This window comes from Pongo pygmaeus, chromosome 1, assembly GCF_028885625.2.
Source record: "Pongo pygmaeus isolate AG05252 chromosome 1, NHGRI_mPonPyg2-v2.0_pri, whole genome shotgun sequence".
NCBI classification, from domain to species: Eukaryota; Metazoa; Chordata; class Mammalia; order Primates; family Hominidae; genus Pongo; species Pongo pygmaeus.
The window spans coordinates 35,973,271-36,106,292 of record NC_072373.2 but is presented as its reverse complement, the minus strand read 5'-3'; the positions used below and the strand labels follow the sequence as shown (position 1 = coordinate 36,106,292).

At 43.7% G+C, this 133,022-nt stretch overlaps 1 long non-coding RNA gene across 1 annotated transcript; it reads left to right on the top strand.

Annotated features, from left to right (window-relative positions):
* Positions 1-14,207: 14,207 nt before the first annotated feature.
* LOC134740330 (uncharacterized) lies at positions 14,208-97,229 on the top strand. Its single transcript, XR_010127723.1, has 4 exons — positions 14,208-14,297; positions 69,527-69,696; positions 95,475-95,624; positions 96,102-97,229. It is a non-coding gene; the product is annotated as an uncharacterized LOC134740330 (long non-coding RNA).
* Positions 97,230-133,022: the final 35,793 nt, after the last annotated feature.

Here is a 133,022-nt window from a genome sequence, read left to right as displayed (position 1 = left end):
GAGCTTTTAAAATTAATTAGCACATAATAAGGCTTTAAATATTTTTTTCAAGGTGCAAACACTGATTGCTCTGAAATGTGTCAAACACTGTCCAAGGCATGGAGGGGTAGAGACAGAGATGAAGAACACAGGGTTTCTGCCTTCGAGGATGCAGGTTATTGGTGACCAGGTTACATATGCTTTCATTATTTGACTTCTATACAACCTGTACAATTAGGGCAAATGATATATGCTCTGTGTTTTACAAATGGAGACACTAAGGTCCTAGGAAGTTGACTTATTCCAGTTGGCATGGCCAGCTAATAAGACCTGTGATTGGAAACTAGATGGTTGTAGTTCCGCTTCACTAAGTGGATGTACATTGAATTCTTGGTTGTAAATTCCTAAGGGCAGGAACTGTGTCTAACTTTCTGCAGCTCTGCTCACAACTAACAACCTCTACTTGCTCTGTACATCTCCCTTCCCAAACACATACACGCTATAATACAGGGACTCTGCGAAACTGAGGCCTGTGACAGACTGAGGGAAGGAACCAAGAAGAAGCAAAAATTAGCTCAAATTAAAAGATGTGCTGCTGCTCCTGCTGTTGCTGGGAAGATAGCGAAGATGGCAGTAGCATACTGCCCACGTAATGCCCCATAAAAGCATGCAGAGCAACTGGATAGCAAAATAAATTCATAGATAATATTTGCAACAAAACTAGGTGACAAAACATTAATCCCAAAGTACAAGCGGTTGGGGACGAAATACCTGCAAGACTTGCATGGTATGTGAGAGAGAAAAGGAAGCAATAGTGTAGCTTCTAACTTGACCTGAGAACAGGAGAACCCCGAATAGCCAACTGGTGTTCACTGGGAAGCTCAGTGGCCCAATTTCAGAGCAGCAGCTGAAGGCGGAAGGTGTTTTGTCCACTCTAACACCTGGTAAGTGCTAAGAGCTCAAGATAGGGGGGATTAGAGGGCTGACCTTTGAACTCTCAAAATTGACCTGGCAGCACTGCCTTCTAGTGCTGGGCCCTACACTTAGGAGAGATTGCTGGGAGTGGAATTAAAAGAGAATAGTCTAGGGACAAGAGAAGGGTCCAGAGCAAAGGAAGGGAAGAGCAATTGGGAAATTTCAGAAAGCAAGATGTCATGCTTTAAAAAACCACCAAAACAACAGAAGAGGGAGCTTGGTGAAGTTAGAAATGTTTTTTTTTTTACTTAACCCACTTTATTCTCATAGTTTAGGAAAACTAATTTCATGTAAAAATGAACAACAGAAAAGAATCAACATTAAGTGCCACTCAAAGATAAGAAAAAAGAGAAATAGGAACAGAATAATACCTTTACAAATAACGGGAGCATTCCAGAAAGATGTGTTCACAAAACAGAGTAAAACTAATAATTTCAAAATGAGCTGAAAGACATTTTAAAAAGTATAGAGGACATGACCCAAGAAAAATGAGAAAGCTCAGAAATGAGTTGACAACTCAGGAAAAAATTAGAAATTAAAGAAATATTATTTCAGAAATGAAGACTAAATTAGAGGGCAAAAGAGTGAATAGGCTGGACACAGTGGCTCATGCCTGTAATACCAACACTTTGGGAGCCTGAGGCCAGTGGATTGCTTTGGCCGGGAGTTTGAGACCAGCCCGGCCAACATGTTGAAGCCCTGTCTCTACTAAAGTACAAAAAAGCTGAGCATGGTGGCACACACCTGTAATCTCAGCTACTCAGGAGGCTGAGGCACAAGAATAGCTTGAACCAATGAGGTAGAAGTTGTGGTGAACCAAGATCTTGCCACTGCACTCTAGCCTGGGTGACAGAGCAAGACTTGGTCTCAGAAAAAAAAAAGTGAATCAACACAACGGAAGTATGAATCAACACAACAGAAATAAACCTTAACAGAAATATAAGTTGAAAAGGAATTTAAAACAATTTTTTAAGTAAAAAGGATTGAAGAGAAAGTGCCAGATATTGAAGTAGGCAAAGAAGATGGAACTTGTTTAGTAGATCACAAAGAAAACCAATGCAAGGGAACTGAACTAATAAAAACTAATTCAAGAAAACTTCTGAAATTTAAAAAAAAGAAGCACCATATGAAAAAAGCACACTGCATACCTGAGAGTGTTTACAGTATGACTAATACCAAAAAAAGGAAAAAGTACTTTGAGCTTCTAGAAGAAAAATCACATGATTTACAAGGGAAAACGTTTCTAGTTACACTTCTCAGCAGCATTTTATAGAAGGGCAAAAGTAAAAGAACGTTTAAAATACTCAGTGAAAACAAGAGAGCCAAGGATTTTATATCCAGCAAAACTGACTTTTAAGTATAAAGGGCACATGTCGTTATCAACATGGAAAAACTTAGAAAGTATTTTTCCCTGTCTTAGTTTGGACTACTGTAACAAAACGCCATAGACTGGATGACTTACAAACAACAAAAATTTATTTAGCACAGTTGCGGAGTCTGCAAGTCAGATAAGGGTGCCAACATGGTTGGGTTCTGGTGAGGGCTGCCTTCTGGGTTATAGACGCCGACTTGCTGTGTCCTCACATAGGGGAGAGCAGAGAGAGGAAGCAAGCTCTCTGTGACCCTTAAAAGGACACTAATCCCATTCATGGGGGCTCTACCCTTATGACCTCATCTATCCTAATTACCTCCTGAAGGCCCCATCTCCTAATACTGTCATACTGCGGGGTAGGATTTAAGCATGAATTTTGGGAGAACACAAAGATTCAGTCTATTGCAGTTCCCACGAGTTCTTCCTAAGAAACCTAGTAGAGAATGTATTGTAGACAACTGAAATGAGAAAGACCTTAGCATACAAACTGAAGAATTAAAGTTACCTGTAGAAATATGACTAAAGGAGGACTAAGAAGGAGACAGTATAGTGTGTAATGGCTATATGCTCTGACCATGTATTAGAACTGCTTTTCTTAATGGAGAAAGTAGCAAGAGTATATGCAAACGATTTGCAATGTTTTTGGTAATCTTGGTGGTGGTGGTATTGTCTTTCTGAGATTTGCTGTGTCATGTGGTGCTATGATCTGAATCTTGGTGTCCTCACAAAATTCCTGTGTTGGAACCTAATACCCAAAGCAACAGTATTAAGCTGTGGGGCTTTGGGGGAAGTAATAATTAAGTGGTAAATGGGACTAGTGCTCTAATAAAGGAGATTAAAGAAAGCTGCCTAGCCCCTTCCACCACGTGAGGATGCAGCAAGAGAGCACCATCTTTGAAGCAGAGAGCAAGCCTTCACCAGACACTGAATCTGCTGGCACCTTGGTTCTGGGCTTCCTATCCTCCAGAACTGTGAGCAAAAGAGTTAAGTTGTTTATAAATTACCTAGCCTAAGGCAGAACCGTCTGATGTGGGACAAAACAGATAAGTAATATTGGAATATCATAATTCTGCCATTTCTTCTGCTTTTAAGAACCAGAATGAAAGAGTCTGATGCTGTCGAGAAGTGGTTATGTAAAAACTGAGTATTGAATTTGAATAGAAATTCTCAATATAAATGTATGAGATGTTTTTATCTTTGAATCAATAATATTTCCTAGTTTATCCTACTGAAAGCCCTTAGAAACAGTGTCCAACTTAGCAGAGAGTGTGTCTAGAACCCAGATTGTGGTTTTGAAATAACTGTTTTATTCTAAAAGAAATTAGGGCCTCTTGGAGCAATAACTGTGGTGCAGGAAGTTTACAAAATGAAGCTGAAACATTTTATAAGAGATAACACAGAAACTATCAAAGATTTTTGGGGTCATGGCAAAAGGACTCAGAGCCTCCTACTGACCACAGATGGGACAATTTGACCTTCAAAAATAATAAGAATTGATATATCCTATATATTTAAATGCACAACTTGATATTAAAAAGAATTGATTACCTTTGGAGAATTACAGGGAACAAATTCGCTATCTTGAAATCTGGGAAATGAAGGGATTCAAGCATTTATCCTGATTTTTATGTGAACTATACCACTGAGTATCCAAATAATGAGAGGTAGAGTGTCTTTATAAAACTATTCCAGCTACAGAATGAAAAAGAAGTGATAGAATATTCCCATTTTGCAGTCTTCAATGGATGGATACAGGCATTAAGCATCAATGGTTGGTAAAATCACAAAAAGACAATCAGACAGGAGCCTCCTGTAGTATTGCCAGACACCACCTTGCTAAAGGGATACAATCTGGGTTTGAAACTGACGTGGATCAAGCTGCTAGCTTGCAGAAAATACGGAAGGCACAGAAACATGTTGACTGCCACCATGAGTATGCAGTTGGCAACAGACACTGTGGGCAACTATAGGACAAGTAGTCTGGGTTCTTTAACAGATAATTTGTAAAGAAATGAAAAGTAGGTAAGAGAAACCAATAGATTAAGAAAGAATTGAAAGATATGTTTTTAAGAAGGGAAAGACTGAACAATAGTATCTAGAGATGCACATTTGGGTGATAAAATGATTTTTAAAATGCAAAGAAATGAGAACTATAACAGGATCATTGGTGCATTGGGGGAAGGAAGATTATGATTGGTTGGGGCACATGAAGGAACTTCTGGGGTGCCTATACAATGTGTGTGTGTGTGTGTGTGTGTGTGTGTGTGTGTATTTTTTTAAGTGGAAAAGATAAAAGCATCTGGATGCTGGCTATCTTGTCCGTTTACCAGACATCATTTCTACAGGGCTACTACTAGCCTTTATTGGTATCTTTGTGCAACTTAGGAAATGAACACCCTTCCTCAAGGCATTTACTGCTATTGGCCAGTAAATATAAATCTACAATGCCTAGGATGTAGCAAGTGTCTTTTTGATGGTGTCCTTGTGCGGTGTACAACATGTACAACTTTATGAAATGGACTTGGGTCTCTGGTTCAAGCTCATCTCTGTTCAGTGTTATCAAGGAAAGGATTTTTTTTGTTACTGTTTTTTGCAAGCACCGTTTTGTTTTTTCAAGAACTTTACGGCAGTGCGATTTTGCAATCCAGTGGGATACACAAAGCGCTCTTCTAGCTAATATTTCTCTTGCTCATTTTAGCATGCAGTATCCCTGAGGTAGAATTAAGTACTTCCTGAGATGTTATGTAGTATTAAAAATGTTTAAGAGGGCTGGCTGGCTGCTGAGGCAGGAAGTTCCATGGCATACCCCTGCTGTGGCTAGCACCACTGGGGCTCTAGACCTCATCTTGGCTAAGTCTAGAACTTGATTGACCATAATTAATCAGATTCAGTGAAATAGACCCACATTAACAAAAGTTCAAAAGGTGTGATATAAATCAGAATATCTGTTTATTAATCTTTCATAATAATAGTAACTGCTAAGTGAACCAGAGTGCTCCTGTTAGCCCCTATTCTCTCTGCACTAGGCAGGTAGCTTTGAAGTCAGGAGGTTGTGTGGTTTGCAAAGGGAGGTGGATGATCCTAATGGTTGGTGACATTCTCATCTTATTCTGTTCCACCCATCGCTACTCCAGGGAGATACCTGCCAGCTGGACCAAAACACTTGTGTCAACCGTGTCGACATTGTGCAATGCACACACTTACACATTCTTACTTGCTAGCTATCTTCCCAGACTTCATACTGGGAGAGGAAGGGAATACCATCCCAGTCAGCCTGAGCATCTGGGTCGACCCTACTGATTAGTGGCATGACAGTTGAAGCAACCAGCTCACCTTGCATACAAAGAATTTCAGGTACATGAATCTAACCCACATGGAGCACTTTCCATAGACTAGACAAAAGGAGGAACCAACAATGGTTTCTGATCTTAAGTAGCTTACAGTCTAGAAGGGACAGATTCAAACATTCCTTTCCCATTTTTATTAGTTTCCTGCTTTTAACTTATAACCTAGTAGGGCCAGATGTAAACATTCCTTGCTTGCTTCCACTAGTTGATACCTATAGATATATGGTATGATTGAATCAGAGAAAGCCATAAAGTAAACTTCGGCTTGGCTTATGTCTGGACTATCACAAAATTCATATTATTGCATTTCTGTGTAAGTAAAGTTTCACTGAGTTTCTTTCCTTGGGTGGTTGTATAACAGGACTGAACTATACCTGAACTCAATCCCTACATTTTATCAGATTGGATTGGATCTATTGGATCCTGCTGGATGCAGCCTTATCAGGTAGAAGCCTGCTGTTCAGTTCTGTATTTAGAGAAACAACAGAAACTTCCTGTGCGAGTGGCAAAGTACCGAGAGACAGGACTTCATCCCTCCACCCTTCCTTTAATGCTGTAGGTCTGTGTGATTGGGATTGGCTTGTTGTTTGTTTGTTTGTCTCTTTTTTTAATCTAGGGCACAGAACATGGAACTCTTAGTGCTGCTGCTTCAGGTTTCTGAAGCACATCCTGCTCTGAACTTGGGTGATGCTGGTCTGTGAGCCCCGTGCTGTTCCTCAGGCGCCCCCAGCCACAGCCACAGGGCCACTGTATTATCTTCTCACATGCCTGGCACCAGGTCTGGAAACATAGTATCTAAAATTAAAGAGTTCTTTCCGTCCTGGAATTTTGAACTAACCTTTAGAGCTCAAATGAGGGCTGGATGATGACGGCAAAAGAATTAATCTGGGGAGTTGGATCCTCAAAAAAAGAAAAAAAAAAAGACTTAAAGATCCCATCCCTTAAATATATTGGACCTGGAATGGAGATGATTTATGTATATTTTGGATTTAAAAGAGTTTTATAAAGAAATTTTTTTTTCCACGACTTTTTGGTTTAATTGCCTGGCATGGTGGGAAATCCCAACACAACAGCATGGAACTGGGGCATGAAAAGCAGCAAGTGAAACGGATTTATGAAGCCCATAAATAAAAATGAAACTCATTTCATTGTCCAAATTGAGTGGAAAGGCACAATCTATCCCAATTCAGATAAATGGCAGAATGGGACATGCATAGGGGAAAGTTCTTTCCATTTTAATAAGGCAAGATAATGGGTGTAGCATAACTGAAGAATTTCAGAAAAAGGGACATTTCATTTTGGCAGACTTGACCAAGGAGGCATGTTACTTCTATCTACTCTATGAGGAAAATGTGCTTTTCCAAAAAGAATTACAATGAACTGCATATTTAAATCATGCCTCAGGCCGGGTACAGTGGCTCATGCCTGTAATCCCAGCACTTTGGGAGGGCGAGGCAGTGGATCACTTGAGGTCAGAGTTTGAGACCAGCCTGGCCAACACGGTGAAACCCCATCTCTACTAAAAATACAAAATTTAGCTGGGCATGGTGGCACGTGCCTGTAATCCCAGCTACTCGGGAGGCTGAGGCAGGAGAATCTCTTGAACCCAGGAGGCAGAGGTTGCAGTGAGCCGAGATTGCACCATTGTACTCCAGCCTGGGAGACAGAGCAAGACTCCATCTCAAAAAAAAAAAAAAGGAAAAAAAAAAAGAATCAATCAGTCATGCCTCAATGGGCATTTTCCTGTAAAGGCAATAGCAGTGAAAGAGATGAGAGGCAAAGGCCAAGGTGAGCCACGTTAGGCAGTAGATCTTCCTGCTTCTGGAATTTGGGGTTGCCAACCTTTTACTGTTCTCTCCTGAGATGCACATTGGTACTTAACTGTTCTTTGAAGGCTGTTTATTTCTGTACAAATGGATAGGTAAGACTGAGGTGAGGGCCAGCAGTGAACAGCTATATTTTTAAAAGGCGGGGAGGAGGGAATGATATGGGGAGCCTGCACGTTAGGTGGCAGGATGTTTGTGTTCTGTGGCTCCTCAGTGATATGGAAGCCTCTGCTTCTGACTCCACATTGATTTCCAGCCCTTCCTTTTCTGATATGTCAATTCAGCCTCTTCTCTTTCCAAACTAAATTCCTAGGGCTTTTGTTGTTGTTGTTGTTTTGTTTTTTTTAGATTTTTGTTTGCAATTTTTTGCTGGTCCACTTTCAGTCTTTTCCTAGGTCTAGTTGTGACAAGGGCAGACATGCAAGCTGCTTGCTCCAAAGTAAGAGCCTGGTCACTAATCAAGAAACAGGAAAACTACGGGGTGCGTGAGGGACCCAAACGCAGGCGTGAACTTATTGGTAGGACACGAAAACCCACTTCTCATTCACTTAAACATTTGACCACTTGTCTTGTACTCATCCTGTTAGGCAGCATAGATGATTCAAAGATAAATTAGACCTGGGCCCCCTCACCCTTAGGTAACCTCGCTGCAAATGGCAGCGTTTACCTCCTCCTTCAATTTCCACCAGCACTCCAGGCCACGCCAAGAAACACTTAACCTAAGTAAAAATGGGATGTTTGCCTTGCAAATGTGGCTTCCAGGCAGTTCTTTAAGCCTTTTCCAACTAGATTGCTCCCTAAGCCTGGCTTAAATAGCAACTCTGAAGCTACCACAGCTTTACCAGTATACACTGAAAAGGTACTCTGGCAACTAAAAGGCCACATAATCAAACCATTCACTTCATCCATCTCTCTGGTCATGTATGATGCAGGGCTTAAATTCAGGCTAAGAAGAAGGGTAGATTCCTTCCAATTTCTTTGTGTGAGGTTCTGGAAGCATCCTACCACCTTTTTGTACTTTGAGGAGAAACCGCCCCTCTCTGCAAGAGGATGAAATCTCTTCACCTGCTGCCTCTCGCACTTTATCTTCAAGAATTGACCTTACAGCAACTTAGCTAACTTGATTCTTTGAAACATTTCTGATGCAAACTCCTGGAATTGATCTTTCTTGTTTGGTGTTCTATCCTCGGATCCTTAAAGACTGTGACTGCACAGGGTTCCTTGCGTGGTGAGAAGTTGACTAATTAAATGACCACAATGGGAGGTGCTTTACTGTCAGGTAAAGAAAAACATGTGTCAGTGAAATGGGGAGGAATCTGCACTGAAAATTGGAGCCCAGAGAGACCAAAGTCAGCATGTTTGCAGCACTGCATAAGGAAGAAAGACTCCCTGTATGGGAATCTGAGTGAGTTTCTGACAATAAAGAGGTGTAGTGGGGATATTCCTTGGGGCAGAATCCTCCCACACCATTCTGCTTCCCTCTTCTGATTTTGTGTTCACCAAGGAGACTTCTGATTAGTAACCCAGCTTCCTTTCTTAAACACGTTGACATGGGAAAGATCACGTTGATAGGAAGCCTGGGAACTCCAAGCTCCAGCAAGGGAATATCTGAACCCCTTCATTATAAATTAGTAAATTAATATGCTGATTTATTGTTTAATCGTATGTGAATTTGGTTAGAAAAAGGTCATCACTAAGAAAATCCAGTGTCTGAGTAGTAAGGTTGAACATCTGGGCCCTGTTGATTCAAGGTGCTTGAGAAACCCTTTCCTGTGACACCCCTCCTGGCATCTTCATAGGTGCCTCCCCAAAGTCCAGCACATTTCCCATTACCTTCCACTCCAGGAGGAGACCGTGCATCAGACTGTGTGCTGGTTAGGTTGAGGGTTTTTAAAGATTTTATATTGTTTTTCCTCCTTAACACTTATGATAGACAGCGATTTTCTAAAAAGAAGTGGAATAGAGGCGGTAAGATTATGCAAATTCACATAATTATTAAGAAACAAAGGAAGAACTGCAGGCCCTCTTAAACCGTGATCGGGTAATTGTTCTGATTTGTTGGTGTAGACTTGAATAACACCTCTCTGACCAATGTGGGCTCCCCCACAATGTTTCCTACAAAAGGGGAAAAAGAAAGAAAGTCACTGTTAAAATCAGGCAGACCTCCTCTTTGAATCACTCTGACATGGATGAGGGAAAAACCCAGAAGGAAAAAAATGTGAAAAGTTTACTTCAGGTTTAGAATTTCTAATTCCACCACTTTTGTGTGTGTGTGTGTGTGTGTGTTGTTGTTTGATAGACATGACAGCATCTCCTCATTATTATGGAAAATATAGGGTTGGTGGTAATTACTATCTGAATATGAATGGGAGCAGAAGTGGGCATAGCCTGCACTGGCCTTTCTTTGACAAGGTATAACTTTCTTCTGAATTTCTGTGTTAATTAATGCTTATTTAAAAACCACTTTAATTGGTAGTAAACACCTCAACTTTTTGTACTCATTAAAATGCAGCCATTGATGTGTGATGGATTTTTTTTAAAGCTTAATTAACTTTCCTTCTGTATATATAACCTATAATAATGACAAACATATTGGGAAAAAATTACCCCTGCTTTTTCCCCCTTTCTCTCTACCCCCATTATAAAGACATTTTTAGCTGTGGATGCCTCACTTTGTTAGGATCAGATGCCATTAATTTGGCATTTTTGAGAAGAGTAGGTGGCAGGAAATCAAAGCTTTTTGAGACATTGGTCATTTCTAAACCAAATACTCACATATCTGCTGGGGAAATAGGCTATTTTTCATTTTTCCCTTTTTTTAAGTAAAGTTTCCTGCTTGAGCCCAGGAGTTTGAGGCTGCAGTGAGCTATGACTGCACCGCTGCATTCCAGCCTGGGTGACAGAACGAGATGCTGTCTCGAAAAGAAAAGAACAAGTTTAAAGAAACTGTACCCCAGGTGACTCAAGACTTACTTTGAGTATCTTCTTGGAAAATATCAAATTTTAAAGATCTTGGAAATCTTTTCTTGGAGTTGGTTATAATTATGTAGGAACTGAGTAACGCATCCTTCTCCTTTTTCATTAGGAGATACTATTAAGATACTATAACTACCTTAGAGAAAATTTGGAAAATAGGAAACAATTCTTAATAATCTAACTACCGTAACACAATGACAGTTTTTAATTTTTCATAATCCCCTTGTATTCTTTGTCTATATTGATCTTGAAATTGCTAACCAGTAAAACCACAGCTGGTGTGGAAGGAAAGCAACCCAAGCACCATTAAACAGCAGAGCACTTTATTCAGATGCCACAGCATGAGAAGACCTTGAGAAAGTGCTCTGCCTTGGGGAAGAAGGGCAACATTTTTATAGACCTTTAGCAAGAAAAGTCCGCTGAAGCTCAGCTAATTTTGGTAATAGTTGATCAAAGATGGTTCTCACAAGAGGAAGAATTGATCTTGTAGTTTACCATCCATTGGATGAGAAATCTGAGTTTTGCCAGGGAGGGTGGGAGAAACAGCTGCAAGGGGTCACAGTGGAACATTGTCAGTCATTTAGGGCCTCTTATCTCTTGGTCAATAGAGAGGCCAAGTCTCATAATTTGATCAGATTTTGGTTTGTTCACGCCTCCAAATACATAACTGATGTCAGTTGCAGACTCAGGCTCATTGGCAATGACTCCTATTGGATGTGCTGGTGATTTTTGCCTTCATAGTTGAATTTCAGTCATTTTTGAGTGAGTAGCTGACCAGAGCATTTAAGACTCTGGAGCGAGCACAGTCAGTGACTGTGGGACAACACCTATTAAAAGAATTACCGGAAGGCCTTGGATAATGCCTATATTCCTAGATAGATCCTGCCCTACCTAGGATCAGCCAGAACAGTTCCATGCCCAACCCAAAGAGAAGAGAAGTTTGTTATTAGTAAACTCACCTAACAATTTGTTCATCTTCTTGACTTACCAAGGTTTAATCTCTGATATCCAGGATAGCATAGTTACGGGAAAGAATTTTAAGAATCTTACTTGTTAAAATAAGATTCTTCTTTTTTCAAAAACGCTTCTTCTCCTTCTTTTCAAAATTATTCTTTCTCCTCCTCTTCAAAACTATCTTTTTGAAGGAATTGATTTAGTGCTAAACCAATGGAGAAGGGAAAAGATAGTTTTGAAAAGAAGGAGAAGAAAGAGACAATTAAGCGTATGGCACTCAGTGGCTCCCTGTGATTGGGGGTCTTGAACTGGAGGTCATGAGCAAAAGCACTCCATATCTAGCTGTCTGCTACTTGGTTTGAAAATCCTTGGAAAGCTGTCTCCTTTGTGATGCCATTTGTTTCAGAAGAATTCTGAAATCAGTTTTAGATATCCTGTCAATGTGGAAGTTCAGGATGAGGGTGTATATCTTGGGAACAGGAATCCAATGGGATGATTTCTTGGAATTTCACTGCAGTATTTGTATTTTATGTTACCTGATAATGTTTCCTCCAAGAGGTACCCCTCAGATGTAAGACCATGACCAACAGGAAGTAGATAAGGCAACTGTGATATTATCATATAAAGATCAGAGTAACCCTGGAAGGTAAGGTAGTTAATGATCTCTAAGACTGGGATGTCTTCTTTCTTTCCCAGTTTGTAAGACTGGATTTTTGATGTGAAGGATCTCAGGGAGAGCTGCCAAGATATCCTGTCATATGTTTATGCTCTTTTTATATCCATCATGGTCAAATTTTGATTCATATATTGGATATAGTTTTGGAAATCAAATTATTTGCTAGAGACTAAGGAGCTCAGAATATATGTTCCAAGGACAATTCTTAATTCTTTAAGTGAATTTTTGTTTTTCCTTGCTAGGGGTTGGGAAGTCCTTAACTAGATCATACAAATCTGATCTTGACCAAGGATTAAAGTTAACATGTCATTGACCTTGAAGGTGACCTTCATTCCTACCTATATCAGGAAAACATTATGAGGATATGTTGTCCAGTGAGAGGGACGTGTTTAGGAAGGGGCAATGGAGGAGAGGAAAGAGGATCTGGAGAAGGAGGAACAGCAGAGCAAGAGGGAAGAGGAAGTCGAGGTTCAGGGAACTGGAGGAAGGGCAATGTGTAATTCATTGTGTTAGGAGAGGGAGAAGATAGTTCTAAGTTTGGATTTTAGATCATCCAGGTTTTTATTAGCCTTTCTTAAGGAGGCCTTAAAGGAAGCAATTTTAGAATATTTCCGTCTTTCAAAGGCTTTTTTATACCAGTAAAAAAAACGCCAGTCATTGAATATTTGGAATCTTTGAATCATTTGTAAAGTGCCATGCAAATGGATTATCTTACTCATATCCCAAATTGATCAGAGTGGCCACTGAAGTTCTAAATTGTTCTTGGTAAAATTCCATCAAAGCTTCAAATATTTGGTGCTATTGGCATCATGTTTGTGCATGTAAGAAGCCAGAAAAAGACTTGGCATTTCATTGAATGGCTCACGATTGGCCCTCAGAATCTCGACAATACACCCCCATATTGTTGCTGAGAGCCCTGAGTTAAGAAACAAATGGAATGAAAGTTTTTCACCAAGGATAATTAAGAGGAAGAACAAAGGCTTAGGTGGTACTTCAATGCAAAGGGAGCCAAGTACTAGTTGGGGGCAGGGCTTTACTGTGCAGTCCCTGGGACCTCCAGAAGAGACTTGGGGGTCTCTTGCATTCTCTATCCTCATCAGAGTGGCTAAGCTGTTCAGCAGTGGGTCCAGGCAGTGATTAGTGTCTTGGCATCAAAAACTGTAGAAGATAATCAGCCAGAGCATCATTAGCATAAACCTTTGTTCTGAATGCTACAGCATGAGAAGACTTTAAAGGATGTTCTGTCTTGGGGAGGAAGGGTAGTATTTCTATAGAGTCAGAGTAGGAAGAGCCAGCTGAAGCTCAGCTGTTTTGGGGACTAGTTGGTCAGAGATTGTTCTCAGAAGCAGGAGTGATCATTCTTGTGGTTTAGCAGCCATTGGTTGGGCAATTCAGGCTTATCAAAAGGGATCAGGCAGACAGTTATGGACTAAGGTCAAGTGAGGGTCAGAGTGAACATTTTTAGTTCTTTTAGAGTTTTTTTTAAAGGTGCTTACTACAGTGACAAAAGAAGTCACTAGTGTGATGAGTAAGGAGTAAGGTGGGGAAGAATCTTCCAGGTGGCCCTCTGCTCAGAAGTTGTTTTCTTTACAAAAGCAGAGGAGGTTGTTGATTCTTCCTTTCTTCCTGATGCACCATCCCCATCTCTACCCTGCTTGTCTCACAAACCAACCAAAGCAGCAGGGAGAAATGCAGTCGTATCTAAGCAGCAGCAGATGACAATAAGGTGCAAAGTCTTAAAGAGGGCGGTGGGCAGGACCACACCTCCTTAAGCTTCCAGAATGCCACAGTAATGAGCCAGAAGAGCCCACACCCTTGCAGACAGAGGACTGAGAACTCACACAGATTGATCATGTAGCTTCACTTAAATGATGACTGAATATGGGTCTGCATTGTTTGGTTGTACTACTAGGGCCATACTACCACGTGAGCATTTGCTTATGGAATGTGAGAAATACAAACAGGAACAGGCCTTGTTCATGTACCTGTGTGTGAACCGTGGCCTAGTCACTTGTGAATCTGAACACAAATGTCCACTGTGACTGCCCGGTCCAGGTACCTCTGCTTACAGTGTCTGGAAACAGTCTTTTTACCTTTTTTAGGATAAAGTCAATGCAAAGGATTAGCCGAGAATACTTGAGTCCACATGATGGAAGGAACTGGATGCCGTTTAATGAATAAGTAATTTAAGCGTAAGTATACATACCTAGAAATAACTATATGTGGTTTGGGTTTTTATTTTAGTGTGTATTTTTTTTAGAGACAGGATCTTACTCTGTCACCTAGCCTGGAATGTAGTGGTAACCTCAAGCTCTTGGGTTCAAGCGATCCTCCCTCCTGGGCCTCCCAAGTAGCTAGGACTATGGGCATGTACCACCACACCCAGCTAATTTACAAAAAATAAAATATTTTTTTGGCAGGGACAAGGTCTCACTACATTGCCTAGGCTAGTCTCAAACTCCTGGCCTCAAATGATCTTTTCACCTCCCAAAGGGCTGGAATTACAGGTGTAAGCTACCATGCAGGGCCCTAAGGTTTGGTTTTGATGTTAATTTCCCATTCTTCTTCATTAACTCCCTGGCTAAGAAACTGCTTCTTTCTTAGGCTTTGCATTAGTCATCTCCATTGAGCACTGCAGTCCCTGCTTCAAGCTGAGCGCCCCCAGACCAGCAGCTACAGGGTGAGGTTCAACTTGGGGGCATCTTCAGCCTGGCTGCAGAAGCTCAGCCACTGTCCTGAGACTTTGCTTCAACATCATGCTGGGAATTCTTGAATTTTGGTGTTCCACGCCTTCGTCTTCTACGTTCTAGTAAATTCTTGAATAAGGGTGCATAGGAAATACATTTTTGCTTGTGTCTTTTGCCTAAATGCATATACTTCCTTCAAATTTGATAGATTGGCTTGGTATAGCATTTAAACTATAACTATTTTCCTCAGAATTTTAAAGGCAATTATCTTGGATTCTATTTCTATTTCTGACCCTTTGGCCAACCCTTTATTTTTTTCCTCTTTGAAAGCTTCTAGTATTTGTTCTCAATGCTCGTTATTCTAAATTTCCCAATCATGAGCCCTTAGTAGGAACTTTCAACCTGGAAACTCCTGTTCTTCAGCCTAGAGACTGTTTATTGTATTACTTCTTATGTTTGCTTTTTTTTGAGCATTTCTATTAGCTAAGTTTGAGCCTGTTTGAGTGATCTTTAACTTTTTTTCTTTTCTGTTTTTTTATCTCTGCTCCTTTTATTATTTCTTGGAAATTTCTTCGTCTTCCAGTTTTTCTATAACGTTTTCTTTCAGCAGTCATCTTTTTAATTTCAATAATTCTTTTCTTTTCTTTGAATATACCAATTTTATAGCATCTTATTCTTGTTTTATAATGTAATTTTTTAATCCTTTTAAGGAGAGAGAAACCACAATTTTAGTTTTTATTTTTTCCATTTCCAGCATGAATCCCCCTATTGTGGTTATCAAGTGCTGTGTAACAAATTTCTCCCCTCCCCTTCGTGGCTTACAATATCATTTATTTTGTTCATGAACTTTCAACCTGAGCGGGGCTCTGCAGGTTCAGCTCATCTTTGATCTATTCAGTGTCAGGTAGGGCTGGAATCACCTGAAGTCTTCTTCACTCACGTCTGGTGTTTGGTTTGGACAAATTCAAACAGCTGGGGCATCTGTCTCTAGCAACATGTGGTCCCTAAAGCATGGAAGCTTCATGGGAATCAGACTTCTAATCTGATGATTCAGGGCTCCTAAGATGTGTATCCCAGGAAAGCAAGATTCGAGTGAAAGCTGCATTCTTTGTATGACCTAGCTGCAGAAATCACATAACTGCCATTTCCCTTTTTCTGTATTGCAGTGCTGTCTAATTAAAATATACTGTGGCCAGGCTCAGTGGCTCACACCTGTAATCCTAGCACTTTGGGAAGCCAAGAGAGGTGAATCACCTGAGGTCAGGAGTTCAAGACCAGCCTAGCCAACATGGTGAAACCCTGTCTCTACTAAAAATACAAAAATTAGCTGGGTGTGGGGGTGCACACCTGTAATCCCAGCTACTTGGGAGGCTGAGGCAGGAGAACCACTTGAACCTGGGAGGCAGAGGTTGCAGTGAGCCAAGATGGCACCACTGCACTCCAGCCTGGGCAACAGAGCGAGACTACATCTCAAAAAAATAAATAAAATAAATAAATAAAATATATCATGAGCCACATGTGCAATTTCAAGCTTTCTAGTGGCCACATTAAAAATATAAAAAGAAATAAAGTTAATTTTATAATATATTTTATTCAACTTAATATCACTTAAATATGTAATGAATAGAAAATGGTTAATGAGATAGTTCACATTCTTTTCTCATACTGTCTTCAAAGTCCAGTGTAAGTTTCATACTTACAACACAGCTCAATTCAGATACTAAATTCTTTTTATTTTTGAGATGGAGTCTCGCTCTGTCGCCCAGGCTGGAGTGCAGTGGCGCGATCTCTGCTCACTGTAAGCTCCACCTCCCAGGTTCACACCATTCTCCTGCCTCAGCCTCCCGAGTAGCTGAGACTACAGGCGCCCACCACCACGCCCAGCTAATTTTTTTGTATTTTTGGTAGAGACAGGGTTTCACTGTGTTTGCCAGGATGGTCTCGATCTCCTGACCTCATGATCTGCCCGTGTCAGCCTCCCAAAGTGCTGGGATTACAGGCGTGAGCCACCGTGCCAGGCCGCTAAATTCTTTTTTTCAGATGCTGAATTTCCAGTAGTTAATGTGAAATATAGTCCTGCCAAAACAATAAAGCTAAAAGAAAAACACTTTACATTGCTTCAGTTTTAAAATTTAAATTATTTAGAATTGAATAAAATGATTATTTCAGGTCTTCAGCTGTAATAGCAACTTTTCACTTATTCAACAGCCACATGTGCCTAATGGCCACTGGCAACCATATTGGGTGGTGTGACTCTGTTAGTTGAAGTCCCACCTAGATTCAAGGGAAAAGAAGATAAACTCCAGCTTTTAATGGGAGAAGGGACAATGTTTTAAAGAAAAGAAGCAGAAGTATTGTGGCTGTTTTTGGAAAATGCAATCTGCCACACCCTCTGAGTTTCCCTTTTTCCCTGGTTTATTTGCTTTGGTCTCTATATTTCATGGCAGAGACTTTCCCCTAATGTGTTCACATTAAGACTGAAGCTGTTCGAGGTTGATTGGAGGCTCTGTGTGTGGGGGAAGTCTGTCTCTGGTAGGCTTCACTGAAGGGTGATTGACAGGGGCCAGGTCATCTTGCTGGGAACTCACCACAGGTCAGCATCTGCTGGTTGTTTCTCTTAGGTCAGTTTCTTCTGAGAAGGCTCAGCCAGTCTCCTTAGGATATATAAACCTGGCTGTCAGTGTTCTGGAGGCAGAGGAGGAGGCAGAGGCAGTTTAAATGTTCACCAAATGTCATCATTTTAGTAAAACAACTTTCTGGTGTCTCTACCAGAGACTCTCTGATCTAATTATGCAAAGAATCACCCTCCCAGGGTGCGCTGGGTTGGGAGGAATGGTCTCCTGACTGCCACAGGGAGGGTGGGGAATCAGCCAATCCTCTTCTTCACACTCCACCCTCACCCTGCCTCCTGAGGAAGGTCCCTGAGCCTTTCTGGGGCTCTCTACTGTGACACAATCCCATGTCAGGGGCGCCCCCTCTACAGGCTCTTAGGGTTCGTGTTTTTTCCACTCTGCTAAGCCAGTTATCATATATCCACTTTCCATCCTCCAAATATTTGGAGACATCTGTTGTCTGCTGTCTTCTCCTTTCCTCTTTTCAGTGTCTTTTGTATATTTCTTTGCTTATTATTTTAGTGGGGTTCTAGGAGAAAGCAGAGATAGCCTAATATGACAAGGCCCACCAGAAGGAATGTCAAGGCCATTTGGTGCCCTAGGACTTCTAGCTGTTGAGGTCAACAATTGTGTTGCTCCAAAAATAAAAAGTTCATGTGAAATTTCGCTATAAATTACACATTACTCATTGTAGACAGTGGACAACAGTCAGCCAGTCGATAAATAGTGGGCAACTAGTATATGCCAAGCATTGTCAAGGTTCTGGGGATGCAGTGATAAACAAGGCAGAAAAGGCATATAGTCCAGTGCTTCTCACGTCGTCTGGAGATTTGTTAAAAATGCAAATTCTGTAGCTGGTCATGGTGGTGCATGCCTGTAGTCCCAGCTGCTCTGGAGGCTGAGGTGAGAGGATTGCTTGAGCCCAGAAGTTCCAGGCTGCAGTGAGCTATGATTGCACCACTGCACTCCATCCTGGGTGACAGAGCAAGACCCATTTACTTATTTATTTATTTTATTTATTTATTTGTGAGACAGAGTCTCGCTCGGTCACCCAGGCTACTAGAGTACAGTGGCACGATCTTGGCTTACTGCAACCTCCACCTCCTAGGTTCAAGTGATTCTCATGCCTCAGCCTCCTGAGTAGCTGGGATTATAGGTGTGCACCACCACCCTCAGCTAATTTTTGTATTTTTAGTAGAGAAGGGGTTTTGCCATCTGGGCCAGCCAAGTCTTGAACTCCTGGCCTCAAGTGATCTGCCTGCCTTGGCCTCCCTAAATGCTTGGATTACAGGCATGAGCCACTGTGCCCAGCCAAGACCCCATTTATAAAAATAAAAATATAAGAATATGGAATTCTGTTTCAGTAAATCTGGGATAGGGCCTGAGATTCTGCTTATAGAGAAGCCTTTCTCCTTTATTCCCCTGAGAGTTAACACACTCTCTGAGTGCTTCACTCTCAGTGTGAACAGAGGAAAGTCTCTAATGTGAAGAATGAATATTGCAACCGTTACTAATATCCTCTGCCTGTCTATGCTTTTAAAATGTTTTCGCTTGGCCAGAAGTTGGCTAATGGCCTTTTGTAGGTTTCTGCACCTATTGTGTTCATTGGCTCCTAGAATCTCGGAATGAAAGAGACCTGAGAAGTTACCTAGTCTAGACCAGGTGTGGTGACTCACACCCATAATTGCAACACTTTGGAAGGCCAAGGTGGGAGGATCCTTTGAGCCCAGTAGTTTGAGACCAGCCTGGGCAACATAGTGAGACTCTCTTTCTAAAAAGAAAAAAAAAAGATGTCTAGTCCAAAGCGCCATTTGTAATACTTATATTCCTGTGGATTAAGCATCACTTCCTGAGGTTACTGAACCATTGTCTTTGTGTTGAGAGCCCAAAGGCGGGGTTGACGTGTAGTGGAAGATTACTGTGCCCACTGGTCTAACTGTGGCTCATCCACGTGTGGGCGCAGATTTGACCCTAGGCAACCCGTATCTGTCCTAGTGGCTTCAGTCCTTACAGACATGTGTCACTAAGATCCAGGCTGGGAGAAACTCATGGACAGACTCCACGTGACATGCTTGGTGCTTGGCACACTGTAAGTATTCAGGAGCTTATTTTTGTATATTTTATATATATTATTCTATATATTTTGTATATATTTCATCCACTGGACCTTTGATACTTAAAACATTGCCCATGTACCAGAAACATCAACATCATCTGACAGCTTGAGAGAATCTCAGTCCCTATCCCAGGTCTATAGAAACAGAATTTGCATTTTTAACAAGACCCCCTGGTAATGTGTGGGCACACTAAAGGTTTGAGTAGCACTCGACTGTATGCCTTTTCTGCTTTGTTACCACAAAACTTTGTGAGTGCCGTGGCAGCGTCTGGTGTATGCTGGCTGTTTGGCATTTGTGGACTGGCTGACTGCTGGTCATTGCCTTAGGTCTTCAGCAAGCCAGGCTGCAGCCCGAAGAAAGGGATCTCCAAGTCAGTTTCAGGATGAGCGGGGAGAGGAGAGGATAAAGATGTCCTTGTTTTGTGCCTGGGATCTGTAACTTATTTGGAAGCCTCGGTAGTGAAAGCTAGTATTCCCTCCAAGATTCATCTTAGGATTTTCCCGTCTGAAACTGACCTTTGCGATCTCTCCGTTCCTTTGGCGATCCTGGAAACTTGACACCATCTGAGACTCCTCCCAGCTCTGAGGTGACTTGGGCAGTAGAGCGGGTGTCATGGCTGTGTGGATGTCTGGACTCCAGGGCTTTCTCTGCTGGTCTCTTCTCTCTGGTAGTGCAGGAGCTGTTTCTTGGGACTGGAATGTGGGGCCTGGCTCTTCCCCAAGCACGGTCCGCACCCTGGCTGTGTTTCTTCTGACAAAGGCGCAAGTGTAGGACGTACCCAAACCCCAGAGAGTCCAGCACCTTCCTCCCAGCCGTGCAGAATTATTTCAAGAATCCCCCATGGTTTTCTTCTCCTCAGGATTTCGAATGAGTCAACTTGAGGATAGCTTTATATTACCAAAAGGTTTTATAAATAATTTAACAACGAGGCTCTAAATAGTGTTATAATAATATTTTATTTTATTAATAATATATCAACTGAGAAATATAAAAATAAAACATCCCCTCAATAGAGCCATTGTACTGAACATTAATGACCATTGCCTGAATTGCGTTTAGAAGGTATAGATGCTTGAGCCAAAGCCTTCCTTAACCCAGGACATACTCTGGGATAATTAAGATCACTGAAGCCTCATTACAAATGTATTTTGCTTAAAATAAAAATGCTTTCTCTAATTTAAAATAATACATATTAACTAAAGAGAATTTGAAAAATGTAGAAACTTTCAAAGAAGAAACAAAAATCACCATAACTCACCACTCAAAGATAAGTGTTGGTAACACTTTAAATCTATTTTCTTTTAGTCTTTTTTATGCATATTATATATTATTATATAAAATTGAAATTACTCTGTATAGAAAATTTTGCATCTTTTTTTTTTTTTTTTGAGACGGAGTTTTGTTCTTGCTCTTGTTGCCCAGGCTGGAGTGCAATGGTGCGATCTTGGCTCACCACAACCTCCAGATCCTGGGTTCAAGCGATTCTCCTGCCTCAGCCTCCCAAATAGCTGGGATTACAGCATGTGCCACCTTGCCTGGCTAATTTTGTATTTTTAGTAGAGATGGGGTTTCTCCATGTTGGTCAGGCTGGTCTCGAACTCCTGACCTCAGGTGATCTGCCTGCCTTGGCCTCCCAAAGTGCTGGGATTATAGGCATGAGCCACCATGCCCAGCCAATTTTGCATCTTTTTATTCACCTAACATTATGACAAACATTTCCGTGTGCCACTAAACATTCTTTGAAAATATCATTTTGCTTTACCTAGTGTTCTATTACATGGGTGTCCTCTGTTTTTGTTGTTTGTTTTTCAATGACTCCTCTTTTGCTCATCACTGAGACCATTTTCAATTTTTGCTCTTACAGGTAATGCTACTATCACCTTTCCCAGAACCTGTCTTTGGGAAACAGTCTGAGATTCATGCAAAATCTTTTTTTTTGAGAGAGTCTTGCTCTGTTGCCCAGACTGGAGTGCAGTGGCGCCATCTCGGCTCACTGCAACCTCTGCCTCCCAGATTCCAGTGATTCTTGTGCCTCAGCCTCCTAAGTAGCTGGGATTACAGGTGCGTGCCACCACACCCAGCTAATTTTTTATTATTAGTAGAGATGGGTTTCACCATGTTGGCCCGGCTGGTATTGAACTCCTGACGTCAGGTGATCTGCTTGCCTCAGCCTCCCAAAGTGCTGAGATTACAGGCATGAGCCACTGTGCCTGGCCACATCTACAGTCTTTATTACTAGACCAAATTGGGATTTAAGCTTAAGACTCTTGCTGTGTATTTGCCCAACTGGTATGTGAAATAAGTTTCCAGTTTGCTCTGGCTTTATGGGACCAGTTCTTTGAAAAGTACAGTGTCAAAAACTCCAACTCCGTTCAGCTGAGTGTTCTGCCTAGCTCCTTTTCACTCAGTGGAAGGGAGATGGTGCCCATGGCTGGGCAGGAGGGAGGTATCAGAACACAGAGTAGAGGAGTGGAGAAGAGTTAGGAGTAAAGGCTAGGGATTCAATTAGATGGCACCAGTGTTCTAGTGTCTAAGGTAAGGACAGATCCCACTGGCCTTCCAGTAATTACTATAAACTTCCCAGTAATGAGTTTCTCTGTCCATGTTTTCTTGTTCTTACCAGCTCATGTCTCCTATGTGCCGTGCCCTCTCCATTTCCACCTCTGTTTTGTACCAGTCGACGTGCTTTTTCATCAACTGACTTGATCCTGTAACTTCTGAGAATCTAGTCACCACTCCTAAATTACTCTTGGCTGAGGTCAGGAGACAGGTACTCCATTAAAACTGGCAGACCTCATTCATTACTGTTATTAGGATAAGCTAGGTAATGCTATGGTAACAACACCCAAATTTTAGTGCCTTTATATAATCAAGTTTATTTCTCATTCAGGCACCTCTCCTTCAATGGAGAGTGTGGCTTGACGATCCAGTCGGCTTGGATTTCATGGCACCTTGATCTTAAGGCGTGATTTTTGAGATTACCATAGCAGGTGATGAGAGTATAGAAAATTAAGCATTCTCTTAAGTGCTTCACTTTGGAAGTGACACAGTTTTGTTGAAACTAGGTGCATGGCCTCACTTAATTGCCAGGGATCAGGAAAATGCGATCCTCTGTATGTCCAGGAAGGAAAGAAGCTGGACATATTGGTAAGCATTATGTCTACCTGAATTATCAAAAAAACCCTTAAAATATATTCCAAACACAGTAATTAGAGAAAAACATCATTATTAAATATATGCAAGCAGCATTGATAAATAGGGAATGATGAGAGCATCCATTATGTAGGCTTTATGTTTCCAACAGAATTTGTTTACAAATATGTGAAGTTGTATGCCTTATGGTGAAAACAATTGCGTCAAATTAACCTGGATGTCATAGTGGAGCTCAAGGTAACCCAGGAATCTACTTATATTTCGAGATACAAATTGCGTCACTTAAAGGGAGAATGTTATGATTTAGCTAATTGGGAAAGAATGGTAATTCGATTTGCATGCCACCTCTACTTGATTGGTTGTAGAATGCTTGGAACTCAACTGCTGTGTTGAGAAGGACTCTACAGCAGCACCTAGGCTCAGTGGGGAAGAGCTCAGTGGTCCATTCATTCAAAGAGTACAAAGCACTTAGTAGGTAGTAGGCACTATACCAAATGCTGATACTTCCAGGCCACATGGAACTTACAGTATCAATATCACTTAGCAGTGTCTGTCGTGGGACGTGTGCATGTGGGTGTGTGTGGTGGGTTAGGGAAGTAGAGGCACGTTATTTACATCATATTTCCACCTCTGAGCTAATTTGACTGTTCAGTGGCCAGTTGGTGCCAGATCTAAGTAAGAGAAGTAATTGCTAATCTGCTGTCTTTCACAGCACTCCCATAAGAAGGATGCAGGTTTGTTTTTTTTTTTTTTTGAGACGGAGTCTCCATCTGTCGCCCAGGCTGTAGTGCGGTGGCACGATCTCGGCTCACTGCAAGCTCTGCCTCCCGGGTTCATGCCATTCTCCTGCATTAGCCTCTCCGAGTAGCTGGGACTACAGGCGCCCGCCACCACGCCTGGCTAATTTTTTGTATTTTTAGTAGAGACGGGGTTTCACCGTGGTCTCAATCTCCTGACCTGGTGATCTGCCCGCCTCGGCCTCCCAAAGTGCTGGGATTACAGGCGTGAGCCACCACACCCGGCCAGGATGCAGGTTTTGAAGGGTTTTCCTCTTGTCAGGATGAGTCCCATAGAACTAACCATATGCTCCTTCCCTGTGACATGTGAAACTGAAGGCGTAAGGATGTACCATCTCCCTTTATGTTTCGCTCTGCCTAGCTCATTCCTCTGGCTTCTATGTAAAACTTTGTGTATTTTCATTCTTAAAGTCCCATATCCTATTTCCTCACACATAGTTTTCTCTTTTTCTTGAAAACTTAAGCCAGCAAATGGAAATGGTGTCAGTATGATTCTTTAACTCATCCCAGGACAGGAGCAGGAGAACTGCCACCTTTCCTTTTCAGTTCCTTCAACAGAAGTGATACAAAGACCAGCGGGGTCTCTCGAGGGGCATCTTCTCAGCCTGGGGCCTGGAGTGGCTTCTCCATACGATCTGTACAGTGAAACTCAAGTGGAATGGTACACTGCACAGAGGGCCTCACCAGGACCGACATGGTCAATTTCTGGTCTCCTGTCTTTCTTTGTTCTCATCAGCTTACCTCTCTTGGCTCCCCCAGTCTCCCTCATTCTAGAGAGCACAGTACTTGCCTGGGACCTTCTCATGGCCTGTAGTGGGCAACAAGTCAAGGTCTGTGCCAGCCTTGAGTGGTCACAGGGCTGTTTAATGATACTGGGCTATGGCCAAATTTAAAGAGAAGAGGCTGCACGTGGTGGCTCACACCTGTAATCTGAGCACTTTGGGAGGCTGAGGCGGGCGGATCACTTGAGGTCAGGAGTTCAAGACCAGCTTGGCCAACATGGCGAAACCTCATCTCTACTTAAAATACAAAAAAATCAGCTGGACGTGGTGGTGGGCAGCTGTAATTCCAGCTACTTGGGAGGCTGAGGCATGAGAATCACTTGAACCCAGGAGGCAGAGGTTGCAGTGAGCCGAGATCATGCCACTGCACTCCAGCCTGGGTGACAGAGTGAGACCCTGTCTCCAGAAAAAAAAAAAAAAAGAGAGAGAGAGAGAGAGAAAGAAGAAAAATGAATCTGTTTCTAAAGAAAAATGGGAAATACACATTTACACATTTTTTCTTCTTCCTTATTATCTCTGTACCTATGTAATAAATATGATAAGTCTAGGAACAGGTTATACAAAACATTTTCTCCTTTGAGACTTACTGAATAGCATTTATAATTATAATAATATGTACAACCATATTTGGCACTAGATATTGAAACACCAATGTCTATCTTCTAAAAGTCATTTCAGACCAATTATGGGAAACTTTTTGAAGCTGACTGTTTGATTGGCTTAAGGATCCTTTATTCTCTAAGTATTCATTATCCGAGTCCCCACTTGCCCATGGAAGGAAAAGTCATTCTAACAAGTGACCACTTATAAAATCAGTCCCTACTTGAACATCTCTCCCTGCTTCACACTAGAGTTTTAACCCTGCCCATAGGGTCAATATCTTTTACATCTTTGGCTCTCAGATAATTTCAGCGTGTGGGAAACATTTGACAACACTAAGACAAATAAAATGTAAATGGATGAAAAAGTAAAATTGCAAATCTTGCAGAAGACTCAAGCTTTCATAAAGTTGTCAGTAGTGATTAAAGAACTGTTCCAGTCATGGGCAAAGCGTTTGGCAACTGGAGATCTGGCAGAGCTGGATTAGTTAAAAATTGAAGAAGAGGCCGGGCGGGGTGGCTCACGTCTGTAAACTCAGCATTTTGGGAGGCCAAGGTGGGTGGATCACGAGGTCAGGACTTCAAGATCAGCCTGGCCAATATGGTGAAACCCATCTCTACTAAAAAAAAAAATACAAAAATTAGCCGGGCGTGGTGGCACACGCCTGTAGTCCCAGCTGCTTGGGAGGCTGAGGCAGGAGAATCACTTGAACCTGGGAGGCAGAGGTTGTAGTGAGCTGAGATCCCTCCACTGCACTCCAGCCTGGGTGACAGTGAGACTTCGTCTCAAACAAACAAACAAACAACAACAACAACAAAACTGAAGAAGAAAAATGGAAATGGATAAGGACAGTATGGATGTTTTCCAAGAGAAATATTTGAGCGTGAAGAACACTGATGTAATACCCACGTATTTAAAAAAATGATCTGCTGTGTAATCTTACTCTGTGGCAAAAATGAAGTGAAAAGTATCAGAGTTCGTAGGAACTTTAGACATCGTTAGTCCAGCTATCTCACTTTTGAGATGAAGAAGACTCGGAGAGATTGAACATGTTGCACAAGGTCACAAAGCTGGTGATGGGCAAGACTGGAGCTTTGGGTCTATCTGCTTTGCCAATTCTTCTGGTAATTCCAGCCAGAGTTCTGCTTGATTCTCCTCTTATTTATTTATTTATTTTCTTGAGACAGAGTTTCCCTTTTGTTGCACAGGCTGGAGTGCAATGGTGAGATCTCGGCTCACTGCAACCTCTGCCTCCTGGGTTCAAGCGATTCTCCCACCTCAGCCTCCCGAGTAGCTGGGATTACAGGTGTCTGCCACAATGCCTGGCTAATTTTTGTATTTTTAGTGGAGACAGGGTTTTGTCATGTTGGCCAGTCTGGTCTTGAACTCCTGACCTCAGGTGATCCACCTGCCTCAACCTCCCAAAGTGCTGGGATTACAGGTGTGAGCCACTGCGCCCAGCAGATTCCCCTCTTGTCATTCCCCACATTCCACCTATAAGCAAATCCTGGTGGCCCCCCTTTCAATGTATGCCTGGATCTGACTCCTCCTTTCCCTGACTATCCCCCAAGCCCATCCTCGGGTGTCCTGCACCTGGCTTTTGGCCGTGGCTTTCCAGTTCGTCTCCCCATTCCCTTCCTTGTCCCTGTGTTGTCTATTGTCCACACAGCAGTCATCGTGACCCTTTTAAAACAGGTCAGACCTTATTCCTCCTCTGCTCAAACCTTCCAGTGGCTTGTTATCTCCCTCAGAATAAAATCCCAGGTCCTCACAGAGGTTATAAAGTCCAACCATCTGGCTCCTGCTCACCTCTGTGATGTCACCCGTATCCCATCCTCCCTCCCTGCGCTCCAGGCATCTGTCTCTTTTGCTGTTCCTCAATTCCCTTAGCACGCTTCCTGCTCATGGCCTTTGCACTTTTTTTTCCCTCTGTCTGGAAGGCTCTTCCCTAGATAGCTCCCTTCCTTCTGGTTCTTTCACAGGTTCCTAAGCTATTTGAAAGAGCACCCTACCCCATCACCCTTTTCTACTTAATTTTTCTTCATAACAAAAATAATACTTGACATGATATATATTTATATTTATTACCTGGCTTCCCCTATCAGAATCTAAGTTCTGCATTCATCATATGTTTTCAGTGTATTCATTAGGCATTGTATCTCTTTTGTTTGCGGGCACTGTTTGAACACGAACGTAGTCAATGCTAAATAAGTAATTCTTGAATAAACAAATAAATAGCATGAATATGGAAATGAATAAATTTCGTTATGTATATTGGGGTTTCATGTAAGAATTTGTCTTAAAAGTCAGACTGTTTTGCCAAGTGGGCTGGTGGCACGTGTTTCTGGCCCTCCTCTGCACTAGCACATTGTCGGGCACTGCATGGATCCATCTTGTGGTCTGTTCCTGTCCCCCTTTGCCAGGGTGAAGCCTCACACGGGGAACCAGAAGACCATTTGGGTCCCTGGTTCTCAGGTTCTAGGTGACTCAGTGGGGCGAAGTGACTCGTTCAGAGCCTCAAGATCTCAGGGTTAGGAGGGTGCTGGGAGTCTCAACCAGAGCCACTGGGGCTGAGAAGAAATGTCTTACATGGGAGAAGGACTAGTTGTTTTTTGTTTTTTTTTTTTAATTCTAGATTTAAAATTTAGGCAATTTTTTTTTTTTTTTTTTGAGATGGAGTCTCGCTCTGTTGCCCAGGCTGGAGTGCAGTGGAGCGATCTCCGCTCACTGCTAGCTCCGCCTCCCGGGTTCACGCGATTCTCCTGCCTCAGCCTCCGGAGTAGCTGGGACTACAGGTGCCCGCCACCACACCTGGCTAATTTTTTGTATTTTTAGCAGAGACGGGGTTTCACCGTGTTAGCCAGGATGGTCTCGATCTCCTGACCTCGTGATCCGCCCGTCTTGGCCTCCCAAAGTGTTGGGAGTACAGGCGTGAGCCACCGTGCCTGGCCAGCAGTGCTCTTTTTATCAGGGTTTACATATACAATTTCTGGTCTTTTGGCCCTTCTGGTCGTACTCCTGTATTGTGGCCAGAAGGGAGGGTAGAAATTTGGTCTAAGTCATCAGACTTGTAGTGGGAAAAGACGTTGAAATTCCTGGACAAAGTCAGCCTTCTTGGATTTCTTTGGTGTATACATGTTGGGAGTGGGTGATGGGGGTGAACATTTGGGGGTATAATGGAGAGCTGTGCAGAAAATGGATGCTTCCATGTAAAGGGGCTGTGCTGTATGGGGATATTAGTTTTGAAAGTTTGAACAACATTTAAAGACTGATGATTTTAAACATTATTATCAATTAGCACTGGAGAAGGGAAATTTTGTGGCTGTGTGAGGTGGGGAGATGGGGAACTCAGCCCACAGTAAGAGCAGTTCTTAGTGCTGAAGGAAGTTAGGCCAAGCCTCAGGAGGATCTTTTTCTTTTTCTTTTTTTCCAAGACGGAGTCTTGCTCTGTCGCCCAGGCTGGAGTGCAGTGGTGCGATCTCGGCTGACTGCAACCTTTGCCTCCTGGGTTCAAGTGATTCTCCTGCCTCAGCCTCCCAAGTAGCTGAGACTACAGGTGTGCACCACCATGCCAGACTGTTTTTTGTATTTGTAGTAAAGATGGGGTTTCACCATGTTGGCAGGGTGGTGTTGAACTCCTGACCTCAAGCAGTCTACCTGTCTCAGCCTCCCAAAGTGCTGGGATTACAGGAGTGAGCCACCACGTCTGGCCATCAGGAGAAGCTTCTGATTCTGCACAGCAAGAGAGGCTTGGGGCACCTCCCAGTGCAGGGGGGCAACTGTACACCATGGGCAGACTGAGTAGTTCTCTTCTCAGGGGCGCTTAGGTGTCTGGGAGCAGAAAACGACTTGAGGTGACCTGTTTGGCTTTTATAATTCTTCGATTCTGGGTTATTTCCTTAATTTCAGAGTCAGCAAGACAACTCAGTTTGGTGGCTATTGATCTGAGAAATTGGCACCTGGAAGGGGATTTTCAGGGCAGGCGGCTTCTATCCTAGCTCTGGTCCCCTCCTCCACAACAGAACCGACTTGGAGAGTTCAGAGAGTGGTGCTGCAACTCCATCTCCTGCCTTTGGCTCAGTCCTGTAAACACTTGCCTATAATACTGTGCAGTATGGCGTTTCTCTTGCACTGCTGAATGAAAGCGAGCCTGGCCCTTTCCTCAAACCTCGGTCCTGATTGAAAGATGAGTGAGCCTACTAACTGCCATCTCCGGCAGCTTCCCCAGCTCCACAATATGAGGACAGGGTAATGATGTCCAATTTTGCACACTTCAGATCCATTAGTAGCAATTACCTTTCTCGAGGTGTTTTGAGTTAGTTTTAACATAGCATTCTTACAGTTGGTGGATAATGACAGTAATAATGTACACAACATTTTCAAGTCGCTGTTTTTAGCTACAATAACACCATTAGTAGGTTCTGTTTAACAGATGCATTTCATGCTAAAAGTTAAGGTTCTCATGATTCCTTTCCCTTCCCCCACATAGACCCTTAACTGCTATTTTATTCAATGAAGATTTTTACTCTGAAGTTTCAGAGATATTTTTCTTTTTCTGAGTCTTCCTATTGAAACCAGATGGTTATGTCGCTGGCTTGATCTAGAATCGTTAATTGTTTTGCTGTTCTTATTTATCTGTTCTTTTCATGACCTGCAAGGTGACCCAGAAATCCAAAGCTCACAAAAATGAAAAATACATGTATTTTCCAAAACTCATGCAAGAGCCTGTGAGAGATCAGCAGGTTCTACATGATGCCTTCAGCCGTCAAGGCAGATAGGTGGCCACTGATCTGCCCGGAGGAGGCAACTCTCAGAAGGGAGACGTCAGTCTCTTCTAGTTACTTCAGTTGAGGTGTGTGGGTTTTGTTTTTTTTTAACTCCTCCTAATAATACAGAAGAATTGTGTATTCACTCCTCCCCACCTCGCCCACTCCTCCCTGAAGCCATCTCTGAGCACCCCAGGGACCAGGAACTCTTCTCTCAAGCCCTGCATTTTCGTTGTTTATATCCCTTTTTTTTTTTTTTGACACTTTCCTATATGCCACCTCCTTCCACTCTTGCCGTTTCTCCTGCTGTTTCCTACATAGCTGTTTTGGTTTTGTTGTGTCCATTTTGCAGTGTCATTTGTGTGTCTTAGTCCTTTACGTTAGTTTGATAATGTCACTGCCACAAAGTGTCACAAACTGGGTTGGCTTAGAATAACAGAAACTTGGCCGGTTGCAGTGGCTCATGCCTGTAATCCCAGCACTTTGGGAGGCCGAGGCGGGCGGATCACGAGGTCAGGAGATCAAGACCACGGTGAAACCCCATCTCTACTAAAAATACAAAAAAATTAGCCGGGCGCGGTGGCGGGCACCTGTAGTCCCAGCTACTCTGGAGGCTGAGGCAGGAGAATGGCGTGAACCTGGGAGGTGGACCTTGCAGTGAGCCGAGATCGCGCCACTGCACTCCAGCTTGGGCGACAGACCGAGACTCGATTTAAAAAAAGAAAAAAAGAATAACAGAAACTTATTCTCTTCCAGTTCTGGAGGCTACAAGTTCACAATCGAGGTGTTGGCAGGGCCCTGCTTCCTCCGAGACTCCGGCTGGGAAGGTCCTTCCTCGCCTCTTCCAGCTTCTGGGGGTGGCTGTTGGTCCTCGGCCTTCCTTGGCTTGAGGCCGCACACTCCTGCCTCTGCCTCTGCTGTCACGTGGCATCTGCTGGTGTCTCTGTCTTCATATGGCATTTTCCTCTTCTTATAAAGGACACCTGTCATACTGGATTAGGTCCCATTCTAATGACCTCATCTTAACTTGATTACATCTGTAAAAGCCCTATTTCCAAATCAGATCACATTCACAGGTACCAGAGGTTAGGACTTCAACATAGCTTTCTGGGGGACCCCATTCAATCATACCCCATCCACCCTACCAGTAAATTGTAGTCTTCTTGAAGCCCGGAGTGTTTGGTGAACCCCCTTAGGTAACATTTCCATTTCCTAACACCTTGACTATGGAACAGCAAGAATGGAATCCTGAGATTCTTTTTAAAAGAGAATATCCTGTTGTCAAATGCATTAGAGAAACACCGTTCCTATGCCCTGACCCGGGGACTTGAGATGCTCACTAGCCTACAAAGGCTCTGAGGAATCCTGTGAAGACACTTGATTAAGTCAAGCTTATTTTCACTAGCTTTTTGGACCACGGTGGCTTTTTTTGTTTTTGTTTTTGTTTTTCCTTCTGGGTTTTCTCTATTAGCAGCAATGAAAATACTTTGGGGGAAATAGGCCCATTAAATGCTGTTATGAATTGCCCAAAATAAGGTAAGCAGAATAATATGACATTTAGTTGCATAATTTTTTTTATAACATGAAATGGGTGCTGAAGAATAAGAGGGATTTTTTTTAAGGACTTAATTCTGAGAGATACTCCAATTCAGTCGAGAGGTGGATAGAATGGCTGCGAGTCCCCCACGTGCAGCCTCCTCTTGTGACCCTGTATGGTGTGCTTCCTCACTTGAAAGTGGAGACAAGCACAGGTCTTAAAAATGGGCAGCGCATCATTAGTATTCGAGCCCCGTAATTCAACCAGGAAAATCGGTGAAGTCAGTGAGTCCTTCTGCTATTGTGTGCTTTCAATCACAATGATTTTAAATGATGTGATAGAACAGCAAGCTGCCTGGGGAAAACTTGATTTTCTGCTTACATTAAAAGGAACATAACACTGATAATTTTCCAACAACAACAACAACAACAACAACAACAAATATTCTTTTTGACCCTTTCAACATCATGTGAGTTCTTCATCTGTCTTTTTGGCAAAAGTCAAATCCCACGTGGACTTCTTAGCAAACCTGTGAGGTTGTTTCCCTTCCCTCTCTGTCCATTGGTATGATTTGGGAGGACAAATTCGTTTTGACACTAGCCTGAGCAAAACCTAATTAGGAAGGTCAATCTCCTGGCAAAAATGCCACACATTATATCATAAAGCCAAATAGAAATGTTTTTTGGAATCATGGGTGTTTCCTAGTTTAACATAAAACTGATGTATTTATCACACATAGATATTAAGGGCTATTTCACAAGAAGCATTATTTGTTTTTTAAAATATACAACTTGAAATTCATTGCAGGTTCCCTTTAAATCGCAAATAGTCTTGGTATATTTCAGTTAAGCTTTAATATTTGATATCAGCACCAATTTTCAGATCTATATTAGTATATAGGAAAGAGTGGTTAAGAGCATGGGTTTTTAAGTCAGGCAGACCTGAGTTCAAATCCTGACTGGCTTCATTCCTTGCTGCCCCCCATGGGCTTGTACAGATGACTTGCTCTATTAGCCTCAGTTTTCTTATCTGTAAAATGGGACTCATGATACCTGCCTCAAATGGTTATTGTGAGAACTAATGAGATAATGAATTTAAAACTCTGTTCCTGGTATGTAAAGATTTTAGCTTAATGCCCAGCATGTATATCATTTGCCACTGTTATTATCTGCTACCTTATAATTATTCACATTTTTCATTCATTTAAGAAGTACTTATTTTTTATGACAAAGGTGGTATTACTTCTTTATTCAGGAGGTCATATCATCAGGCTCTGTGTACGCACACAAATCTCATCTGGAATTGTAATCCCATAATCCCCACATGTTGAGGGAGAGACCTGGTGGGAGGTGATTGGATCATGGGGGCAGTTTCCCCCACGCTGTCCTTGTGATAGTGAGTGAGTTCTCTGGAGATCTGATGGTTTTATAAGTGGCAGTTTCCTCTGCTTTCCTCTCTCACCTGCCACCATCTAAGATGTGCCTACTTCCCCTTCTGCCATGATTGAAAGTTTCCTGAGGCCTCCCCAGCCATGCTGAATGGAGTTGATTAAACCTCTTTTCTTTGTAAATTACTCAGTCTTGGGCAGTTCTTTATAGCAGTGTGGAAGTGGACTAATACAGTCAGTTTCCACTCAAATAGGGTGTTTAGTCTGAGGAAGAGAATAATGACCAAGGCAGGTTAAACCATGTCTAGATTATATTACCAAATTGGGACTATTTTTAAAAGGTGTTTTCTGGTGAATCTGATGATTTTAAGAAATAGTTATTGAGTGTCTATTATGTGCTAGGCACCACTGAAATTGCTAGGGATATAAGAGAGAATAAATAAGTTCCTGGCCTTGTAAAGCTTTCATTTTAGGGAGAGGCAGATGATGAACAAATTAATAAGCAAATAGTGTGTCATGTTCTGAGGATGGCTACAGAGAAAAATAGAGCAAGGTAGGTAGAGCATGCAGTGTGTGTGTGTGTGTGTGTGTGTGTGTTGGAGGGGAGGTCTGTGGGTTATTTTTACACAGAGTGATGGGGGGGACCTCATTAATAATGTGACATTGAAGTAGACACAGAAAGGAAACGAGGAAATAGATTTCAGGCACAGGGAGTGGAGAATGCAAAGGTCCTGCAGTAGGTGTGTGCTTGGTGTTATCTGAGAAGCTACAGAAAGCCAGCATGGCTGGGGCAGAGTAAGCCAAGGGGAGGATCATGGTGGGGGTGAGGTCAGAGAGGGAGCCTGCCAGGTGAGGGGGTCTTGTAGTAGCCGTAGTAGATTTGGGCTTTTATTCTGAGGGAAATGGAGCCATTGGTGAGTTTCCAGCAAAGGTGCGATAAAATCAGACTTATGTTTCAGAAAGACCAAGCTGGCTACTGTATTGAGAATATATGATATTAAAATACAAATGTAACTTGGGGGTGTATGTAAATTGAGATAATGGGCTCTCAAACAAAACTTTCTGAAGAAGGCGTTTTCTGATTCATTGCTTGCCTTTTTCTCCTTTCCCTAGCCCTAATCTTCAATTCCCTATTGTACATTGTCCATCTGCAGCTGCCCATTTCCCAGGGCCACTCAACATCACTGATGTTGAGAACAGTGTCATAGTCAGCTCAGGCTGCCATAAGAAAAAGGTAGGTCCACTCTGAGGCTTCTTCTTTTGGTTTGTAGACGGCTGCCTTTTCACTCCATCCTCACACGGCAGAGAGAGAAGGAGCAAGCTCTCTCACATCTCAAGGACACAAATCCTATCAGGGATCCTATCTGGGATCAAGGCTCCACCCTGATGACCTTAACCTTCATCACTTCCATAAAGACCCCATCTCCAAATACGGTCACATTAGGGGTGGGGCATCAATGTATGAATTTGGGGAGGGGGGCAAAAACATTCAGCCTATAGCAGGTAGGAAGTGCCATATTAAATAAGTTGTTTTTTTTTTTTTTTTAACCACAATGAAGAGTGTGGCATTGAGCTAAAATGAAATCTATCACCTTTCTCTTAGGAGAAACCCAGCAGTCACCATTATTGGTCATATTGAGGCATAACCTAGTAGTAGAGTTGTGCCAGATGTGGTAACATCTACTGGGGGATTGAGAGCTGGAGTCCAGGAACATATCCCATGGGTCTCCATGAGATGATTTACCAGATTTCACTTCAACATGAGGAGCTTTAGGAGGAAACAGTCACCTGCATCCCCTGAGCAGGGCTGTCCCAGGCAACTGTGCATGACACAGAGGCACCTGCCTCATGGGGCAAGCAGGGCAGAAAATCCAGCCTGGGCTCCTCTTGCTCAGCTTTGTGCCTACCTGGGGGGCAGGGGCTGTATTTGCCTGGAGAGGGATGTGCTTTTCTGATTCACAGAAGTGCCTGTGGGCCAGCAGCTGTTTCCTTACTGCAAGTGTCTGATTGAACATCAAATAATGTCTTCTCTGTCCTCAGAAGAAATTTCTCTCCAGTGTGAGTATCAGACATCATTTTGGTTCCTTTGGACCCCTGGATTGTTTTGTCTTATGGATATTTACAGCTGCATTTTCCTCTTCCTATGGACTGTTAGCTTAGAATTAAATTAGAGTCTCCCTTTAGCAAGTAGATGGGAGTTCATGGTAGGCATTTTCTGGGCTAAAGGCCCTTGCCCTGCAGGATTCCTGGCCTCTTGAAGTGCTATGGGTGGTCTGGGATACCGTGTAAATTTATTAATTTGATGCGCTGCTTGGACTGCATCATAAATTGAGTTTTGGTCTCCTTATTTTGGGGGATTATTATAAATTTGTATTCATTCCACAAATATTTGCTGAGTTTCCTACTATGTGTCTGTATTAGTCTGTTTTCACACTGCTAATAAAGACATACCCAGGACTGGGAAGAAAAAGAGGTTTAATGGACTTATAGTTCCATATGGCTGGAGAGCAAGTGGAAGGCAAGGAGGAGCAAGTCATGTCTTACATGGATGGCAGCAGGCAAAGAGAGAGCTTGTGCAGGGAAACTCCCCCTTCTAGAACCATCAGATCTCGTGAGACTTATTCACTATCATGAGAACAGCAGTTCTCATGATAATTGAACTGATATTCAATTATCATGAATTGAATCATGATAATTGAATCATGCCCCCATGATTCAATTACCTCCCACCAGGTCCCTCCAACAATATGTGGGAATTCAAGATGAGTTTTGAGTGGGGACACAGCCAAACCATGTCAGTGTCCATAGTAGGGATGAAGATAACAGGCTAGGGCTCTCTCCTAAGGAGTCTGCTTGCTAATTAGGGAGGCTTAGACATTTCTCAGGTAAACAACTAGCAGGATAGTTATAGGTTGGGACAAGTGTCATACAAGAAGTAAGCAAGGTAGCTGGGTGCGGTGGCTCACACCTGTCATCCTACCACTTTGGGAGGCCAAGGTGGGTGGATCATCTGAGGTCAGGAGTTGGAGACCAGCCTGGCCAACGTGGTGAAACCCCATCTCTACTAAAAATACAAAAATTAGCTGGGTGTGGTGGCAGATGCCTGTAATCCCAGCTACTCGGGAGGCTGAGGCACAAGAATAGCTTGAAGCTTGAACCCAGGAGGTGGAGGCTGCAGTGAGCCATGATTGGACCACCTCACTCCAGCTTAGGTGACAGAGCGAGACTCTGTCTCAAAAAAAAAAAAGCAAGCAAGGTGCTCTCATGGAGAGTAACTGTTGAGGTGTGTTGGAGGAAAGGAGGCTTTTTAGACAGAGTAGGCAAGGAAGACAGCTTAAGAAGAGAATTACTTTACATAATGTAAATGAAGTCCTTAGCTTGATCCCTGATGTGTGGTCAGCTCTCAGTTCATATTAGTTACTATGGTTATTATTGCTGCACCATGCGTGAAAGCAAGAAGAACACATTGCCAGAATTTTGAAGAAATGATGAAGACTTTGCAGATGTACCAGCACCGGATGGTTGGGAAATTTCAGTTCATAATAACTGAATTTAACTCTTTCCATCTTGAAAGACAGGCCTTGCTTGTCGGGTGGAACTATGGAACTTTGCTATGCATCTCATATTGGAGCTATGCATCTCCTAATTTGAGCTCTCTCTCCAAACCATCATCTTTAAGCATTAATCTGCTGTACCTACCCAATATCTTTAAATCTGGATTCTCCTGATTGTTATTGTAGTGCAAGTTTCAATTCATGTCCATTCAGAACCTATGCAATTAGATCCAGAATTAATTTGGGGGCAGTGTATAGCCAAAGGCCCTTCTTTGCAGAGATTATATTCCATGTACAGTTGAGTCATTAAATAGACAGAAATATAGCCCCTCTAACTTAATGTTTTGAGCACTCTCTGAGCTTGTAGCACAGTCAGCGTATGTGGTAGAAGAAGAGGGAAGGATAAGGGTGTGAGGCTGGGAGTTTTGGTGAGTATAACAAGTTCACTGTATTTTTAAGAACTCTGAAAAGTACCAGAGCTAACCTGGTTGAAGAACTTGGAAAAGCAGAAGGCCTCCATCTTGCCCACAACTCAATGCCTTCCCTTGGTTACCTAAGGGAATGCACTTACGACTCTATTACCCAGCAAATTAGGAGAGTGATTCAGTCAGGTATATTTATCACGAAGAGAACTGAAGATAATTAATACACTGCATTGAATGCAAATTGCACCCACAGCACTTATCTCATTTTCAATTAGCACAAATGTTACAGCACTGCGGGCTTGTTATGGTTTTACCATGGGCTGGGTAATTAATTTCTGTGAGCCACATATCAGGCACCTGGTAATGCCGTTTATTAATAAATGTCACCCCAGGTATTGGTTTGTTAGAGGAGGTAAATAAATGGAATGTGCAGTTGTCTGCCCTGTGCAAATCTATTTTTACACCTCACTGAATCTTTTCACTTGTTTGTTTATTGACTAGAGTGACTACTGAGATTACAATTGCAAACAAAGGAAAATCCCCACCCTTAATGTGGCCTCGAAGGGGATTCCTTTTCTTCTCCCTGTGGGATCATCAGGCCAGTGAGTGGAGTTGCTTTAGAACGCATTTTCCAGATAAGACTCATGGGGGTAGAGTTAGAAACGGGAGACTTCTGGGGAACCAACCCCATCTGACCTCAGCCTCAATCACTTATGCAGCATTAGGCACGTTTCTCCATCTGTGAGTCTTTGGGGAGCATGAGATTGTACAGGCCCCTTTATGGGCAGCCTGTCCTGTTCCTCATTTCGGCACCCTTTCCCCTGCTCTGTTTCTCATTACAGTCTTTGCTGCCCAGTCTGTGCCATTCAGGCCCCTGACGGTGTGGGTAGGACCTGGGGGCTTTGGACAAGGGTGGGGTGTTGAGCAGAAGTCCCATATTTTTGTGAGGTTTTCTACATTTCTCAACTTGTGTCCTCTCTCTCCATATTGGCAGGTGATATTAGAATTTCTTGTCGAAGAAAAAAACAAAAACAAAACTCTAAAAAGCAAATTTTGACTACACGTCAATGATGGACCAGACAGTTTTCAGAGCCTTTCAGAGGGTGATGGGCTTAAACTCCATTTTATCAAAGCCCTTGTGATGGTATCAGGTTTTCTGGGTAGACACTTTCTTCCTTTTGCTCTGAATCATCTGAGACCTTATTCAGAAATCAGCAATTCCCACCGTATATTTTGAATTTTGTTGCTCCTTGAGGTGTTCCCTTGAGGATCCCATGAGAAGAACCACTGTAATCTGACTAACCGAGTTAATACATGTAAAGCACTTGCCACAATGCCTGGCACTTAATCAGTACCCAGTGATGTAACCATGGTTGGCATGATTGTAGCTCTTATCAGTATTTTGTTCTCTCATTTCATGTGACCTAGGAGCAATATTAGTATTGCTCCTGTAGGGAAAGGCTGGCAGAGAGTGATCCTTTATTAATTATAGCAGGTATTTATTGAGCACCTACTGTGGGCCAGGCACTGATTTGATGCTGCTGATAAAATAGACAAAAATCCTGGTCCTGATGAAGTATATGTTCTATTGGAGACAAGAAATAAAGAAGCAGGTAGTGAAATATGTAGTATGTCAGAGAGTTTGAGCGCCATAGAGACATTAGGTAGGGAGGAAAGACAGGAAGTGAGAGGGGTTTCCTTTTGAAATGGGACACTTAAGGAAAGCCTTACTGAGAAGATGCCATTTGAGCAAAGACATGAAGGAGCTAAGGAAGCTAGCTGTGGGATGTCTGGAGAAAGAGCTTTCTAGGCAGAGGCACAGGAAGTGTAAAGGCCCTGAGACAGAAGGATGCTGAGGGCCTCAAGGAGGCCAACAAGGCCAGAGTGGAATGAGTGAGAGGGGGTAGGGCGAGAGGGAGCCTCAGAAGTTGTGAGGGCTGGCCCAGCATGGTGTCTCATGCCTGTAATTCCAGCACTTTGGGAGGCCGAGGTGGGAGGATCACTTGAGGTCAGGAGTTTGAGACCAGCCTGGCCAATATGGTGAAACCCCATCTCTACTAAAAATACAAAAATTAGCCAGGTGTGGTGGTGCACACCTATAATTACAGCTACTTAGGAGGCTGAGGCAAGAGAATTGCTTGAACCCGGGAGGCGGAAGTTGCAGTGATCCGAGATGGCATCACTGCACTCTAGCCTGGGCGACAGAGTGAGCCTCTGTCTCAAAAAAGAAAAAAAATTATGAGGGCTAGGTCAGGTAGGCCCTAGTGGGAGATTTTAAGAACTTTGTAGTTCACACTGAGATAGGGTGCCATAGGAGGATTTTGGGCAGAGCAGGTGCATAATGTGACTTAGGTTTTAAAAGGATCATTCTGGCTTTTGTTTTAGAAATAGACCACAGAAGACAAGGGCAGAACTGGTAGACCAGTAAGGAGGGTGTAGTAGCTTCTAATTGCTGCTATTAACAAATTAACCACAAATGTAGTGGCTTAAAAACAGCACCCACTTATCATTTTATAGTTCTTGAGGTCAAAGTCCTAAAATCAAGGTGTTAGCAAGATTGTGTTCTTTCTGAAGGTTCTAGAGGAGAGTCCATTTTCTTGACTTTTCCACTTTCCAAAGACTGCCAGAATTCCTCAGCTCGTGGCTCCTTCCTCCATTTTCTTTCTCCTTCTTCTTCTTTCTTTTTTTGAGAGAGTTACATTCTTGTTGCCCAGGCTGGAGTGCAGTGACACTCAGCTCACTGCAACCTTTGCCTCCTGGGCTCAAGTGATTCTCCTGCTTCAGCCTCCCAAGTAGCAGGGATTACAGGTGCCCGCCACCATGCCCGGCTAATTTTTTTTTTTTTTTTTTTTTTTTAGTAGAGACAGGGTTCCACCATGTTGATCAAGCTGGTCTCGAACTCCTGACTTCAGGTAATCCACCCGCCTCGGCCTCCCAAAGTGCTGGGATTACAGGCGTGAGCCACTGCACTGGGCCTCCTTCCTCTGTTTTCAAAGCCAGCAGCGTAGCATATTCAAATCTTTCTCTTTCTGTGAGTTCTGCTTCTGTCATTCCATTGCCTTCTCTGACTCTGACCCTTCTCTTTCCCATATAGAGACCCTTCTGATTATACTAGACCCACCCCATAATCTAGGATAATTCCCCTGTTTTAAGATCCTTAGTCACATCTACAAAGTCTCTGTTGCCACATAGGATAACATATTCACAAGTTTTGGGGATTCGGTTGGGAACATCTTTGTAAGGCCATCATTCAGACTAGCACAGAGGCAGAAGCACGAAGGCAGGTGAAGGATGAAGGTGGCAGGGGCAAAGATGGTGAGAAACAGTGGATCCTGGTGATGTATCCAGGTGCCACACATCTTGGACCAATTTCAGCATGGAATCTTCCATATTATCTGGGCCTGTGGTAAAGGCATCCCCCTTTCCGTGATCATTTCAACTGATTTAGCGTCTGTTCCTCATCCCCATAGTTCTTGCACAAACTGAGGAACCATAGACAGTTGGAGTGGGAAGGGACCATAGAAACTATCAAGTCCCTATTGCCCCTTTATAAATTCCTACTTTTTCCTGGGGCCATTGAAAACTTGTTGGAAGTTTTTCTTTTTTCAAGATTTTATTTTTTTTTAGAGCAGTTTTAAGTTCACACAGCAAACCTGAGAGGCAGGTACAAAGATTTTTCATTTACTCCGTGACCCTACTCATGCATAGTCTCCTCCATTATCAATATCCCCCACAAGAGTGATACGTTTTTTGCAATCAATGAACCTACATCGACACATCATAATCATCATCATCATTAGGGTTCACTCTTAGTGTTGTACATTCTATGAGTTTGGACAAATGTTTATTGACATATACCCACCATTATAGTATCATACAGAATATTTCCATTGCCTTAAAAATCCTCTGTCGGGTAGTTTTTACTAACTTTATCTGTTTATTCTTTTATTCATTCATTTAGCATTTGCTGGGCATCTGCTGAGTGCACTGCTCTGTGCTATAAAACCAGAAATAAAAGATATAAGAGTCGTGATCTTTATCTCCAGGAGCTTGCAATGTATTTGGAATCAGAGAACAATTATAGAGCTAAATATAAGTGAGTGAAAAATCAAATGTTAAGATTTATGCATCAGTACCAAGGGAGTGAGGAATGTGGAGAGGCTTTCTGGAGGAAGTAACAGGTCATGGATTTTTATTTTTTAATTGGGGCCAGTCAGAAGATTGCCAGCTTTTCATTTTGCTAAGAATGGGCATTAGAATAATTCTTACCGTATCTTATTGCCTTTATTTCATTTTAGGTAGGATATTTAAACATCCAAGATATAAAAAAGACATAATCTCAAGATGGAAAGTCCTTGATCTTGGACTCCAAGCTTCCAGAACTATGAGAAAATAAATGTCTGTTGCTTAAGTCTATTGAAAAATACTGGTCTGTGGTATTTTGTTATGGCAGCCCTAGCATACTTATACAGACACTATTGAACCCAGTGTAATGCTTGATATGCTTTTTTTTTTTTAAAGCTTAGATAACCCAACGTTTGATGGAGGAATTCCAAGATGGATTTCAAGATGTCTGTGTTATGCCTGTACCTTTTGTTACCATTAGCTTCATATCTATTCCTACTAATCTTGCCTTGCTTGGCGGGGAGGGGGTGGGAGGATAGTGAGTGTTCACACAGGGTGCTGTGAGATGGCGGCACCCAGCTAGACATTCTGCTTAGGTGAATTATGGATTTGCCACACTGAGAGTTCTCTTGAGACTCAGGTTCAGAGGACATGTGTGTACACTGAGGGGCAGATATATGAGGGGAGGGCTGCCGTGGGGTGGGGGCTCTAACAGTACCGTTTTCCCTGCTCCCAGCCTCATTATCGCTCTCCAAGGACCTCAATCTCACCCAGGCCAGCCCTGCCCCCTTTCTGCACCCAGTAAACATTGCCGGCCTGCTTTCTCATGAATATGGATTTCCATCATCCCTCACTGTAGGGATAGATGTTGGGGGCAGAGCTGTTGATTACATTTCCAGCCAATCATTGCCCATTAGCAGGGAAGAGCGGTGGGCATTATCCCTCTTCAGCGAGGAGCCATTTGCATTTGGTTGGGCCCCGCTTTCTTTCTGAGCATCTATGGACCCTCAGCGCACTCAATTACTCCGGCATCCGGCCTTTCCTCTTTCGCTTTCTAAGTGTCTTGATTGGATTGGCCAAATAGCTTGGTGCTAACTACAGCTGTTTAGCATATCCCTGGGTGGAGGGTGATAAGGACCGCAGGGTTTGAGTTGGCTGTAACCTGCAGAAACAAATACCTTTCCCTTTCTGCCCATACTGCCTTCCACCCTCCTACTAAAAGAATCCACAGTGGTTTGCAGGGAATAGCCCCAGCAGGCAGTAGGGTACGCGCTCCATGCACTTTGCATCTTTTGGGGAGATCCCTCCTTCTAGAGTTCTCTGCTAGTGCCCTTGCCCCCGGAGATGTTGGTTTCCCGACTGCTCTGGGGGGCCTGAGTGGTCTGGCACGGATAGATGGTAAGTTTCCCCTACCACTTCCGCTTCTGGGAAAGAGGAAGGAAGTGGATCTAAGGAGAGTCCCCTGGGAAAGCAGGTCCCCTCCCTACTGGAAGTTCCGGCAGCGCTCCTGGGCCCTATGGGAGAATTGGAGGCCTGACCTGGGACACAGGCATGTTTCTGTCCTGCTCACAAACCTTGGTCATAAGTAACCTGTGAGGACAACTGAGAATGACAGAGGGTGTCTTTCGTTCACAGGATCATGTTATCTTCAACCCCCTTCTGCTGCCCATGTTCCCCTGGAAAGCCCTTCTCCAGAGTCAGAAACATTTGTTTGCTCTTGTTAAGGCTGGAGCCATTTCCCCTCCCTCTTCAGGGCTTCTTCCACCCCTCAGCTCCCTCTTCTTTAGTGTTACTAAGGATGCTGTTTTGTTTTCTTTTCCTCTTCTGTTTTGCCCATTCAAGAAAATGAAAGTGAGCACCTGAGAAAGAGAGAGCGGGAGGCAGAGGGGGAAGAGAGACTGTGAGCACCAAATGATCTGAGCGTGGTAGAGGAAGGTTACCTGTGTGTTTGTCAACAAGATGAAATAAATAAGAGAAAAAAAAAAGAAAAAAGAAAAAAAAGACAGCAGTCAAAGGCAATCAAATATGTATTTAATTAAAGCAAACATAAAAATAAAAGTTACATGTTGAATCAATAAACAGCACTTTTTTCTACATGCATTTTGAACAAGACAGATCAGAATCTTGCATGATGAAGACATAATGTGTCATAATAATTAGGAACACAGACAAAAGAACAGCTAATCAGCATGCAAATGTATGCAGTTCTGGTGATTCAGATGAGGCAGATTTCTACCTCTTTTTTGCTTGATTCATCTTCATTGCTAATCATCTGAAGGCTGCCAAATGTTCACTGACACTAATGTATTATAGGTCAAGAGAGGCAGGTCTTCACCTATTACCCCCCCAAACAATATGCTTCCCTTCCCTGTTTCCTCTTCAGGATTTTCAGCAATCACTGCCAGATGCAATCAGACTCCTTGAATAGGAGCAACTGAGGCTTGTTTGTGGCTCGGATTCATTAGAATCAGGAGGCTGAAGAAAGGAATAAATTACTTAATTGCACAAAAAAGTTGCAGCCAAAGTGATGGTGAGAGAAACTGATTGTGTAGATACGCATTAGGCCACTCTTGGAATGGGGTGTCTTAGAATAGCTGGTAGTTTGGCCTCACAGATTCAGACAGATTTGGGTGTCCTCCAAAACAGATGGCTCCACATACCATCTATTCTTCTCTTTGTCAGGTTTTACCATTTATTTGATCTTGGTCCCTCTCTGATGCTAGTTGTATTAGTTGTAACACAAATATGCATTCAGATCATATCCATTTAGTCTGGCCTCTCCCAACTTTTGTTCTTCCTCTTTTTTCTTTTTCTTTTTTTTTAATTTTCTTTTTGAGAAGATGGTCAAGTTGAATTAAACCCTTGTTGTCCAACTCTTGAATGCTCCTTCACATGAAATGCAGGAAATGGGAAGATTGCACAGGCCTGCAGTGCGGGGGTGTGAGCCCTAGACTGGAGGGAGGAGGAGGGAGAAGCTGCTCAAATGGGCAAAGAAAGAAAGAAAGAAAGAAAGAAGCTCTATTTGCCAACCACAGGGATACCTTCCTTGCCTCAAACTAACTCTTAATCCGTTAAAAAAAAAAAGCACAGTATTATCCAGTGTTGTTCATACACAACCAAGGAAGAAGAAACAAAACCATGCAGAGCAGTCTCACAAATGCTTCCTTCTCTTTTCTCTGGCACTGTGGCATGTGCCTCCAGCCATGGGGCCTCTGACTCACACATTCCACTCAGGTTTTTGGTCATGTGCCCGACTTGCGGGTGGTCTTAAGGTCTTGAAGACAGAACTTCATTTTCTCTGAGAAGTTTCTGCATTGCTACTAGTTGTGTGTGTGTGCGTGTGTGTGTGCGTGTGTATGTGTGTGTTTTGGGGATGGGGTTGGGAAGAGGGAGGGGAAGGTTCAGTATGAGACAAGAGGCACTGACAGGGAAGAAATTGGGAAATAAATTATGATTGATTTCTATTTGGGAAGAAAAAGCATTCAGAGAGGTAACTTTTCTAATACTGTCAAAAAGTAATTGGCAAAGCGGATTCACCCAGGTTTGTTCTGACATTTCTCCATCCCACCTCCCTTTGCTTTGCTGTTTCTTCTGCCAGACAATCCCTTTCCCAGATGGTTCCAAGTCTTGGTCATCTCATCAGTTATCTCCTCATCAATCCCATGTCCTCAGAGGGGCCAGCTCTGCCCTCCAAAAGTCAGCTGGTGGTCACCTGTTCACCCCATCTGATTCTTGGGACTACATTTTTATTCGCTTTATAACTCTTACCATTATCTGAAATTTATTTTTCTAGTATTATTTATTTTTTAAATTTACATGTATGGTAGCTGTCGCCCGTGTTAGAAGGTAGGTTTCCTGAGAGTAGGGCAGGATTGCCTGTATGTTTCAACTCCGTATCCCCAGTTTCTACATCTCTATCTGGCTTTCAGTAGGCGTGCAATACACTTTTATTGTTTAAACAAGTTATTTCTGAAACCTAATGCTGCCTAAGGTCCTGTCACATTAACGGTGGACTCTGGAAGGTTACCCAAGTTACTTTGCTGTGCTGTGATACCATAACAACGCTTCCTGGAGGCTAAAATGTAGGCCGTTGTTATCCTTAAATTACAAAGACATTTTGCCCAGTTCACCTTTCTAAGTTTGGTGCTCGTTGGATGGGTGAGCGTGGGGTTGACTTCACAGAAAGGAAAGACATTTCTTTTCCTGAATTCATCGTCTGTGTTCAACTTAGTAGGAACTGGGAGTCAGCCACTATACTATATATATGCATGTATGTGTATATATATATATATCTATCTCACACACACACACACACACACGCACAAAGTCAGCTATATATTTCTGTATAGTCCTTTAGGTGTGGGTAGGAACCACTGAGAGGTCTCAGCAGTGTGAGAAAAGTGGGGAGAGAGAAGGGGAGGAGAATAAAAGGGGAGAGGAGAAAGGAAAGACATTCTAGACAGTGGGGGTTAGATGGGCCCTGTGTGACCTGACACACTGTCCTGTGTCATTTACTGCCTTATTACAGACAGTAGAAGACACTGTAAATGGACCCTACGACGGCTGGAATATGGAGTGAAATGCCAGGGTGGTCCCTATTAAGTGCATGGACATGGGTTAACTGCTTTTTTCTAGGAGCTGAGTAAACAGAGAGGGTCACACAGAAAAACATTTGTTTCTCTGTTTTGATCATGCCCTTTTAAAGTACATGTTATATAGATCAAGATTCCAACTGCTACGAGTTCCCTCTCCTAGCCCTGAGCCCCCTAACCAGGTCATGGTGCTAGTGGTACCTTTCTTCAGAGAAGTAAAGATGTTTTTTTCTGCTGGTTAGAGTACCACTTTGATTTTATTTTATAACAAAATAAAACAAATTCTTCCTTTTCTGGAACTTGCCATGAGTAAAATAAATGGAAATTAAATTCATCTTGGGGCTTATTATTTTTCTCAGTCTTACCGTCAGAACGACTCCTTTCTTCCAGGAAACTCAGTGAGGTGTCTCCCAATGGCCTTGATCCCATTTCCAACTGCAGGGGACCCATGGAGTCACAGATTTATTGGGAGTGGGAAGTGGAGTAGGGTGCAGGTTCTGGGTGAGCAGCTTGGCTCTGGGCATTTTAATTCCATGTGGAGCTGGCAGAGAGAAGGCCAGAGCAGGCCGCAGACCATCTAATCCCTTATCATGAAGGCCCCAGCTCCATGCCAAGAACTCGACTTTTGGAGAATGGCAGTTGTCTTGGGGGAGGCTCTCATCTCTGCAGGAAGCCAGCAGGCAGAATGGACACCACCAGATAGAGCCTTCTGTAGCCCGTCCAGAGGCATCTGATTATTCAGTTGATTTTTTTTTTCTGGTCCAAATAAGCCTCATATCCCTTCATCAGAACAAAGCTGAACTTTCCCACTCCCCGGCTGGCGGAGATAGCTGTCTTAGGCTCCTTGGAAAAAGCTCCATGGTTACCTTTCTTTCCCATTTCCTTAGATCTTTTTGTTTGTTTGTTTGTTTTCTTTCTCATAAAGTAAGAAAGACATTCTTCTGTGCCTTGGCAGACAGCTGTCCGAGGTCCTTCTTCTATTGGGGTCTCACCGTTGGCCCCCCCCCAACCCCTCCCAGTCACACAGGCGACAAAAGCTCCTCCTACCCTTCCTTTCACATAGGAAGGAGCTGCTCTCTGAGCCGGCAAGTGAAACCTTGGCACCCTCTCAAAGAAACCTGAAGTGAGAAGGGTTCAAGAGGGAGGTCGCTTTGTGCGGAAAAGCTCCCGCCACAGACCTCTCCACCAGCCTGGTGGAGGGCCTCCCGCAGGGGCACCGGAGAGATGGAAGCCCATTCACACTGGGTATTGTGTCCACCCTGGCTCCTTAGCCATTACTTTTAACTTTAAACAGCTCAAAGAAAAAGATTCCCATGGGATACAGGAGAAACCTATTCCCATCTCCCCTCCCATCCATCTGTGATACGGACTTGGGATTTTAGTTCCAAAATGCTTTATTTCCCCTCATCTCCAAGTTGGGTTACCGACCTTCTATCTGTAAATGCCACCAACTGGCTTCTCTGTTCGTGTCTCAGGTTAGTATTTCTTTAGCACAAATACACATTTATTGCTGGTTACTAGGATATCAGATAATTCAATCAGTGTTCTGTTGGAGTCTAGTAGGGAAGAGAGACTTGTAAACAATGAGCTTACAGTGCTGAGACAGGTGACTGGATGTCTGTGGCTTACACCAGAAGCTCCCTAATAGAAGCTGCCCTCTGTACAGCACCTATTCTAGATCCATGTGCAATCGGGGTTGTCAAAGGGTCATTGATCTTGGTGACTGATGGTGAGCAATGCTCCCACCCCTTCTTGGGCTCAAGAGTAGGAAAGTTGGTGTTAAAACTGAGTTAGTATGATCACTGGAACCATAGAGAACCACCCTGAGCCCCTTCTCATTTTACTCATACAAAGTGGTGACCAGCTTGGAGAACTGAGAAGGAAATTTCTGTAAACTCGTGGGAACAGGGTGCTGTCCACTTTGCTCTCCACGATCACTTCTTTTCTTGAGAAGGTGAATGGTGAGGAGTCCATGGTTTAAGTGACTGGCTCTTGGATTTAAATGTTTTCATTTTCTCCTAGAAGGAGAACTTTTCGTGGCCCTGGTGGCTACTCTCAGAAGGTGATCACTAAAGCAAGAAGAGATCAGATCTCTGCTGAGCCATTCACAACTCAGGCAATCTGCTGGAAAGGCAGAAAGAGAAGGTGGCATTTTATCCTGGTGCATGGAAGAAGGAAGAGAGAAGAGGTTGTGATGGTTGGCTTTTTGTTAGTAAAGAAAAAAATAAAGAGGGAAATAAGCAGTTAGCCATTGCATTGTACATGGTTGGAGGTGAGCCAGTGCCCCTTTCTGACTGCTAATGGGCTGGCACAGGAGACTAGTAAGCTAAAACTTTTCTATCTGTTGATTTAATGATGTATGGAGGATTCATATTTAAAAAGAAGGTTGGACTTGTTGAATTCTAGGTCTCCATCCAAGTCTTAAAGTTCTGCTTGTCTATGAGTTAATCAACAACATTGGGTGCCCACTCTGTGCAGGAGGGGTCTCCTTGTGCTGGCCCTCTCACCTATGGGTGAGTACTTTTCTCTAGTTGGAAATGAAAACCTAGATTAAGAAATGAAAATAGTATGGTAAGAGTATTTGATGGTGGGGTCAAAGCCATTTTAGTTCTAACGAGTCAATGGTTAATTGAGCCACTAGTATGAATGGGCCTGGCCAGTGCCGGTGCAGAGATACAGGGATGAAGGAGATGAATGGGGGCATGTGGAGAGCCTCTGTAAGGAGGCCAGGCCTAGGTAGAGCCAGGCCTCTGCACCTGCGTCCTGTGCGCTGCTTGTCTGTCGCTCCACGTCTGCAGATGTTTGGGGGCTGGTAGGCCCAGACAGGCAGGGAGAGCTGTCTGCACAGGGAAGTCGGTGGCATTGCTATTATTTTGTTTTGAAGGAGGCCATGACTTTGTGTGTAAAACAGAGGTGAAGAGGCCAGGGTCCTTTTGTGTGGGCCAGGGCCTACGTCACCCTGCAATTCTCTGAAGACTCCTGAGGAACTTGTCCCCACAGCTGAGCTCATGGCCTCTCTGCTGGCCCCCTCTGTCTGCCCGCCCAGGCTGCCTTTGTTTTGACATCTTTTTACTCTCCTCTCTGTGTTTCCTGTTTTTGTGGATCTTCCCCTTCTGCTGTATTTTTCCTGTGTCTGTTTGGGCTCCCAGATGTTGTGGCCACTGGTTATTTTGGTAACTATCTGGGGCATCACAAGATCTTAAAAAAAAAAAAAAAAAGACAATGGAAAAATCCTATATTGGAAAAAAATTTCCATACATGTGTCCCAGGTTGGATAATGGACCATCCCAATGTTTCAGATGCATAGCTTGGGAGTTACAAGGACAGAGCCAACCAACTGAAATGTAGTAAATTCAGTTAAAACATTCACAATTCTGTCATTTTATGCCACCTGCCCAGGGCCCATCATGGCACACTGTACATTGTTGGCACCCACCAAACTTTGGTTGAATTCAATGTATTAAGTGCTGTACCCTCCCTGGAGATATATTTTTAGGTAGGAGGATTCACAGTCCTTTTAAAATACCTTTTTTGCACTAGCTGTCATTTTGAAAAAGCTGTTGATACAGCGATCCAATCAAATGGCAGTGGAGGGCATGCTTGTCTGTATATGCAAAATAAAAGAAATGCCACAGAAGACATATGCTACTCCGATGGGGACTCTAATCCATCTCTGGCAGCAGGATGGCCAGCAGTGCCCAGGAATTTGGCCTGAGAGAGGCCTATAGGAAGAGTCTCATTAGTTAATTCGGTGTGGGCCAGATCCTGCAGGTATGTAAACTGTTTGCTTCAACACCATTTAGTCAGCTCCTCTGTGGTGGCTGTGGCAGAGGCACAGCTGGGTTGTGGGTTCCTTCTAGAGTGGAGGGGGTGTCTTCTCTGCCCTGACCACAGATCACACTTCTGCCCAGAAGGCTGACCTCAGATGGTGCTGGCAGGACAACTTCTTCCTTACATACTTTTCATACCTACCGCAGGACAGATCCAGGCATAACTACTGATGCATAACAATTGAAAAAAATGATACAAGCCCCTCAGTGGCTTTTCTAACCATGGCGTGGTTAGGAGGAGGAAACATTACTTGGTTGGAAAGAAACTCAGGGTTCCAAGGGGGCAAGGGGCACAACTGGCAGAGCAATGGGCTGGACGTCAGATGGGACTTCTCACCAGGTCTCTTCTTGTTTTTGAACACCCGACTCCACATCCAATCAGTGAGAAAAATCTTATTGTTTCCACCTTCCAAACTATTTCTCAAATGTGTTTCTTTTCTTTCTATTCCATCCGTAGGTGACTCTTGGGCTAATAGTTATATATTTAAGGATAAATAGCTATTCCGGCATTTCTCTTGTGAATGGGTATAAACCATCAAGTCTCTACAACAGGAAGGAGCCAGCCAACTGGTCTTGTACGTTCCTTGTCTTTTTATGACCACAGTTCCTGGTATTTCTTTTGCTACTTGGAGGGCTATGGTTTTTATAAATGAAAAGCTGGATGTGGTGGAATGGAATGCGTGTCATGAGTTAAGGGAGAACCCTGATATATCACTATGTTAAGCAAATAAGACTTACCCATGTGGTGATTGTTTCATGTTTAGTGGAAACATTCCTGTCCATTCCTAGAGACAGAAGTTGATCTACAGAATGATCAATCCCAGTGATTTCTCCAGCTGTGTGGAATTGTCTTGTGAGGTGCTCAGGGTCAGGTTTTCGTGCTTCAGGTATGGTGTAGCCAGGGGACTGTTCCTAAGCTCTTTCCTATGTATCTGTGGTGCCGCATGTTGCAGGTCAGGGACATTTCGATAACAAGAAGGGCTGTCTTTTATTTTATTTTATCTTATTTTATTTTATTTTTTGAGATGGAGTCTCGCTGTGTCACCCAGGCTGGAGTGCAGTGGCGCAATCTCGGCTCACTGCAACCTCTGCCTCCCGGGTTCAAGCAATTCTCCTGCCTCCTGAAGCTATTCAGGAGGGATTCAGCCTCCTGAGTAGCTGGGATTACAGGCACCCACCACCACACCTGGCTAATTTTTGTATTTTTAGTAGAGAAGGGGTTTCGCAATGTTGGCCAGGCTGGTCTCAAACTCCTGACCTCAGGTGATCCACTCACCTCGGCCTCCCAAATTGCTGGGATTGTAGGCATGAGCCACTGCGCCAGGCCAGGACTGGCTTTTAAATAGTAACTAGAAGAGGCACTCAGTGGAGAACTTCAAGAATGGGATTGGTACTACCTGGGATCCAAGGGGGTGGTGGCTGGAAACCTCTCCTAGTTTCTGGATGGTAATAATAATAACAATAGTAGCGTTTACTGAGGTCAGGCCCATGTTAATAATGCTTCACATGAATGAACTCATTTAGTCTTCACAACAGTGCCATAAAGTACAGTCTATCATCTTCCTGTTATGGATGAGGAAACTGAGGCACAGAGAGGTTGATTAACTTCCCCCAGGACATACAGGTGCATCCAAATTTTGTCAAATTTGGGAACACCTTTATTACATTCATCTCATATGTTATTCTTAAATACTGCATGAATCGATGATATTAGGAGAACTCCTGGCAGCAACAACACTAGGACCTCCAGCAGTAAGTACTCATAGGATTGTGGACCATACAGATATATCCTGCAAAATCCAAATGAAATGTATCAGCAACTCAGCTTTTCCTTAGCTGAATCCCCAAAACACCCGCAGCCATTCCTGTACCATCGAAGTGGAAGTAGGAGTGAAAGTCAGAGTGGAAAGAGAGAGGTCTTAACCAACTCAGTCGAACATAGCTTATTTTTGCACATTTTATGAAAACATACACTCCTGTGAACACATTGCAAGGGCTCCTCCCAGGGCCTTCGACAGGGTCTGCATGAGGGAGGGACTCTGAAGCTTCTGCTTATTAACTGTACGATAAATTTGCTCCTGGCCCTAAGGTATATATGGGAGAGGTATATCTCTCTCTCTCTTTCTCTCCTTTATCCATCATAGCTATAAACATCTATATTTATCTATCCATTTCCTGTATCTATCTAGAGATATATATATTTACATATCTATATATATATCTACATCTCTCTCTTTCTGTATATGGTAACAGGACGCACACTGAAGGTGTTGGATGGATGTCTGCCAGTCCTGTTGGGTATTGCTGTGACAGAGATAAAGCCTCACTTGGAGATAATGTGAAGCCCTTTGTGATGTTAAGGATTAAATCAAATGATTTCCCCACCCCACCTCTCCCCATAATAATCCTGTTAGACCGGAATTATTATTCCCATTTTGCACATGTGGGAGCTAAGGCTTAGAGAAGCACACAGGGGAAGAACCAGCTCTGACAGTCATTTTTCACTCATATGAACTAATGATGGCTTGTATAGAAAGCACAAATAAGGATCACATTTCATGGCCTCAAGAGGATAGGACGGCAGAAAGCTTATAGCTCCTTAGGGAAGTTAAGTACATAATGATAGGTTGTTGTATTAGTTAGGATTAGCTGGGGCTGTGAGTGGCAGAAGTCCCTGAATAACAGTGGTTTAAATCAGATGGATACTGATTTCTCACTAATGTGAACGTCCAGGTAGCTGGTCCACTATCATCAGGGGTCAACTTCTATTTTATTGCTTTGCCATCCTCAACACACACTTCTAACTCATGGTCCAAAGTGGCTGCTATAGCTCCAACCGTGAGGTCTATATTCTAACCAGCAGAAAGGACAGAAGGGCAGAAGAAGACAAATTCCTTCTCTTTAACTACACTTACTGAGAACTATGTATGTGTGTGCATCCACAGACATATATGCACACACCTGCCACTCCTATCTACAACCCCATTGGCCAGAACTTGGTCATGTGGCCACACCAAGATACAAGGGAGACTGGGAAATATAGGTTTTATTCAAGGCAACCATGTTCACAGATAACTCTGTGACAAAGGGGCAGAGCTGATGTAAGGAGATAGCTAGCACAATTGTCGTGTGCTGTATCTCATCATATTTTGCTTATTATCTTCTGAAGAATATTGCATTCTCTTTGAAGGTGGGGATTCTATTCTGTATTCATCCACTGAATTAGAGAACGTGAAAAGGCCAAAGAGGTGATCCAGTTTAGTGATTTTCAAACTTCTTTTTATCAGTGTATTTCATTTTTCAAAGGAAATTTTTTAGGAGACTCCAATGTGTAAGACATGAAAGCAATATGTTATCAAAAGTAATTTCATGAATTCAAAGTTATAGCATTTTCTTCTTTTAAAATCAACATGGAGTCAAGTTAAAGGGTCTAAAGTGCTGATATTTGCTACACAATACATTTGAGTGTGTGTGTTTCCACTGATTTATAAATAGCTTAAAGTTCACTTCTAATAATGAAATTCAATGCAATAGCTTCAGAACCCCTTCAAACTTGAGCTTGAAAACAGCCAATCTAGTTCAAACTTCTCATTGTACAGCAAGTATTGAAGACTCAAAGTGGTGAGCTGATTTGGTCAACATCCAGAGTTAGACAGTAGTGGAATGAGGCTGAAATCAAGTTTATGAGTCAACAAGTATGGGCTAAGGTTCCAACACTGCACAGGTCCCAAACACTTCTTATTAAATCCCTCTATATCGCCTAGAAGACTGCTGGGTGCAGAGAGGCTGCTCAGTACATATTCGTTGGTAAGAGAAAGGCTTTTTCCTTGATGATGGGGTATGTTTACTTAAGGAGAACAGAGGTCCTAAGGGTCATAGAGTCATTTGGTATGGAGGGAATAACAATACCTAACATTTGTTTGGCTCTTTATATATTCATAAAGTGTGATCACATACCTTTTCCAATTTAATCCTTTCAAAACCTATTAAATAATTAGAGCAGATATTACCCTTATTCCCATTTTACAGGTGAGGAAACTGAAGCTCACGGAGTTGAATGACTTGCCCGAGAATACAAGGCAACTGAGTGGCAGAGCCCGAAGCGAAATCTGTGTTTTCTGGCTCCAAATCCAGACCTCTGTTCTTTGTTGTCACCCAGCTCGTTGAGTTTTTCATACACCTATTTAGACTTTTCTTGTGTTACACAGCTCTAGGGGGTACCATTCCCACTGTAAACTAAGGAGTTATGTTTTGGTCTATTTACATAGACCACAGTGGTATCTTTGGCACTGTGCAAAGGGGTGACAGTATCTCTCTCTACATTGGGAGTTCTTTGAGTGAAGGCATTATGATTTATTTATCTCTGTATCCCAGGCACCTGGCCAGGGATATCAATTGATGTTGTTGAATGAACTGCATTGCATGACTACAGAGTGCAGTAGTTTTTCCAATAATTTAATTTGTGTTCCTTTTTGTCTCTTTAATCAGACCATAGGCCTGGAAAGGACAAGGGGTTAAACTTTGCCCTCTTCCCTGCATCCTAAGTCCCATCCTCCTCATTCTTCCAGGCTTAATACAGGCTAAGGCTCAGAGTTCTCACTCAGCCAGCCTGCATTATTTCAGCAGCATCTGCAGTGGTGTGCTTAGATCTGAACTACGGCCAGAAGACCTGTATTTCAATCTGTTTCATCATTAACAAGATATATGGTCTTGGGGATAGTTCTCTCCTCTGTAAATGAAGGAGATGCTCTACCACTGTGTATGGTTATCATACTAGATTGTGTGTGTCCAGTTCTGTGCCTCTAGACAGCATTGATTATATGCTCTATGAACCCCACTCTGTTTGCTTCTGGAGGACACAGGAGGTACGGGCAGCAGATGGGTGAGGTTGACTGATGTGACCCCATGTTATTGCACTCAGGGAGTGATCATTAAATTCCATGGCATTTCTTCCAGTATCTCATGGTCACTGTGATTATTGATGTTGATGCTGTTCTTGGTGATGACTGGACCCAGCTGATTGGTTCCTGGTATATTGTATACATCCACTTACTCATTTATTCATTCAACAGATATTTATTGTCTGCTGTGTACCAGGTATATTCAAGGGGTTAGGCATGATACAGCTCCACACAAAATGAGCCAAGTCATTGCCCTCGTGCAGCATATCATGCTGTAGGGGAAAGAAGGAGAGATATGCAAGAAGCAAAGAAACACAAAAGTATGTACTATAGTAATATAGGGTAGGGACAATTTCTGTGAAGACTAGGGGCTAGTAAGGGGTGAGGCTGTGTGCATGTGTAGGAGTGGCATGTGTGTCTGCATGTGCATGTCTGCATGTATGGGTGAGAGTGTATGTGGGACCATTGGGAAGGTGACCTGAACCAAGAGGAGTGAACTCTTCAGTTATTAGGGGAAGAGCTGAATTCCTAAGTTCTTGGGAAATGTTTCCTTAATGTTAAATAAATAATTATGAATGAATCTTAGGCCTACCCTGTGCAAATCCCACTTTGCTTTCACATTGATCCTCGCATCAAGTCCAAACACCTCCAAGGGCCTTTTCAGCATGAACTTCACTCTCCCCTTATGAGATTATCTCACCACATCACGGGGCCTGGATTCTGATTCCCTCCTGCCCTTGGCTTCTCCAGGCCTGTCTGCTTCAGGCTCCACTGATCTCTTTTTCCTGGGCATTCTTACTGTACTTAGAGTCTGCACTTCATAGTTTGCACATTCTTTCTTTCTTTTTCATTCATATTTGTTGGATTTGCCTCTTCAACTGAGGCTTAGTAGTTTTGGAGTGAGCTATGTATTAAACTTCTGTTGGATCCTCTATGGGACCTACCACAAAGCTATGTCCATAGCAGGTGTTCAGTAAACCCTTGGATATTGACTAATTGAAGAATTATTTTCTTCTCCAAAAGAATAGATTGGAGGTAAACGTGATGTGGTACATTGGGAACAATGGCACAGACTTCTTCCATCAAGATCTGGCATCTATTTTCTCAGTCCTTGAATCTGGGCTGGCTTTGTGACATGTTTTGACTATTAGAATGTGTGGTAGAAGTGATGTGCAAGTTCTGGTCTAGAGATCTTGCAGCTTTTTTTTTTTTTTTTTTTTTTTTTTGAGAGACAAGGTCTCACTATGTTGCCCAGGCTGGCTTTGATCCTCGGGGCTCAAGGGATCCTCTTGTGTCAGCAAGTAGCTTAGAGTAAAGATGTGTTCGCCTATGTCTGGCTCCTTGTACCTTTTGACTTTGGGCTGGAAATGCTTCCCATGCTGAACAGAGCAAGTCTAGCTTAGTAGAAGATGAGAGACCAGGGCCAGGCACGGTGGCTCACGCCTGTAATCTCAGCATTTTGGGAGGCCAAGGCAGGTGGATCACCTGAGGTCAGGAGTTCGAGACCAGCCTGCCCAACATGGTGAAACCCCATCTGAACTAAAAATATAAAAATTAGCCTGGTGTGGTGGCCCATGCCTGTAATCCTAGCTACTCAGGAGGCTGAGGCAGGATAATCGCTTGAACCTGGGAGGCAGAGGTTGCAGTGAGCTGAGACCATGCCATTGCACTCCAGCCTGGGCAACAAGAGCGAAACTCTATCTCAAAAAATAAGAAAATAAATAAATAAATAAATAAATAAATAAAATGAAAAAGAAGATGAGAGACCACATGTAGACAAATCTTGGCCCTCACAGCTGTGGCCCCAGACATGGGAGTGATGCTCGTTAAGAACAATTGACTCTGTTTCAGACCAGAAAGATAACCCAGCTGAGCCTGGTCCAAATTGTCCATCCACACAGTTAGGAGCTAAATAGTGTAATGTTGCTTTAAGCAAATGGGTTTTGGGTGGTTTTCTCTGCAGCATGGAATAAGCGATCATTCGGTGAGACAATTCTGGTAGCATGGCAAAGTAGTTCTAGAAATAATCTCTTAAACTCTGATTGCATTTGTAATATACTTCAGATCTCTTTCATGTTCATTACCTCATTTAATTCTTGCAGGATTACTTGAGAAGACAAGCAATCATTATCGTGCCTATTTTACAGATCAGGACATTAAGGCTCACAGAGGCTGCCTTAGATGTGCTATGTGGAAGAGGATGGAGGATTAAGCCTATTGTGATGTGGAGGTCCCAGGACGCATGGTGGCTTTTCCTGTTGAGGGCAGGTTAGCCCTGAGGGCAATAGCCTGAGTTAGATGAAGAAAGTTGAGAGCTGAGGGCCTCACTCTGAGGCTGCCTTTTTTTTTCTCTCAAGACGGAGTCTCGCTCTGTCGCCTTAGGCTGGAGTGCAATGGTGCGATCTTGGCTCACTGCAACCTCTGCCTCCTGGGTTCAAGAGATTCTTCTGCCTCAGCCTCCCGAGTAGCTGGGATGACAGGCATGCACCACCATGCCTGGCTAATTTTTTGTGTTTTTAGTAGAGACAGGTTGGTCAGGCTGGTCTTGAACTCATAACCTCATGATCCGTCCGCTTTGGCCTCCCAAAGTGCTGGGATTACAGGCGTGAGCCACCGTGCCTAGCTGAGGCTGCCTGTTTTCATGAGCCCTGTGATCCTGGGCTTCTCTCACCTCCATGTAGGAAGGTTGCATAATGAGAAACTCATAATGAGGCTTAGCAAGTCCTTGTTTTTTCCAGAGTACCTCAGAGCCTCTGCTTTGCTGCTGGATTGGGTTGCTTGTGAAGGTTTCTAATTCGGGGTCTTAATTTTTGTAAAGCGTGAATTACAAGAAGTCAGAAGAATGATGCAAAGAGCATTTAATAATGCACATTCACAAAAGAAGTGGTGTAACTACATTAATTAGGCAAGTCTTGCGTAAAGATGCAATGTAATTATATATTTGAGACAGTTAATTAGGGAGCTACTTGGAAATTTCAGTGAATATTAAGGTAATTATACATAAATACTATAACCATTAAGACTGCACCCATAATGAAAGCAATAACTAATTACATAAATAACAGCATACTTATGTTTTTACATTACCAACACCTAACAATGCTTCCTCTCCCCCGCCTCCCTTCACCATGCAAATGGCAAGTCTTTCATTTTTAACTCAGATATTCTTGCAAATGGTTGGGAACAATGACCTTTCCTCTTCTTTCCTCTATGTTGACAATGCTGGGCCTGCTGTGGAAACTTCCTGTGAATGGACAGAAGCGTGAGATGTGAGGGCAGGCGGGGCCTGCCTGACTCCACCTGTGTGATTGGGGGCAGGAATAAAGCAGGGCCAAGCCGTGTAGTGGCTGGAGAGGGGCAAGGTGGGCCCATGGTCAGAGTCAAGCTGCCTGCCTGCCCTTTATCAGGTAGTTGAACCACCTCAGAGAAGTCACTTAGCATTGCTGAGCCTCAGTTTCCTCATTGTATCAAATGGGCATAATAGTAATCCCTGCGTGTCAGGGCTTTCATGGACAGCAGATATAAAACCATCAAATGCCATCCTGTGTAACCGGCCATAGTTTGTCTTTGAAGCTCCTGCTCATAGACCTCTATGCCTTTTGCTCCTCTCAGCATGTCCCTTTTATCTTCACGGCTCTCAGACACCCACCAAGCTGCCTATACCACCTTCTCAATTAAGAACAGCTTTTATAAAATGATCTGGAGCTCATTCACACTCAAGTGTGACTGACTGATGACTCCAAGGATTGGGAGCAGGTGGATGACTGAGTATGTTCATATTGTAATAGGAAGCAAAGTCTTCAGCTACTGCCCTACTTATAAAATTCCCAGGCAACAGGTAGTTAATGAAATGTTTGGACTCCAGGAGCACTTCTGGGCGCTCATGGTGTCTCACCATGTAGGAATTTGTTCTTTCACATGAGAGAGGCCACATAGAGTGGTGGGTAAGAGCATGGAATAGGAGTCCCAGACACCTGGGGTTAAGCTCTTGGCTCTAGCACTGGCAGACTACTTAGTCCTTCTAATAAGAATAAAAATGCTAGCATGCATTGATCAGTTACTAAGTTGCAGGCACTGGTTTAAGGACCTTACTTGTATTAACTAATATTAACTAATTTAATCTTCATGACAATCCTGCAAGGTACATGCTATTATTGTCTTTGTCTCATGGATAAGAAAATTGAGGCACAGGGATGTTAAGTAACTTGTCCCTCCCAGGTCACATAGCTAGTAAGAAGAAGAGTTTGGATTTGAATTTCAATGATTGACTCTACATCCTGAGTTTTCTCCCATCTTCAAATGCAAGATGGTGGTAATCGTCGTATCTACTTCATGGGGCTGTGGTATTATGTGAGATAGCTTGGGTAGAGTGCTTAGCTCATTGCTAGCACATTGTAAGTACTCTATTCTATCAAACTTTGCCTCTTGGCCCAAGTGTCAGTGCACGTTCATTTCTCCGTTTGATTCTTCTCTTGGCCAGGCATGTCTCCCATGCTCCTCATTTCCCGCTACCTTCCATTGTTTATAGCTTGGTCAATTTCTCACCAAGTTGCCTTTCCTGCTTAGGTGGGATGTGGACGTGAAGGGTGAGTCAGATTCCAGCTGACCTACCAGACGAATGGTGCCCTTTCAAAGACGTTCAAAAGGGAAGCCACCTGCTTGATCTGACAATGCTGCCATTACCCAAAGTCTGACTGACACTGTCCCCTCCTGTCACATTTTGCTGATTCCTTGGAATTCACACATCAGTTTTTACTGGAGAAGTTTAATCATCTCGTGTATTGACCAGATTTGTATATGAATTGCTTTTAACTCTTTTGAGAAAATAAAATTGACTTTTCCCAGCATGGTAGGCAACAGCAGTATTTGGTACGTAGAAACTTGTTCTTTTAAGACATGCAGATGGTCTGTCTGGAATAGGAAAAGGCTCTTAGTATATGGCTCTTGGTGCCTCAGAGTGAAGCCTTTCTTAATTTGTCATGGGTTGGGGACCAGCCTGTTTTCATGTTCCCACCGATGTACCCTAACTATAGCCATTGGCCAGCCTTTCCATACAGTCACTGTTTGCAGCTATTTTTTTTCATGCTATCAGAAGAAAGTCATCTCATTCACTTATATTTGACTTTTAACACAAAAGTCTACATGATCTCATTATTCATAAGTGAATAATAAGACACCAGACAATCTCTGGATATTTGGGAAAAATCATAAGGCATAAAAGAGAAGAACTAAAAGATAGAGATGATCCCAGAGAACACAGAGATGATTTAGAGAACAGAAGAGGACTTAACAATTTTTTTGGCTGGGCATGGTGGCTCACATCTGTAATCCCAACACTTTGGGAGGCTGAGGTGGGCAGATTTCTTGAGCTTAGGAGTTTGAGACCAGCCTGGGCAACATAGCGAAACCCTGTCTCTACAGAAACAAAAGTTAGTCGGGTGTGGTGGTGCACACCTGTGATCCCAGCTACTCAGGAGGTGGAGGTGAGAGGATGGCTTGAGCCCAGGAGGCTGTGACTGCAGTGAGCTGTAATTGCACCACTGCACTCCAGCCTGGGCAACAAAGTGAGAACCTGTCTCAAAAAAAATTTTTTTGTAGTTGAAATACAAGACAATATTGTATTGCAAAATAACTGCTGCTTAAAAAAAAAAGGAGAAATCAAAGAACAAGAAATGATTTTTAGAATTGAAAAAATGTGAATACTAAAACATTTCAATAGGATATCTGGAAGATAAAGTTGAAAAAAACTCCTTATTTTATAGAGCAAAAAGAAAAAAATATAAGACACAATGAAAAGTTAAGAGGTAGGGATGAGGAAACCAAGAAATGTAACCTCCAGTCAATAAAAATTCCAGAAAGAAACAACAGAGAAATGAAGAAAAGGAAACAATGAAGGCTGAAGAGAGGAACTTAAACTTTTTTTTTCAGTGTTGTGTATATATATAATATATATATATACACCATGGAATACTACTCAACCATAAAAAGGAACAAAATAATGATATTCACGTTGACCTGGATGGAATTGGAGACTATTATCCTAAGTGAAGTAACTCAGGAAAGAAAAACCAAACGTCGTATGTTCTCACTCATAAGTGAGAGCTAAGCTGTGAGGATGCAAAAGCATAAGAATGACACCACGGACTCTGGGCACTCGGGGAAAGGGTGGGAGGGGGGTGAGGGATAAAAGACTACACATTGGGTATAATGTACATTGCTCGGGTAGTGGGTGCACCAAAATCCCAGAAATCGCCACTAAAGAACTTCTTCATGTAACCAAATACTACCTGTTCCCCAAAAACCTACTGAAATAAATACAAAATGAAAAAAATAAAAAAAGTTTTTTTTTGGGAGAAAAATATTGTTGATGAAAGAAAAATAATCAGATTGCCATTCCATTCTCCTCACAACACTAATTGCTAGATAAAAATGGCATGATACCTTTCTACTTCTAAGGAAGAATAATTTTGACCCAAGGTTTCTATACCTAGACAAACTATCATTCAAGTGTGAGGTCTAAATAAAAGCAATTTTCAGAGATGGAAGGATCCAGAAATTTTATCTCCCACATAGCTTTTCTAAAAAAATAAGACAAAACAAACAAACAAAACCTTCAGCATGTAACCCATAAACTTAAGAAAAAAATTGAAGAAGGAGGAAGATACAAACCCCAATTCCTAGAGAGCATCAGGAACAAATCCCAGTCTGTCAGCTGTGCAACAGGCCTAAAAAGAAATCAGTTCAAATTAGAAAAAGGAAGTCACATAACTCCAAGAGGAATGTTTTTAAGAAAAAAGTAAATTTTATTCACTAAGTAATATGATTGTAAACCTGCAATATCCTATGGATATCATTTTTTAAATGTGTATTTCTTCTCAAAGGATAAAAGAAGAGAATTTGGAAATATTAAGAAACATAAAAAGCTATCTTAAAAATCATGGCACAAATATGAAGTCAGCTAAAATATGGCATAATTTTGAGTAATTCTATGTACAACTTTTTCTCGTGGTACTTAGCATCTTTTAACATTCCTTATAAGTTTCCTACTTATTATACTTTTTTTTTTGAGACAGAGTCTTATTCTGTTGCTCAGGCTGGAGTGCAGTGGTGCGATCTCAGGCTGACTGCAACCTCCGCCTCCCAGGTTCAAGCGATTCTCATGCCTCAGCCTCTCTAGTAGCTGGGACTACAGGTGTACACCACCACATCTGGCTAATTTTTGTATTTTTAGTAGAGACGAGGTTTTGCCATGTTGGCCAGACTGGTTTTGAACTCCTGACCTCAAGTGATCCACCCGCCTCGGCCTCCCAAAGTGCTGGAATTACAGGCATGAGCCACTGCACCCGCCTGTGCTTGTTTTTTATACCCCAACTAGAATGTATTCTCCATGAGGGCAGAGAGTTTCACCTATTGCATTCATTGTTGTATTTTCTGCATCTGGAAAAGTGCTTAGCACATAGTAGCCACTCCAGTATTTGTTGAATAAATGAATGTATGAAGAAAATGCAAATTCTTTTTACCTTTTAGTATATTTTTCTTCAAGTTGTATACATTTAATGACAGAGGGTCATATATCTTCCTTAGGAGTTCAATTATACTATTTGGTTCTGCAGTGAATAATATTTGCCTCAACTTAATATTGTAAATACAGTTTATTTATTCAAGAATGAATTATTTTATTGAAATATAATCTACATTCATAAATCATAAGGATACAGTTTGATGAATATTTACACCCAGATCAAGAAACAAAACACTACCAACATCGTAAAAATGTCCCAATTACCTTCTCAATGTAATGAAGTTATCCATCTTGTCTTTTACTTTCTTGAACATAATAATCATAGTTATTTCAAAGTTCCTTTCTGATAACTCCAACATTTAAACTTACTTTAAGTCTGTCTTTATCGTCTGCTTTTTCTTGTAGCTTTGGTCATTTGGGCTTACCTGTTGTTATACCAAGTAATTTTTTATTGAATCCTGGATGTTACGAATGAAAAAATTTACAGATCATCTGAGGCTCTGTGGTTTCTTCCTCCATAGGTGGCAGACAGTTCACCTGAATACAGACTAGAATGAAGTTTGTTAGAAGCTAGGCTTCGATATTGGTAAAGGCAAGTCTATTTTGGTTTGCCTTAACTTCTAGGGAATTGTCTTTCAGATGTCTTGAATGACTGGGATGTTTTCCAGGGCTCCTCCTTTTTGATGGGCCCTGAACTCCAATTTTATTCTTCTAGCCATGTGAGGTGGCTTAAAACTCTGCTTAGATTCTCAGACTTAGGGCTGACACTTTCTGTTCTGCTCCTTTGACACTCTGCTCCTTGGCCTCTTGCCTGCAGCTTTAAGAATTGACAGATACTTTGAGGCTAAAAGTGGCCTGGTCTTTCTTCTGCACTTCTTTTCTTTTTGAGATCTTGGTTCCTCAAATCCTCCTGTCTTAGCAGCTGTCTAGTGCCTTCAATTTTTTAAAAAAGCTTTTTACTGTGTAATAATTTTAGCTTTACAATAAAGTTGCAGAAATAATATAGAGAGCTCTCATATACATCCCATCCTAATGGTAACAATATCATGGGCACATTTGTCAAAACTAAGAAATCAACATTGGTCTACTACTACACTACTATTAATAAAATTTCAGACTTTATTCCAATTTCCTCAATTTTTGCATTGCATTTAACAAATGTATTTTTTTCTAAAGTCCAGCTTTTTAGTTATTCTTGGCAAGAGGGCTGATGTATTATAAGCTAATATACCATAGCTAGAAACAGACCTAGTATTTATTTGTTTTAAAATTTTAAATAATTAACCCATAGATAAGGCTTAAAACCCACAGAACACTTAAAATTGGACATTTAACATTCTAAAGGTAACTGGTAGAACAATAAAAAAACAATATCACCAATAAAACTCCAGAAATAGATACGAGGTAGGAAGTAGGTTAGGGAGTTAAATTTTTACATTTTTTCATAGAGGAGATTCAAATGATACTGTCAAGTTCATAAATCAAGATACAGAAGTATAAGAATTATGATGAAAATGATCATAAGGACAGAAAGTAGAATTGAAAGTGGTTATCTCTGAGTAATGGGATAGAAGACGGTGAGGGTACAAAAATTTTGCTTTTCTTATATTCAGACTGGTTTGTTAGTTTTCTTTTTAAGCATATGAAGCATAATCTGTGTGTACTGACATAGTATGATACCTTTAATACATTATAAATGACAAATATCATACTATTTACATAAAAACTCTATGTGTACATGTAAGTATGCAGTGTGATTTTATAAACATATCTGAACTCTTATGCTTCTTTCTTATGAAAACAGCATGGCCTTGTCCCGTAAGTTTAGGCTGCTTGTCTCAGGAAGAGGATGAGACGCACATGGAGCAGAGGCTTCCTTTCTTTCAGGAAATTTGGGCTGAATCAGATTTGCCTAGTCCTCTCTTACCACTAGTGGAAGTTAAGAATAATTTTACAGTGATGATAAATTTCTCATAATTAACAATGAATACCAGAAAACAAAGGAATAATATCTTCAAAGGGCTGAGTGACAACAGGCATTAACCTGGCTTCCATCACCAAAACCCCCTAATATTTGAGATTTGAGGTGACATGTAGACCTTTTCACAGGTACAAAAGCTAGGAGAATTAATCCTCCAAGACCTTTCCAGAATAAATTAGTAAATATACTTCAAAGGAAGTGATCCTAGCAAGGAGTTGGATGCAAAACAGGTGGTGAGAATGAAATTAACATTGATTGGTAATAAGATTAATGATTGTAAACACTTTTTTTTCTTTATTTTACAAAAGATCTGACAAGAAAATTTGTTATTGGCTTTCAGGAGATAAACAGTTCTTGCTTTATCGTAGAGGAGATTAGAGATATTAAGCAACTTCAGAATTAGGAAAACATATAATTATGTATGTATATTACAATGTATGGATTGGCTGGGCACAGTGGCTTATGCCTGAAATCCCAACACTTTGAGAGGTTGAGGCAGGAGGATCACTTGAAACCAGGAGTTTGAGACCAGCCTGGTCAACATAGTGAACCCTGTCACTATAAATATTTTTAAAAATTAGCCAGGTGTGGAGGCATGCACCTGTAGTCCTGGCTACTTGGGAGACTGAGGCAAGAGAATCACTTGAGCCCAGGAGTTCAAGATTACAGTGAGCTATGATCACAGCACTGTGCTCCATCCTGGGCAACAGAGTGAGACCCTGTCCCTAAAACATAAACAAATAAAATGTATGGATAATTAGAGTAATAGTATAAGTCTAGCTTTCAAATCAACAGAAGAAAAATGAAAGAGTAAAGAAAACTTGTAGGAGGTGGGAAATGGGAAAGATAAGAAGGCAGACATGAGTTACCCCCGTCTGCAAAGTCTGCTTTGCCATTGAGTAAACATATCACCAGTATGGCAATAGGACATAGCCATCTTTGGGGGTTATTAAGCATACCCCAGGAACATCAATGCAGAGACCCTGAGGTGAGAATGTGATTGGCATATTCAAGGAGGTCTGTGTGGTTGGAATGAGAGAGGAAAATGGGAGCTGCTCATGAAGGGCCTGATAGACCCCACTAATGACCTCAGTCATCTCTTTACCAGGTCTGAGGGTGGATTTTAATATGCTCAAAGTCACTGAACATGAGAACCAACCGGGGAGCTTGTTGAAATGTACATTTCTGGGCCCCAGAGGTTTTCATTTAATGGCTTTGAGGAAAAGCCCCAGAAACGATATTTTCTAAAGCATCCCAGATGATTGCAGTGGGATCAAGCTACAGCCTATGGCTACTTGCACCAGATGAGAATGACACAGAGGACTGTGATAATAAACATAAGAAAACTGTCCAATTCTTCTTATCTCCATGGTTGTTTTCATTCCTCTTGCCATTGACTCATTTTGGAGAGGGCAGGCGATGTAATTCGGGCCAATGAAACATAGAGAAGTCTTTCAAGGGTGCTTCTGCAAAACTGTTCTTGCTCTTAAAAGAAAAACTATCTGGGTCATTGCAGCTGTCATTCTATCATCTTGAGGATGACACCAACACCAAGGAGGGTGGAGAAAATATGCAAAAAACGCGGGACTTAGCATTATTAAGTGACTGAATTAACCCATCCCAAACTCACCTATCTTTGGATGTTCTGTTAAGAGAAATAATAAATTCCCATACTCTTTAAGGTTAATTTGGGTTGGAATTTCTACAAGTTGCAGTTGTAACATTCCTAAATGACATGGCAAGAATGGGCTATAGGTTTTCAAGCTGCTCCGTATTCTCCTTATGGGTAAAATAAGAAAGCTATAGCTCCTTGCTTCTTCCCTCCTCTGTATAACAATAAACCCTATGGAGCAGGCTTATAAATGGATTCAATGAAATAATCTTTAAAGTGCTTAGCACAGTGTCTGGACAGAGGAAGTGTTTAATAAGCGCTCCTTGAATTGAATGAATGAGTGAATGGGTGATCGCATTTGTTGAAAGGCTGTAGGTAAACATGGAAATAACATAATCACGTACTGGTCTTCATTTCTAGGTGTCTCTTTCTCAAATCAGGATTGAAGATTACTTTGGCTTTCTTTGGCAACCATCCTGTTGCTAATCAATACTCTTTTAAACATAAATTTCTATCAGCTTAGGAAAAAAGAAGTATCTGCTTATTTATTTATACATTTTTATTCAACAGATGCAGGTCTCATGAATGGTTTTTTCCTTTCTAAGTAAAGAGAAGAATCAGTTATTTTACCTTTATAAAAACTACACAAACACACTTTGAACACAACCCAAAAATATTATTGACATTTCAAAGCAGTTTCATTTTCCCTTCTTGTTTTCCTAACACTCTGCCAATACCCTATCTACTGGTCACTGCCAGGGCTGACGTGTGGGACGGTAATGCATGACCACTGGGGCAATTCAGCACAGTAAGGAGAAGCAGGATGGATTTAGGCTATATGATATGATACTTGGGTGCATCTTCAAGATGCTTAGGCAGCATCCTCACTTTCCATACCCTGGGTTTGCTCGAGTTGCTGGACACTTTGCAGCTTACTATAGTTACAACAGGCAGAACTCAGGCTGAAGTCAAATGCTAAAGTTCATCAGACACTTAGGAGGATCATAGATGGGCAAACAGGTCTTGAAGAGCAGGAGGATAATTCATAGTTACTTCTCGTTTGAACCCAGATTTGTCAGACCTGAAAACCTTCTCAAACACAAAAGCACAGATCACATGAGAAACAATCAATATTGTATTTCAGCATTTCAAAAATAAATTGGGAAAAATAGGCCTTCTGTCCTTTGGAGTGAAGTTGCTTAGAATGTGCTGTGCTACTGGACCTGGAAGTGATGACCAAAGTTGACAGGGCCATGGGCATGCGCTAAAGAGTGGAATTATTAACATTTCTGTTCCCAGAGACAGAGAAAATTCCATATGGTAAATATCAACATTTATGCTGTGTGTCAGACTGTTTTCATATTGAAGGCTGTGACTCTATATCCTGTCTTTCCCCACATCCCGTCTCACCCAACTCATGGCTGAGACCACCACTGGGTGGTCTGAATACTCTTTTTAAGTCCCCAGGGGTTTGGAAACTAAGCAACTTGGGAGGCATGGATTTAGACTCCCCAGGAAAAGTCATAGGATGGCATGTTACTTCATTCTACCTGGCTAAAACCTTGATCCTGGATTCTGTTCCCTTGCAGAAGTGTGGGGTGACATTATGACTCAGAAAGTTCCTGGTTCTCTCTCTCTCACTAATTAAAGCCCTATGTCTCTCAGGTCACATGTGGATGGAAAGCAAATCGGAGATCAACCTTGCAGCCTTGCAATGGGAACTGACCTGGTTCTTTTTGTCCATCACATGCATGTGCACTGGGTGGTTTTCTGATGTTTTGAAAATCAGAATGCTTCTGTGCAAATACAGAATTCTCTTTTATCAGGAAAAGAGCTATCGAGGAGTCCTGGTAAATAGGACAGACACTTCTGGGGCAGATGTGGCAGTGTGTGTGTATTAGCGTGTGCATGACAGGTGGGGGTTTGGGGCACTGCCTCTGAGAGTGTTAGAATCAGATTTCCCAAAAGTGGACACCTGGAAAATCCTGTGCCATATTGTCTATTGCTTCTTAAGGATGACATAATAGAGCTGGAAGAGATCCAGGATAGGGCAGCTGAATTAATTAAAGAGTTGGAATGATTATTAAAAACACTTTTTTCTCAGATTGTAAAAGTAATACGTATTCATTATAGAAAATTTGGAAATATTCAAGGCAAACAATAAAATGAAATTATATGTTATCTTACCATCCAGAGATAATTTAACATTTTACTGTATTGCCTTTTAGTTTTTTGTCTTAGAACACAAACATATGTATTACAAAACTGGTATCATACATATGTATGTATAGTGTATATATTTATATTCACATATGTTTATTCATACACGTATATAAAATTTTGTATCCTATTTGGTACATGTTTTGTATATGATTGGGTATATGTTTTCTTGTCGTCAAATATTTTCTAAAACATTTTAATGACTAATGTAGCAGTTGATGGGTCTACAAAAACATACTTGATGATTTTTATATTATTTAGATTTAGTTTATTTTTAGATTATATTTAATTAAGTACATGTACATATTTACTTTCGTAATTAACACTGAAATGGAATGTTTTCCACCAAAATCCTCATGGGCATTTCTGATTATTTCCCTGGGATCAATTCTTAGATGTCAAATTACAGGGCTAGATTTTGAACACTTTTAAAGTTGTAGCTAGATTTTAGCAGACACACAAAATGAATTTAGAAGATGAAGATTTGTCAGCATGAAAAGCTAACTGCTGAACGGAGACACAGATGAAGTCTATAAAAGCGCAAAAGGCTTTAATTGGTCAAGTAGAGATTTGCTAACCAAATCCAGAAATGTTGCAAATACACAGCAATTTTTGGAATTCCATGAGGGTAGCTTTGGAGCCAATGCAAAGAAGGTGTGATTTGCTTGGCAGAGAGAAGATCTGTGCATCTCTTTGCCTTGAAAAGTGGCAACTGGCTAAAAATATAGACAGATTCTGTAAGATTTTAGATAATGGCTATGTGAATGGAGTTTTGTCATTATGAAGTAGTATCATCAAGTGCCTAGAACTGAATGTTATAGTCATGACACATGGTCATGAATGTGTATTCTGACTGTGTGGCATGGGGCTGAGTAAAGGGATCACAGGGTCTCTGAAGCCCTGGTACCTGGAAACCGTGACAAAAGGGCTCTTCTAAAATTACCAGAGGTGACTTCTGGAACTCTAAAGGTGGAACCAGAGATTGGTCTTTGGGAAAGATTCTTCTCTTTTATTTTGGGAGGTGGCATCACTTTTGTGAGTCCTCTTAGCCATGTAGAAGGGATTTAACTATCTACTTGATTTTCTTAGGGCTAACTGAACCAAATGTATATACGGGTACGCGAGTATTCTGTTTATTAATATCAAATACTACTCCGGGCTGGAGGTGGTGGGAGGACACTTCAGGATTTTTTTTTTTTTTTTTTTTTTAATGAGGAGATTGGTGACTTTCCCTTATGGGTTGGGAGATACAGTTTTGGGGAAAAGGGCTATGGAGGAAAGAAGCAAGGCAAAAATTAGCTCCAAATTTATTGAAATTTTTTCAGTATTCAGTATCAGTGTCTTCATTTCTTCCTTCCTTTATTCCGTTATTTATTTTTTAACTGCAGGTGCAAGAAAAATTTTCAGTGTAATAAACAATGTGTTCATTGATGAGCAAAACAGACTGTTCATGGAAGTGGTGTAAAAGGTGCAAAATGAACTGAGGCGTTCTTCGATATTCTCTACTGTAATTCTAAAATTTGGAAAAACCTGTTTTAAAAATAAAATATTATAAAAGCTGTGTATCAAGTAATAAGTACAAATTATTAATTGAAACATGCAAATGATGAAAAATTAAATATGTTTGCTTTAAAATTTATCCTCTAAATTTTGTGTCTCATGGGAGGGGGTGCTGGTGGTAAGACTGGGGTTCTGGGAACAGAGAGTTTCTCAGGGGCCAAGAAATTAGATGAAGTAATCATAGAAGGTAAAGGAAACACATACTGTAAAGATAGGCTCTTTGAAGCTTCTCAGTTGGAAGGAGGCTTCTACAATTTCTGTCTGAGATTGGGCAAGAAAAGAGATCCACAGGTGACTGTCAATCAGAGTTTAATCCAGTTGTGTTTGACTATAAGGTCTCCCTATGATTGATCTATGATTAATACTAACTCTTGGCTGGGTGCAGTGGCTCACATCTGTAATCTCAGCATTGGGAGGCCGAGACAGGAGGATTGTTTGAGGCCAGGAGTTTGAGACCAGCCAGGCAGGCATAGTGAGACCCATCTATATATGTATATGTATATGTATATGTATATGTATGTCTATGTGTCTGTGTCTATATTTATATCTACATCTATGTTTATATCTATATCATCTATATCTATAGAGAAATTCTCTATTAATGAAAGCCTCATTAAGTTTACTCCTCATTCTCACCTCTATCCTTTGGTACCACTGTCAGAAACAGAAAGCCTACTTGGGTGATTAAAGAGACACGGATGACAACAACAACAAGAACAATAGCAAGAAGCTAACCCTGGGAAGATCCCAGTAGTCAACTGGGTGTAGACAAATGCAATTCTGGACCTATGGATGCATCTACCTAAGATCAACACCTATGGCATTGACAAGGTATGCAAGAAGGTGTGGAAGATATGTACTGTTAGGAACTTATGCTGTCTATTTAAAAATCAGTCAACCAACTTATATTTGCTGAGCACCCTTCAAGACCCCAGGTGAATGTATGGGGAGAAATCAGAACAATGTGAGAGGGGAGGGCTCTCCTCAGACATTTACAAGACAACATCATTGGGACTTCAAAGAAATTAATGTACTCGCTCATACTGTAGAATTTACTAATGTATTATGTGTATTGTCCATCTCCACCAGCTAGAATGTCCGTTCAGCAGGGTAAGGATCTTTGTCTTGTTTTCCCCAGCAGGGTCTTGAACAATGCTTGGCCCAGAGTTGATGTTCAGTATCCGTTGAATATCTACTGAGTAAATGAATGCCTGGGTATGCTTCTCCAAGAATGCCCATCCATTTGTACTTACAAAAATAAGTACACCTATATCTCACTTAAAATATGCCAGGCACTGTTCCAGCCCTAAACATATCTTAGCTCCTTTGATCAATCCTCTGACATAACTACTAGTATTATCATTCTAATTTTATAGAAGAGGCAACTGAAGCAAAAAGGAGTAACTTACTGTGGTAACCCAGCCAGTAGGTGCTGAAACAGAGATTCTAACCCAGGCAGCCTGGCTCTTACATCCATATCTTCACTATCACTTTGTTTTCCTTCTCCAGGACTTGGGTCCAAGGTGTCTACTTAGCACAAAGGTGCATTCTGTGGCTGTGAAATAGCAAAGTGAACTGGCCTATTCCCTTCTGGCTCTTTCTACCCAGGAGGTTGCCTTTAATGTTTCTTTCAGGCTGACTGCATAATCAGCCTTTCTCAGGGCTGAGCTCTTACTATGAGTTGGGCATACGTATTAGCTTTCCATCTTGTTGGGAAGATAAGACACAATTGCAAGCAATTTTTTGGTAGTATGTAGAAAATGGAGTCACCATGAGAAAGGGACGGAAAGAAATGTTATGGAAATTCAGAGGAAGGTGCTATTGCTTCCCTATGCTGTGTTCAGAGACATGGGAAAATGACATGGAAAAGCCGAGGGAACAGCCTGAGCAAAGGCACAGAGGACCGTCTAAGAGGATCCTTTGCTAGCTGCTGCTCAGAGTCCCTCACAGCCAGAACCCTTCCTCCCATGGACCAACAGAAAGTCCATTAAGTCCTGGTGTGTCTGCCCTTTTGGCAATCTAAGAATGTGTCTAGCACATGGGTTCTGAGGTCCTTACCTGTCTTGGCACCATTCCTCTCTGGTGCCCATTGTCAAACTACCCTGAGCCTCAGATTCCTCATATGTAAAACAGAAGCTAATAGGATCTACCCTAAGGGCTTGTTGGAAGAATCCAAGCTAGTCACGTAGACGAAGCTCTTAGCATCACCTGGCACCACGAGTGCTCACTAACTTTGCTGCTCTTTTCCACCCTAGTTGTCTGAGTGCTCACAGGTGATGATGGTAATGATCCCTGCACTTTTGTAGAGCTCAGGAATTAGAATCCTCTCATCTGTAAGAACTCATTGAAACTTCACAACTGCTCACCTGCCCTGACCTGGGAAAATCATTTTGTCACTTCTTTCCCCAAGAGATATTTTTATTCTGATAAGTCAATTCAGGCTGAAGTGAACACTAAGGGCCATTTTCCATTTCTTATAATACCTGAAACCGGGTAATATATAAAGAAAAGGAATTTATTGCTTATAAAGGTTGAGAGTCCAAGGTCAAGGGGCTGCATCTGGTGAGGGCCTTCTTGCTGTTGAGGACTCTGCAGAGTCTTAAGGCAGTGCAGGACATCACATGGCAAGGGGGCTGTGTCCCCCTTGAAAAATATTCGAATATTGAAAAATATTGAAAATATTCAAATATTGAAAAATTCAAATATTGAAAAATATTCAGACCATAGCCAGCTCTTGGCAAGAGAGGGAAGATCAGGCTGGGTGCAGTGGCTCACACCTGTAATCTCAGCACTTTGGGAGGCCGAGGTGGGCGGATCACCTAAGGTTGGGAGTTTGAGGCCAGCCTGGCTAACATGGTGAAACCCTGTCTCTATTAAAAATGCAAAAATTAGTCAGGTGTGGTGGCGTATGCCTATAATTCCAGATACTCAGGAGGCTAAGGCAGGAGAATCACTTGAACCCAGGGGCAGAGGTTGCAGTGAACTGAGATCGCACCACTGCACTCATGCCTGGGAGACAGAGTGAGACTCTGTCTCACAAAAGAAAAAAAAAAAAGAGAGAGAGAGAGAAGGAAATCTTTGGAAAGCCCAAAGAAGGGAGTGGCTGAAGGGGGCTGGTGGAAGAAGGCTGGCGGGATGTACAAGGGGGTGTCATTTTCAGACCAGCTGGAAGGGCCCATTCTTGCTACACCCATGCCGCCTTGCAGCATCGGGAGCTGTGGGGACTGTTTGGATCCACCGGCCTTAGACAGGGGTCTATACACTAGCACGGGCATGGGGCAGTTAAAGGGAGTGTTTGCAATCTGATATTCTCACTTCTTAGGGAGACTCAGAAGTCATTTTTTGTGATAAGTGAGACACATAGCATCTTGCAAAAATCATGCTCTGGAGTAGATTTGCGTAAATGAATGTATTGTATTTTTAAAAAAATTATGAAAGCTTTAATTACCTAAACTTGAACTAAGTTGTCTCTTGCAGAACACACAAAGTGTTAGCTTATTTTGTACTTGGTTACCTTTTTGTTTTCATAAATTGGATGATCTTCTATGTAACTCTTGTTTCAACTCAGCGGCAACACCTCAGAGATGTTTTCAAAGTAACAAATATTGTTATGGAGCACTTGCTATGAGCCAGCACGACCTATTATTTAAGAGCAGAGACCCTGAGAGCCAGGCTGCCTGGGTCTATTCATGATTCTGCCACTTACTAGCTGTGTAATCCTGGACAGTTATTTAACCGTCTTCTGCCTCAGTTTACTGATCTGTAAAACAGGTACCTATGTCATAAGGTTGTTATGAGAATTAAATGGGCTAATATGAATAAAGTGTTCAGAACGGTGCCTGCTCATGGGAAATATTCAATACAGGTCAGTCTGGTTATGTGCTGGACACTGGGCCAGGAGCTGGGGATAGAACTCCAAAGATAGACAAGGTCCCTGAATTCTTTGAGCTTACAGTCTAGTGGAGATGCAAGATAGGTGGCAATTAGTCAATAATGAGGGTGATGTGTGGTATAACAGGGGTGGTACAAGGTGTTCTAGGAGGACTAATTACAGGCTTCTGTAGATGTGCTGGATATTTTCCTTTTCCTATCTTGTTAACATAGACTGATTTGTTTAGCATCATAAATCTCCAGGATTGAAAAGCGTTTTCAAAGGTCACTGGTTCATTTCAGTGACCCAAGTAAAGCCTGCCCCCAGGCCGGGTGTGGTGGCTCATGCCTGTAATCCCAGCACTTTGGGAGGCCAAGGCGGCGGATCACCTGAGGTCAGGAGTTCGAGACCAGCCTGGCCAACGTGGTGAAACACTGTCTCTACTAAAAATACAAAAAATTAGCGGGGCGTGGTAGCAGGTGTCTGTAATCCCAGCTACTTGGGAGGCCGAGGCAGGAGAATCACTTGAACCTGAGAGGTGGAGGTTGCAATGAGCTGAGATGGCACCACTGCATTCCAGCCTTGGTAACAAGAGCAAAGCTCCATCTCAAGAAAAACAAACAAAATAAAAGCCTGCCCCCAGATAACGTCATAGACATGTCTGCTTCTTTCTCTGCCTTCATCACTACACCGGAAGCTGCTAGCCCTGCAGTTTACATCCTGCCAGCTTTTCTCAGATCCCTCTGCCTGGGGTGGCCTGCTTTCAGGAACTCCTTAGATGCTTAGGAGCCTGCCTGGGGAAGAGGTTCTCAAAACTTGTCTTTAGGAATGGAGCTGCTTTCTGCATTTATCTGTGACCCAGCATTCTTGATTCTTGGACCTGGGCACTGCACCTGGACTGTTTTTCTGTTTCTTTGCCTGTGACTCTGACTGTGGTCACCAGGGCTGCTGTGGGCAACAGCACAGGGAGGGGCAGAAAGCAGGGGCCAGGACCAGGGGCTGGGAGAGTAGTGATCACCTGCCTTCAATTTTCTCAGCCTACCACCTGTGCAGCACCTACATCGGGATCACCTGGGATTATTGTTTAAAAATCAGATTCCTTGGCTTCAGACCCAGTGAGATCCAGGAATACACATATTAAATCAGCTTTCTTGGTGATTGTTAGGCAATGACTCCTCAAAGGTGGGCCCCTGTGTCTGCTTGGAGCCCTTGTTGGAGATAAACACCTTTCCTTGCTCTTCCCTAGTGGTGCACACCTCCTGGGGCCCTGTCCTGCCAGCTTTTCTCAGATCCCTCAGCCTGGTGCACAGTCTAGCTGGTTCTGGGTCTACCTAGATGCACCAGGAAGGGTGAGAGGGGGTAAGCATGTTGGAATGACTGGCAAATTGGAGCTGGCTTCTGTAGATTGCAGAATCACAAAAGATTAGAATCGGAAAGCATCTTAGAGATGAGTCCATACAGACTTTTTATTTTGCGGGTGAAACATCAGACCTGGGGCAGTCAGGTGATGCACTGAAGGTCTCACCAGCAGGGCTCTGGGCCAGGGCTAGAGTGCAGGCCGCTGGCTCCTTGTATGACCACAGTGGTCCTCTCACTAGAGCCACCCCTGGTCTGAGTTGCGGAGACCAAAGAAAGTGCTATTCACTTCATCTGTAGGGCTTGAGCTTGGAATTATTTTTTCAGCATTCAGATGGGCCACACTGAGGTTGGCTCCATTTGTGGCTAAATGCACGGTAGAGAGAAAGGTAAACCAGGTTGTGGATTCTGGCTGAGTCCAGAAACAACCTGGTTGGCTCTTGTGTGGCGAGACCCTCCTCCTGGGCTTCCACGGGGTGGTGGAGGTGGTACAGCTTGGCATGAGGCATACGAATAAGCTACCTTGTGGTCGTTCTTGATTTGCGTGTGTTGAACCAGCCTTGCATCCCAGGGATGAAGCCCACTTGATCATGGTGGATAAGCTTTTTGATGTGCTGCTGGATTCGGTTTGCCAGTATTTTACTGAGGATTTTTGCATCGATGTTCATCAGGGATATTGGTCTAAAATTCTCTTTTTTTGTTGGGTCTCTGCCAGGCTTTGGTATCAGGATGATGCTGGCCTCATAAAATGAGTTAGGGAGGATTCCCTCTTTTTCTATTGATTGGAATAGTTTCAGAAGGAATGGTATCAGCTCCTCCTTGTACCTCTGGTAGAATTTGGCTGTGAATCCATCTGGTCCTGGACTCTTTTTGGTTGGTAAGCTATTAATTATTGCCTCCATTTCAGAGCCTGTTATTGGTCTATTCAGAGATTCAACTTCTTCCTGGTTTAGTCTTGGGAGGGTGTATGTGTCAAGGAATTTATCCATTTCTTCTAGATTTTCTAGTTTATTTGCGTAGAGGTGTTTATAGTATTCTCTGGTGGTAGTTTGTATTTCTGTGGGATTGGTGGTGATATCCCCGTTATCATTTTTTATTGCGTCTATTTGATTCTTCTCTCTTTTCTTCTTTATTAGTCTTGCTAGCGGTCTATCAATTTTGTTGATCTTTTCAAAAAACCAGCTCCTGTATTCATTGATGTTTTGAAGGGTTTTTTGTGTCTCTATCTCCTTCAGTTCTGCTCTGATCTTAGTTATTTCTTGCCTTCTGCTAGCTTTTGAATGTGTTTGCTCTTGCTTCTCTAGTTCTTTTAATTGTGATGTTAAGGTGTCAATATTAGATCTTTCCTGCTTTCTCTTGTGGGCATTTAGTGCTATAAATTTCCCTCTACACACTGCTTTAAATGTGTCCCAGAGATTCTGGTATGTTGTGTCTTTGTTCTTGTTGGTTTCAAAGAACATCTTTTTTTATTTCTGCCTTCATTTCGTTATGTACCCAGTAGTCATTCAGGAGCAGGTTGTTCAGTTTCCATGTAGTCGAGCGGTTTTGAGTGAGTTTCTTAATCCTGAGTTCTAGTTTGATTGCACTGTGGTCTGAGAGACAGATTGTTATAATTTCTGTTCTTTTACATTTGCTGAGGAGAGCTTTACTTCCAACTATGTGGTCAATTTTGGAATAGGTGTGGTGTGGTGCTGAGAATGTATATTCTGTTGATTAGGGGTGGAGAGTTCTGTAGATGTCTGTTAGTTCCGCTTGGTGCAGAGCTGAATTTAATTCCTGGATATCCTTGTTAACTTTCTGTCTTGTTGATCTGTCTAATGTTGACAGTGGGGTGTTAAAGTCTCCCATTATTATTGTGTGGGAGTCTAATTCTCTTTGTAGGTCTCTAAGGACTTGCTTTATGAATCTGGGTGCTCCTGTATTGGGTGCATATATATTTGGATAGTTAGCTCTTCTTGATGAATTGATCCCTTTACCATTATGTAATGGCCTTCTTTGTGTCTTTTGATCTTTGTTGGTTTAAAGTCTGTTTTATCAGAGACTAGGATTGCAACCCTTGCCTTTTTTTGTTTTCCATTTTCTTGGTAGATCTTCCTTCATCCCTTTATTTGGAGCCTATGTGTGTCTCTGCACGTGAGATGGGTCTCTTGAATGTAGCACACTGATGGGTCTTGACTCTTTATCCAATTTGCCAGTCTGTGTCTTTTAATTGGAGCATTTAGCCCATTTACATTTAAAGTTAATATTGTTATGTGTGTATTTGTTCCTGTCATTATGATGTTAGCTGGTTATTTTGCTCGTTAGTTGATGCAGTTTCTTCCTAGCCTTGATGGTCTTTACATTTTGGCATGTTTTTGCAGTGGCTGGTACCAGTTGTTCCTTTCCATGTTTAGTGCTTCCTTCAGGAGCTCTTGTAGGGCAGGCCTGGTGGTGACAAAATCTCTCAGCATTTGCTTGTCTGTAAAGTATTTTATTTCTCCTTCACTTATGAAACTTAGTTTGGCTGGATATGAAATTCTGGGTTGAAAATTCTTTTCTTTAAGAACGTTGAATATTGGCCCCCACTCTCTTCTGGCTTGTAGAGTTTCTGCTGAGAGATCAGCTGTTAGTCTGATGGGCTTCCCTTTGTGGGTAACCTGACCTCTCTCTCTGGCTGCCCTTAACATTTTTTTCTTCATTTCAACTTTGGTGAATCTGACAATTATGTGTCTTGGAGTTGCTCTTCTCGAGGAGTATCTTTGTGGCATTCTCTGTATTTTGTGAATTTGAATGTTGGCCTGCCTTGCTAGGTTAGGGAAGTTCTCCTGGATTATATCCTGCAGAGTGTTTTCCAACTTGGTTCCATTCTCCCCATCACTTTCAGGTACACCAATCAGACGTAGATTTGGTCTTTCACATAGTCCCACATTTTTTGGAGGCTTTGTTTGTTTCTTTTTATTCTTTTTTCTCTAAACTTCTCTTCTTGCTTCATTTCATTCATTTGATCTTCCATCACAGATACCCTTTCTTCCAGTTGATTGAATCGGCTACTGAAGCATGTGCATTTGTCACGTAGTTCTCATGCCATGGTTTTCAGCTCCATCAGGTCCTTTAAGGACTTCTCTGCATTGGTTATTCTAGTTAGCCATTAGTCTAATCATTTTTCAAGGTTTTTAACTTCTTTGCGATGGGTTCGAACTTCCTCCTTTAGCTCAGAGAAGTTTGATCGTCTGAAGCCTTCTTTCAACTCGTCAAAGTCGTTCTCCATCCAGCTTTTTTTTGTTGCTGGTGAGGAGCTGTGTTCCTTTGGAGGAGGAGAAGCGCTCTGACTTTTAGAATTTTCAGTTTTTTCTGTTCTGTTTTTTCCCCATCTTTGTGGTTTTATCTACCTTTGGTCTTTGATGATGGTGACGTACAGATGGGGTTTTGGTGTCAATGTCCTTTCTGTTTGTTAGTTTTCCTTCTAACAGTCAGGACCCTCAGCTGCAGATATGTTGGAGTTTGCTGGAGGTCCACTCCAGACCCTGTTTGCCTGGGTATTAGCAGTGGAGGCTGCAGAACAGTGAATATTGCTGAACAGCAAATGTTGCTGTCTGATCGTTCCTCTCGAGGTTTCCTCTCAGAGGGCTACTCGGCTGTATGAGGTGTCAGTCTGCTCCTACTGGGGGGTGCCTCCCAGTTAGGCTACTCAGGGGTCAGGGACCCACTTGAGGAGGCAGTCTGTCCTTTCTCAGATCTCAAACTCCGTGCTGGGAGAACCACTACTCTCTTCAAAGCTGTCAGCAGGGACATTTAAGTCTGCAGAGGTTTCTGCTGCCTTTTGTTTGGCTATGCCCTGCCCCCAGAGGTGGAGTCTACAGAGGCAGGCAGGCCTCCTTGAGCTGAGGTGGGCTCCACCTCAGTTGGAGCTTCCCTGCCGCTTTGTTTACCTACTCAAGCCTCAGCAATGGCGGGTGCCCTCCCCCAGCCTCGCTGCCGCCTTGCAGTTCGATCTCAGACTGCTGTGCTAGCAATGAGCAAGGCTCTGTGGGCGTGCGACCCTCTGAGCCAGGCGTGGGATATAATCTCCTGGTTTGCCGTTTGCTAAGACCATTGGAAAAGCACAGTATTAGGGTGGGAGTGACCCGATTTTCCAGGTGCTGTCTGTCCCAGCGTTGCTTGGCTATGAAAGGGAATTCCCTGACCCCTTGCAGTTCTCGGGTGTGGCGATGCCTCGCCCTCCTTTGGCTCACGCTCGGTGCGCTGCACCCACTGTCCAACAAGCCCCAATGAGATGAACCCAGTACCTCAGTTGGAAATGCAGAAATCACCCGTCTTCTGCATTGCTCACGCTAGGAGCTGTAGACTGGAGCTGTTCCTATTTGGCCATCTTGGAACCGCCTTGTGGTCGTTCTTATTGCTCACTCGGCCACATACCTAAAGATGCCCCAATTTACAAAGGTGCACTCCAGGAATGAGATCTTTTCTATGATGACAACTTGGAGGGGGCGTTTTCTTCTCTACTGCAAGCTGGCTATGGCGTCTTTGCAGCTGTTCTGTTACTCTTTTGAAACAAACAAAAAGCTGTTGTGGGTGTGGATGTGTCTGTGACAGGGCAGGCTTTGGCTGTGAAGGGCGATGGAATACCCTCTACAGTTGTCTGTGTGCACAAGTGCCTCTCTGTGTGTTTGAAACTTGCACCCAAATGATTGACAGATTGTAAATTATTTTAAAACCCTTTTTTCTCTTTTTGCATGTATCCTTCACCTGCGGCTTGCTGTATTGCCAGGGTACCAGGCCTGGATCAGGGATGTCAGGTTTGAGAACTGGAACCTGTTCAAGGGGAGCTATTTGTGCCGAGGGAGAGGGGCACAGCTGAGAAGAGGATGGAGTTGGGCATCCAGATGTTTGCTGAAAGTTTCCAACTGGAAATACAGTGGACTACAGTGGTGAGGGATTTATGCTACACTTGGAAGAACATCATGGAGAGTTAAAAGAAATTTTGCACATTTTTTCTCGGCTATGTAACTCTAGAGCTGCCTAATACCTTCACATCTACAGCTGTAAAATGGGCCCAGGCATTCTACCATATGCTAGGCAACATTCTAAGTGCTTTACCCCATTTACTCTTATATCTCATTAATTCTATGAGATAGAATTGCTCCCTTTTACAGATGAAGAAACTGAGGCACAGAAGTTAAGTTACCCCAGGCCACACAGCCAGATATGATAGGTCCCAGGAATTTTGGCTTGAGTCAGCACTCTTTCCTCAACTGCCATGCCATGGGCGAACACGTGGTCAGGAGACGAGTAAGAAGATTACATATATATCGTTAAGTCCTAGGGGCACAACTGGCTGGTGATTGTTAATTTTATGTGTCAACTTGGCTGAGCCACAGTGTCCAGATATGTGGTCAAACATTATTCTGTATGTTTCTGTGAGGGTGTTGTTGGGTGAGATTAAAATGGAGGGATTTTGAGTAAAGCAGATTGTCCTCCATGGAGTGGGTGGGCCTTGTCTAATCAGCTGAAGCCCTTAATAGAAGAAAAAATACTGACCTCCCCCAAGCAAGAGGGAGTTCTGCAACAGACTGCCTTTGGACTTGAACTGCAACATGGGCTCTTCCTAGTTCTTCAGCCTGTTGGCCCACCCTTCAAATTTTGGACTTGTCGGCCTGCATAACTGTGTGATCAGCTCCTTAAAATCTCTCTCTCTTTCTCTTTATCCTGTTGGTTCTGTTTCTCTGGGAAATCCTGGCTAATACATGGCTCCATAGCATCATCTGGTCATCACAGTGCTGGGCCACATCTGTCAGCAGCATCGTGCTCTAGGACTAACAATTCATTTCTTGGCCTCATCTACCCAGGGACACGAGTCTGTTTCCTCGGTGGGTCAGTTAATCTCTCTCTGACTCTTCCTCCTGCCCCTGCTCTGCCTCTGCATCATCATTCAACTTACTAGGTTCTGACTTCACTTTCTTTATATCCCCTTGATCAGTTAGAATTCACTCCTGTTTTGAGTAGCTGAAAACCTGCCAGAGTAGTTTGGTGAGCAAGAGGTTGATTTTTCTCATATCACTAGAAGGCTGGTGGTACTTAGAACATAGTCTAATGCTGGGCACCTGCTCAAGGATGTCAACAAGGACCAGCTCCTTCCATCTTCCAACTCTACCATCATTAGGGAAGACTTTGTCTTCATGGCTGCAAGATGGCTGCTGCATCTCCAGGTGTTGTGTCTGTGTTCCAGGCAGAAGGGGCCTGGCAGAGAAGGGAGAAGTGAGAGAAACAAAGGGCAAAATTTCTCTATTCTTTAGCCCTTGCTCGCTCGCTTTCTTTCTTTCTTTCTTTCTTCCTTCCTTCCTTCCTTTCTTTCTTTCTTTTTCTTTCTTTCTCTCTCTCTTTCTTTCTTTCTTTCTCTCTCTTTCTTGCTTTCTTCTTTCTTTCTTTCTTTTTTTCTTTCTTTCTTTCTTCTTCTCTCTCTCTTTTTTTTTTCTGGTGGTGTGAGGAGATTGAGGGAGGGAAAACCTCTGCAGGGACTTCTACCTATATCTCATTGGCCAGAACAATTTCACATTGTTTTCTTTAGCCACAAAGGAGGCTGAAGTTGAGTATTTTGCTTTCTGTCCTCTATAGCAGAGGAAATCAAGGGATAGGTGGGTCAGTATATGGCTATTTAGTGCAGGGATTGGCAAATGTTTTCAGTAGAGGGCTAGATAGTAAATATTTTAGGCTTTGTGGGCCATACAGTCTCTGTTATGCCTACTCAACTCTGTGGTGTAGCACAAAAGTAACTACAGAAAATACATAAACGAATGGATGTGGCTGTGTTTCAATAAAACTTTATTTACAAAAACAGGCAGTGGGCTGGATTTGGATGATGGGCCATCATTTGCCCACACCTAATTTAGTGATTCGACCTATAATATCTACCACTGGACTCAAATATTTCAGCCAAAAATATTTTCACAAATTGCGGTACAGCATCCCTAAAAGATGAGAGTGGGGAATGGATATGAAATAGTGGAATTGGATCTGAATTGATACAAAGTTTTCTTCTGTCATGCTAAGGAGTTGGTACTTTACCCTCTGGGCAGAGGAAGAGGTCAGAGAAGACTGGGCTGTGGTTGTGGTTGTGGGTGGTGGGTTCACAACCTGTGGTGATCCCAGGGTTGACTCTGATGGCTGACAGCCTGGTAGAGAGGACCTCTCTTCTGCATTCCTCACTGCACATCCCTCTTTAAACCACAGGTCTGGTCAAAGAGATGACCAGGGGGTGCTGAGCTAGAAAAGAGAGGGTAGAAAATGCTGTAACTAAAAGCCTAAGGCTTCAGCTAGGTTTGGGGGCTCACACCTGTAATCGCAGCACGTTGGGAGGCCTAGGCGGGCGGATCACCTGAGGTCAGGAGTTCGAGACCAGCCTGGTCAACGTGGTGAAACCCTGTCTCTACTTAAAAAAAAAATCACAAAAATTAGTCAGGCATAGTGGCGGGCACCTGTTGTTCCAGCTACTCGGGAGCCTGAGGTAGGAGAATGGCTTGAACCCAGGAGGCGGAGGTTGCAGTAAGCCGAGATCGCACCACTGCACTCCAGCCTGGGCCATAGAGTGAGACTCCATCTAAAAAAAATAAACAATAAAAATAAAAATCTCAGGGTTGAATGGGCACATAGGATTCATTGAGCACCATAAATATCTGTTTCCATATTCTTGAGCTCTTTGGTACCCAGAGAATATACCAATAACATGTTTGGATTTAGGGTTAGAGAAATCTTCTCGAATTTTCCTAGCCTCACAGAATTTGACAACACTTTACCTCTGCAAGTGCAGAACCAGTATTAAGACAGTATGCATTGTGTAATCTCACATCAAACCTTTGTATTTATCATTAAAAATGTGGCAACATCATTGCAGTCATAAACAGAGTTACCAAGGAAACCAGTTTATCATAATTAGCTATTTATTCCCTCTTCTTTCTCTCTCTCTCTCCCCCTTCTACCTGAGCTTTCTTTGGGCTGAAAGGTATGATAAGCTGTTATCAGCCTGGGCTCAGTGGCTAATTAGGTCCTAATATTGATTCATAGAATTACACTGCTCTTTTCCATAACTATGCTGTAGTGCATTGTCTGTGCTTATTAAAAATAGACACAGTGATGGAACAATTGGTTTATTATGTGTTTTAAATAGTCATAATAGCTGTTTCCCAGGGGAGTGGTATATCAAAACCTGACAGACAGAAGATAAAAACTTTTGGCCTACAAAAGACTTCTGGCTCTTTCTCTTGCATTAGGAAGTAGTTGTGAAAGAAATTTTGCTTCCTGGATGGGGCTCCCAGTCCAACAGGCTTTTTATCATTTTTTTTTGTTGTCTATTATAATAGAGAACATGAGCTAATACCCATATTCCACACCGATGTTCTAGAGCAGAGGTCTGCAAACTTTCTATGTAAAGGGACATATAGTAAGTATTTTAGGTTTGTGAGCCATATGCACTCTGTCCTAACTACTGGACTCTATCCTTTATGGCAGGAAAACAGCAATAGACAATATGTAATGAATGGGTGAGATTGTGTTCCAATAAAACTTTATGTAAACAGGTGGCAGGCCAGATTTGGCCCACGGATTGAAGCTTGCAGACATCTATCTAGAGCCTTGGTCTCAAAGGGTAGGGAATTAACTTGCAGTTGGCCCCTTAAAGTGGGAGCAATACCTGGAGAAGCCTGGACGAGCCACCAGGAGCCACTGGGAGCTCCTACTGGGCTATCTGTGGGGGTCTCTCCCTGCTTGTCCATCTCTCATTGAGAGGGGTGGTTTCTCACAGTGATCCCCCCACAGAAGGGTAGACTAGGGACCAGGTAACCTGGAGTAGTTCCTGACTTGAATGCTTAACTGGATGACATTTTCTCATCTGTAATGCCCTCTACCACCTGTTCCAAAGAGCTGTGAGATGCACGGAGATCATGAATGGGAAAGGACTCTGTGAACTGTAAACTGTAAGCCACCAAGGCATAGAACCATAACAGCTGTGGCTACTAAGATGTTGCTTGATAAGTTGAGTATTTGCTTTCTGGGCCCCATAGCAGAGGAAATCAAAGCAAAGGTGGATCAGAATATGGCTGTTTAGTGCAGGGATTGGCAAATGTTTTTGGTAAATGCCAGATAGTAAATATTTTAGGCTTTGTGGGCCACACAGCCTCCGTCATTCCTGTTCAACTCTCGTTGCAGCAGAAAAGTAACCACAGACAACACATGAATGAATGGGTGTGGCTGTGTTTCAATAAAACTTTATTTACAAAAGCAGGCAGTGAGCTGGATTATAAAGCAATCACAGAGTAGCGGAATGGGAATGACCCCTTCAGGTGTTAGTCCACCTGGCATCTGGGTCTTGAGCCCACCCTTTACCAACCTTCTGGGAAATTGTCCACCTTGAGTTTTAATTCCTCCAGTGGCCAAATTCATGATATTTTTGGCTGATCTATCTTCATACAGTTTTGGTTATCAGAAATTTCTTGCTGTTTCTCAGCCAAAATCTGTCTTTCTGTATCTTCCCCGCATTTGTCCTAGTTCTATGCCTCAGCATTTTCCAAAACTATTAGATTAATCTCTTCTTCATATGATAGCTCTTTCAATATTTGAAGATAGAGGTCATAGTCTTCAAGTCTTCTCCTCACCAGGCTAAACATCAGCATTCCTTGAACTGTTTCTATATGACATGGTTTTGACCTTTCACCATTCAGGTTGCTCTCCTCTGCACAAGTTTCAGTTCCTCAGCATCCCTCCTAAATGGTATATCCACTGTTGGGGACAATATTTCATGCATGTTTTAACTAATATAGAGTAGGATTGTAGCCTCCTTTGTTCCAGATTCAATGCTTCTGTTAATGCAGCCTAAGGTCATATGTGCTGTTTGGGTGAATACATCATAATGCTGGATTTTACTCAGTTGATGTTGACTGAGACTTTTAAGTCCTTTTCTTGTGTACTGCAAAGTCATGGCTACCCCATCCTGACTAGTGCAGAGTAAGGATAACTTGGATTTCCAGTAAAAATCCTTTGGCTACTTTGTATTCAAAGTCAAAGTCCTTTTGAATTGAGATTACATTTATTTTCAATCTTTGGGTAGTCTTTGACTTAATGAGAATGCTGATTGTGATGTGAAATCAACTACGTCTTCACATAGCCTACCATGAGTTCTGCCGTGGTTGAAGATACAGCCTCTAAATCAGTGCTACTCAATTATTACTAGTCTACAAAAAGATAAGGAGCTTACCCTAGAATGCAAATAAAAGCATTGTTTCCTTCATTGAGAAAGTCTTGGTATGAATAAAATGTCAGCTGAACTAAACATGGTGCTTCGTGACATAGCTGATTTGCAGACAGCAGATAAGCAGGGGTTCTCAGACCACATGTTTTGACTAGTAGGTCTCTAAATGACTCTCAAGATCTTGACTGAAACTCTAACTGGCTTAAGGAGGGTAGATAAGAAGAATAAACATCTTCAGAAATAGTAGAAAGGATTATGGTGACTAGATGAAAATTAGCCTTGAGATTCAGTCTAAGTTAGGATCCTAATGGGAAACCTCTTCAGTTTCTTTTACTTCTAAAATTTGGGCTGGATTTCAGTGATTATTCAATGCACATCTGTTGGTCTCTTAATCTGTGAGAGGCATTGAGCTAGGAACTGAGGGGTTACAAATTTAACTGAGATATAGCCGGAGTCCTGGTTGGGGGAGTCTTAGATGCAAACAGGTAACAAATTGTGGCGTAGGCCGCTAGTGGCCTCCTCCTACATAATTTTCTCCTTTTACCTTATTCACGGCAGCTATGTCCTCAGATAAAAGACCACGTATTTCAGCCTCCTTTGCAGTTAGCTTAATTGTGTCATTTCCAGTAATCATCTCACAGCATGAAGGGGCTTTAATGATGGGGGTTTTATGCTGTAGGGGTTTTGGGGCAGAAGGGCGGAAGGAACCCAGATCTCTGATGACTGTGGAGCCTCCAGTCCTGTCTAACTCTGGGCTTCTTTTACACAAGAGGTTAGATCCTTGTGAGTGCCGCGCCTGCTATACACAGCTGAACTTCATCCTAAAGTGATAGAGAATTTGATTCTTAGGGAGGGGGCTCCTATAAGAAACATAACTTAAAATGTGCTGTTGACTTAGGGGAGGAGATGGGAAGGCAGATATTTAGAGCTCAGATTTTGCAAATTAGAAATCTGGGGACCCTTGCTGTGCATTGTTAGAGCATTTGATTGAATTGTTGCCTATTGTAACTGGGAAAGCAAACCATAAGTTGACTGAAGCTGTAGCTTTAGGGGAAATGGCAGCAAAAATTCAGAATGACAGCAAGAGTGTTGGCTTGCTGTCTCCTTCTTGCCACTTATAGCAAAGTCCTGCAAAAGAAAGCTGGCCAGTCTGCGGGCAGATATGGAGAGAAATGCTGCTTTGCTTAGGAGGTGTTCTCAGCCTGCAGCCTGCAATCTAAGTTGATTGAGATTCCTATAATTTGAAGTTTTGTCGCTTTTTATGTGCAAGATGAAGTAGGAGTTATTAATATGTAGTATCTCCAAATCAACACCTTAGCAGGAAATAAGGCTGAGGCCCACCATAGCAAAGTCAGAATTAGGTGTGTTATCTTCCACAGTTGCGTACTGTCTGCCTCTGAACTTACTTTATGTTAGAGATTAAGTCCTTGTCTATAAGCTTCTGAGATTTGGGATTTTCTGTTTACATAGTGGAACTTGATCTTAATTGATCCAAAGTTTTCTTCTGTCATGCTGAGGAGTCAGTACGCTACAGATAAGACCTGAGAAGAGTGGGTTGGGGGTGGTATGGAGTAGGCAACTTCTAAGATGGTTGAAGTTATAGGGCATGAGCGAGATTTCTTTTCTCATACCTTCCTGAACCTTGGCTTGTTTGGATCCTGACATTCTACCATTACATTCCTGTTCCTTTAATTTTCAAAGGCATTTCAGATGTTGAAAGTCTCTTCCTAATGAGTTTCAAATACCCAGAGTAGGAGATGGACACAAGAATATTCTAGTCCCTGACAGCTACCAAAGACCCCTGGCCCTATGGGGCCAAAGTCCTGGGGGTGGGAAGGGCACTGAATGGGAATGGAAAGGATGTCACAGAGAAATGCAGCCAAGCTCGCAATTCCACTAAAGGCTGGTGCAGTCTAGCATGCCGGGATACTGGGATGTGTTTCTCAGTGAAACCCATTCTTTAGGGCTGAACCTGTGTGGTGTCAGTGAAGTGGAATTTGATCCATGTAGACAGCTGATCTGGACATTTTTGGCCTGGATTATTTGTTTGGCTGTCTCCACTGATCAAATTAACTGGATAATTGCCAAATATCTTCTCAGTTGTGCTCCCCTAGGCAGCTGGTGCCTCCAGCAGGATGGGGAGGCAACCTCCAAGGACAAGCCAGATTAGAGAATTAGCACATATTTGCGACCTGGTCTACTCAGGGAACTGTCCATTTAATCAGGGGTGAGAATTGAGGGCCTGGGTTGGGGGGAAGTGAGAGCTTCAGCCCTCCTGGCTTTATAGGCAGGAAGATGCCACAGTGGTCCAGCCTGCATTTTCCTCAAGAAACCCTCTAGGCCAGTGTGTAAGATGGTACCAAAGCTGTCTAGGAGAGCTGCCCGAATTCTGCTCTCACTCACTATGGTGCCTGTGTTGAGGACATAGGATGGTCTTATCTCGAAGCAATTGCAATGTAGGAAGATGAATTTCTAACCTCCAGGGCCAAGAAAAGCTCAAAAAGATGCTGTGCAAAAGACAGAGAAAGAACTCTTCTTTCTCTTACCTCCTTCTCAGGGGTGGTGGGATGCCAGGCTCTAGCTCATACTAAGACACTTTGGACCTTACCTGCTTCTCTGTTTTTTTATTTTGTTTTATTTTATTTTATTTGCGTGCATCTTGTCTCCACAACCGGGATACATCTTTAAGAACATGATTTTTTGTGGATCTCCTCAGCAGCTGGTGGAATGTCTGGCACATAATTAGTGCTCAGTAAGCTGGCTGGCCAACTGTTTGATTCAATAAGATTTGTTGGGCACTTACAGGCTTGTGCACTTTGGGATGTATAAAATGGTCAAGCCTAAACTGAGAGCCCCCAGTTTCATGGGGCAACACATGACCACACTGCAGTATGGGAAGAGAGAGAATGGCCTTCAGTGGAAGAGGTATGGGAGTATTAAATGGGGTTGGAGGCCAACATGCTCTTACTGAGCCAGAGCCCTGAGAGGGCCGAGGAAACAAGGGAAGTGTTATTAGTCTCATTCAATAGATGAGCAAACTGAGGTTCGAAGAAATGAAATGACTGGCTTGCTCAATGTCTTGCTGCTAGCGCGAGTTGGAGCCAGGATTTAAACTCAGGTTTGCTGACCCTCTTTGTAGGGAGACTGTACTCTAGATGGACCCTCTTCTAATGGATTGCATCTTGGCCTTTGGGGTTGGGGACAGGTCAGTGGCATTGAGTACCAGAATGGGGCAGAGATGTCAAACTCGTGCCCCGTGACCTGAAGCAGTCTGCAGATGGGTTTGTTAGATTCATACAGTGTGGTTATTTTAAATTGTAGTAAAATACACATAACATTGATCTCTTTAACTGTTTTTAAGTGCACCGTTCAATAGAGTTAAGTACATTCACGTGGTTGTGCAGCCAATCTCCAGAACTTTTTTTTCTTGCACAACTGCAACTATACCCATTAAACAACAACTCCCCATTCCTCCTTACCCCCAGCCCCTGTCAACTGTCATTCTACCTGCTGGCCCTGTGAATTTGACCACTCTAGGTACTTCCCATAGGGTAGGAACCAGAGTATTTGTCTTTTTGTGTCTGGCTTATTTCACTTATTATGATGTCCTCAAGGCTCATCATGTTGTTGCATGTCAAAATTGCCTTCCTTTTTAAGGCTGAATAATATTCCACTGTTACGTAGACACCACATTTTGTTGATCTGTTTATTCGTCAATGGGACTTTTTGGCAGCTTCCATCTTTTGGTTGCTGTGATGAACATGGGTGTGCAAATATCTGCTCGAGTCCCTGTTTTTAATTCTTTTGGGTATATACCCAAAAGTGGAATTGCTGAATCATCTGGTAACTGTATGTTGAATATTTTGAGAAATTGCCATGCTGTTTTCCATAGTGGCTGAGCCACTTTACATTCCCACCAACAGTGCACAAGGATTCTAATTTCTCCACATCTTCTTGTTACTTTCTGGTTGTTGTTGTTTGGTTTTTGTTTTTAATAGTAGTTATCCTAGTGGTTGGCAAATATTTAAAAATGAAGATATTTTACATAATGATTCAGATCTCTGGCTTTCACTTTACAAAATAAGAAACCCTGCCACTTCTGCATAACATAAACCTGCTGGGCCAAGGCAGCGGCCTGAACTGAAATGGGGCACAGGCTTTCCGGTTAGCTGCCGAGCACACTGACCTCCTCCACTCCCGACCTCACCTCTCCAGGCATTTGAACTTGTGAGTCTGGGGGAGGGGGACCAGAATGCCCACTCCCTGCTCACCATCATCCTGGAGGGTCTTCATGAACATACTCCAGTAGTCACAGGACTGGACAGGAGTCAGAAATCTTGAGCTGTCTGTCATTCCACCTCTGTGAGTTTGGGCAAATCACTTCATCTCTTCCTTACTGCAAAATGGAGTCCTGCCATCTTTGCTGTGCAGCTCCCAGGAATTCTGTCGTAATGGAGACAGGCAGCGGAAGTGGAAGCTCTTCATAAACTGTTGACTCAAAATAAAGGATAGGCTGCTTGTTGTGATGAATGAATGGGTGGGGCCTGTGCAGGTGGGTGCTGCTGAGACAGGGGTGTCTGCCTGTACCACTTGGGCCAGGGCCTCCAGCCCACCTTCTAACAGGTCACCTGAAAGTGGTTGTTGACAAGCATAAGCCCAGCTTCTGGGCAAATGCCCCAAATGTTTGCCTTCAGATCTATTGAGAAACCACCTATCAGGCAGGAATGTAGGTGCAGGAGGCTCCCTGAGGCCTTTGTCAACAGGCCCTTTGGTCCTGCACATAGATAGGCCTGGCCTCACGGGATTGGGCATCTGCGTGTGGCCCATCCTGTCGAGGGGGAGCAGGCTGGGTGTCTGCCCGTCTATCCTAGCTTTTTTCTGTGTGAGTTCAGCAGCAATTGCCCTCTAACCATTTCTGTTGAACTCCCTCTCTTGGGAACTTCTGCTTTGTCATTTAAAATAGTTTGGGAACTTCAGATTTAGCCCAGTGTCAGAGCAGTTTATTTGGTCTGTAGGCGTTTTTGTTTTTAAAATTCATGACAAGTTCTGTGCAACATGTTTTATTATATTTTTACCACCTGTTCTACCTTGGGGGTGGTATTAAAATCTGGGACCATCCATCTATCGCTCTTTTTTTTTAAGTTTCCTTATTTGCCATTTATATGTGTCTTGCAAACACACACACGCACAATGTGAATTTAAATATAGAAGGATAGATATACAAACATATACATATTTAATATATATAAATAAATATCTATATTCCCCTCTCTTCCCTTGTGGCTTGATTGGCTTTAAACTGTGGTTGTAATGTTGAAGGTGTATGTTTGACAGGCTAATTATGGCGTTTTAAGTGATAAATTTGTAAAACAAATAAATACTTAGAAAATCCTTTGCCAGTGTGAAGTGCTGTCTCCGTGAACATTAATAGCGAAAAAATTATCACAATATCTAATCCTCGAAAGAAAAAGCATCTGAAAACTTCACAACTTCTTTCAGCTTCCACTGAGGTCAAAAAGGACGGGTAGCATGCCCATTTTTACAGATGGAAAAATCAAGTCTTTACACAGATATTTAACAAGGGTAGCTGGAGGGCCAGTGTTGGAGTTGGGGGCCCATCCTCAAATCCTGACATCCATGCAACTATCTGAACATTTCTCTATGTTAATTAGGACAAGGGACCAGGACATATTTAGAGCACTATGTGCTATTTCCTTTCTCTAAAAATCCAAGTATGGCATGATGCATTTGGGTTTAATGACGGTCTCATTTGAGCCCTTGGATTCAGCTGTTTCTGAAGCCTACATTTTTCAGTTATGTATGTCAATAAACTACTTTTGGGTTTCTTTTACATGAAATAAAAAATAAAAAATCAGAACAAAACAACAAAAAAAGAAAACCCACCCATAAGTAACCTATGCTGTCAGAATTAAGGTTTACAACATATTATGTATTTGACAATTTAAAAAAACACGAGGGGGCATATTATCATCTCCATTTCTTAACAGATATAAAACCAGATATCCATACAGAATATCCTATTGCTTATAAAAGCAGGCCAACAAGTATTTGGGGCTCAAAAGCAAGCTTCTCTTAGAAGAAATAAAAAAGTAGCCTATTGCACCTTCCATAGTATCATTGGAAAATATGTATCTGGATCCTTAACACGATGCCCTATCACATCCCCTTTGCTGATAATTTCAAGAAGGATCTGTTTGTGGCATTTAGACAGTGAATTTCCCTTTATTGCCACCGAAACCAGAAGCTTCCCAAGGGCAGTGAGGGAGAACTCTGTATCCTTTGAAGGTTCCTGCTTTTCTTGTTTCATAGAGAGGTAATCTGCAGTATTGTGTGACTGGTAATATAGGGAATAACAGTGGCATGTATAAGTAGAATTTGCAGAATAATATCCTGGAGCAAACATAAAGCCAGGATCTTGTAATGGTTAAGAGCATGGGCCTTGGTGTCATGTGAACCTAACTGAAGCAAGTTATTTGACCACCTCATGTATCAATTTCTCTATTTATAAATGCTAATACTATGGTTGATAGTAAATGCTCAATAAATGGTAGTTATCCTATTATTTCACAAAAGTTCAATCAAATAAATCTGGATCAGTGAGATTCACAGTGTTCATTAGTATATTTAAAGAATTGAAGACGTCCTCCACTAAAGCAAACTGATAACTTTTATTTATCCCCGTGTTTTCAAATCTGACTTAACATGCAATACTTTTCTCTTAGGCTATTTTTCTGCACAACTAAGTTCCAATGGAACACACTTTGAGAAACCCCAGGGGTTGTACCCTATAGTAATTGAGGGGGATTCATTAGGCCACCACTAGGGGGTGTGCCAGCCAAGTTTTCTGATTCTCGGTGAGAGAAGAGGGTTTGCTCTGGGCTTCCAAAGAATAGAGGTTTTGAAAGCTTCAGTGGAGAGGGAGAGCAGGCCAGGAGAGTCCAAAATTCCAAAATGGCCATGACTTTGAGAAGCAAGGGAAGAAAAGAGACGGGGTCACACCACGTGGAAAGGTGGAAGAAGTTTTCCTGCCCTTTCTGTTGAGATGTACAAATGGCTGACCTTCGGATAATGAATCACTAGAGATCCCAGAATGGCTGGAATGAGAAATGTGGCCTGAAGACCAGGTCGGGACTAGGCTGGGGACAGAAAGGGAAGGGCCTGCAACACAGCTCCAGAGGCCTCTGGGAGGGAGGTCTTGACCCTGGACCTCCAGGAACCCGTGTGATGGGGAGGGAAAATTTAAAAGGCGAACAGTTTCCAGGATTTTTGGTTTCTATGTCTCATATATTTACTACTACAATGACAACAACTATTACTACACACACACACATACATACATACACACACATACATACACATACACACACATACACATACATACACACACATACACACGTACACACATACACACATATATACACACATACACACATAAACACACATACATACATCTACACATATAAACACATATACTTACACATATATACACATACACATACACATATATACAGACATATACACACATATATACACACATAAACACATATACACACATATACATGCACATACACACATATATACATATACACACATACATACACACATATTCACATACATACACATATACACACATATATACACACATACACACATAAACACATACATACATATATACATACATACACACATATACACATACATACACACATACACATATATACACACATACACATACACACGTATATACCCACATACACACATATACACACATATTTAATAAATACATATTTTCTGATAAGATTTTCTCTTAACCTCGTGCAAAGTGTGTATATCTGTTGTAAGTGAATTACGGTGGTAGACTTCGAGGTGAATGCTGAATGCCAGTTAATAAAAGTGTTCATAATAGAAAATTTGGGGGAAAACACAGAAAAGCAAAAAGAAATCACTTGTCATCGGATCCCCCACCCCCAAGAACATGTTGAGGGATGTAGGAGATTGTATAAGTAATTGGGCATTTGAGGGAGCACATATTGGTTAGGATTCTTTTGGTTATAAGTGACAGAAATCCAATTCAAAGGACCTAGGTAAAATGGTGGCTTGATTATAAGGATCCAGGGTTGTCTGTCTCATGCACCCCAAGGGCAGAAATGTGGCCAGGGCTCAGAAACAGCAAGACAGGGGGACCTATGTGTTGTCAGGACACTCCTTCTCTAACTTTTTCTTCCTCTCTGCATTTGCCTCCTCCCCGCTCTACTTTTATGGATTGGCTGCTGCGGGGTCTCTGGCCCACAGGGCCAGACACATGGGCCCACAGCTGCAACTACTAGGCATGCTGTCCTATCGTTTCTGCTGCTGGAAAGAGAAAGACTCCCTCAGTTCCAATTCCAGAATTACTGGGGAAGGAGAGAATTGTCCTGGCTTGGGTCAGATGTCCACCCTGGACCAATCAGCTGTGGCCAGGGGCCAGCCATAGTGTGTATAATGGCTCCTCTTGTGACAACTGTGTGTGTGTGTGTGTGTGTGTGTGTGTAAAGTTTCCAGAAAAGCTGGAAACAAGGACAGAGAAAGTAGATACTGGCAGACAAAACAATATCGAGTACTGTATATGTTTTCATATTTGTATAACTGAGATTAAACTGTATGTAAATGAATCTTGTTTTTAACTAAATGTTATGTCATTAGCATTTCCCTAGTCCCTAAAATCGTTGTAAATTGCATTTTGAATTATTGCATTGTATTCAATAATTTGGATTTACTTAGCAAATTCCCAATTGTTAGATATTTAGGTTGTTTCTATTTTTTTAAAATTTTCATACTTAATGATCTTGAGGTGTTAAAAAATTTCAGCTATCATTAGTAATGCAATGGTGGAAGACAATTTTCCTGATTTCATGCAAGAATTAGGTACATTATTGAGAATTAAAAAAAAAAAAGATTTGGTCCCACAGTTCCTCATCCTATTTCAAAATTGATGCAAACTTCCTCTGATTTCACCTCCTGCTCTGCTTCTCTTTCCCTTTCTATCCTTCCCTACACTGGAAATGGCAGTGGGAGTTGATGGTTGTGCAGTGCAGAGAGTGGGCAGACAGACAGTTAGGGGGTCCCCTGGGGCCCCAGGTTTGCCTTGTCTCTGCTTATTTTCTTTCTGGAAATAGATCTAGGTAAAGTGAACCATACAAGTAAACCCCGCTACTTTGTAACAAACAATCAACACCCCCAAAGTTAGGCATCTCAGGAATGAGGCTCTCTTCAGAAGAGGCTGGAGGAAGTAGTGCGAGATAATACAGGACTGGAGACAATCAGGGAGAAGAATGAGGTGGAGGGCTTGTGGTCAGGGGGACCTCAGCAAAGGTTGGCTTCTCAAATCTGTGTAACACTCCTGACCACCTTGCACTGCGGACCAAGTAAGAGTTGCCCAACCACTAATCTGCCACATTCTCCTCTGGGAAGGTAAGTCTGGGAAGGCCAGTCTTGGGATGTTAGTGGTTTTCAACATCCTGTGACTTTTCCCAAGTTGGAGTTAAACATTTGCTCAGGCTGAAATGTGCTTTAAAGGCTCTGAGACTTCCTGAACTTGGGGGTCATTGGATGTTTTCTAGTGGAAAGCAAAGAATTCCTGAATGTGATAACCTTTTCTCCTTAGCTGCAGGGAGTTCAGACTTTTTGAAGGAAGTGCCATTGAAATTCACAAGAGATGGAAGGAAAGTAAAAATCATGCCCTACTCTGTGCTGCATGCTTCCCATCGATTTGATCTTTCTGACGTTTGAACTGGGAGTACCCTAAACAGTTCTCTCTGTGTCAGATTCACTGGTCGTTTAGAGCTGCTCTATTGTTTCAGGTGATCTGTGTTTTGAGGAGAAGGTGCACAATGTCCTTTGTCATTGTTTTTCTGCATTTTCTAACACTTTCTATTTGTGGAATACTATGGTTTTTATTAGATATTCCAGTTCTTTCTGTCCTGGAATGGCTCCAACTGATGTTTTATCATTCTTATTTGTTTTGAATAATAATAAGTGAATAATAATACTAAATGCCATGACTCCAGGAGGTGGAACATTTCTCAAGCTGGAGCTGTATTTAATTTTGTTTTGGAAACTGCTAAAATCATTCAATACAACAAGGCTAAGAGGTGCTACATTTCTGATTGGGGGTGGGAAAATAGGAAATAAAAATATTCCTGCTCAGTTTGGGAGAAAGAGAACTGGCAGCTGAATATGTTTCTTACCTTCATGGGGAAGCCCTACCTCTGAGCTTGAGAGCATCTCCACAAACCTTGAATAAATAGGAAAATCCTACACATTGGGACTTTAGTCCTAAAACTTGGCATTTGGGGATAACGATTTATACTTTGACACGATATAGGGAAGAAGGATTTGGCAAGTAAAGAATAATGCAAATAGCAGAGCAGGAGCAAGGTTTAAGCCCCTTGAGAGACCTATTTCCCCAGCTCCTGTTAGGGCAGCTCTGAGGGCCCTCCACTCAGCAACCTTGGCTAACGGAGGCATTGCCGTCTGAGGAACTGAGGTACGCTGTTGTAAGCTGATAATTGCAGTACCTACCAGACAACCACAACTGTGACTTTCTCCTAATTTAGGTCTCCCTCTGAGTGTAAAACTGTAGTTAGTAAAATAAAAATAGAGTTCTAGAATAACTGGCTTTATTCAAGGAATCATGCCACGTGACTTTGCCTTTTTGTTCTGTTTCCCCATCTGTAAAGAGGGGATGATAATGGGTCCTCCTTATGGGACTGGTGGGAGGATTAATTCAACTCATTGGTTAGAAAAATGCCTGGCATGAAGTAAGTGATCAATAAATACATTTAGTTATTTGTTTCGGGATGGGCAGGCACATAGCCTTTGCTTGCTAAATTGCATTCGTGTTTTTCTCGTCTTGATATAATAAGCTTGTGCTCCCTGAGCAAAGGGCAGGGAAAGTGGGGAGAGAAAGTTTGGAAATGTGTTGAAAAGGAAAGAGGAAACTGATGTTTACTGAACCCAAACTACATAGCAGGTACTGCCCCACCATTATTTTATTATTTAATAAATAAATTATGGTTATGCATATCCATATTTTATATATCCATATTTATTTATTCGTGAAATGAATGCGTGAGAATAAAGGACAGAATATTTTGTTTCCTTTAGAGCTGAGAAGAAGTGAAGAATCTTGCCAAGCAAGAGCAGCATGTGCATAAGAGAACCAGGCCCTAGCCCAACATGCCGTTCCTCCCACATCCATCCAAGGCGCACCTCACAGGTCACCTGCCATGTTCATTCTGGAGAAAACACAGCTTGGTGAGTGATTTATGCTGGGATCTGATAGAGATCCTAGGCCAGGCTACCCTAGACAGGGTGGCTCATCAAGAGAAGGCTGAGGGGGAGAGAGTTCCCTGCTAGGGTCCTAGGGGAGAAGTGTGGCAGTGGCCAACCCCCACGTTCTCAGCAAGGGCTGGGTGGTTGTGGTCAGACGGTCCTATTGTTGTCTAACTTCAGGCAAGACCCTTGAACTTTCTGAGCCCTGCTTTCATTCTCTGTGAAATGGGAATAAGAACACCTACCTCACAGGACTGTTAAAGGCCTGGTACATGTAGATCTTCAATTGTTATAGATTGAATTCTGTCTCTCTCAAATTCATATGATGAAGTCCTAATCCCCGGTACCTTTAATGTGACCTTATTTGGAAATAGAGTCATTACAGATATAATTAGTTAAGATGAGGTCACATTGGAGGGTAGGCCCCTAATCCAATATGATCCATATCTTTATAAAAAGGGGAAAATTGGAGACAGACACACAGGGAGGGTGCCATGTGAAGATGAAGGCAGAGATTGAAGTGATGTGACTACAAGCCAAGGAATGCCAAAGATCGCCAGCAAACCAGAAGCTCGGGGAGAGGCCTGGAACAGATTCCGCCTCAGTCCCCAGAAGGAACTCATGCTGCTGACACCATGATCGTGGACTTCCAGCCTCCAGAACTGTGAGACGATAAGTATCTGTTGTTTGAACCTCCCAGGTTGTGGTACTTTGTTATGGCCGTTCCAGCAAACACATAAACCATTGTCATCTTTGATAACCCTGTGGCTCCTCCTCTCCCTGTCTTCCTAGTGCCTTCCTTCAAGGGTATCCTGCAGGCAACTGGAGCAGCTGCTTGGAGGGATGCACAAAGGAAATGCCAAAACCACAGTGAGGTCCCGTCTCACACCGGTTACTATGTCTATTATCACAAAGTCAAAAAATAACAGATACTGGTGAGGTTGTGGAGAAAAAGGAACGCTTTCACACTCTTGGTGGGAGTGTAGATTAGTTCAATCATTGTGGAAGATGATAGTGTGGCAATTCCTCAAAGACCTAAAGACAGAAATACCATTCGATCCAGTGATCCCATGACTGAGCATATACCCAAGGAATAGAAATCATTCTGTTATAAAGATACATGCATGTGCATGTTTATTGCAACACTATTCTCAATAGTCAAGACATGGAATCAACCTAAATGTCCATCAGTGGTAGACTGGATAAAGAAAATGTGGTACATATACACTATGAAATACTATGCAGCTGCAAAAAGGAACAAGATCATGTCCTTTGCGGGAGCGTGGATGGAGCTGGAGGCCATTATCCTCAGCAAACTGACGCAGGAACAGAAAACCAAACGCTGTATGTTCTCACTTATAAGTGGGAGCTAAATGATGAGAACACATGGACACAGCGAGGAGAACAACACACAATAGGGCCTACTGGAGAATGGAGGGCGGGAGGAAGGAGAGGATCAGGAAAAATAACTAATGGATACTAGGCTTAATACCTGGGCGATGAAATAATCCGTATAACAAACCCCCATGATATACATGTTTACGTGTGTAACAAACCTACTCATCCTGCACATGTACCCCTGAACTTAAAATAAAAGTTAAAAAAAAGAAATTTGCTAAAATAGTAAATATTAAGTGCCCTTACCAGACACACACACACACACTGTAACTATGTGCGGTGATAGGTGTATTGATTAATTTATAATAATAATTATACAATGTATATATTTATCAAATTATTACATTGTGCACCTTGAAAATATATAATTTGTATTTGTCAATCATTCCTTAATGTAGCTGGAAAAGAAAAACAAAAGGAAATGCACTGCGGGGTGAAAGGACGGGGTGCTGAGACCAGAGCAGTGATGGTTCTCCTTCCTCGTCTCAGTGTTTCCGCCATCCGCAGCCGCGGCTCAGCCTGGGCAGGGCGTCTGCCCACCTCTCTCCCTCTCATGTCTCGGGGCTCCTGTTCTACTCCCCTTCTGCCCACATGTTCTCTTCATGCCCATCTGTGCCGTGGGGTCTTAGGGAACACCATTTCCAGCCCCAGCAAGGCGCCTGGATCCACCAAACAAGGATGCCTGGCTCGGCGGAGGGATCACAGGAAATTGTCATGACAACTCGTAGGGCTTGGGAAGTGCTTCTGCAAACCGCTTTCTTAACGATTGGCCCTCGGAACAGTCACAACTGGGCAGAGAGATACCTGGAACAGGCTGGGTTCTTGTGGGACTGGGAAGAGGGTGTGTGGCCAAGCGATGAATAACTTTAAAGAGTGACTAGCAGGAAGCAAGATAGTGGGATTCTGATTTATTTAAAATTGTGTGTGGAGGAGTGGGAGAGCAGACACCACATCTCCTGGTGAGGCTTGGGACGAGTCCTGCAGCACAGTATTTTTCTTTCCTCCTCACTCCTTCTTTTCTTTGCTCCCTGTCCTCTGTGCATTGCTTGCCTCTCCTCCTTAGCTGGGTGCTTATGGGGCCAACCTTATGTTGCACCTGCCGAGTCCCCCCATTAATCTGATCTAATTCACAACATGTGATTTAGGGGTGTTGCGTGCCCTGAATGAGAGCAGGAGGGGGGCAGGAGAGGAGAGAGAGAGAGGCAGCGGTGGGGAGAAACCCCGTTTGATCTGCTGAAATGCACCTTAAGAGCAAACCCATCCACTTTACTGAAGGTATCAGCTGGGTCCTGCCTACAGTTATGTCAAACAAAGTGTGCTGCGAAGTGCCAACTCTCCCTTTGTGCTGTGACACCGAGAGCTGCCAAAAGATATTAAAAAGCTTGCATGAACTAGGTGATGGCAGCTGTAACTATCTAAGTTATTGCCTGGCAGCTGCAGCACTGCCTCGCTGCTGCTGGCCGCCTTTATAGTTGGTTCTCCATTTGTTTGCCCTTTCTCTAGCAACCGATAGCACCAAGCCTGCAGTGGGCGAGTCGCCGCCCCAGCCCCCTCGCGCCTGCAGGAGGGGAGACTTGCAGCGAGCTGAGCTGCATGGAGAGACACCCTCGTGCAGCTTCTGTGAGAAGTTATGTTTTTCTTGGCTGGGCCCCAGACTGGTTTTGCATCAGTCAGCTCGACTCCAAGGAACCTTGGATGAGGGGATGGCACAGAGGCGAGTGTGCACACCCAGGCGCACACACCAAATGCCGCTTTTTTGTGTTTGTGTGTGTGGCTTTTTTCCCTTCCGTGTTGGCTCTGATTGCGCTAGAACAATATCGCCAGCTCCAAGCCCTGCCAGTCCTACATCTGCTCCCTAAAACCTCCAGCAAATAAGAATACGGTGGGGTTGTTTAACCAACACTTACAATATACACACTTTTCAGCTTTTCTCCCCCTGGGTTGCCCAGGCTCAGAGATCTGGATGCTGGTGGCAAAGGGTTGAGAGATAAGGGGCTAATGATCCCTATGGGCATCTGTCTCCGAAGCCTCCTTCTCTGGCATGTTGATCTGCGGCATAAAATACATTTCATTGTCATGGGCTTCGGGGAAGGTGTCTGTACGGCGGGCTGGTTTTTTGTATTCTTCTGTTGAGTTTGGTCTTTTCAGCTGTCTGTTAAATAATTCATACAGCTCATGAAAGTAATATTTCTGGGATGTAGGGGGTTCCATTTTTCCGATTCCCTTTCACTCCATCTTTTTTTTTTGAAGCGGTTGTGGGGAGAACTTGGCAGGCGTGGCCTGGGTGGTATAATAAAACCTTCTGTCTTTTCCTCTCACCTCTCCAGCTCAGACTGGGAGGGCAGGAGGGGTTGCTGACCTTCAGCAGGCCAAACCAAGGTCAAGCCTGAGGTTTGAGTTTGGTTTTCATCTCAGAGTTCAGCCATCAAAGAGTGCCAAAGGTAAGGGGCATTTTCATCGCTGTGCTGGACACCCGTTCGAGCCATTTTCCTGTGGGGAGGGCCTCTCCTTTCAGTATCCCTAAGTGCTTGCCTGGTGCCTAGCATGGGGCTTTGCCCCTGGTAGATAATGACGGTCTGGCAAAATGGATTGAGTTGAGGCCGTTTTGGTGGAAGGCAGGACTCGGTACTCTTAACCTCTGTTATCATGGTCAAATCAATCGAAACGGATTGGCCAGTTTTGTTTGTCTTCATGGGTTAGATTGGCATTCAGCCTTTGCCAGTGCATAAGCGAAGCCTCTTGTGGAAGAGTGAAGTGTCCTCCTTCTTGCCCCACAGAGCCTCCAAGCTGGGTCACGTGTCCTGCTGAGTGTCTCCTGTCTCGCCGTCTGCTCTGTACTGTGTTTGTCTTTTCATCTGTGACCCTCCACTACACTGAAAGTCCCCCCCAAATGGGGACCAGGTCTACCTGGTTCACTGTCGATGGAACGTGAAAGGATATTTTCAAAATTAAAACAGGCTTTCATGGAGTCATGTGCAACCTTCCTGAAAGTCTGAGGTGAGAGGGGAATTTCCTTGGAGCCCTCCCCTCCTACCAGAAGCCCCCTTTATCTTGGATCTCCACAGCCCTGGAGGGGCTCTTTGGGAGTTCTGTGCCCAGGCAACATGACCTGTGTGAGGCCCTTCCCTTGAAAGTAGACCTTTGGGATGACTGCCCATTTGCTGGTTGTGTGCTCCAGGGCAAGAATTTCATATCCTCATCAGTAAACTCTACACCCACTTCAAAGAATTAATTGGGAGGTATTATGGACTAAATATTTGTGTCCCCCACCCCAAATTCATATGTTGAAGTCCAAACCTTCAGTATGACTGTATTTGGAGATGGGGCCTCTAAGGAAGGAATTAAGGTGAAATGCAGTCTTATGGATGGGGCCCTGGTCTGATGGTGTTAGTGTCCTTATAAGAAGAGACACCAGAACACTCCTCTCCACCCCCACCCCTACCCTTCCCTGCATGCACACGCACACAGGGAAAGGCCATCTGAGAACATAGTGAGAAGGTGACTGTCTGCAAGCCAGAAAGACAGCCCTCTTGGGAAACTGAGTCAACTAGCATCTTGATCTTGGACTTCCCAGCCTCTAGAACTATGAGAAATAAATGTCTTTTGTTGAAGCTGCCCAGTCTATGGTATTTTGTTATGAAGACTAAGCTAAGACAGGGGAATTAATCCATATAAAAATATAAATCTCGACTGGGTGCGGTGGCTCACGCCTGTAATCCCAGCACTTTCAGAGGCTGAGGCGGGTGGATCACGAGGTCAGGAGATCGAGACCATCCTGGCTAACACGGTGAAACCCTGTCTCTACTAAAGATACAAAAAATTAGCTGGGTGTGGTGACGGGTGCCTGTAGTCCCAGCTACTAGGGAGGCTGAGGCAGGAGAATGGCGTGAACCTGGAAGGTGGAGATAGCAGTGAGCTGAGACCATGCCACTGCGCTCCAGCCTGGGTGACAGAGCGAGACTCCGTCTCCAAAAAAAAAAAAAAAATACATATATATATGTATATATGTATATATAAATCTCAGCACGGTGTTCGGCACATAGTAAAGAAAATCATGAAGGTTTGACATTTTTCTCGAGTATCTGTGGTCTGGGAGGTCAAGGGCATGCAGCCAGGAGGAAGAGGGGTGAGAGACTGAGGAGCCTCCAGGTCTGTGGTGGGGAAGGGCCAAGATGTCTTTGGATGAATCTCGGCAGACTATGGAGGAGGTGTTGTGGTTGGAGGCTTGCATGATGGTTAGGAGGTCTGTGGAGGGCAGAGGTGAACTGAAGCCACCACGGGAAGGCGTGGAGGGCAGGAGGGGACTGTGGTTTATTGAAGGCCGACTGTCACCAGGTCTTTGCCCAGAGCTTCACACAGATGCCCCTGCCTGGCTCTCCACTTTCCCTCCCCCAGGATGCCACCCCATCTCCATTCTACAGACAAGGAAATGCCTTGGGTTTCAGATGAGGATAGCTGACATTCACTTCTCACTTGCAGGTGTCCAGGTACAGCTATATTCTCACTCAGTTCGCACAACTACCCCACAAGGTACATTTTTTGTATCATCCCCATTTCATAGGTGAGGACATTGAAGCAGAGTGCTTTTAAGTGACATGCTGAAAGTCACACAGTTAGTGGTGCTGGTGCAAGGATTTTAAACCCAGGCAGGTGACTTTGGAGCCTGTGCTTAGGGTCATATGTTTTACTGCCTGGGGGGCTGAATAATGGGTCCAGATCTCACATTGCCAGACTGGGGTTTGAACTGGGTTCCACCTGGATTCCAAAACTTCCCATGATGTTATACTGCTCTGGAGTCAAGAATGTAATTCTTAATAGTGGGGGTTTGCTGCAATGACAGCAGCAGTAACATTAAAAATAGAAGATGACAGATGATGATAAGTGACTGAACATAGGAAAGAGGTGGTGTCCAGGCCCTTTAGGGGCAGGACTGTGCCTGTGTGGCAGCAAATTGGGCACAGAAGAACACGACAGTGTTTGCAGGAGAAGGTTGTGGGTTCATACTCACAACATCCTCAGGAGGTTGGTGCTATTATTATTCCAATTCTATAGGTGAGGAAACTGAGACACAGAGAGGTGAAGAAGCTTGCCCAGGGCCACACAGCTAGTGATGGTAAAGCCAGGATTTGCACCAAGGTGGTCTGACTCCTGACTCCATCCTCCTAGCCATTATGCCATGCTGCCTTCAATGGAGATTTGATACTATATGGTAACATTGACCTGGTGGAGGATGTTATAGGCAAAATAAAGAAGACGGTATTGCATTTCTCCTCACTAGCTGAGGACTTGACAGAGTGGGGATTTGTAGAATGCATATGTCCTGTGTGTCCAAGAAGCTGGTGGCATTATGGACCTACGTACTGACTTGGAGGGTGTTCCTCTTAGCTCCATGCTGACTAAATAGATTGCTGTTGATGACAGCAGACCTCACCAGGACAGGTGCACTGAGTTGACAACTTGGGGAATTTTCCTGAGGCCTCTGTTTCACTTCCTTAGACACTACAGGGCTCTGTGTGGTGTGAACAAGCCCTTCAGTGCTGCTACTGTTCACAGGTGCTGAGCTCTACTGCTGGCCTTCCAGGAAGACAGTGCGGTTAAGAGTGGAGGCTGCTGGGATTTGAATCCACTCAGTTATTTTCTGGCTGTCTAATTGTGGGCAGGTTACTAATCTCTGTGTGTCTCAGTGCTGTAGTTTGAATGTTTGTGCCCCTAAACCTCATGTTGAAGTTTGATCCTCAATGTTGGAGGTGGGGCCTGGTGGGAGGTGTTTGGGTCATGGGGGCGGATTCCTCATGAATGGCTTGGTGCTGTCCTCAAGGGAGGGAGGGAGTTCTCACTCCAGTCATTCCCTGGAGAGCTGGTTGTTAAAAAGCAACTGGCACCTTTCCACTCTCTCTGGCTTCCTCTGTCGCCATGGGATCTCTGCACATGCTGGCTGTCCTTCACTCTCCCTATGAGTGGAAGCAGCCTGAGGCTTTCACCAGATGCCCAGTCTTCCAGCCAGCAGAATAATGAGCCAAAAAAAAAAACTCTTTTTCTTTATAAATTGCCCAGCCTCAGGTATTCCTTTATGGCAAACAAATGGACAAAGACATTCAGTTTCCTCATCTGTGCAATGTGGATTGTTACCATACCTCCCTCTCAGGGCTGTGATGAGGATGAGATCGATGAAGTACTTAGAGCCTTGCTTTGCACACAGTGCCCATATTACTGTTCTTGTTGCTGTTTGTATCCCAGCGGGGCTGGCTGTCTTGTGTTTATGGCTGACTCACCATTGCGGCTTGAAGGCTTTGCAGGTCTTCCATCTACATCCAGGAGGGATGCCGCTAACTCACATGTCCTCTTTCACGCAGCCTCTTCATCACTGATGGCAGATGTTGGGGGACTCGGTAGGGATTTCGGATGCAGCAAAGTCAACTCCCTTACGTCCCCTCTATGGCTCTGTGGAGCTGAGATCTAACCAGCTGAGGGATCAGTGGCTGGCTGCCATATGTCAGAGCTGAGGTCAGAGACCCTGCCTGGCCTGGTCCTTCAGTTCACCTCTGGCTCTTAATGACTGTGGAATTGCTTATTTTCTCTGGTGTCAGAAGGTGTCCTTGTCATTTTTTTAAACCATCTCCATAGATGTTACAAGTAAAGTCATCAAGGCCTTTAGACACAATGAGAGGAAGGGATCTGAGGGCAGAGAGTCAGCTCTTGCATCTTTTTCTCTCAAACTACCTTAGTACCAACCAACTATTGCTAGAGCGCCTTTTGTGCAAGTCTTTGAGAACACAATATGGACAAGCTGGACACAGCACCAGCCCACAAAGAGCTTTCAGCCCAGTAGGGAAGACAGTTCAACAACCATGAAGAGGATCTAGAGAGTTAATCAGGGTATCCCAGACAAAGCTCTACTGAGACTTTATCTGTAGCAGGGTTGCTGGAGGGAGTTGTATCCAATATGCCAGACCGACTCATATTTGAGGGAATCTTAGGGTATTTTCTGTCTTAGTAGTAATAAGCACATTGCAAGGTTTTATAAAACCCATAGGTTTAAGGTTTTCATTTGTATTGTAATTGCCTGACTTTCAATTGCCTGTGGCCAATTTTTAGTCCCAGATTGACCTATCACCATCACTTCTGTTTTCTTAAGTCACCTGTGCAGGCTTCCTGGGGACTCGACTTTGCACATCCAATTTGTCCCATTCAACACACATTATTCATAATGAGCCTATTGTGTACCAGGCCTGGAAATTGAAAGCTTCAGTTCAAAGGACTTTACTCTCTTTTCCTGAAAAGTTGAGCATATGTTGGTTTTTGTAAATCTGATATCTAATGTACTAAGAGAATTTACTTTTTAAAGGAACCTTCAAATTTAGTGTTTGACTTTCTGTACCTTGGGTATTTTTAGAGTGGGGCATACATACACTCCTATTAGCAGAAGCTAAAGAAAATTAGGAAGACAATGGCATAGCATTCTAGAAGTGGAGGGACCTAGGCAATTATCTGACTCAACTTCTGGATTTTTACAGATGAGGTGATTTAGACCTTGACACAAGACATGGATGTTTTTGGTGGCTGAGCTGGCAAGAGGCAGGGCCCAGGCTCATTGTCTGTCGCTCCTTCCTGTGTGCCCTGCTCCTAAACCAGTTGTCTAGTCTGTCTGGGTTATCTGTTGGTTTGCCTTATCTGTTCTGGGTTCCTAACCTCAGTGTGAGGAAATGACTCTATCGTATTTCCATAAAACCAGCATGGGAGTTTTTAGTCTCAGGCTGAGTTGTCCCCCCAACTGCTGGCCCTCCTGGGCCCCATTTTGGGCACTCTCCTTCCCCTTGGAGCTTGTGTGTGGAATTTGAATCCTGCTGCGACATTTGGCTACTTGAATTCACTGATCTCCAAGAGCATGCATGACGCTGACAGACCTTTCCCTCTTGTGCCCAGAAACCCCACTAAAGGAACAAGGACAGATGCAGCCACCACTGCCCTTGGAGGGGGGAAGTCATTGAACAGAAGGCATGAAGACATGGCACACGAAGCCTATTGTCCCTGCTGCGGCCATGCTGGGCACCTCAGCGCCTGTTCTCTTGGGCTGCTACCGCTTGAGGCGTGTGGAGCGTGGGAGCTGGATAGGTATGTGGCCCTGGACGCTGTCCCTACCAACAGCCACTCAGGTGGGGGCCTGGTGGGGGGCAGGAAAGAGCCTCCCACATTCTTCATGCAATTCTTCTTCTATTTTGCATAGCCAAGTATCGACTTTGGGAACCTGACTCCGGTTGCAAATGAAAACCTGAGGGCTTTGGTGAGGTGAGGGATGCACCAGAACAAGAGTCTCTTTTCAGGGCAGCCCCATCTGGAGGGGAGACTTGGACTTTGGCCATCTCCTTGTCACCCCTAAATTATCTCCCTCGCTGGGACCCTATGCTAGTTCCAGGCAAGGTACAGTCACAGGGCAGGAGAAGGAGGAGGAGATCACCCTGGGAGTCACTTCCCAGGGACATCAGGAGATGCTGATCTTCAGCGGGGGCCTGTAAGATGATGACCGCCCTGGGGAGGGAGGGGTACAGAAACAGATAAAAGACAAGACCAAACAAAGAGAGTTCACTTTGGCTCCCTTGTCTTCTTTCAGATGAGGGCTGACTACCTGGGTGGTGAGAGCTAGAGTTAGGACGAAGGGAAAGGGGACTGGACTGCTCTCTGCTGACTTTCTTTCTCCTTTTCATAGGGAGGGGGTTTGGGGAGGAATAGTGGGGTGACAAGAAACTTGTTGAAGAGAGCTGTGCAAACAATGGCTGGTGCATGCCAAAGCTGGCAGTCAGTGGTTCTTAATGTTTGAATGGAAGTGGCTGGAGCTAGCTTTTTTTTTTTTTTTTTTTTTTCCACAGTCAGTGTTGCCAAGAAAACAAGGAGTAGCTGTTTTAAGCATTTACAAATGGTAATGTACCAACAGCTGGTCTCAGTCCAACCGAGCTATTGTAGGGGTATTAAAAAGACAGGCCAGAGTTGGAGATGTACTGCCAACCTCCCTTGCAGAGTTGGGGAACATTTTACTTGGAAAAAAAAGGTCTTATATTCCTGCAGAGATCGACAGGACGGTTCTCCTGTGGAGTCAGTGCCTTGCTTGGCAGAGGAGGCAGCGCGGGCAGGCCAGCCAAATGCTTGGGCGACAGGGAAGCGTGGAGTCTGCGGGCTTGCGGCGGATTTATCAGCGCAGCCATGCCACCTCCCTGCTCACAAGAGGCTCGCATGCACATGCGTGTGGACATGGCTGTCTCGCGTGTCTGCGTCCGCGTGGACACTGATGGCAGCTTGGGCATGGTGGCGGCAGCAGCAAGACCAGTGTCACCCCCGAGGCCCGGGCTCCAGGTCTCCATGTGCTCTGAGTCTCTGCTCTCTCCTGAACATCCGTGGCTCCTTTTCCTTTCTTTTTACCGAGGCCAAGAAGACGAAAGAGAAAATCTCATGGAAATGCTGCCCTCCTTTCCCTCTTTCCCGGTCCTCTGCCCCTCAATAGCATACAGAGGCACCCAAGCAAAAGGCAATCTGGGTTTATCTCCTGCTCTTCATCTCAGCCCTGAATCTGGGGTGTTCTTTAGGGTTTTTTTTTCATCTCAGGAAATTGTAATACACAGAGCATGCTTCTTCGCTAAATGTAATTATCAGTGGCCCTGTGTTTATGGATGAGGCATGGTAGAAAGTAATAGAAAATGATTATTTTTCGTACTGAAGGCCTTCTTTATTAGTGGTGCGGTAGGGACGTCAGCTGCCTTCTCTGAATGGCAATGCAATGTTTTGCTTTCCCCAGCAAGATAAATGATCTTATTTGTTGATGTTTGCTGCTTGAGATGACATTTATGTGAAATAAAAGGAACCAAATTAATAATAAAAAAAATGATTAGCCAGACACAAATGAAAAATGTACATCTCTCCCCCACCCCAGTTAAGTTGTTTGTATTTACATGCTATTCACAAATAATGGCAAAATGCCCAATAGTTGGATAGCGAGGGTTTTTTCTTTTACAATCATATGGCTTGATTCCGTTTTCCAGATCTTGTCTGAGAGCTGCTATTTGAAATAAAAATGTTTGCATCCATTTCCTCATTAATCCTTCCGTTGTAATACAACCTGCTGCAGAGAAATGACAAAACAGATGCAACAATGAAAATTAAAAGGGATGGACACTTATCTTGGGCTATAAAAGCTGCTAACCATGTAGGAACGAGAGAGGCTTTTGGACAGAAAATATGGCAAATGATAGAAACAATCATCGGACTAAGAGTTTGCTATTTGCAAAACTCTGGTGGGACATTTCTCTGCTTGTAACGGCTGGAGGATCACTCCTGAGTTTAGTGCACACCAGAGAGAGTGTGTGTCTGCTTTGCCTTGAGGCCTGTCTTCAATAGTTGGTGCATCTACCCATCTGGTTTCTCACTGGGCTGGAATTTTCTCGACACAAACAAGCACTTTGCAAAGAATCTATAGACCTCGTGTTTTGAGGGCTCTATGTTTTTGCCTGGAAATATTGCTTCCTGCCCTCCTGGGAATTACAGACCCAGAGCAAAGCTGGATTGACCTTGATCTTTATTTTGCAGCCAAATACATTATGTTCTGGGGAGGCAAAGGGATTTATAGCATGTGTGGGGGTGAGGGGCCATAATTCCATACTGCTCAAACAACTGGATACAGAGGAAAAAGAAGATCCAAGTGCATTTTTTGGGCATATGTGATACTGATATATATCATTCTAGTTTTTTTTCGCCCATCTAATTGTCTGATGTTACTTCATGCTTCTACTCAACTCCTGAATTCACTGAGATTTGGGGTCATATGGAGATTCAGTAGTTTTGTGCATACTTACTGAGCATCACCTGTTTGCAGTCTAGGAGTAACAGAGGGAAACAGAGAAAGGCAGAAATGTGGTCTTTGCCTTGTACAGCTTAAAAACTTCCTGGTAGAGACTGGACTGGAATAATTAAATACACAGAAAGACAAACAGCCAACGAGGGCCATGCATGTGGGAGTTGATGAGTGAGACATGAGATGAGAGCATGGCTCTTGGGGGAGGTTGATTGTGGCTACATCTCCCCATGCAATGCTGAGAGCAAGAGACCAGTACAACTTGCTGATGGATTGATCAAACCCTGACAAGTAAACTAAACAAGCAGAGGAGATGGAAATCCACACATGTGGAACATTTGCTAAATGTGTCAGACCTTGGGTGACTAGCTTCTGGTTTGATTGACACATTGGAATAATTTTTGGTCAGGGTGGCTGTGCAGTTCAGACCTGTCTGGTAGGCCTAGTAGAAGAATACAGGTAGTAAAGTGGCTCTGGACATGGATCAAGTCTTGGCTCTGCCACTTATTGTTCAAACACCTTTGGCTTTAATCTTTTAGTGCCTCAGTTTTCAAATCTGTGAAATAGATAGAATCATAGCACTTATTTTGTAATTTCACCCTAGGGATTAAATGACAGAATATATCACAGTGCCTAGCACCAAACCAAGTATGTGCCCAAAAATGTTCATGCAAAGAATTATTTTTATTCTATATATCTTTTATCTTCATTTTTGTTTCTATTCCTGTCTAAGATGCAGGGCCAAATATGTGTTAATTGTCCTTCTTAGGATCATCCTTGACAAGGAAGATTCTTGTCTTTCCACTAAAAGGGAGGCCCCCTTCCTATGATGTAGCTGAGGGCAGGAAGCTGGGCTGCATGACCTCTCATAGTTACTCTTAGCAATTTGGTTTTTGAATTTTTTGAATTCTTCTGCTTCAAAAGCCTTAGCAGGGCTTGGCCATAGGGGAGTTGTGCCTTTTGGTGAATTGGTAGGCAGGGAAGTGGTTAATTAGGCACAGCCCCCAGTATAGAAAAAGCCCACCCATGATGTAGTTGGGAATCTGGTTCTGTTGAATCATTACATGTAGATTTTTAAGCAATTTTATCAGCAGAACCGATGGTCTGCTCCTGGTGCTGTTGAAACTCACCACCACTATGCAGGCAGCACTGCTCATGCACAGCTGCTGAAGAGTGTGAGTAGGGAAGGCAGGAGAAATAGTAACACAGCACCTACAGCCCGGTCTCAACTGGTAGATGCTGGCAAACAGTGGCAGCAAAAGCACCAGGGTGGCATGATACAAGCAGAGATGGATTGGCAGGCGGGAGGAGGAGGGTCAGGGCTGGGGTTACTGCTGTACTGCTTTTGTCAAGTAAAACTTTAAGGTAGATTACAGGAAAAGGAACGGAGTAATCCTTATTCCCAACTTAGAGGTCAGCATTTTCTTGTCACACATGGAATTACAGCTTCCAAAATGTGGATGGGCATCAACTCATGAACTTCTCAAGAACAAAAGCCACATCTTATTCATCTTTGTATTTATTTCAATGCCACTTGCCTTCCCTGGCCCAGAGTTTGCTCCTGCTATATGTGATTAAATGCTTGACTATGTGAGTACTGCACATGTGTAGTGTGCCAAGGAAAACTGCTCCCACAAACTGACATTATCTTGCTGAGTTTGGATGAAATACCAATGCATGCATCTTCCAGAGCCTGGAGGAAAATTCAGGAATTCTGATTTAACTGATATTTATTTGGTCAGTTAAATCATTTCCAGAGCAAGTTTCTGTATCTAAAGTGCGGATGTTGGTGTATGAGAGGGCTAGCTGGCTCTTTCTTTTCATTTCTGGAAAGAGAAATATGTGTGAAATTCAACGACATCTGCTGAAATTCAAACATATTTTTATTTATTCATGGCCATGATCAGGGCAGAACCTCTAATTTCAACCAATAATTAGACTTGACAATAGATGTGGAAATAAAACATTTTTGCTGAATTCACTTGTCATTCCTCCCTGCTGTAGCTGGTGTAACCCAGATGTCAGCTGTCCCTTATTTTTCTCTTCGAGTGTCCCCTCCCTCAACCCCCTCATACTAATGCATTAGTGAGCCTCGTGGCATTTACTGAGGGTCTCATGGGAGAGACACAAGAGAGGGCTGACATTGCATACTTCGCAGTCACCCACTTAAATATCTCTTGGGGTACAAAAACAGTTTCTTGGAGGTATTGGTGCTGCCATTCCACCAAGAATCCCTTTTTCTTTCTCTCTTGGTCTACCCGGAGCAATAGGTTTTAACCCTGTGTCTTTTCTGCCTTCACTCCCAAGTTCAAATTCCTCCCCTTGCTGTTATGGAGTTTTTAATCTCACTCTCAATGTATCACCATCCTGCATGCTGCTGCTCACAGGCAATTTGAAGACCTTCTGAGCAAAAAAGACCAACTATCTTTTTTGACTTGACTAGCATTCCTTCTGGAAGGACTTGGATAATCGCCATTTTCCACGCTGATGATCCAAGCATTTATTTATGCTTTTTGCTATTTGGTCCTTGAAATGACTATGAGATTGTCATATCTGCAGAAAGTCCTTGCTAGCCTTTTCCCTGAGCCTTCAGGGGAATGGTGAGGCAGGAGCCAGAAGGTAGGAAATGGGGAATGAATGGGATTGAGTAAGGGCAGACAATTGTTTCAGGAAGTTTGCTTGTGAAAGGGAGGAGAAGGAGGAGGACCTGGGAGTGGGATGGAAGGTCAAGAGAAGCTTGTTTAATAAAAATGGAAGATCTCAAGGCATGTTCAAACACTGATGGCGAGGAGTAAGGAGAAAGAGAGAGGCTGAGGATTAATCTCTGAGAAGGGCGAGGACATGTGATTTAGAGCACCAGCGCAGGGATTAGCCACACCAAAGACAGATGTAATGGAAGGGAGGCCAAGGGACATGGGGCTGTGGACAGGTTGGCTGCGAGGCTGAGGAGGATGAAGGGGGGTACAGAGGAGGCTGGGTGACCTCATGGCAGCTTAGCTGAGTGCAGAGTCCGAAGTTCTGTCCTGGAAGGGGCTATGCAGTTGGGTGTTGTCATTGCTATTTTACCATGTGGATTCCTGCAGCCTGCCTGAAAACCTGGTCTGCAAGCTCCCTGTGAACTAGCATCTTTTCCAGGGGTTTTCTGGATCCAGCTCATGCTTGTGCCAATGATTAAATCTTTAGGAAGTTTGCAAGCCAGGTATTAAACCATTAGTAGTTTGAAATCGGCCATGGCGAGGGAGTATTTATACTACAGAAATTGGCAATGGCAGCAAACTAGGGCCTTCCCACTGTGAATGCACCCCTCACACCCCCATACTCCCCACCCTACCTCCACTGCCAGCCTTGGAATGCTGGTTGCTAGACCTTCAGCCGCTCAGCACTGCTTTCAACTCTTGCTCCTTATCTCCCTCGGTTTGGTGCACTGCTCTGCGCCTTATAGAGTGCATGTGATGGCTTTGCTCTTCTGTGCCTCAGCTTCCTCCTCTATCCCCAGGTCTTTGCAGCCTGGGAAGTCAGGTGGAAATGGGCCATGCCTGCAGCAGAGCATGGTCTCTGAGAGGTGTTGGATGAACATCACAGGGGGAATGGCTGTATTGGGGTGTTCGTGGGTGCTTTTCTGGAAGAAATTCTCCTCTGTGGGTATGCTCTTACTCTCTCACCCACTTGCAAGTCTAGGAAACTTTGGCTTGTTTTCTTTCCGTACTTGCATATTGGAGGAAGAGGGATTTTCCCTGCCCTTCCCAGCTCCACGAACTGCACACACAGAAGGAAACAGTGCAGCTGCCCCTCATGCTGAGGCTCAGGGCACTGTCAGTGCAGTGGCAGTGTGGAACTTATTGACAGAGTGCTGGCGTGGGCTTCTAGAAACAGCTCTGTTCTTCCCAGTTCTCTAACAGAGCGGCTGTGCCCTTTCCCACCCTCCTTCCCCTGCCGCAGCTTCCCACAGCTGCTCTTGCCCTGGCTGCCATTGGCCAATAGCAGGTGTTGGGAACCCGGAACATGGAATGTCATGGGTCTGTAGTCCAGGGAGGATGGTGGAGGAATCCCAGCTTTAGAGCCCCACAGATCTGGGATTGAGTTTGGGCTCTGGTGGGTGATTTCCTGGTATTCTTGGGCAAGGTATTAAATATCCAGCTGCAGGGTTCTCCTCTGTGTAATGAAAGATTAGATGTGATCATGTGTGTAAAGAGTCTGGTGCACGGTAGGATCCCAAGAGTGTTGGGTGAAGGGTCAGTGGGGAAGATTAATTATGAATTCAATATTGCATTTCTTCAGGAAACCTTCCTGGACTTCTGCTACTCTCCCCTACTCACTAGTCACTTGACACCTCTGACAATGCCCTTTGTCCATCTGCTTCATTGCATGCTTAACACATTTTATGGTATAAGAAACTGGGCAGGCAGTGAGCTGGGAGCAAGGGTTAAAAGCAGTGATTTTCTGCTAACCGTCTAACAACCAGCATCCCAGGGGGAAAAAGGCCCCAGTTTGTAGCCATTGCCAATTTCTGTAGTGTAAATACTCTCTCACCATGTCTGATTTCAAGCTACTAATGGTTTAATACCTGGCTTGCAAACTTTCTAAAGATTTAATAATTGGCACGAGCCTGAGCTGGATCCAGAAAAGCCCTGGAAAAGACACTTGTTCACAGGGAGCTCACAGACCAGGTTTGTGGGCGGGCCAGGAAAACACATGGTAAATAGCAGTGACAACCAACACTCAAACATTTCAGAGTAGTTACAAGGCAGCACAAGGCAGTGCAAATAATCCATCTACATTGGATGGTATTCCATAAAAGGAAGGCTCTGAACGGAGTCTGGGCTGGCATTTCAGATGCGAAAGCATTCAGGATTTGATAGAGGGCAGGTAGATGTTTAAGAGGAGACAAATGGCATTGGCAAAGGCTTGAAGGTGAAATCTGAAGAGTCAGGCTTAGGGGTGGGATGGGAATAGCATGGAGAAAGACCATGCAGTGAGTTGGAGGCCTAGATCTTGGACTCTTCAGCCTGAGAAAGGCAGTTTTGAATGTTGGTTTCATCACTTATATCTAGGAAGTTTATCACCCCTCTGGGCCTCTGTTCCCTAGTGCCATCAAGGGGAGATGCAATCTACCCTTTAGTGATGTTGTGAGGATTAAATGAGATAATGATGCTAGAATGTGGGCATGGTGGTGTCTGGAGTCAGTGAGGGCTCCGTGAAGGGTGGCTGCTACTACTGCCATCTGCCCAGTCTCTCCCTCTCTAGGCTTCAGTGTCCCCAAGACCAGAGACTGCATCTTCCATTTCTTTCTTCTTCACGCCTGGCACAGGGTGTGGCACATACTGGGTGTCCACATACTTTGACTGAGAACCCATCTCTGGGCCAAGGCTGGACCACCGGACACGTGTGGATGGCCTCCCCTCCTTGCCCTTCCCTGCACTGGTGTCAGGGGGCAGCTTTGAAAGCTTTGGGTTCACTACCTTCTTTTGTGTGGTGGAGCCTGTTCCCACAAGAGTTCCAGAGAGGCTGCTGCCCCTTGAGCCCCTTCCTTGTCTGTACATGCTCTCCTCTGTGCAGCAATGTTAGGGAACGGGCTGCTGTGTAGAGGTCCTTTTGTTTGTTCCATACGCGTTTGTGGTGCTCCTGCACCTGGCACTGTGCTCATCGCTGGGAAGCAAGAGGAATATGATACAGACATCCCTCAGGGTCTCAGTTGGTAGTGGGGTGGGGCCTCAGTTATAAAGCAGTGTTTACCTGCCATGATAGAGGTGTGCATCCATGCCATGGCCAACATGGGCACAGGCTCCACGTTGGCTGGGGTGTTGGGTGAGTTCATGGGTCTTGCCAGGGTCTCCTTCCTCTCTTTGTAGAGGCTTCCATAAAGCCCTTTCTAAATTCTCAAAATGTAAGTCCTTTAAAGAAAATCCATGTGTAAAATCTATCTACATCTTTTGGGAAAGGTCTACTAAAAGTGCCCAACACATCAAATAAGTTATTGATGCTACTAAATGGTTGAGAATTCTTATGGTACAGCAGGTTCCCCCGTCCCACATCATGGCTCATTCTACTGCATATAAGCATGTGGAAGCCCATTGCTCAGGTGACCCGACTCTGACATCAGTTAGCGTTTGGCAGAAGACTATACCCTTACTCTTTCTTCTCCTTTCTCCTGCTTTTCTTATGTTTTGTCCCATTCTTCTTTCTTTTTTAAAAAAATTCTTCTCCCCACAAACCTTCAAAGGACTCTGTAGGCACCACTCAGCCCCCAGTGGTTCTTAGGGTTAAAGAAATTGTTCATTCCTAGTTAAAATTTTTTTTGCACTGTTTTCAGCCTGTAGAAGAAAGTGTTGGTTCCAATTTGCCAGTAGCTTGCATTCCACCAAGAAGAAGGATTTGTCAGCACCAAGGGTGGTCCTGAAAGGATGGGGAATCTGGGTATGAGGGTTGCTGAGGCTAGCTCAAGAGTCAGGAACACATACACACACACGCGCGCACACACACACACACACTTTGAGTTAGGGCAATCAGAATCCCGGAAGGCTAGCAGATGATCTGAAATGCTGGAGGTCAAGGCAAAATGGTAGAGAAGAAACCCAAAAGACATTTTAAAAGCAAATGCACTCAAGCTTCAAAGAGCTAGGCAGGGGAGCTACTCATGGGTAATTAGAGCCAATGGGGTCAGGTCAGGGGCAGGAGAGGACACCATTTGGAACGTACACTCTGGGAAGCCTTTCATACCAGGCTATTCCCATCCCAACAAAGCTTCCTCTGTTTCCTGATGGAGTGAATCTGCTCAGGCTATGGAGGCAGAAGGGCCTGGGCAGTGCTAGGCCGAAGGGGACACATGGATGGAACACAATGACAAAATTGACAGGGGTGCAGAGAAAATTTAATCAGCTTTGACCGTCTTTTTTTCTTTTTTTTTTTGAGTTGGAGTCTTGCTCTGTTACCCAGGCTGGAGTGCAGTGGTGCAATCTCGGCTCACTGAAACCTCCACCTCCTGGGTTCAAGCAATTCTTCTGCCTCAGCCTCCTGAGTAGCTGGGACTACAGGCACCCACCACCGTATCTGGCCTTTTTTTGTGTGTGTGTTTTTAGTAGAGACGGGGTTTCACCATGTTGCCCAGGCTGGTCTTGAACTCCTGATGTCAGGCAATCTGCCTGCCTTCGGCCTCCCAAAGTGCTAGGATTACAGATGTGAGCCACCGTGCCTGGCCTCATCAGCTTTGACTTTCATTTTGGACCCTCTTTTTAGGTCAGTGGGTGACTGAACATTTTTTATAGTAACCTGCCATGCTTCAAACAGAAATATGGCACCACCTATCTATCTCATGGTGGTGAGGACAGGCTCTTTGGCCTGTGTTTTCATTCGCGGGATTGGGTTTTGCTGAGCCTGTCACACTTCCTCTTCACCTAGGTTGTGACCCCAGATGCATGTTTGCCATGCTGGACTCAAAGGACTTCATTTATTTTACTTTTGACATTGCAATTCGTGTAATTATTCATGTTTTCTCTTTCTCCTTGGAAGCTCAGAACCAAATTGCAGTGCATGTCTTAAAATGCGTCTATTAGGCATCATTTTATTTAAAATTCACCCTTGGCTTTATCTTATTTTTTTCTCCTATATTTTCTTTAATTTCTTCACTTATTTTTCCTAATCTCTCTGTGTATATAATCCTCCTCAATTCTTTGAGACATTAGACTTAGAGTTACATAAACATCATCCCCATAATATTCTACCTCTACACTGAATAAATGTCTATTTAGAGTCTATAGGATGGCTTGCAAATCAATGCATGAAATCTCAACAAACAACCTTGGGCCCTAAGGGTTATATATGGCTATACATTAAATAAAAGATAAGTGCCTGTCCTCAAGGAGATTCTAGTTCCAAGACATAGACAAAACAGATAGATTCAAGTTAACAGGACTGTTTAGCTACAAAATTATAGAGGCATTATCAAGGGAAAGGCTTCACTTAGTTTTTCATTCATCCGAGAAATATTACTGAGTACTGGCTATGCATGAAGCCCTGGTTATGCCCTATGCAGCAATGTTGAGCAAGATATAGTCCCTGCCTTCCAGGAGTTCTACTTAGCAGGGAAACAAGTAAGAAGGCAATTACAATACGTGTGATAAAGCCATTGATCCACACAGGCAGGATGCAACTCAGTCCTGGGAGGGAGTGGACTGGAGCAGCTTTCTGGAGGAGATAACTTGTAAGTCTGAGCTAGCAGACAAGTGTAGAGTTGAGTAGATCCTTGGCCTCTTCCAGAAAGATGTGAGCCTTAGCTGTTGTGCCTTGAGTGAGTCCAGCAGTCTCTCCTTACCTACCACGGATGGATCCTTGCTTTACTTAAGGAGGTGAATGTTGACTCCAAAACTGCTTAAACTCCCTGACTTCTCTGCTTGAGGGCAGCATGGCTTTCCCTAGCTACACTGAGAGCTTCTTCTTAAAAGATATCCAGACCTCGAACTGACAGCACTCGGGCCAATGGGTACATGAAGCCGCCCACCCTCTCCTCCCCCGCACCAGACCATCCTGCTTTTTCAGTCCGAGGAGCTGAGCTAACTGCCTGGTGCCCACTGCTGTAGAAGCCCGGCGATGAATGGCAGGCACTAAGATGTCCATCGCTGTGGGAAGAAGGGAGCTGGGGCGGGCCAAGATGGCAGATGGCTTGGAGTGGCATGCTGTTTTCAGGCCCTCTACCTTTGTAGCCTGTGCCATTTGAAGCTGCCGGTTACTGTTTTTAGCTTGGCTTGACAAGAGAGCTTTTGTTGTCACTCAGGAATGCAGGGTATTTTTAGCGAAGAGATTCTGCTTCAGGCATGGCCATTGTGTTCTTCCAATTACAGGCATGGCCGAGGAGGGCTGGGCTCTGAATCACTTGAAAGATCAGCAGGCTCAGCTGAGAAATTCATAGAAAAAAGAGGTGGGCGGGACTGCATAACCAGAACCCTCTGGCCTTGTGCGATTTATTTTATTTTATTTTATTTTTATTTTAATCTTGTCTCCTTTTACCTCCTCAGAACTGACTGCTCAGGTGACATGGAGGTAGATCCCAGGAAGGAAGGAAGGGAGAGCAGGAAAGAAATTGCCTGGGGGTTGAAGAGCTACCGAAGAGGAACTACCCAGCCACGAAACCACATATATTGAGCTCGACCATAAGACAACAGGTGGTAGTGAAATGAAAGTCACAACTTTTCTCTTAAACTTGAAATCAATTTGTAGTTATATATATTTGTTGGTTAATTCAAAGGAAAGACTGAATGAACAAATGTTTTCCCATCCATTTATTCATTGATGCTATAGCAATGCACAATGTTTGGTCTGGAAGATCTATGGATCATCCAGCTTAATCTATTTCCCTAGTTCTCTTCCCTGCCCGACCCTGTCCCTGCCCCTTCCAGAGATGAGGAAACTGAAGCCCAGAGAGGTCAGGTGACTCGCGCAAGGTCCTGCTAATTAGCAGCAGCTTTGGGACTGGAACCCAGGTGACCTGACACCAGGTTCCCTGTTGTTCTATATTTACATTGTTGGAAACATCTATGTTGCCTGCCTTTTTTCTTTTCTCTTTTTTTTTTTTTTGAGACGGAGTCTCGCTCTGTCGCCCAGGCTGGAGTGCAATGGCGCGATCTCTGCTCATTGCAAACTCCGCCTCCTGGGTTCACGCCATTCTCCTGCCTCAGCCTCCTGAGTAGCTGGCATTATAGGCATGCACCACCGTGCCTGGCTAATTTTTGTATTTTTAGTAGAGATGGGGTTTCACCAAGTTGGCCAGGCTGGTCTTGAACTCCTGACCTCAAGTGATCTACCCACCTGGGCCTCCCAAAGTGCTGGGATTACAGGCGTGAGCCACCGTGCCTGGCCCCTTTTGTTCTTATCTTAATGAACAAATCAAAATAACAACTTAACAGACAGCCTGAGATGGGGAGTGGGCTGAGGGTTGGGTCCAGGGCCATGCTTAGAGCCTTGGAACCGTGAGAGTTTTTCAGACTTCCTTCTTGGTTATCTTTTTTGGTTTTCCTCTGCTTGGGTGGGTATTTATTGAGCACTTACTATGCAGAAGGCACATGCAGGTTACGTTGACATGGATTATTTTGTGAATTACTCACAACAGCCTGCAAGGAAGGCATCAGACCTGTCTTTTGAGATCTGAAGACTGAGATACAGAGGGGCTAAGGGGGTTTGCTCAAGATCAATGACAGCCAAGTGGCCAAGCCAGAATTAAAAGCCAGGTCTGTCTGCCACAATGACCAGGGCTCTTTCCACTGACACCCTGATGTTTTCACAATACTGTTGGGGCTGAGTTGTTTGGAGTTGTGGTCACTATGGTGGACCCCCTGGCCGGTGGAATGTGCTGTCTATGTTCTTCTGCAACCTGAATTTTCATGGAGCCTGAAGATAGAAGTGTGGGAGGAGATGTCGTGTGCCCCATCACACTCTTAAATTACTAATAAATGAAATGTCTCCTTTCCCCACTGGAACTCTCTCCAGAGTGGGCCCAGCCTGTTATACCACCTCCTTCCTTGGGCCTTCAACTTTGCTTTACAGCTGCGATGGCACCCCTGAGCTCTTACCTTCGTATCAGAGCTCTTATTGTGTATATTTGTCTCCTGAGTGTATTTTTTATTTTTATTTTTACTTATTTTATTTATTTATTTATGTTGAGACAGGGTCTCACTCTGCCACCCAGGCTGGAGTGCAGTGGTGCGCTCATAATTCATTGCAGCCTCTATTTCCTGGGCTCAAGTGATCCTTCAACCTCAGCCTTCCGAGTAGCTGGGATTACAGGTGTGTGCCACCATGCCTGGCTAATTCTTAAATTGTTTTGTAAAGATGAGGTCTCACTGTACTAGCTCAGGCTGGTCTGGAATTCTGGCTTCGGCCTCCCTAAGTGCTGGGATTTCAGGTGTAGGCCACCACACCTGGGTTGAGTGTATTTTTTAAAAATTCAGGTTAGTATAATCGAATGAGTGTTTATCAAATTCCTCCCAAGGAGCCAGGAGCGGTGTCACAGACATGGCTCTTCAGATCTCATGACAGGACTGAGCCTTGAGCCACTCACTTATTCTTTTAGCAAACATGGTGCGAGGCAGCCTCAATGTGCTGACAGTCTAGTAAGGGAGGAAGACAAGGACCCAGGTGACCAGGCCTCCCAGACGCCGCCAGCTGGTGGTGCAGGAGGTGACACTGCCTTTGGCCACTCAGTGGCCGTGGTGCCTCTAAGTCCCAGGAAATATTCACACACCCCGTCCTCAACCTCTTCAGATGGCACAGGCTTCCACATTAGGCTTTGTCTAGCGCCCATAACTTACCTGTTGCACACAGATTCCAACATCCCATTTAGAATCCTGATGATATTGAGGGTCCTAAAATGACTCTGGGAATAATGAGGAGAACTGAGATCTAACTTTTCACAGGTAGGGAGGTTCCAGGTAGAACAGGAGAAGGAAAGCGCTAAGTTCCATGGAGTTAAGAGATGTATCTGTCTTGTTCATTTTTATATCCCCAGCTCCTGCTCTGGTACATGGCAAATACGTATGATGTTGAATGAACAGGTATGTGCCTGAGAATGGATTGATTCAATGGGTTCTTTCCAATAAACTCATAAGGAGATCTACAGGTGTCTGAAGACTTGAATATTGACATGTTGGAAAATAATAGAATGCACTTGAGATCATTCTGGATTTGAGAACAGATCATGGGGTAATTAAAAAATACACTTTTTTTTTTGGGAGGCCGAGGCGGGTGGATCACGAGGTCAGGAGATAGAGACCATCCTGGCTAACATGATGAAACCCCGTCTCTACTAAAAATACAAAAAAAAAAAAAAAAAAATTAGCTAGGCATGGTAGCAGGCGCCTGTAGTCCCAGCTACTAGGGAGGCTGAGGAGAATGGTGTGAACCTGGGAGGCGGAGCTTGCAGTGAGCCGAGATCGCGCCACTGCACTCCAGCCTGGGAGGCAGAGTGAGACTCCGTCTCAAAAAAAAAAAAAAAAATACACTTTTTAATTAAAAATATTTTTAAAATATAAAACGTTCAAGAAGCTGGCTATCTTGTGTTTGTTCCTGTATATCCACTCACCACGCTTTTCAACTCTCCTCTCAGCTCAGGAGACTTTTTGGGCCTTCTGGCTTCTCACTGGGGAGTCCTACTGGGAGACAGAGGGAAGAAAGTGGGAGAGATCTGGGTATTTTTCCTGGCTCTCTCCCCGAGGGGTGCCCTCAGGCTGTGTCTAGGACTCTCCTTTCTTCTTGTAGCTACTCCCTCTGCCTTCATCCCTTCAGGCCGAGGATAGTAACAGCCCCTCTGTTACAAGCCTTGGCAATGACACCAATGCCTTGTGACTTCCCTTTACCTTGCCCACACCTTTAAAAAATGGTTCCTATATTAGACCTTTATCAAATTAGACTGATTTGAGTGTGCCATCTGTTTGCAGCCTTGATGAAATAGGTGCAGCTCCCCATAGTATGAACACTCATTGAGGGTTTCTCCTAGCTCACCCTTGTTCACATGCTCCTCCCGTTTCTTAATTTTCTTAAAGTATGTGAGCTAGTTGGTTCCACCAAATATGTCAATCAAGATGGAGGTGCCAGTTCATTTTTATAGATGCATAAACACTAATCTGGGGGAAAAGGGGTAGTTCTATCATTCTGACACACACCATCACACCCAAAATTAATTAATTTAGAAATAATCCATGTATGGGTGAGGCCTGCCCTTCCTATCATGAGAAAACTGAACTGGAGGAGGGAGCTCCCTTCCGTTCTCTCCTAACTGGACCTCTCTGTCTTAGTTCGGGTTCTCGTGAGACAGAGCTTGCCACAGGGATGGGGTACACCTGGCTAATTGGAGGCTGTCCTAGGAGAAGGCAGGTGAGGGAGGCTGGGTAGAGCTGAGAAGACCCTAGGCGAGGATGTGGATAGTCGCGGGGGCTGGGATGATCTCAGCTGGAGTCCTGCCTCAGCCTGGGCTGCAGGGAGCTCCTGTGCGTAGATAACACCAGTGAGAGGGGCCCACCTTGAGGCAAGGGGGCTGCCTTTCCACCTTCATGTTAGTCAGGTATTGGCCGTAGGCTGCCTTCGGGGAGGGGGTTTACACTGGGAGTGAGGTGGCTGCTGTTCTGTTGAAAGAAGTTCTTTGAGTAAGGAGGCAGCTGTGGGTCAATATTCACAGCAGCTTGGGGATGGGAGCACTGGCTAGGTAGAGGGGACCTAGCGGGGAGCTCCAACAATGTGGATGCTACAGGATTCTCCTTATCTGTGTTCAGTGAGAGATAATTACCACTATTTTCATTTGACAAATCACCAAATATTTTTTATCTTTTTCATTCTTACATTCCTCCTCCCCTCCCTTCTTTTCTTTCTTCCTTCCACAAACATTTAGTGAATCCATGCTACGTGAGGACCAATGGGACATTCAAGACACTGTCTCCTCCTAGGAGGCTCTTTCTGTCTCATCGGGATGCCATGACCTGCCATACCAGGTGACGGGTGAAGCAATGTTTAATTGACTATTCACTTTTGTGGCTGTACCTAGAGATCAGTGAGGACTGGGATTATTTCAAGGGATTTAAAGGTAAAGCCACATTTTCAAAGCCACCTGTGAACTGACTGTTGCCGAAGATGGCACCCACTGCCTCCCATTTCCCCTTTGCTGGATTATTTCTTTCTTCTCAAATGATACTGATGGAACACAAATGCTGTGTTCAGTTCACACTCCTACTTAATTCAATTCAGTTCCTTTTAAGCCATGCAGAGTTTCTGTTTCAACAAAAGCCTCCATAGGGGTGACTCTGCAGATCCCCTAAAACAATGGGGTGGGGACAGATTGTGGTGAAGTGAGGTGGAGGCACAAACGCCACCTTTCAATTCTGCGGCGTAACCCAATCCCTCTTTCAGCTCTATCTGTGGGATGAAACCAGGTGGAAAAGCGAGGGGGAGGAGACCATGGCAGTTTTGACCTATTCAAGGCATGTGGAAAAAGGATTCTTTCTTCACCTGGGAAATCAGAGTGCACTTTTGATGCAATCCATGTCTATCTATCCTTTTAGTGCCAGTAGGGCTACCCATTTGGGCACTAGAACCTCAAGCCAGGTTGATAGGCATTGGGATACAGAGGATAGAAATCCTTTAAGGCAACAGGATTTTCTCCAGGTTCCCTGGCTCGAATCCGCTAAACCTGTAATCAGCATCTCCAAGTCACAAAATGTCGGGTTGGAGCTGCTGCCATTGGAGAGAAGGAGAATTGGCACTTGCTTGTTGTCCATGGCAGGGATCCTGAAAGGTTCCTGTTTAACATTTTATTTGCATGAAAAAAAAATTCACCAGCATCTCTGAGGACAGGATTCAGTGCCTGCGTATGTGGTGTGCATGGGTTAGGGTGGTGTGGTGGGAGCTTCCATATTGCACTGAAATCGACTCCTCAACAGCAGCCATTTTCAACAAGATCCCTGTGTTTGCTTGGCAAAATCCTGGATTGGAAAAACAAAAGCTTTTCCTGCCAGATTCCATTAATTTCAGCAGCAGCAGTAGCAGCAGCAATCTGGTTCTCTCGGATGAATGTTTGACAAGAATGGCCAGGAGTGAGGTTCGGGAGACTTGTGAGGTCTTTTTCAGTGAAAGTCTGGGCTCTTTCTGCCCATCTTTCCTCTTCCATAGGAGTGTGTGGCCAGACAGAATGACAGGCACATGAGCCAGTGGCATGCTATAAGTAGGTGGGAGTATAGAAGGGCTCTGAGAGGGGCAAAGGATGTGGAAGAAATGGGCAGTGTGGGGCCATGTCGGTGAAGCCTCCTCCGACCCGGCTAAGGGAGGAGTCAAGGGTCACTCCTCACCTGCTGGGGCTGGAGAGCATCCAAGGGGCCCGGTGCTGGAAAGTGAGACCACAGGGTGAGTCCCGAGGTGTCTGCCCTCTGGGGTCGCAGCACACTGCCTGGAAAACAGGAGCTGCCCAGTCAGAAAAGTTGACGCAGATGGAGGGGCCAGTGACCCGGAGTGAGCAGGAATGGGGCTGGTGAATTTCCACTGGCTCCACAGTGGGGTCGGAGTGTATGTGACCCACCTGGAATGTTTAGAAGTCTGGTGAGCAGGCTGCGGGAGGGATGCAACCCTGAGATGCTCTCTCATGGGCATGTGCCTAAAAGCTGGACCTGAAGTTCGATGATGGTAGCAGATAAAGGGCTATTTGCTCAGTTTATTTTTCAGTTGCATTTTTTTCTTCTTTTTTTTTTTTTTTTTTTTTAGAGTTTTTAGATTTTCCTTTCCTTTCTTTCAGATTGTGGTCAGAAACTTTATAGAACTGGGAGGATCAATGAACATGTGACTAGCCACATGAACTAATGACATGGCCACCAGACTTTCCCTGGAGGTCAGAGGAAAGGTGGGATGGGCAGCCCCTGGAGAGGTGGAGCTGCTCGTGTGTAAAGAGCTCCTTGTTTTATCACCCCTAGAAGAGAGGGCACTGTTGGATTAGTCACTTCCCTGACTTATCTGCTTAATCACAACTCTCCTAATGGATTGCAAGTGTTGAAGGGGTCCTATAAAAACAAACAGCTAGCAACAGCAACCCCTTCACCCTCTACCCCCCAAATACCTGACAGCCGTTTAACACAGCACTAAGCTATTGTGATGGGGATGACTTAGGAATGATGACAAGGCAGCCCTACTGATGGAGTCCTTGCTATGGTCCTTTGCATTGGGCTGAGTGTCGTGCCACATTGTCACACTGAGTCCTTGGCTGATCCTGAGAGGGCAAGATTATCATCATTTTACAAATGAGAATGCTGAGGCTTGACCTTAACTTCCCAAAGTCACATAGGGCTGGGACTTTTACCCTGTTCGTTCACTTGCAAGGCCTGGCTGGAGCATCTCAGAGGGTGAGGGAGTCCTGGTGCTGAGGTGCCTCTGCTGGCCCAGGTGAGGGAGATAGGAGCCTGGGCCCCAACCCCCAAGGTCCTACCCAGAGGCCTGACATCCTACAGGTGGACTCACTCCACCAAGTGCCAGTGGTTGAATCCCAGGGCTGCATCTGGGTTTCTCACTGGATTTGGGACTTCTGGGATATGGAGTGTATGTGTATATTACACACACACACACACACACACACACACACACACAGAGAGAGAGAGAGAGAGAGCGCAAGCGAGAGAGGGCACAAAGGGCGGCATGATTCTTTGGAGTAAATTACTTGGGAAGCCCCTATATCCCTATGGAATGGATTAAAGGGGCCCTAGGTTTTGCTCATTCCCTTCTGCATAAAAGTGAAAGTGAAGGACTAAAGGAGAGAGAAGAAGGGACTGAGAGTGAACGGAAATCATCCTGACATCCACAACCACAATTTGGAAGGGGCTTAGCACTACCTGAAATAGTTTGCCTGTTGTTGTCCAAGGCTTTGACAGGTATCCAAAATGAAAGCAGACCGTGGGAACTTTATTTTTTCTGAGACATTGAAGATGCCTAATAAACACCCTTTGATTAACTGACTACTTAAGATTATGGCAAACATACTGTGCATTTAACATTTCTCCTCTCATATACATTTTTGTTCTAGTGTTTTGGAGTCTTCTTTGTGAACATCTCATTTTCTAACTAGGGCTCTTCTTGCCTTGTGTTGGTCTATGTGAGTTTGGCCCTTCAAGATGAGTAAAAGGTCCTGTGGGCTGTATGGAAGAGATATGTGTTATGACTGGACAGTCCATATGATTGCATGCATTTTTCAGGTGAGTGAAACCTGACCTGCTACAATATAAGCTCCATAAGGTAAGGACTTTGTTACTTTTGTTCATGGTTGTATACCTGGCCCTTAGAGTACAGCCTGACACATAATAGATGCTTAATAAAAATTTATTGAATGAATTCCCATAACTACAAATATGGAAGTTCAATCAGTGACCTGAATCTGAGTGTCCTCAAGGACTAACCTTTTACTGCTGGAAGCACAGGGAGACACCAGGACATTCATTCTTCTGTCCTTATAATGTCAGAACGTACCTGGCTCTCTCTTAAACTTGGGGGTCTTTCCCCAATCTAGCCACAATCAGGCTGGGTGACATGGCTAGTGGAAAGCTCAAGGTTAAAGTCACACTCAGCAGATGGTCCATATGCCAGGAAAAATGGTGCTCTTGTGTAGCTTACCATGATGCAAGGCCTCGCACCCCTTCACTGCTGATGGGCAAGGTTGATAGCATGTCCCTATATCCTTCTGGATGTTTCCATTGATCATCTCATCTTCCAGGGTGTGAGGGTTAGTTTTATGTATCAACTTGGTTAGGCTGCATTACCTAGTTATTTCATCAAATACAAATCTAGGTATTGTTTTGAAAGTATTTCATAGATGTGATTAGCACCTAAAGTAAAAGGGGTTACTCTTGAAAATTTGGATGGGCCTCATCTAATCAGTTGAAGACCTTAAGCCGAAACTGAAGTGTCCTGGAGGAGGAATTCTACCTCAAGACTGCAGCACCAACTATCGTCTGCGCTTCCAGCTTCTTGACCTTACCTACAAATTTCAGACTTACCTGCCCTATGGATTTTTAACTTGTTGGAGCCTGTAATTGCATAAGTCAGTTCATTCTCTGTTTCTCCATACACACATATGCACACATATACACATATATTTTCATAATTTCTTGGGGAAGGATTGTATGATTATTCTTTTTCAATAACTACATTTATGGAGCACACAGTGTGATATCTAGCAAGGCATATTCTGCACTGTGCCATATACTACAGAGGCAAAGGAGGAAAAAGCATGGCTTTCCCTCTCAGGGCCTTACAGAATGGTGGAGAACTATCACATCTCTTTTCTCCTGTTCCTTGGTGTATCCCCTCATAGCACTGGTAATTTCACTGGAAGGTCTTCCTCTGCTCAAGAGGTGAAGAACTTGTCCTTCAAGGCCTCTTTAGAGGCCTCCTGGAGCTGCTTGAGAAGGTGGAAAGCGGAGGAGTGATGATGTAGAGAGCGTGTTGGAATGGATTCACCGCTTTCCGTTCAACCCGGTGCCACGCGATTATTACTGCCTTTCCAGGGCAGGTCCCACGCTTGTCCTCTAGAAGCCCATGCAACCAACTAAGTGCAAAGTATTAGGTTGGTGCAAAAGTTATTGCGGTTTTTGCCATTACTTTCAATGGCCAAAACCGCAATTACTTTTGCACCAACCTAATACATTGTGGGGATGCCGTGACAGACCAGGGGCAAAGTGCTAAGGAATGTGAGGAAAGGGAGGTGGTTCTGACTGAGGAAGGCCAGGTATGCCTTTTCAGAGGCTCTGTTTTAGTTGGTTTTGGATGAAGACTCATCTTTGGCCAGAGGGACAAGGACAGGGGTGTGGAGACTGTTTGTGAGGGAGGCACAGAGGCAGAAAAAAACCATGAGGCAGGTTCAGACAGCTCTGAAAGTATGTTTAGTATTCAGCTTAGCTGATTTGTGGTTGAAAGAAAAGGAACACCAAGTGTATGTGGACCTGAATAAGAAAATAGTTGAACTGAAAGTTCAGATTTGGGATCACGTGCAAAGCAGAATGACAATACTTTGTGAATGGGTGCTGTTTTCCATTTCAGTTCAGTCTGCTCAATGGCTCCAATGTGTTTAGTGCATGCTCTGTGTAACAGGGCTGGGTCTGTCATGTTCCAGGGACTGTTGAAATATATAAAGTTGAATTTATATAGGGTCCTACCTTCAAGGAGCTTATAAGCCAACAGGGAAAGACAGAAAGGTGAATTGTTTATGATACTACAGTGTTATAATTGCTGAGCTGGGTGCAGTGGCTCACGCCTGTAATCCTAGCCACTTGGGAGGCTGAGACAGGAGGATTGCTTAAGGTCAAGAGTTGGAGATCAGCCTGGGCAACACAGTGAGAGCCACGTCTCTAAAAAGATTAAAAAGTACTAGCCAAGTGTGGCTGTAGTCTCAGCTACTTGGGAAGCTGAAGTGGAAGGATTGCTTGAGCCTAGGAGTTTGAGGCTGCAGTGAGCTATGATCATGCCATTGCAGTCCAGCTGGGCAACAGAGTGAGACTGTGAGTCAAACAAAACAAAACAACGGAGAGACTTGAGCATGTTTAGGATGCACACCAATGGAAAAGAGGCAGCAGAAAGGGACCAAAGAGAGAGGAGAGGGGGAAAATGACAGAAGGAATGTGGCCCCTGAGGAGATGAGAGTGGGGTGAAATTCAGAGCCCAGGTGGAAGGGTCTGCCTCGGATGAGAGGAGGGAAGCAGAAGGAAGGAGAAAGGCCAGGTTAAGGTGGAGGCAGGTCAGTGATGGGGAGGAAGCTTAGGGAGTGCTTGTTCCAGGGCCTCCAAAGTCTTTGTGAAGGCCATGAGGCCAAGATCCAGTGAGGGGAAAGTGGTAGGAAAGGGGTTTTAAGGAGAGAGAAAATATCAAGAAAGGTTGTTGAAGAGGATGGAGAGGGAGGACTTGGTGGTAGGATTGAATATGGAGGCCACAGATTCATGGGGAGTCCAGCTCAAAAGATGGTGTGGGTTTCTTCAGCCTCAGCAACCTGGCTACAGGAGCAGAGGAGTTTGATGGATCCCAGTTCAGACTTTCAGTCACGGACACAGGCCTCACAGAGAATGGTGAGGAAGTGATTGAAGGGGTGGACTATGAGGTCTCAGAAAGGGAAGGATGTGAAGCCAGAAGGGAGCTGATCAATGGAGAGAAGTTAACTTGTCAGGGACAGAAAGTGCCTGTGATTTTTTTTAGAAAAGGGAAATTGAGGAAAAGAATAAGAGACTGTGATCAGAGCAGGGGATTGACTTTTCAGACTGAAGATGTTGAAAAGATGAGATGAGGGTTGGAAGGGGTCAGAATCGATGGAACGGAAATGGTCAAGGGATATGCGGCTGAAGCACCGAAGGGTTGTCCTTACACCTGTGAAGTCCCCCAGGATGATGGCAGGACCAGGATGGAGAGGAAGGCACAAGATAGCAAGGAGGGGTGACAGGAGGTTAGAGCACACAGCCTCCATCCTGATGGCTGCCATCTGCTCATCTCTTTTTCCACCCTGCTCATTCACCTGTTGTTTGACTCTCTAATCCTGTCTTTATGGAAGGTCTTCTTAATACAATGATAAGGATTTCCAGATTTTAGAGGCTGAGGGAAGTCACACGAGGAAGAAGCACAAAGCAGCTGTGAGCACAGGTGTCTGGCAGAGGTGAAGACTCACCTGGCCGAGAGGGAGGTGCTGTGGCATGAAGTTGTGTCTGAGTTGCTGCAGGCCCTTGGGAGGTGATGTCCCTCATCTCTTGTGATACAGTAGACCATCGGGCTTTTGCTCAAAGTTGCAGAGAGAACGTTAGAAGTATTGCTTTGGGTCTTTGTAGAGCTCAGACTTGCCAGGTTGGAGGGGGTGTTGTGGCTTGAATCAGATGAGAGACACTGGGATTCTCAAGGCTTTCTGACCTTGGCCAACATCATTGCTGAGTGGAGAGGGAAGATGTGATTGGCTTGTGTCCTGATGGAGAGATGGGTACTCCTGGGCATCTAGGCTGATAGAGATTGGTCTTGAGTGGCTGGGTGGGTTAGCTGATGATGCAGCAAGCCTTCAAGGTGGCATGTAATTAATTGCTGAAGTGGGTGGCACAGATGGATAGTGCTGTGGGCTATCAGGCTGAAGTGGTCAAAGAGGAGTTCCTGGGGGAGCTGGGCGACTAAAAATGGATGCATTTCTACAGTCTGGGCGTGGAGGTGGAGTAGGATGGACACAGCTGGGGGCAGTGCTTCAGAGAAGCCAGCGACTGCATTAGACCTAAGGGCTCCTTTCTGGCTGCTAGCTGCTGCACCAATGGGCATGTGGTGAGAGTGTGGCAGCCCTCCTCTGGGGACAGCAAGAGGCTTGGTGAGTTGGTTATGCTGCAGATCGGCACAGTGTATCATATTGGCCTCCTTGTATATTTTGTGGGTGTTCAGAAGTCTTTTTGCTCACTTCCAATGTTTCCACTTGTTCCAGGGCCTCCAAAGTCTTTGTGAAGGCAATGAGGCTGAGATCCAGTGAGGAGAAAGTGGTAGGGGAGGGGTTTTAAGGAGAGAGAAAATATCAAGAAAGGTTGTTGAAGAGGATGGAGAGGGAGGACTTGGTGGTAGGATTGAATTTGGAGGCCACAGATTCATGGGGAGTCCAACTCAAAAGATGGTGTGGGTTTCTCCAGCCTCAGCAACCTGGCTGTGGGAGCAGGGGAGTTTGATGGATCCCAGTTCAGACTTTAAGTCACGGACACAGGCCTCACAGAGAATGGTTGCTACAGAATGGCTGCTACAACCAACCACCCTTGGAAGCCTGGGTGGGCAGAGGGTGGGCCTTGTCTGCTCCCTATCATATTGTCAGCATCGTTGATTCCTGCTGAGACCACTAAGTTCCCTTTTTATGTACTTGACAGGCCATGGTGTGGCATTCCTATCAGGAAAGTCTTTATTAAGTTCCATCTGCGGAAACTAATTCTATTTTAAACCATCTGTCTTAGATCCATCCTTCTCTATTAGAGAAAGAAGGCTTCACAATTAGGGCAAGGAAGTAGAAAAGGAGAGAGGGAGAAGACGCTTTTGTGCCATTTCTTTGCTGAGGAAACTGAGCATGCTGGAAGCCCAGCCCCAGGAAGCAGAAGAATGGTCTAGTTCCTGACCACCTTACCTCACTCCCCAAATGACCCTTCCCTCTTAGCAGTGGCTTCTTGACATTTCTGTATGTTTCCTGCTTAGGGGCAATTCACATATTTTGTAGTGGTCCCTGCTTTCCCTTCAGAAGCTGTAGTGGGGGCAGATGTGCCCTGCCTGTCTCTTGGTATTGACGCACAGGGAAGTGATGTAGTCTTGGCCAGTTTGATGGACTTTCAATCTGGGGAGAGCAATGAGCATCCAGTGGAGTCCATGCATGTCCAGTGGGTGATAGGAGTGGCTGGGGGCCACTGGCCTGACTGTACCTAGGGATGCAGTGGGTGCGTCCTCAGCTCCTGCCTCCTGCTCTGCAAATTGGCTGCTTCTCTGTTATTCCTATCACCTCTGTCAGCTTCCCATGTTCCTTCCCACAAATGTCTTTTCTGCTGAAGTCACAGTGTTCTGTTGGCAGCTGAGAAGCACTCCCCCCAGCCACAGTGCTCTTTCTCCATATTCTTAAATTCAGCAGCCTTTGGTCAATGTTCTTTGACTGACTTGGGTCTATAATCTTTTCTTCTTAACTATGTTTCAAGATCCTTGAGGATATTAAACATGTTAAACATTTTTTCTCAAGAATGTCTGTCTCATTTTGTTTGCTCTGTAAATGTTCATTGAATGAATGAATGAATGATGATGTGGTGGAGTATGTGTATTAGTTATCTACTTCCAAAATTTTTTAATGGATGCATAGTTATACATATTTATGGGATATATGTGATATTTTGATAGAAGTATACATGTAATGATCAGATCAGGATAACTGAGGTATCCATCACCTTAAGCATTTATCATTTCCTTGTATTAGGAACATTCCAATTCCACTCTTTTAGTTATCTTGAAATATATAATAAATTATTGTTAACTGTAGTCACCTTAGTTGTCTACTGAGGCACAACAACTACCCTAGAACTTAGTGCCTTAAAACGATAATAAACACATAATCTCACACAATTTCTAGGAGCTGGGAGGTTGGAGTGGCTTAGCTGCGTGTTTCACTTATATGGTTGTACTCATGGTTGCCTGGGGTTGCAGTCTTATGAAGGCTGTGCTAGATTTAGAGAATCTACCACCAAAATAGTTCACTCATGTGGCTGGCAAGTGTGAGTGCTGGTTACTGGCAGGCGCCCTCAGTTTCTATCCATGCGTACATCCTCATTGGGCTACTTGAGTATCCTTATAACATGGCAGCTGACTTCCCCCAGAGCATATGAACCAATAGAGTGCAAAGCAGAAGGTGATATCTTTTATGATCTAGCTTCAGAAATCACACGTCTTCATTTCTGTGCTATCCTATTGGTTACACAGGTCAGCTCTGTCAATGGAAAAGACCACACAGTTCATAAAGACCAGGAACCCAGAGTCACTGAGGCCATCTCGGAGGCTGTCTACCACAGCATGACTCACAAAGACAGCCGGAAATGGATTTGCAGGATCAGGGCATAGCTCAGTGAGATACTTAGGAGATCACAGGGGAAGCTAAAAATGATATTGGCCTGGCTGACTCTGAGGATAAAAGCCAGGAGGTCTGTCTGTCCTCTGTGGTTGACCTTACCCAGGGGTCTTCACTTTCAGTTTCCCGATGTGGTGAGACCTAATGACCATCTCCCCTCACCCCTGCCATTCATACTCTGATTTTGACAGGCCTGGAGGTGGGGATGGGGGAAGGTGAGCTGAGCAGAGTTGGAAAGCTTCTGTCAGAGGGACCTTACCAACACCTTTCACTCCCGAGAAACTTTCCTCATCATTTACTCCTCTTGTTATGATGGTGCCAAGTTCATCTCTTGCTGTTTGGCTTTAAGAAGATGAGTGGATTGAATAGTGTCCTCCCTTAAAATTCATGTGCACCTGGAGGTCGGCTGCACATGTGACCTTATTTGGAAAGGAAATACGGTCTTTGTAGATATAATTAAGGTAAGGATCAAAATGAGAACATACTAGGTTGGAGTAAGCCCTAAATCCCATGAGAGTGTCCTCACAAGAGATAGAACAGAGAGCCATAGAGCAGGAGGTGGTGTGAAGAAGGAGACAGAGATTGGGGTGATGCCTCTACCAGTTGAGGAGCACCAAGGATTGCCAACAGCCACCAGAAGGTAGGAGAGAGGCACGGGGCAGATTGTCCCACAGAGCCTCCAGGAGGGACCAGCTGCTTCTGACCACCTGCATGTCGTACTTCTTGTCTTCTGAGCTGTGAGAGAATAAATTTCCATTGTTTCAGGCCACCTGGTTTGAGGTCATTTGTTATGGGAGCCCTAGGAAACTGATGGATAAATGGAGTAAAATAAAATCTTTGAAAGATCTTCTAAGACCAGCCATGATTTAGATGGGTAACTGGAAGCAGGAGGTGGTTTTAGTTGGGGGGCGGGGTGGGGGCGGAGGTGGTCTTTTCCATAACTTGGAAAACGTCAGAACAGCATGTTCACCTGGGGCTTTAGGACCAGACCTTCCTGCATCCCCCACACAGTGGTGCTCTGCCCAGTGAGGCCCCTGGGATTGCTGATTCTTTGGGGTGGGTGTGGGGGCCAGAGGGCTTAGCACTGGCTTCTTCACTGGAAAAGGTAGAGTGGAAAATTGGACCTATTCTATCCAGTGACCCATTCATTGCTTAACCAACGAGTCATCCACTGATCAATTAACTCATTATTAACTCAAGGTTTACTATGAGCAAAGCTGTGCCATTTATTTCTTCCCCTTTCTTTGCTGCGTCTACTCCTATGTTTCATCCAGGGGTCAAAGACTTTTCCTAAAGCTGATACTGTTCCAGTGAGGTGGAAAGAAGCTGCTATTGCAATTCATACCAACTTAATCATATTATTACCAGTGATCGAATGGATTTCTCAAGAGGGTATTTGCATTTTGAAAGTGGGATCTGGAAAGCTCCATAATAGCTCTCCAGTGCTGGGGCTTCAACTTTGTTGTGGTGAGGGTAAGTCTTCTTCTTTCCTACAGCTCCTCATTCTTGGAGCAAAGAGGACTTGGTTCTGCTTTGAGTCAGTTGGTGACAAGCTAAAGGGGTCAGCTTCTCTGTACAGTCCGAGGTGGGGCGGGACTGGGATTGGGGACAAGAGAAACTGAAGGAACCATCCCTGCCCTTGGGCAGCTTCACTTCCAGCCCCTCAAGGGCGAAGTGGTAGGGGTGGGATAGCTCAGCCCAGGGCTTCCTCCTGGGGTAGAGTTGACCTTGAGAGGGGCAGCAGTGTCCCCAGTCCCTTCCTGTGGGGTTCTTTAATGCCAATCTGAACAGTCTGGAAATGGAATCCCTGGGACCCCTTCCTATCACCATTATTATAATAAACTCCAGGATTGTAGTTGTGGAGCCTCGGGCTTCAGGAATGTAGCCTGTAATTACCTTGCTTCTAAATGCTCATGGTAATGGATGATGAGGCCTCATGCATCAGACCAGTTAAATTGCTGTGTGACTTGACTGCAGTTTAACTCAGCAGATGACACGCTCAAACTTGGCAAAGGGAGAGAATGTGAACTATTTGGGAATTGTTAACTTACAGCACAAC